We start from the raw sequence: 144,179 nt of genomic DNA, 5'->3' as shown, positions 1-144,179 counted from the left end.
AGTAAACGTTTGAATCTGAACCTCCAGTGTATTGAATTATTGATTTTATTTAACAGTTCTCCCCCAGTATAGGGATCTATGAATAGGTTTCAAACCCTGCATCACCTGTAAATGTTTCTGTAAGCTCAATAAATGCACACATTGTGCCACAGAGATAGGAGTGAGACAACTTGAAATTATTCACTCATTACTGTCCAGACTGCTGAGGAATGTACAATACCTGTATTTATTGCACTATTGATGGCAGTCTCAAAAAAAAATGTCACTTTTTTTGCCTTAGGCAGTGAATGCCTTCACTGCTACAGTCCACTGCCAATTAATGGAGAGCAATACAAAGCACTGAGCAAATGATAAAGAAAAAAAGAACAAAATTGTGAATCAAATACTTTAAATGCATGTTTCAGATGTTTAATCAACTTTGTTATCTTGCAACAGAAACCTGAGTGGATTTGAACCCTCAAATAAGGGTAGTAACAGCAATCATTAAAAAGTATTTCCCATATTTGCCATGGACATAGAATTTACAAGTAGAAAAAAGTTTTTTAGTTGCAGTGATAATGTAACATTGTATCAAGTCACATTTAAAGTGTAACAGAAACAAGTTATAAATGTTGTTCTTCCTCATTTGATAGAAAATGTCTGGATGGTTGTGATATTGCCAGCAGTTATGATGCTCATTACTCACAAAATTTTAAAGAAAGACTGCAAACACTACAGGTGTATTCTTCTCTTTCTTTATGGTGCCTCATTTCCTTTGTTATGATCTCTTCATAGCAATTCTATCTCTGTTCTATTGCATATGTTATCTGTGTCAATGCTTAAAGTACTCCCTCAAATTGAAACAACATTTGTTACTGTGATCAATAACTGTGACCACTAAAGCCATTTGAATTTTAGGAATGTTGCCCTCCTAAATCAGTCAATGTACTTTCAGAGTTTAGTAAGTACTTTTTCCTTGACATACCTTCATTAAGTGTACATCAAAAAGGAAAGAATGTGAAAGTTGATTGTTCCTGCAGTCAGAGTAATCTCAGACACCTGCAAGCCATTAACATGGAACACTTCTCAGTGCTTGTCCATGCATTTCCAAGGCATGTGATGTAAATGTGTAGGTTCTTACACCATGATTATATTCCCTAAACTTGAAGCATAATATGGTATTCATGAATGCTGATGCTTTAACACCTCATTTGCATACCCACAGTGCTCACAGGGCTGATTCTGCACTATATAAAGGTAATCATGTATCTAATGCCCTTTTATCATACTGGGGAGACTGGATGCAGAGATCTAAGTACTGCTAAATAAACTAAAATGTAGGGAACTATCTACTTTCTACATTGTTGCATTATCAAGGTATTTTGCTTTTTCTTACATAATGCTTTTAGTGTGACATTAAAAGTAAATTGCACTGACTGTGTAAAAGCATTTTGTTTCTTAATGTTTTTTCTTTACCCCTTTCTTTTGACATGGCCATGTCTGCATTACAAAAAGAATGCTTCAGAATGCTATAAGAGCAATATTTTTCAGGTTGCATTTAATTGTTGTTTCCACAGTTATTGCAGACAGGTGTATTATAACTTTGTGGGAAAGTCTGGTATTTTCACCTGTGTCAGCAAAACATAAAATGTGTTATGTGAGTGGATTTCTACCCAAATTCCCTCCACAGCAGTGGAGATGACACTTATAATAGTTGCCTAACATTTCTAATGCTATATTTTGAATTTTTATTGTTAATTCTGCAATGTATTACACATTCCTGTGTTATCTGCATTACAGAACTGTTATAGATTTTTGTTGATATTTAATATAGAAATATTATTTTTTGTGGGGGGTCCAAACTTATGTTTAGTCAGAGCATTAACTTTTAAATTGCTGTGTGCATAACGTATGTGTTAATTTACACATAATAGAGTTCACAGCCATCATGTTTATATATTATTTTTTTTTTCTGTGTCATGTCATATATGGATATGGCACCCAAGAAGAAATGTGTACTCTGTAACAGACCATACACTGATGCAGAAAATGAGGTCATTATCTAGGCCATACATAACATGGAGCTTTTCTGTTGGGGGAGGTAGGAGGTGACCAGTCTGCCTCAAACAGGATATGACAGCAAGTGGTCAACATAAATGCTGTTGGTGGACATGGGTGAACTTAATCCTAGAAACAACACTGAGAAGGTAATATGACAAGCTCTTCCCACTGTAGGGCAGCTGCAATTGCCCAGAAACAGATGGCTATGGAAGGGGGTCCTCCTACTGAACCACCAGTAACAAAAAAAGAGGAGTTCTTGTCCACTGTCAGAGATCCAAATAGCTTGGAAGAGGGGACCCACTAAATGCTTGACGTACTTGCAGATGTGGATGGCAGACTCAGAGTGTCATGAGCAGACTTTTTGGTTATTTAAAATGCAAATGTCATTGTTATAAATTTATATGCTTACATCTTAGATGTATGATATATATATATATATATATATATATATATATATATATATATATATATATATATATATATATATATATATATATTTTTTTTATAGAGAGAGAGAGAGCGGGAGATCCTTATCAAAAGATTGTGTTTTTGTAAACTCAAAAAAAATATCAAAGAGACCGTATGATCAAGTTTCCAAAAACTCAAACATTAAAAAGAAATCTACATTTTTTTACATTTTTGCAGGGGGGCAACCCCCCTGTGCTCCAACACCCCCCACAAATTATATATACCAACTCTGAGATCCCACTACATTCAGGAAAAGCATAAATTTCCCAATCCTCACAGTACCATGATCTACATTCAAAAACTTGAGCCTATGGTCTTGACCATATGGAGTTTGAGTTTCCAAAGGCTCGGTCAACTGATAGGTATATATATATATATATATATATATATATATATATATATATATATATATATATGTATATGGGTCCCCTTCAAAACATCTAAAACCCATAACATCTAATTTCATAACATTGAGACCAGAACATCTAAAACCCATAACATCTAATTTCATAACATTGAGACCAGAACATCTAAAACCCATAACACTGAATTTCATAACATCCCCTCCACATATAATGACACCAAACTACCAAACATACTTTTTACTACATTTCTGCTGTGGGGCTTGATACAGTGGGGTTAGGAAATTTACTTTTTCCTACTGTAGTGGGATCTTGGAGTTGGTATATTTAATTTACGGGGTTGTGTGTGCAGGGGGGCTCGCCCCCCTGCAGAAACATAGTAAAAAGTGTGTTTAGTAGTTTGGTGTCATTGTATGTGGACAGGGATGTTATTTTCTTCTGACTTTTAGTGTTAGATGTTATGAAATTCGATGTTATGGGTTTTAGATGTTTTGGGATTTAGATGTTCTGGTCTCAATGTTATGAAATTAGATGTTATGGGTTTTAGATGTTTCAAAGTAGACCCAAATATGCACATGTGTGTGTGTGTGTGTGTGTGTGTGTGTGTGTGTGTGTGTGTGTGTGTGTGTGTGTGTGTGTGTGTGTGTGTGTGTGTATAGAGCCAGCAATAACTGTGAGTCAGACAACAAAGTCAGGGAGAAAAAGAAGTGGATGTTTCTTTGGTGTGAGATCCAACTGTTCATTATATTTGTATGAGAACAATTTTAATCTGCACTTGTGAAGGGGATTGTTCTGTTTTTCTTGTTTCATTTGCATTGTGATAGTTTTCATCCTTCTTTCCTTATCCTTCCTTCATATACAGGCAGATTTGGATTGCAGGCTGCCGGCCGACCTGCACATTGAAGCACTAATTTGGTTGTTGTTATTACTGTATATAAGGTAGATTCAGGTCTATATGCAATTCAAATGTATGCTGATTTAGCATCTGTTAGAGTTTAACAAACATTTTGTATAAGTAAAATATGTTCTTGATTTTATTCTCTGTTCTCTGTGTGTTGTGTTTATTGCTTGTTAAATGTGATCCTGACAGTGGTACTGTGGAATTCCTACAACCTGATGTCAGAGTATCGGTAGCCTCTGATAAGGATGGTGGAGATGAACAGACATAGTCTAGGGGGTACAGTGGTTCAGTCTGGCACTGAGGTTGTGGCTCCCACATTCCCTGCCCATATTTCAGACACAGTCTATATGCCTATGCATACTCATGACATGGAGCACTGCAGTATAAGACGTGTAGAGGGTGACACAGTTGATTTAGGTAGTGTGATTACTCAGGTTGCAGAGCTGGTTGCATCTCCCTGTAGCCACCTTTAGGCATACATGAGGACTGGTAGCGGTGTTCAGAGGAGGACTGCTATCCACCATACTCCTGATGCTGGGGAGTCATTAAGTGTCACTAGACATATGTGAAGGGCCATAGTACAGGCACAGGCATGTTTCACTAGGGCCTCAAAAGAGATAGTGTTAATATTAAACATCTTGCATTCTGATGTGCATGACTACATGACCTGTGGGAGCAACTTCTTGGGTATGAGGAATGACACACTGGATCGGGCAGTGCCTGCGATGAACATCTGTTGGGAGAGGGTGGGCATCCCTGTAGCTGTAGAGCTGCTACATCTTCTGGTGTCAGTACACTTTGCTCTGGAAGATCCTGCTCCCGTAGTGATGTTGCATCCACTGCTCTGTTAGTGCTTGCAGTATCCACATCCAGACATGGTAGGCCGCAGTGTTGTGGTCCTGAATGTAATCATGAGTAGAGGTCATCCAGTAGACATTGCTCATGCTTAGGTGGCACCCTGACTTTAGCCAAGGCTGTCGAAGTAGCAGTGCAACTCCTGGCTGAGATAGTGCTGTGGTTGGGACTGACAATGCTGAAATGACTACTCTACCATGCGAGGCTCACATCTGTCTCAGATGCCAGGACATAGTGCTAACACAGTGCTTAATTGTATTCATGTAGACACACACACACGCACACACACACACACACACACACACACACACACACACACACACACACACACACACACACACACACACACACACACTCACACTCACACGCACATGCACACACGTGGACACAAACACACACACACACACACACACACACACACACATTGAAAAAAAAACACTTGCCCATACCACATCTATTTTTACTGGCCTTGAATACTGTGCACTGCAATAGATGCATGTTTCTTACTTGCACACACTCACTTATTTGGTGGCATCCTTGTACTCCTACCACCTCCCCTCCACCTTGTGCAAATGATAATTACTTTGCCCTGCCCTTTGCACAAGTCTTTGTGACTTTGGTTCACATATATGTCTGATGCAGATGGTAGATAGTTAATGCTTGCTTATTCACATGCTTACACTTGACAATATGTATTGTAGAAGGAAACAGTTATGATTTCTTGTTCCTAGTCATAGCTTCATAGGTTCCTAGGAGGTTACTAAGCTAATGGCCCTAGGACATTTACAAGCCTAAATAATTAAATAAAATAGTTGTGCAAATGAGGGTATACTTTACCTGTTCTATGTTTAATAAATAGTAGTCAATTGAAATTTTTGATTCACAGTACTGGTTCTAAAACATAACTATATATTGCAAAATTCTGAGCAAGGAGATATTACTGACAAAACTGTATCCTTCAAACAAATGCTCTGCGTAGGATCATACTTATATTTCCATATGAGAGCAATCACATATATAACTTTTTTTTTTCTTTACATGTTTCCACACTTACCTTGTCATTACTGCAAGTACAAATTGCACCCTTTGGGCTTGTCCCTGTCTAATACTATCAGATCACAGCCATTCTGTGGTTAAGTAAAGGTTATTTAGTCTGAGAGTCATCCATTTTCCTATTTGTATGTGCATGTGATCTGAGGCTTTAACCTAGGTAGTGACTGTGTGTGCTATCCTTTGCCTCTTAGCCAGAGCCAGGCATACTGTGCATGCCTCTGTCTGCTAGCATAATATGAAGCTGGTGGTTCTCCCTCAGACTCCTTGTCTGCACTTAATTGCTCATGGCCCTGGCAATGGTCCTTGAAACTGTGGTCCTTCCCCTTGCTGTCTTTTTTGAAGCTGTTTTCTGAGAATTATGTTGTGTAACATGGCACAAACTGTAAGTATTTTGGCAGTGGTTTCTGTCATACTGCAGAACACCTTCCAGTGTGTCTATAAAGGACAGAACCTTGATTTAAGCAAACCAAACACACATTCTATGATATTCCAAGTTTGAAAGTGGACTTCATTGTAACCTTTCTCAGTGTATGAGTCAGGGCTCCAGTGCATTACCGGCATCCCCCACTAGATGACTGTGAGGAATGTTACTCCTAACAAACCTAGAGTACAGCTCACAAGTATTCCATATGTCTGAGTCATGGAAACTGCCTGGGTTACCTGCCCAGAAACTGTAGGTGATCCCGTCAGTATTACAGATAAGGTGACAGTTTGCAGAGTGGAAACATTTTCTGTTGATGTACCTCCTTCCCTGTTCAGGTGTGGGTTTTATTTCTAAGCATGTACAATCTATGGTCCCCAGTACTTCACAGAAGTGTGCTATTGCAAAGAATTCCTGCATGGTTCTTGTTTTCTCTTGTGGGGTGAGCTGGAAGCCAATGTGATCAGTTGTATGTAGGAACATTCCATTTAAAAAAATGATGCAATATTCTGATGCCTGTGACACCTCTAATATATACTTGTGGGGATCTGGAAAGTACTAGTAACTAGTATACATAGTGCTTAACATACCTTTGTTTCCACTGGAATGGGTTATCTATGATTTCCCTGAAGCTTGAGATGGTGTTGACAGAGGAAACATATTTCCTCCAGTATTTTCTATCTACCCTGTATTGTTCAGTAATTTCTGTGTCATGCAGTCAATGATAAGTTAGACGTGGTCTTAGCAGCCTTCTTCTTCTTGCCTGAAGTCTGGAAACAGAAACAACCGCATCCTGATTTAAAGTCTTGTGCACATACAGCACAATAATAGCAGCACCCTGATTTAAAGCCTGTTGCACATGCACCATGATAATAGCAGCAACACCCTGATTTAAAGCCAGTTGCACACACAGCATGATAATAGCAGCAGCACCCTAATTTAAAGCCTGTTGCACATACAGCACAATAATAGCAGCACCCTGATTTAAAGCCTGTTGCACATGCACCATGATAATAGCAGCAGCACCCTGATTTAAAGCCTGTTGCACACACAGCATGATAATAGCAGCAGCACCCTGATTTAAAGCCTGCTGCACATACAGCATGATAATAGCAGCAGCACCCTGATTTAAAGCCTGTTGCACATACAGCATGATAATAGCAGCAGCACCCTGATTTAAAGCCTGTTGCATACACAGCATGATAATAACAGCAGCACCCTGATTTAAAGCCTGTTGCACATACAGCATGATAATAGCAGCAGCACTGATTTAAAGCCTATTGCACCTACAGCATGATAATAGCAGCAGCACCCTGATTTAAAGCCTGTTGCACATACAGCATGATAATAGCAGCAGCACCCTGATTTAAAGCCTGTTGCACATACACCATGATAATAGCAGCAACACCCTGATTTGAAGCCTGTTGCACATACAGCATGATAATAGCATCAGCACCCTGATTTAAAGCCTGTTGCACATACAGCATGATAATAGCAGCAGCACCCTGATTCAAAGCTTGTTGCACATACAGCATGATAATAGCAGCAGCACCCCAATTTAAAGTCTGTTGCACATACAGCATGATAATAGCAGCAGCACCCTGATTTAAAGCCTTGTGCACATAGAGCATAATAATAGCAGCAACAACCCCTAACACATTTTTTTCCTAAGTGTAATCCTACCTGTTTTCCAAAGAGTTTTCGTGTTCAGGATAAAAGGCTGCACTGGGTGTTTCTGCTTCCTTTATAGCTTCCTTAATAGCTCTTCAAGGTCGGATTACTTATTTTGCATGTACTTCAGCACTTGTTGCTATCATTAGCATATTCCTCTATTTATCTGTGGTTAACAGTGCTACAGGTCATGTAAAGCCATTTAATGACTAGCAAATAGCTCTCTAATGTTTTAGAGGTATGCCATGATGGCAACACAATAGCTACACTTCCTGTAGCTATTAATGAATCTTGCCCACAGATGCTGAGTTGAAATTCAACATTAGTGTTAGGTTCTAGCATAGTATAGTTGGGCTGCTGCAGACATCTTTTGTAACCATTTTTTTTTAAATCACTAGAAGGCAAATTGATATTAGCTGTTGAGAGTTCTAACAATACACACTGCCCAAAGCACCATTCTGCTTATGTCTTTATTTTAAAGTTTAATAGGTGATCATGGCACTGGCTATGGCAAGGGTGGAAGCACATTATTGTGGACACTACTTCTGCCACTTTCTAGTGATCATACATTCAAGGTGCTCATCAGAAGCTGCTGCTTGTTTGAGGAGCAGTCTGTTGACGAAAGTGAAGGACAGCTGCAAGTGCTATTTGTGTAAGAACAGTGAGTTGAAATACTTTGTAATGGCCATTTTTCTTTCACTTTCATTGCAATCTAACATCACATACTACAAACAACGTAGGTATTCTTTTGGGGGATAACTAGAGGGTCTATATCATAACACCGAAGAGACATTTAATCTAACGCCTCTTCATCGACACATAAGCAGGGAACGCACTAAAGCGCGAACGCTCAGAACACCAATTTCTTTCCCTGGGAAAGAAATCAGTAGCACTAACACACAAACATACACACTTTCAAACATTACAATGTGAGGCCTTTGCACCCCCCAACTAAATATACCACCTCCGAGATCGCACTACACTGGGGAAAGGGGCAAACACATAGGAACGCCAATCAATTTCTTTCCCAGGGAAAGAAATCGCTGTTTTGAGTGTTCGCGCTTTAGTGCGTTCGCTCTTTATGTGTTGATGAAGAGTCGTTCAATTAAATGCCTCTTCGCTGTTCTAATATAGACTCTAACTAGACACACAGATTGTGTGTGATAGAACAGGCAATTATAAGGTCATTGTTAAATGACTACTGATATTGATATGGATTGTTAGGGAACAGAATGTCTATCAGCAGCAAGTTGAAACCTCAGAGGTGTACACAGAAGGTAGCTTATGTTTGTGTGTAAGTGCGGGGAGTCATGCTGTCTATGACAGTTATAAGTTACTGCTAAATGATCACTGGTATGGCTTGGATGCAGCATGATTCATACAGCAAGATGCTAAAGTACTTTACAATGAGCATTGTGTCTCTTATTCTCTTCAAGTGACAACATGTGTCTATAAAATGTGATGATCTTTTTATAGGGACAGGATCTGATTTAAGCAAAAGGGCAGTTACATGACCACTGTTAAATAACCATTGATATGGCTTTCAGGGGCAGTCAGTGTATGTGGCTGTTCCATTTGTGATGACTTCATAACAGTCAATGGTTGTATGCTCTCTCAGAAGGGGCACATTCCCCCTGGGACAGTAGTTGTGTGAAACAAGTTTATGTTTGTTGTGTGCTTAGAAACACAGTGAAGATACAACCCGTGTCTGGGTTTTAGGCTGTTAACATTTTTTAAAAAATAATTTCTCATGTTTCATAAACCAGATATCTTTAGATTCTGTTTACAACAAACATACACATTTTCTCTTTTTCACTCAGATGTGCATATTTAAGTCATAAAATAATAATTATAGTTTGTTTATAAATCAAAAAAACTGTGTCTGGCTTGCACAGCAATCTCAAATCCATATCTAATGAAAATGTTGCACATCCGCAAGTTAAGCATGACATTAGTCACCCACTCTAGGGACCTTAACCTGGCTTGCGATATAAATAAGACCTACTGTAGAGAAAGATATTTTCCCAGAGGTTGCATCTCCTCTGAAACAGGCTACTAATTCACATCAAACAGAGCCCCTTTATGGCCCTATTCATGCTTAGCCTGGATGACTGGGTGAGAAATCATAAATTTCTGCTGGGGATTTCAGTTATGACCCTTTTAGATATGGGTAGTCTTTGCTAAGATAGATCTTGAGGATAGACAATTTTGGGGGTACAGACAGACTTGTAATGACTCTTGAGTGAATAGCTAGTGACCTCCTATGAACCTGTGAACTAAAATAGTTCCTCTTTATTTTGGAAAGTGATGTCTTCCATCATTTGAAATGTTATTACAGAAAGAAAAAGTTTTATTAGAAAATGTCAGACTGTTTCAAAGTACTTGTATTCATTTTTGTGGTCATTGTCCCCAGGAAAATCATACAGTACTAAATCCATCCATTCATCCACAACCTCTTTATACATTTTTGCACATGGGGTCAGGGTATACCTTCAACAATGACAATCATCTTGAGATAATGTTCACACCACCTGATGGCTAGCTCTGCTATGGCTGTTCTTCATACCATGCACTTGCATGGTCACACTTATGGCCAATTTAGAGTATCCAGTCCACCTACTGCATGTCTTTGGAATGTGGGAGGAAAATGGAGTCCCCAGAGAAAACCCACGCAAACACAGAAGGGACATGCAGACCCCAAACAGGAACTGCCTCAGCCAAGAATCAAACTGGGGAACCTCTTGCTCCACTGTGCTGCCAAATGCCAACTTTAAAGGTTGAACACAGTTGCCTTTATCAGCAAACCAGAAGGTAAAGTAGTAGAAAATGGGCGCAATTTACTTAAGCAACTCCTTATCATGCTTTGAATGTAAATCATGTATCAGACAGAAAATAACATTTTGTTGGCAGTATTTTTAAAGATTGTTGGCTGCTCTTGTTTTAGATGAACCTCTTATTCCAGATTAAAGTTTATGCTTTCTTTCTACTAAGATGAAACCTGAGATGCAATTGTGATTTCCTTCTAAACATGGGAAACCAGAACTTCAAAAACATCCAAACAAAAGCAAATTGTACTGATGGATTCTTCAGCAATAAAGGTACATCTTCTCTGTGAGATTTTGCCTGCTAAACCCACAAGCTAAATAAGTGTAACTAACTGCAAGTTGGCACGTCATCAGTGAAGGGGAGTTTGTCTTCTGAATTTGGTAAATATATCTCAGCTATGTTGATCTTATAGTTTTTGATCTTCAAAAGTTAGAAGGATTATCTTATAACTGCATTTACAATGTAAACATCAAAGTATCACTGAACCATGACGGCTGGTTATTTTCAGCATGTAACATGTAATACATGTGCAATAAATATATATGCCATAATGGTAAATATTAGGCTCGGGATCATGTCCTATGTGCTCATTTTAGCTGCGTGTCTAGTTACAAAATGTTGCTTGCAGTAGAAATGTCAGGACCTGCTTTAATGAGTTCCAATAATACCACGACTGAATGGCCATAAATAGACTTTCGTACACTAAGTCCGAGACGACCATTTCTCAGAATATTCTCCTTTCTCTGAGGCATTGTGATCTCAGAGTTTGTACATATAAGTTCCAGACTGTGGTTAGTTTGTCCCCTGCTAAAAGGAAGTTTAAAGAAGAAAAGTGATGTTTGATATTTGCTCTTCTGCATTTTCAGAGATGTGTTTTTGACATGTCAGCATTTGGTGTTACATGTGCCAACATTTAATAAGTAGCATGTTGCAACATGTTAGAAGTTAATGTAACGATGCTAGGATTAATGGATTAGACCCATGGTTTATTTCAGCCAGATAAGATTTTGTTGTGTGATAAAAATTTTACACCTGTTTTGTGATGCTAGATTAATTTCTACCTATTAAATTAAAAAATGTAAGCAAATAATTAAACAAATGTAAATGTGTGTAAGTAAGCAAGTAATTACACTTGGAGCTAACTTCACAGAGCTGTGCCGCACTTTTCTATGCACATTATCTAGTCAAAGTAAATGTAATGAATATCCAAACAAAAACATACAGCTCTTATTGGTAGTTAGATGCATTTCAAAATATGTAAATGAGCCACACAGCAAGTAAGCAGGGTACCTAAACATGTGGTGTAACTATAAAGGGGGAGACAGCTGTACAGTGACATCTATAGTCAAAAGCACAAGGTCATTTTGGAGGCAAGGAGGCCTAGTACTCAAAAATCTTATGCTGAAAAATGGAAAAGATTCTGTGCCTGGAACCAAACTCAAGGGATGGGCACAGTAGCGCCCAATTTACCTCAGATTCTTCAATACTTAAATGAGATGCTTCACAAGGGCCTTTCTTTTTCCTCCATCAAAATTCACGCCTCAGCCATTTCAGCTCATTACAACACAGAACCACCTCTCTTCTCTCATACACTGCTCAAGCAGTTCCTCAGAGGGTCCAAAACCTTAAGACCACCCAGGAGAGCCCTACTCCATTCTGGAACCTAACTTTGTATTGGAAAAACTCAGTCTTCCTCCTTTTGAGCCAGCTGCAAGTGTAGAGCTAAAATTTCTTTCTTGGAAAACAGCCTTCCTTTTAGCAATTACTTCAGCAAGAAGGTTATCTGAACTACAGGCCCTTATGGCAGTGGAGCCTTTCATCATCTTTCATGCAGACAGGTTATCCCTCAGGACCAATCCCTCCTTCATGCCCAAGGTGGTCTCCAGGATGGTTCTTAATCAGTCCATTCATTTGCCAACCTTCTTTTCTAATCCACAGAACAAAGGGGAATGGATACTGCACTCCTTAGATGTGCACAGACAACTTAGATTTTACTTGGACAGGACTAAACCTCAAAGGAAATCTGAACAACTGCTGGTGGCATTTGCTGCAGGGGCAGAGGGGAAGGCTATTTCAAAGCAAACCATTTCTAAATGGATAGGCCATTGCATTAATTTCTCCTGTAAACACCATGGAAAACCTATCCCACAGGGGATTAGACCCCATTCAACCAGGGCTGCATCTACCTCTACAGCCTTTCTCAGAGTTGTACCTACTAGGGACATCCTAGAAGCTGCTACCTGGAGTTCTGTACATACTTTCACCAAGCATTACCATTTAGCATTTTTTTTCTAAATCCAGAGCTGGCTTTGCCACTGCAGTCTTGCATGGCCTTATAGCTGGTCCTAATGCTATCTAAATTCCTGCTCCCAACCTTAGCTTTGGAAATCTACCCAAATGTGATGACTGCAACAGTGAAACACAAAGAACATAGTACAGTTGTGTACACTTACCATAAATGTAGATGTTCGAGTGTATTCACTGTTGTAGTCCAGGTTACCCTCCCTCCAGCCCTCTGAACACTTTTGGCTATACCTCTACTCTCCTTTACTATGCTTAAAAGCTTTTTGGTGTATTTGCTTTTTTTGTTGGGAGGTATAACCTTGTATATTTATATTTAATTGCTTCCCATTAGGGGGCATCTGACATCTGGGGCACGAAAGACTGATGTAATGGCGTCTGCTGCATGCTTTGTACCCCTGACTGCCTGGCATCATGGAGGATGGGACAGCAGCCGGCGCAGGCCCAGGACTTTGATGGTCAGGCCGACTGGGGCCGGCTGCAAGCAGATGACCCAGGTGTGATGACTGCAACAGTGAATGCATGCGAACATCTACATTTATGGTAAGTTTACACAACTGTACTATTTTTGTGAAGGATATAAAAAATCTGAAACTTAAATCTTTGTCATAATGTATTGAATTCAGTCCTCTGTGATTTGTAGGAAAAAAACGCATTTTATGAGGAATAAATACAAAAGTATGAGACAAAAATCTAGACATTCTGTGTAAATCTGGGCAATTGAGAGGTAGTATAACCTTCATCCCTTTTGTACTGCAGTCATGTGTAAGCAGAAGTATTTTACAGAGGCACAGGGAACTAATCTAAGGGGGCGGTGAAAGCCAACACATTCTGGCTAGGCTTATAAATGGCTTCGGGCAGATAGCCTAGTACCTACCTATGAACCTATGAACCTATGACCATCATGGGCTACATAGGACTATCTCACAAGCACAAAGAAAGTAAACTCAGACTGAAGAATCTTAACATAAAACACTGCTTGGAGCAGCTTGGTTGTGCATCTTGTCATGTCCCTTGATGGGATGGCACAAAGATACTATAGGTTCATAGGTTCATAGGTAGGTATTAGGCTATCTGCTCGAGGGTATTTATAAGCCTGGCCAGACTGTGTCAGCTTTCACGCCCCATTGATTAATTAACTGATCCTCTGTCAAGCAGAGCCAATGAAATTCATAGGTTCATACGTAGGTACTAGGCTATCAGCCCAAGGGCCTGTGTAAGCCTAGCCAACAAGGTTCCCTGGCTTACGCCACCCAAGAAAGTTATTTTCCTGTGCCACTGTTGAGTAGAGACACAGAAGTGATCCCCGGGGTGTATTTCCTATTTCCCATCCACTCATCAAGATTTTTCTTTAAGAGTGCTAATGAAGAACTTTGCTTGACATAGATGGGTAGCCTGTTCCAGAGTATGGAAAGTCTCTGGGAAAGGAATCTATCCCTCCAGCATGTCCTGTTTATTGTGGTAACAAGGTTTAGGTCCTTAGAGCATGTAGCTTGGAGGGATTGGGATTTCTTTAGGTGTAGCATGGCCAACAGCTCTGGGTTTGACATAGCTTTATATGTTAGGCAGAGATCACCTCGGAGTAGGCGATATTCTACAGAGTAAAGCTGGAGTTTTTTGAGGTGGTCAGTGTAGGGCAGTTGTTTGAGGCCAGTAATCCTCTTTGTGAGATACTTCTGTGGCCTTTCCAGCTGCTGCAGATGTCTTATGAGGTACATTCCAAAACGGGCATTGTACTCTATAATGGGTCTAATGAGTGTCGAGTAGAGGGGAACAATGACCTCTTTTTTCCTGGATGGGAACCCTTTTATGATGAGGTGTGCCACATAGAAAGACTTCCTGACTACTGTGGTGATGTGACTATCAAAGGAGAGACTACTGTCCACCTAGGTCCCAAGGTCTCTTATCATGCATTCTGTGTTAAGTAGATTGCTGCCTAATTGGTAGTTCATGAGTACAGAGTTTTTACCAGAGTGGATGACACTGCACATTTTGGCATTGAGCCTGAAGCCATGGCTCTGACACCAGGCATATGTCTCAGCGAGGCCCTTCTGTAGGATGTCCACATCATTTGGGGACTTGACTATGGCTCCTAGTTTGCAGTCATCTGTGATCTTCATTAGCCAGAGGTCTTCTGTGTTAGCCTGTACTTCAGAGAAGTAGATACCAAACAGAAGAGGTTCCAGGACGGAACCCTGTGGTACTCCACTTGCCACTGTTTTGAGGTCAGATTTGGAGTCTGCAACTTTTACAGTGTGGGTTCTGTCAGTGAATCAGTTGGCAACCCATCTTGTGACATAGGGATTTATACCTAGTTTAGTGAGTTTAGCTATAATTCCAGAATGGGGGATGGTGTTGAAAGCTTTGGCGAGGTCAAGATAGGCTGTGTGAACCACCTTACCCTCATCTATGGCTTTGGTGACTGCCTCAAAGAAGTCATCAGGTTCAGGAGGCATGATCTGCCTTTCACAAACCAGTACTGGGTGGGATCCAGAGTTTGGAGGTTACCAATGTCTTTGTCTATGAGTTCCATGATGATACATTTCATGGCCTTGCAGACCAGGCTCATCAGGCTAATAGGTCGATAGTTCCCGGGATCAGTGGTGGCTCCCCCTTTGTGGAGTGGGATAACTATTGCTGTGCACCATTCAGTGGGCACAAAGCCTGATGTGAGGCTATTATTGAACATGGTGCTTAAGTGGGGAGCCAGTTCATTCTGAAATTCGTGTAAAACACAGCCTGGGATGTTGTCCGGTCCCATGGATGCTGTATTTTTGGCTTTAGAGAGTGCAGCTTTTACTTGCGTAGGGACTCTGCATTCTTCCTGTATAGATATGGGCCCTTTAGGGGGTGATAGGGGGGTAAAGTTAGCACTGAACCTATATGCCAGGATGTTGGCAATATCAGTTGGTTCTGTAATTTTCTTGCATTTGTGCTGTAACTCAGAGCAGATCTGGGTGTTGCCATCGAGATTCTTGACATAGCTATGGAATGCTTTGTGGTTGTCCTTGAATTTTGTGGTGATTTTGTTTTTGTAGCTAGCTTTGAAGGATCTTATAAGGGATCTCAGCTTCTTACTAAGGCTGACCAAGGAGCTCCTCCACTCATGGGATTTTACTCTCTTTTGCAACAGTTTCTTCCTTCTGTTGTACAGTTTTTTTTATGGGGGGGCCACAAGATTGGCTTCCTTTTTTTTGAGGATAGCATCTTGGTTCTGTTTGGGATAGCACGATCCATGCACTCATGTAAGTGCTTATAGAGTGCATGTGTGTAGGATTCAGCAGTTGTAACTGTATTGTCCATCTGCATGGGTGTCATGACGTTCACCACTTCTGTCTTAAGAAGCATGAAGTTGGCTTTGGAGAAATTTTTTACGGTGGTTTCCTTAATGGAGGGTGGAGGCGGGATGTGGATATCAAAGGTTGATTAGCTTATGGTCGGATCAGACCAACAAGGAATTGACTTCAGGTGTGGAACACTGGTCACTCATGTTGGTAATGACTAGGTCTAGGATATTGTTTCCCCTGGTGGGGGTGTAGAGAAGTTGATCCGGCACTGGATATTATGAATTCCAGAAAGTGTTGAGCTAATAAGTTGGTACACGAGTAGTTTTCCCAGTTAATGGTGGGGTAGTTGAAGTCGCCCATTATTAGGGTGTTTGGTTGAACCCTAATATTTTCCAGTACATCAGGAAAAGAGGAGTGGGAATCCTGGGCATGGTGGGGGATCTGTAGCAAGCTACAATTTGGATTGCAGTTTTGCCCAAAGTTAGTTGCACTTGGATAACCTTGGATGCATTATGCTGAGCAGCTCGCCTGGAGGTGTGGATATCCTTAATGAATATGGACACACCTCTGCCTTTGGTGTTTCGGTCCAGGTTACATGGTCGAAAAGTGTGGTATGAGTTATAGCCTGGTAGTGCAGGGGTGGTCTCTGGAGACTTGAACCAGGTCTCAGTCAATGCACAGATATCGATGTTTTCCATTTTAAGGAGTGCCTTGAGTGAGTGCATTTTGAGATTTAGACATCTAGCATTGAGTAACATTACCCTCAGTTTTTGCTTGCCTGTTCCTGTTATGGTGGTGAATTTGTTATTTGAACCTTGCCTAAAAAGGCACTATAGGGGCAGCAAGAGCCTTAGCCAGTATCCAGAATCCCAGGGACGACAGGTGCAGGCCATCTGTGATCCCAGGGGTCTATTTTCTGTTACCCATCCACTCGTCAAGGTTTCTCTTGAAGAGTTTTAGTGAGGGGGCTCTGCCTAATGTAGTTTGGAATTTTGTTCCAAAGCATGGGGAGTCAATGTGACAGGAATCTATCCCTCCAGCATGTTCTATTTATTGTTGTGGTGAGGTTTAGCTCACTAGAGCATGCGGCTCACAGTTGCTTGGATTTCTTTAGGTGGAGCATGTCCATCAATTCTGAGTTGGACATGGCTTTGTAAATCAGGCAGAGATCACCTCTGTGTAAGCAATATGCCACTGAGTACAGCCAGAGTTTTTTTTCAGTCAGGCTGCGTAGGACATATGTTTGAGGCCAGTAATCCTCTTGGTGAGGTACTTTTGTAGTCTTTCCAGCTGTTGGATGTGTCTTGTGAGGTACATCCCAAATGGGGCATTGTACTCTATGATGGGTCTGATGAGTATAGGGGAACTATAATCTCTTTATTTCTAGATACGAACCCTTTAGTAATTAGATGGGCCACATAAAAGGATGTCCTAACTACTTTGGCAATAAGATTGTCAAAGGAGAGATTACTATCTACCTGGGTCCCCAGATCTCTTATTACCTCTTCTGTATTAAAGGGGCTGCCACCTATGTGGTAATTTGTGGGTGTTTTGTTTTTCCCAAACGGGATGACTATGCATTTTTTGGCATTTTGCTTGAGGCCATGACTTTGACACCAGGTGACCATCTCAGTAAGACCCTTTTGGAAGATGTCCATGTCAGCTGGAGAGTCAGTTATGGCTCCCAGTTTGCAATCATCAGTGAACTTGGTTAACTATAGTCCTCTTGTGTTTGCCTGTACTTCTGAGAAGTATATGCCGAACAGTAGGGGTCCCAGGACCGAGCCTTGCAGGACACCACTTGTGACTGGTTTAGAGTTGGACCTGGAGCCCGCTATTCTTACCGTGTGAGTTCTGTCTGTAAGCCAGTTGGCAACCCATCTCATGATGTAGGGGTTTATGTTCAGGCTGGTGAGATTTTCTGTAATACCCGAGTAGGGAATGGTGTCAAAAGCCTTGGCAAGGTCAAGGTAGGCTGTGTGAACAAACTTTTCCTTGTCTCTGGCCTTGGTGACTGTCTCGAAGAAGTCAACCGGGTTTAGTAGGCATGATCTGCCCTTAACAAAGCCGATCTGGGTCGGTCAAGTGTTTGGAGGTACCCAATGTCTTTGTTAATGAGTTCCATAATGATGCGCTCCATAGCCTTGCACACCAGGCTAGTCAGGCTTATGGTGCGATAGTTACCAGGGTCAGTTGTGGCCCCTCCTTTGTGGAGTGGAATAACCATTGCTGTGCACTATTATATGGGCACATAGCCTGTGGAGTGGCTGAGGTGAACAGTGTTTAGTTAGTAGTTGGTTAGTTTGTTTATGCAAGACAGCCGAAGCGCCATACCATCCCCCATTGATGACACTGTGTTTTTGGCTTTTGAAATAGCTGTCTTCACCTGTGCGTCTGTGATTTCCGGGACACTACACTTTTCCAGTATTGTTGTGGGCCCTTTTGGGGGTGAGAGGGGGGTGAAGTTTGCACTGAATCTATCTGCCAGAATGTTGGCAATATCAGTAGTTTCAGTATATTTTGTGCTATTTTGCTCTAGTTCAGTGTATATCTGCGAGTTGCCACTTAGATTCTTAACATAGCTAAAGAAGGCTTTGTGGTTATCTTTTGAATCCTGGGCTGTTTTTCTTTCAAAGTTAGCCTTGGATGATTTTATGAGGGACCTTATTTTCTTACTGATAGTGATCAGGGATGACTTTCCTTCTTGGGATTTGCTTTTTTTCTGAACTAGTTTCCTCTTTCTATTGTACAGCCTGTTTATGGGAGGGGTCCACCAGACTGGTTTCCTTCTCTTAGAGGAGTGAGTCTTGGTTTTGCTAGGGATGGCACGATCCATGTATCCTTGTAGGTGCTCATAGAGTGCATTTGTAAAGGTTTCTGCATCTTGGGCAGCGTTATCCTTTATTGTGGGGGCTGTGAAGCTTACCACCTCTGTTAAGGTGAAGTTTGCTTTAGAAAAGTTTTTTACTGTGGTGGTGGGATGTGGACATCCAGAGTGATTAGTTTATGGTCTGATCTAACCAGTGATGGGTTGACTTCCAGTGTGGAACGCCTGTCGCCCATGTTGGTGATGACCAGGTCCAATATGTTTTCACCTCTAGTAGGGGAGTTTACCATCTGATCCTGGGCATTTGAGTTGATGAATTCCAGGAAGCACTGGGCCTGGGAATTTGTACTCGAGCAGTTTTCCCAGTTAATAGTAGGGCAATTGAAATTGCCCAATAGCAGGGTGTTCAGTAGGACCTTCATGTTTTCCATTGTCTCCAGAAAGGTGGAGTGGTGGTCCTGGGTCATGGAGGGTGATCTGTAACAGGCCACAATTTGCATTGCAGATTTGCCCAGTGTTAGTTCCACATGGATGATCTCAGAGGTATCATGCTGCACCACTAACCTGGAGGTATAGGTATCCTTGATGAATATGGATACACCCCCTCCTTTTGTGTTTTGGTCTGTGTTCTGTGGCCAAAACGTCCACACGTTATAACATAACAAACGTTATCTGCAGCTAAGCTGCCATGGTGTCCCTATATGGGAAGGAAAGGTGTCTATGTGAAAGCAGGTCAAGGGGAACTACGTATAAGAACGTGCAGGACTGGGAAAAGTAGGGAAACTTTTTGTGGGGATGTGGCCAAGTTTTATTAGATTGACAGAGAGATAAGGGGGTGGGGAAGGATGAGAATGGTGAAAGGGAATAGATTCAGAAAGGTGGGTTACAACAGTATGCAGAGCAAGACAAACAAAAAATAGAATAGCACAGATAAAGATAAAAGGGGGTGCACACAATAAAAAGGGAAGATACTGGAGGGACAGAGACATAGTGTGGACAAATGATGGAGAGAACTGGACAATGCACAGGTAGTAGCATAGGACACATGAAGAAGGGTGCACATGTGGCTGGGATGAGGAGGGTTAAGCAACTGCTGTGCCCCCCCCCTTCCCAGCCCAGAGGGACTTTACAGCATCCCTCACCAGGGGATGGATCAGAGTGATTGGTGGTGGTATGAGGCATGCCATCCCATAGCGGTCTAATGTTAGGCAGCGGTCAATTGAGTAACTAAGTTATTCATTCCAGGAGGCACTTCACATGGGCCATATATATATGCCCATTGCTCACTCCATCTCAGCCTCCACAACCTGCTCTAACTACTGTAGCTGGGCTGCCTCAGGCAATGCTGGTGGGCTAGCACCTAGTTAGGAGTCAGAACCCCACTCTGGCAAGGCACTCCCAACCTCATCACTCTCATAAACCTAAGACATAACCGCATGAGGGAAAGAAGTGAAGGAAACTGTATAACAAAGCCATCATCCAGGCTTTGCACATGCAGTGCAACCATGCATCAAATCTGCCTGACATAGAATCATTCCGCAACAGATCTGATTCCTAGCATGAGGTTGAAAATTACTTCCTAGTACAAGATCAGTCCCAGAGCAAGATAAAGAAACATAGAAATACAAATAAAAACAACACAAAAAAACAACAAAAATGCTTACTATACCATCCACAACATTCCTGCCTAGCATCTGCTAATTCCTGCTAAACCTCTGCTTCCTATCCATCGAGCTTCACAGAATTCCTGCACTTAGTTCATCAACGTGATGTCTGTGCAGTCCCTCCATAATGGTGATGCCAGTGGGTAAGGACAAGTCTGCAATCTTCTCATACATCACACCCATGTTTTTCAAATGTACCATGGTAGGTATGAAGAAGACAAAGCATTATCTTCCACACTTCCATATATCATGCAGGTGCTTTCCAGCAGGCAGTAGCAGAAGCTGTCAGTTTGCCAATTTTCCTGTGACAATGTTGTCATGTTCACAAGGAATGAGATGATGGCCCATGAGTTACGTCCACAATGTAATTTCTCCAGCACAGCTACTCTCAGTGTAGCATGATGCAAGTCCCATGTAGTTATCCAGCATGAACTCATTGCCATGAGCTGTCAGATGCAGGCAAAGGCAGTAGGTTATACCTTATGCCACTGGTACACTGCATCAATATATAGTAATTCATTTACACGCATGGTTCCTGACCTAATGTGCCCTGCAAGGAGGTATAGACTTGCTAGTCTTGGAGGTGCATTGCCATGATCTAGACTAAGTTTTGAAGGTGTGGGAAGATAATACTGCATTTTTGGGCAGCTACATTCAGTTGAACAGTATTACCCTTCTTTGTACCTATAAGAAGTCTACAGAAGCATACAGTACTCAGAAAATGTGTGTGGTAAAACTGCTTTCTCCACTTTCTTAAGAATGGGCTCCTGCCCAATGGAATTTACATTTCAGAAAAACAAGCACAATGCATATATGTGCCTGCATGTCTCACGTTTGTAGAAGGCACTGGCAACAAGATAGCCTACAATATCAGCACAACCTGTTCCAGTGTATACTAGTCTCTGTTACACTAATGCTATGACCTGCCCAATGTATGTGTTGGCCTATGCTGGTGACTACAGTAGTTATACTGCGATGGTGATGTCACCTTACCATACTACAGTAAAACTATGCTATCCGTACAAAGATATTACATGAGTAAATTAACTCTGCAGACATTGGATGGCATCACTTTTAATATTTGTATGTGTTTAGGTTGTTATCTATATTCCTTCTCTAGTGACTGTGCATGCTATCATTTGCCTCTTAGCTGCTGAGTGTGTATGCTTACCTTTGAGTCTTAGGTGGTGAGTTTGTGTGCTGTCCTTTGCCTCTTAAACAGGACAAAGCCATAATGTGTGTGCACCTACATCTGCTTGCTATCTCTGCACTAGAGGTTCTCCCTCAGAATCCTAGTCTATTATGTGCTGGAGGTACTGGCCCTGCCTGTAGTCCAGGAATATGTGTGGTCCTGGCCCTTGTTGTCCCTCTTGTAGCTGTTTTCTCAAGATGATATTGTGCAACATGGCACAGATTGTGAGAATTTCTGCACAGGTGCCTGGGTCATACTGCAGGACACCCATAATGTGTCTAAACAGTGGAACCATGACTTCAGAATGCCAAACTCATGATCTGTGGTGTTTCTAGTTTGAGTGTGGGCACTATTGCATCCCTCTTCTGTGGTTGTGTGCGTGCATTTCTGATGGGTGGTGTGATGACCACATCCTGGCCCAACAATCAAGGAGCCTCAGTCCTCACCACTAACACCAGAGGGGGCATCTCATATGAGAGGAAAGGATAACAAATACACATAGTAAAGTACAATTTCCCTTAAGTGCACACAGAGATCACAGTCAGTCTGGGGCTGGTTGCTCCCTTGTTTCCCAGGTCCCCAATAAGACTCCCCACTGGCACAGCTATAGGGTCCAGATCACAGCCTAGCTGGAAAGCTAACCACCAGCACCCTCTCTGTCCAACCAGTGCTTCGTGCCCCTGCCCAAGTAGCTGACACATGCACACACTTTGAGATAAGTATTTATACAACTTCTTCACAGACACTCCTGGGAAAGGCTGACAAAAATTATCCAGCTGTGCCCCTTTACTGAGACTATATGGTAGTAATTGCTGCCACCACCAGCTAATAATTATCATCTACCTAAAGGCCCTTAAAAGGGTGCCCAATTATTGCTGTGCAATATTATTATCCAATAGTAGTGTGACTAATCAGTCAAGGCTTATTAGAGTGGCCTTGTACAATAAACTATAAATATGCAATGCACTCTAGAGTTTAACTTAGCTCTACACAAACCAACCACAGGTAAAAGGCTTTAAAATATTTAATAATAAATACTTAAAGCACAAGACAAAATGCATTTATATCACGTTATCGAAAGATGAAAATAGCGAACGCTATTTCATCGAACCTAAAATATCTAAACCACACAATATCGAACATTCAGAACAGCAAATTTTTTCATTGGGAAAAAATTCGCTATTCCAAAACACATACACACAACACAAGCACACCTAAAAAACATCAATACACACACATACACTTATAATCCTACAGCTAACCCTACACTGAACTATACATACACTACTATCTATCCACTTACCTTAACCCTAACATTAAAGTCCGTCACTATCGCACACTCACCTAACCCGCGCCCTAACCCTAACTCACTTAACCCACCCCTAAACCTAATTAACCTAACCTGCACCCTAACCCTAACTCACCTAACACTTACCTGAACCCGATCCGTAAATCTCCACCACAGCACTGAAAATAGCGAAGCCACAGAACCGGCCAACCAAATTCTTTCCCTAGGAAAGAATTTGGTGTTCTGCAGCTTTGATATTTTTAGCGTTCAATTAAAATGGGTTGATATTAGAACATTCAAAGTTTTAAAACTTTGATGTTCTGATATAGACCCGACAAAACTACTACACCACAGTGCCATGCAAGAGTTCAGAGATCACACAGAAAATTAAAATAAATCAGTAGTACAGTTCTGACATAACAGAAAAACTCTTAGTTCTAAACTTTCTAATTTCCTAGCTATTACTACAAGAAAACATACTTCTAAAATAACTTACTTAAGACAACAGCCAGTGCTGAGGTTGGATATCAAGACAAAACTGCTCAATAATTTCTGGTTCTCGCTGTTTAAATTGAAACTGTAGTTCTGATGAAACATCACATCATTTGTTTACACTTTCCTGGTTCCCAGGCCCCACCAAAACTGCATTTACATTCTTTTACACTTAGAGCAATAAAGGATATTCCATATGTAAATTCTGGTCATTAACTTTAGCCTTAAAACAATAGGCAGGATGCTTACTCCAGACTCATTGACTCCAAATTCTAACTTCAAAGGACATACAAAACACAATTTTAATTTCAAAGAATATTTGAAATGCTTGGCTTAGTTTTCCTTACAGCAGATGGCAATGTTGCTACAATCTTGAAGTTCACATTTTACAGTGTTTTCTTTCATTTAAGAAACAAGCCTGTATTTTATATTTATATTTACAAATGCCAGAATTATGTATCAAATTCTATTTGACTAGGCTGGCAGCCTTCACCCCTTCTCTACCAGTCTTCATATCTCTCCGCCCCCCTGGAGAACTCAAGCTAGTTTTTCAAGTGACCCTTGATAAACGCCGCTTAAGAGGGTTAGGTCTATCTGAATGTATCTCACCCCATTCCCTGTCTTGAGAGCCCATCTGCATAGGCATTGCTACTCCCACTGCAGTGCTGCACTGACATATCATATGCTAGCAATCCCAGGCTCCATCTTAGCAACTTGGCATTTTGCTGACTGGCTCTATTTAACCATGTTAGAGGGTTATGAGCTGTCATTACAGTGAACGTTCTTCCATACAAATAAGGCTGAAGTTTCTGGAGTGCCCACACTATGGCTAGACATTCCTTTTCTACAGCTGCATAGCATTCCTCCCTGGGTTGGAGCCTATGACTGAGATAAACAACTGGGTGCTCTTCTCCATCTGAAGAAATCTGGCTAAGTACAGCCCCCACCCCATAATTCAAAGCATCCACTTGCACAACAAATTATTTGCTGCAATCTGGACCTGTTAACACAGGGGGTCCTCCCTAAGCTTCTTTAAGCTTCTGGAATGCCTGCTCACATGCTGGGGTTCATGCTACCTTATCTGGCCTGTTCTTCCTTGTCAGGTCTGTGAGGGGAGCAGCTATGGTACTATAACTAGGGGCGAACTCTCTGTAGTACCCTGCTGTCCCTAAGAATGCCCCCACTTGCTTTTTGGTAACAGATGCAGGCCATGCCTGAATGACTTCAACTTTGGCAGGTTCTGGCCTTATCTTACCACTCCTCACTCTATGTCCTAGGTAGGAGACCTCTGCCATACCCACCTGACATTTGCTCGGCGTAATGGTCAACCCTGCCCTCTGTAGTTTGCCCAGCACCTTCCTGACATGCTGAAGGTGCTCTGGCCAGGAATGACTGTAGATGGCAATATCATCTAGGTAAGCAAGGGCAAACCCTCCTGTTCCTGCTAGGATATTATCTACTAGCCTCTGGAAAGTCGCTGGGGCATTCTTCATCCCATAGGGCATCTTTGTGAACTCATACAAGCCAAAAGGAGTCACAAAGGCTGACTTCTCTTTAGTACTGGGAGTCAAGGTTGTAAGATACTTGTCCCCACCCAGCTGCTCTAGGACCTCATCTGTCCTAGGCAAGGGGTAAGCATCTACTCTATGTGACTATTTAATTTCCTGTAGTCCACACAGAACCTGGTGCTGCCATCCTTCTTAGGTACCAGCACCACTGGGGAGGCCCAGGGACTGTTGGACTCTTGAATCCCCCCTAGTTCCAATATCTCCTGTACCTCCTCCCTCAGGGTCTGTCTGACTCTCTCAGGCACCCTATAAGGGGCCTGCTTAATAGGCCTTTGGGGCTGTGTATCCACCTGGTGCTGCACTAGGTGGATGCACCCTGGTTTCCCAGTGAACATGTCCCCAAATACCTGCAACACTGCTTGGATTTCTCGAACATGGGTAGAAGATAGATGCTGGGACATTGCTACCCCTTCCACCGAGATGTCAGCCCAAGCCTCACTGAGGAGATCAGTCCCCAGATCTCCCTCAGACTCCTCCTGCAATCCACTACAAATGCACAGCACAAGGGCCTCCCTATCATGGTAAGGTTTCATCATGTTAACATGGTACAATTTGTGTCCCTGCCTTCTGCCTAACAGTTCCACCATGTAGTTAACATCATTTACCTTTCTTACCACATTGTAGGGTCCCTCCCAAGCTGCTTGCAGCTTGTTGTGTCTGACAGGAATGAGAACCATTACCTGCTGCCCCACAGCATACTCTCTAGCTTGAGCATTCCTGTCATACCACACCTTTTTCTGTTGTTGGGCTTCTACCAGATTCTCCTGGGCCAAGCCCATGAGTTCCCTGAGCCTTGTCCTGAGGTTTAGGACGTATGCCACAACAGATTCTTTGTGAGACTAACACTCACCTTCCCACTAATCTCAAATTAAATCTAGAGGTCCACTCACCCTATGCCCATACAGCAATTCAAAGGGTGAAAAACCTGTGGATTCCTGGAGAACCTCTCTATAAGCAAACAACAGATGGTGAAAATATTTGCCCCACTTCCTCTTAAACTGATCTGAAAATGCCCGTAGCATGGACTTGATTGTAGAGTTTAACCTCCCAACAAGACCATTAGTCTGGGGATGGTAGGGGGTGGTCTTCATGTGCTTCACCCCACAGGATTTCCACAGACAAGTCAGCAGGTCTGACATGAAATTGGCACCTCGGTCAGTCAGTATTTCTTTTGGGAAACCTACCCTGCTAAAAATCTCTAACAAAGCATTAGACACCTTCTCTGCCTCAATGGAGGACAAAGCTACTTCCTCAGGGTATCATGTAGCATAATCCACTACCACTAGGATATACGTTTTTCCTGTGGAACTTGGGGTACTCAGAGGACCCACAATATCCATAGTTACCCTCTGAAATGGCTCCTGAATCACAGGCAAAGGCATTAAAGAGCTATCACCTTGTCTCCTGCCTTGCCTATCTTTTGGCACTGCTCACAGGTCCTGCAGTACCCTGTTAGATCTCTGGAAATTCCAGGCCAATAGAAGTTTTGCATAATATGTCTCTTTGTACATTTTATGCCCATATAACCTGCAAAGGGAATATCATGTGAAGCACCAGATGGTAGGCTCTAGGCACTACCAACTGCTGTACTCCCTCACCTTCTAGCCCTTCCTCAGGGGTCCACTCTCTGTATAGTAACCTTCTGTCCCAGTATACAAATTCCCACTTTCCGTTAGAATCAGGTGCCTCCCTAGCTACCTGCCTCAGGCCTTGCAATGTAGGGTCTGAGAGCTGAGCCTGTCTCAACTCTATCCTTATAACCCTTCCCAGCTCCCCTTCCACAGGAAGTGTGACATCCTCTGACAGCGGTGCATCACTGTCAGCCTGGGTACTACTACTCACCTCTACCTTTGCAGTCACTCTGTCCAAGGGAACATCAGTACCTACAAGCAACTGTGGCTCACCTTCCATCTCACTGCTACAGCATAGCTCACTCCCTGAAGTAAGCACCTCACCAGTCCTGGCTGCAAGTATGCAGACTGTCTGGGTCAGCCCAGGCTACCAGACCCACATGCTTGTCTCCTAGCCTCACTGTGTGTAACTGCATAAGTATATGGTACTGCCTCATCCAAATCCTTCCCTCTCAGGACATCTGCAGGATGGTAGTTTAGTACCCCCGTTGCCTCAAGGCAACCTACTATTGGCATTTTGTCTTTCCCACTTACCGGCTCCCTCACCTTTGGTTCCCCATCTTGCCTCCATGGACACCTATATGGCACATGGCCCCACTGATTGCATTCAAAACATTTTACCCTAGCTCCTAGATGTGTACCTGGACTAGTGGTTTCCCCTGCTCCTGGCAGATTCTGATGTGGCAGTCTTGCTGCTCACCATGGGTTCCTATAGACCAATGAGCAGTACTGGGGGTCCCCTTCCTGTGTAGGGCTGCCCTGCTGGCCAAATATAGGTCTCCCTTCTTTCCAAACTCATCTGAAGTAGCACATTGTCTATCAGCTAACCAGATCCTCATGTCCTCAGGCAAAGTGCTAAGGGCTTGTTCACTCACCAAATGGTTTGCCAGCCCTTCAAAAGTGGTGACCTTACATCCACTCAACCAGCTATGAAAATAAGTGCTCAGTTCGGCAACATATTCACACACACACACACACACACACACACACACACACACACACACACACACACACACACACACACACACACACACACACACACACACACACACACACTTTCATCTGCCTTGCGTATATGCTCACAAAACATTTTCCTATACATTTCAGGTGTTAGCTTAAAACATTCTAAAAGACATTTCTTTATAGCAGTATAATCACAACATGCAATGTCAGACATTTTAGCCATTGCATTTATAGCTTTACCATGGAGTAAGGGGGTCAGGAACCATACCCAGAGCCTTTGGTCAACACTATACTGTTTGCATATCCTCTCAAACATATGAATGAAACTATCAAAATTATCCCCCTCTTTAAATTGTGGAAGAAATTTACTGACCTGCTGTGCTTATGGGGTCCAGTTACTCCCTTCCCCATTACCTCCATGACTCAGGCGAAGAGTCAGAATTTCCTTCTCATGCCTCCTCTAATGCTCCTTTTCTTCGGCTTTTATCTCCAAACACCTGGTCTCCAACTCAAGTCTCTTTATCTCCATCTGGATTTTTAAGTCCACTGCAGAAATGTTGAGATGTCCATTCTCCAAGGATATTGTATCTTCACTGTCAGTCTGATTGTCCTTTGCAGAAAGGTTGAGCTGTCCATTCTCTGAGGATATTGTATCTCCACTGCCAGTCTACTTGTCCTCCTGTATGCTGTTTTCTGATGCAGCTGTAACCAAGGCTGCAGTCAGGTCTGCCTTAGTCAGGTTTCCATGTACCATTCCCCTAGCCTGGCACATCTCCACCAGCTGGCTCCTTGTCAGCTTTCCATACTCCCCTGCTGACATGATGCATGCTCACCCTGACTAACTAAGCTAACAAAAGAAATAAAACAATTGTGATCTGAACTCTGAGTATTCACTGTGTGGCTGATTTAGAGTACAAAACACCTTCAGTGATCACTGCACATAAGCTACAGGATTCCCTCTACCCACACCACTACAAGCCAATTAGTATTTGCCAAATAATTAATATGTGATGTGCATATCCACTGCCACCACAAATGTGAAGTGGATCCCACCACTGCAATCCACATGTGATGGCCGCGCCCTGGCCCAGCAATCAAGGAGCCTCAATCCTCACCACTAACACCAGAGAGGGTGTCTCATATGAGAGGAAAGGATAACAAATACACACAGTAAAGTACAATTTCCCTTAAGTGCACACAGAGTTCACAGTCAATCTGGGGCTGGTTAGCTCCTTTGCTCCCCAGGTCCCCGATAAGACTCCTCACTGGCACAGCTATAAGATCCAGATCTCAGTCTAGCTGGCAAGCTAACCTCCACTACCCCCTCTGTCCAACCAGTGATTCATGCCCCTGCCCAAGAAGTTGACACACACACACACTTTGAGATAAGTATTTATACAACTTCACAGACACTCCTGGGAAAGTCTAACACAAATTATCCAGCTGTGCCCCTTTACCCAGACTGTATGGTAGTAATTACTGCCACCACCAGCTAATAATTATCAGCTACCTAAAGGCCCTTAAAAGGGTGCCCAATTATTACTGCGCAATATTATTCTCCAATAGTAGTGTGACTAATCTGTCAAGGCTTATTAGAGTGGCCTTGTGCAATAAACTCTATAAATATGCAATGTACTTGAGAGCTTAACTTAGCTCTACACAAACCAGCCACAGGTAAAAGGTTTTAAAATATTTAATAATAAATACTTAAAGCACAAGACAAAACTACTATACCGCAGTGCCATTCAAGAGTTCAGAGATCACACAGAAATGTAAAATAAGTCAGTAGTATAGTTCTGACATAACAGAAAAACACTTAGTTCTAAACTTTCTAATTTCTTAGCTATTACTACAAGAAAACATACTTCTAAAATAACTTACTTAAGACAACAGCTGGTGCTGAGGTTGGATATCAAGACACACATGCTCAATAATTTCTGGTTCTCACTGTTTAAATTAAAACTGCAGTTCTGATAAAATATTACATCATTTGTTTACACTTTCCTGGTTCCCATGCCACAGCAAAAGTGCATTTACATTCTTTTATACTTAGAGCAATAAAGGACATTCCATATGTAAATTCTGGTCATTATCTTTAGCCTCAAACAATAGGTAGGATGCTTACTCCAGACTCATCAACTCCAAATTCTAATTTCAAAGGACATACAAAACATAATTTTAATTTCAAAGAACATTTGAAATGCTTGGCTTAGTTTTCCTTACAGCAGATGGCAATGTTGCTACAATCCTGAAGTTTACATTTTACAGTGTTTTCTTTCATTTAAGAAACAAGCCTGCATTCTATATTTATATTTACAAATGCCAGAATTATGTATCAAATTTTATTTGACTAGGCTGGCAGTCTTCACCCTCTTCTCTACCAGTCTTCACAGGTGTCATGAGCCACAGTTCCAGTGCATAGCCTGCATCACTCAATAGATGACCCTGTAGAACATCACCCTCTAGCAAACCTCTTGTAAAGTTGTTGGGTGTACCATATGTGAGAGTCATGCTAACTGCCTGGGTTGTCTGCACAGACACTGAGAATGATCTTTCTAACATTATAAACAACCTGGTAGTTGACTGAGTTAAAACCCATTCTGTTGATGTAAGCCCTTCCCTGTTCACCAGGCGAGACTTTTATTTCTGTATGAATGCAGTCTATGGCACAAAAAACTTTAGGTAAGTGTGCTACAGCATCAAATTCCTAAATTGTTCTTGCTCTCTCCTCTAGTGTGCGTGGAAAATAGATGCATTTCATTTCATGTTCTGGCATAGTTGAAGACATTGGTGCAATATTCGGGAGGCTGTGGCTTGTGACACCCCTAATATATCTGCTCTGGGTCCCTGGAATGTACCATCAGCTAATATATTTAATAATACACATATCTTAGTTTCCACTGGTATAGGTTCTCCATGATTTCTCCTGGGTCTGAGGTGGGGGAGGAAGAGGTTGTAGTGTTTCTCTATCCCTATCAATCCTGTATCACTCTAATATTTTAATATCATGCAGCCCATGATATGAGAAACAGGGTCTGAACACACTTCTGCTCATTCAATGAGGTCTAGATCTGGGCCTGTTGCAGATAGTCATGAAAGAGAGCAGCAGCAGCCCCTAACATTGCATTTTCTTCTATAGGATGATACTAGGCTATTGGCCTGGTGGCCCTTATAAACCTAGCCAAGAATTTCACCCATGTTTCCTCAAAGTCAGCACCTGTTTCCCTTGTCCAGCAGGGACACACTCCCTCTCAACTGTACAGATTTATGCAGAATGTCCAGATTTCTGGCTCACATTTTTGGCCTGTTTGTTTTTTTTTTCCTGGCAAATCACTTAGGTTCATAGGTAAGTACTAGGCTATCTGCCCGAGGGCATCTGTAAGCCTAGCCAGAATGTGTTGGCATTTGCTGGCCCCCTTAGATTAGTTCCCTGTGCCTCTGTCCAGCAGAGCCACTGCAGTGATCCTCGGGGTGAATTTTCTGTTTCCCATCCACTCGTCAAGGTTTCTCTTGAAGAGTGTTAGTGAGGGGCTCTGCCTAATGTAGATTGGAATCCTATTCCAAAGCATGGGGAGTCTCTGGGACAGGAATCTATCCCTCCAGCAAGTCCTATTTATTGTTGTGGTGAGCTTTAGATCCCTAGAGCATGTGGCTCTCAGGGATTTGTTTTTTTTAGGTGGAGCATGTCCATCAATTCTGGGTTGGGCATGGCCTTGTATGTCAGGTAGAGATCATGTCTGAGTAAGCGGTATGCAACCGAGTACAGTTAGAGTTTCTTTAGTAGGGCTGCATATGGCATCTATTTGAGGCCAGTAATCCTCTTGTTGAGGTACTTCTGTGGTCTTTCCAGCTGTTACAGGTGTCTTGTAAGGTACATCCCAACTGGGACATTGTACTCTATGATGAGTCTGATGAGTGATATGTAGAGGGGCACAATAACCTCTTTTCTTCCAGATGTGAACCCTTATGTGATTAGGTGGGCCACATAGATGGATTTTCTAACTACCTTGGAAATATGATTATCAAAGAAGAGATTACTATCTACTTGGGTCCCCAGATCCCTTATTACATTTTCTGTATTTAGGGGATGACCACATATGTGGTAGTTCGTGGGTACTTTGTTTTTTCAATGAAGATGATTATGCACTTTTTGGCATTTAGCTTGAGGCCATGATTTTGACACCAGGTATCCGTCTCAATGAGACCCTTCTGGAGGATGTCTGTATCAGCCAGAGAGTCAATTATGGCCCCCAGTTTGCAGTCACCTGTGAACTTGGTCAGCCATAGTCCTCCTGTGCTTGCCTGTACCTCTTAGAAGTCTATACTGAACAGGAGGGGTCCCAGAACTGAGCCCTGGGGGAAGCCACTTGTAACCGATTTAGAGTCGGACCTAGAGCCTGCAACTCTCACCATGTGGGTTCCATCCTTGAGCCAATTGGCAACCCATCTCGTGATGTAGGGGTTTATGTTCAGGTTGGTGAGCTTGTCTATAATACCAGAATGGGGAATGGTGTCAAAAGCCTTTGCGAGGTCTAGGCAGGCTGTTTGGACCTCCTTTCCCTCATCTAAAGTCTTGGTAACTGTCTCAAAGAAGTTCACCAGGTTTAGGAGGCATGATCTGCCCTTAACAAAGCCAAGCTGGGTAGGGTCCAATGTTTGGAGGTTCCCAATATCTCTGTTAATGAGTTCAATGATGATGCACTCCATAGCCTTGCAGACCAGGCTAGTCAGGCTTATAGGTTGATAGTTCCTGGGGTCTGTTGTGGCTCCACCTTTGTGGAGTGGGATAACTGTTGCTGTGCACCACTCTATGGGTACGTAGCCTGTAGAGAGGCTGAGTTTGAACAGTGTGTTTAGGTGAGGGGTTAGTTCATTTTGGAGTTCTTGTAAGACACCCTGGGACACCGCCCGGTCCCATTGAAGCTGTGTTTTTGGCTTTGGATAGGGCTGTTTTAACCTGTGTGTCAGTAATTTCCAGGGCTGTATATTCTTCTGGTGTGGTTATGGGCCCTTTAGGGGGTAAGAGGGGGATGAAGTTTGCACTAAACTTGTTACCAAAATGTTGGCAATATCAGTTGGTTCAGTGTATTTTGTGCCATTCTCCATTAACTCAGAGCAGATCTGAGAGTTTCCACTTAGGTTCTTGACATAGCTAAAGTTGTGGTTGTCTTTGGAGTCCTTGGCAATTTTTCTTTCGAAGCTAGCCTTAGATGATTTTATGAGGGATCGTAGTTTCTTGCTGATACTGATCAGGGATGTCTTTCCTTCTTGGGATTTTGCTCTTTTCTGTACTGTTTTCCTCCTTTTATTGTATAATGTTATGGTAGGTCCACCAGACTGGTTTCCATTTCTTGGAGGAGTGAGTCTTGGTTTTGCTTGGGATAGCACGATCCATGCATTCTTGCAGGTGCTCATAGAGTGCCTTTGTAAGGGATTCAGCAGCTTGAACAGAGTTGTCCTTTAGCATGGGGGCAATCCTGAACTTGGTTGATTTCAGGATTGTAGTCACTAAATAATGACATACATTTGAGTTTCAGACTTCAAATCCTTCCGAAAATGTATATTAAAACACATCTTGTTACTCCAGCAACTTTCTAAGTTTATAAGAGCAATATTTAAAATATGCCCCTATTTGTACCCTCTTTTGGCAAACTTTGTACAGATTTTTTGCATTAAGAGGTTGAGAGGTACACAGGTGGTATCCTAGGGGTATATTTTATGTTTCCCATCCAGTCATACAAGTTCCTCTTAAGGAGGGCTAGAGAGGTACTCTGCTTGACATGCAGAGGGATTCTATTCCACAGACAGGGGAGTCTTTGGGATACAAATCTATCATGCCAACAAGTTCTATTAATGTCACAGACTAGGTTAAGGCCTTGTGTGTGGGTTGCGCAAGTGAAGTTTGTCTTACGGATATGCAGCAAATCCATCAAGGCTGGGTCTGACATGATCTTGCATGCCAGACACAGGCCGGCTATGAGCAGTCTGCATGAGACTGAGTAGAGGGGCAGGGCTTTTAGCCTATCTGTATAGGATAGGTGTTTGAGACCCTGGATTTTCCTGGTCAGGAACATCTGTGGTCTCGCCAACTGCTGCATGTGCTTGGCAAGATACATGCCAAAAGGGGGCATTTTACTCAATAATGTATTCTAATAAGTTTAGGATTTCATGGCCAAGAGCTACACCAAGTCCACAGGATTACTTTATAGCTTTTTGAATGGCTTAACCATCTTGGATTTGTTAATTAGCATGCAATTCAATTACTTATGCATTCATTACCATACTATGATGTTTAACATTGTTTTGCAGCTCTCGCAACATGTAGAGCTGTTTAATGAGTATAAAATAGCATGTTAATAGCAGTGTGAAGATTAGCTATTCATGAATCCTGCCCATTGTCAGACAATTTCAGCCTTGCAGAAAATATCTTGTGCAAGCTCTATGGTTAACAAGAGGAGTGCTTTGGAGGAAGAGTGGCAATGAACCTTTATGTGGCAACATGAGGCAGTGGGGATCCATGACCTAAATGCCATGAGGTGGGGGGCACAGTTTCCTATTTCAGCAGTGTTATTAGTATGTGATCGACATTTTACAAAATGCCAAAGTAAAGATATTTTGTATAGTAGCTCAGAAATTGGGGGTGGAGGTTGGGCAGACAAAGGTAGAGAAGTTTTTGGTGTTTCTGCAGGAGGCAGTTGTTCAGGGATTATCCCTGGTGTAGAGGACACTGACATCAAGATGGACCCACTCTATGCATTTTGGTGGCTGATGCTCCAAATTATTACTTTTTGTACCAGATACCTATACAGTTTCCCTGCACACAGACACTGTAGGCTGATCATAACCACTATTGGCTATGTATTGCTTAATGTACATCACTTATCCAGACAGTTCAGGTTGATAGCAGAGATAAATTGAGTTTTTATGGTAAATCTTCTATGGGCACCCTTAGTGTCCTTCACATAGCTGGGATACGGAGACTGGGTAGAGTGTGCGGAATATAGGTTGGTCATTTTCCAGGGATTTTCCTAGGAAAAGTAAACGTTAACAAAAATCTTGCCTTCTCCCTTTTCTGTCTCCATGGATAATAAAGATTTCTGGGATTTGCTAAAGAAATAATTTCTTTCTTTTCTTTACTTACTATTTCTTAAGGCAGGAATAGAAAAAGAGTTCCCTCTTTTTCTGACTTTGAACAGCAGTCCAAGGAGCAGGGATTTCAGGGAGATGGCCGTGCTTTTGCAATTTCCTCTTAACCTGAAGATCCTAACTGTGAAGAAAGTGCTGCTTTAGATTTCCCTTTTGAAGAATTACCTTTTTCTGAGACTGTATCAAAGAGGAAAGAGATCTTTCAGTGGAAATGAAATGAAATTCCTGTTTCCCAGCAAATATATTATGATTTGTTACAGTTACTTTTACCTAAGCCTGCAGCTGTTCCTCTTGTTTTACCTGCTTTAGAGAACATTTTTCTCACTGCTTGTAGTTTTCTTGAAAGTCAGCTTCCTGCTCCAGGAAGTCTGATGGGTTATACAGACTCCTAAATCTTGATTTCTAACCCTAAAGCAGACCCTGCAGTGATGTCCATATCTAAAACTGCTTCTCCTAAACTGCTAATTCCATTCCTTCTGACAAGGATGGGAAAGATTTTGATAAATTTGTGAAGAAAATGTGTTCTGCTGCTTTAACATTCATAGCTTTAGACCACTGTGCTCATACTTACATTTCTTGCTTTTGTCTTTTGATAGCATGCCAAAAATAATGGTTAAGCTTCATACCTCTCAACTGTACAGATTTTCGCAGAATGTCCAGATTTTCACCTCCTATTTTTGGTCTGTTTCTCATAAAAATGTGGTTTTCTGGCAAATCATTGGGGATTAAAGTAAAAAGTAATGGTAGACATTTAAGTTTTAGACTTCATACCCTTCAAAAAATTCATGCTAATCTATCTGTAATTCGCCTGTATCACCTGTAATTCTATTAATTTTCTAAGTTTGCAAGAGCAATATTTATAAAGTGTCCCTATTTTTGGGGCCTTTGTTCCCCCCATTATTGACGGCTTTGTCCAGATTTTTTGCTCTAAGAGGTTGAACGGTATGTTAAGCTTTTCTCTTCTGAGGACAACAAATCTTTGAATGTTTCTTAAGTATCTGCTTGTCAACTAATTAAACATGTTTTAAAATGTTCTTATGATGGTGCTGAATGCACATTTAGAGTTGTAGCTTCTGGGTCTGTTATGAAAGGATTTGCTTGGCTTCATACTCAAATCCTCCTAAAGATGTTAAAATGAAAATTTTAAATTCTCCTTGGACAAAAAAATTATTTTTGGATCTTCTACAATTGAGGAGTGCAAGACGTGTGATGAGACAGGAATGTTTATTCAAGTAGTAACTCAAATTTTTCAACCCTCCCTTTTTAAGGCAAAGAAATAATTCCCTTCCACCTCTGCTCCCTATTTCAAAAACAATTTATGCAGGAAAGAGACATCAAACCAGATGGCATGAAAACTCTGAAATGATAGGGAAAGCTTCTCAGAATAAAAGACAGTCCGCAAAGTTAGAATGACTATTTGCTTCTTCAGGCTCCCCACTACTCACCCACCCTGGCAATCTTGCACTCTTTCTGAGTCATTTTCCTTAGTGGTACTGGGTTGTTTCAGCCAAATGGGTTCTAAAACTAATTCAGCAGGACTATTCATGATAATCAGAATCACCTTCTCCTTTCTAGAGGGTTCATGCTTGCCCTGTAAACCAGGACCTCTGTTTCCTCTAATTCTGCATCAAATATTCTAATAGGGATTAATTTAACCAGTGTCTACCCGGCATATGGGCAAAAGATTTTATTCAAGGATTTTTCTAGAAGCAAAGATAGAAGGAACTTAGATGTTTGTGCTAGACTTCTCTTTTCTAAATCTTTTTGTCGTGGTCCCACTGTTCTAAATGTTATCTCATCAGTCCAGTTTCCCTCTGGTCCCTTTGCTAGCATTCATGGTAAAGTCAGACTTAAAAGGTTCCTACTAACACATTCCAGTTGGCAAACAGTTTAGGCATTTCTTACAATTTGTTTATAACTGGTTTACATTATCAGTTCTCTGTCTTACCTTTTGGACTTTCTACTATTCCAAGGTATTGGCAAAGTGTTTGGCTCCAGTAATTTGTTATTAACAGACTTCAAGAAATTCACATCTTTCCATATCTGGGAGATTGTCTTATCTTTGCAGACTACTTTTCACAGTTGTCAAGAGTCTTTAGCAAGTGTTTAAAATATTATATTCAGTCTGGATTTCAAGTAAACTTACCGAGATCTCTTTCATCCATTCTCACAAGAATCTTAGGATGTCTGCCAGATTCTGCTCTGGAAAGAGTTTTTCTTCATCAAGCCAAAGTAGAGATGTTCCAAAGTTCTTCCTGTGTTTTTCCAGTCAAAGCCAGGTATATGGCAGTGAGTTTTACAGGATTCTGGGCTACATGTCCTCTATGACTCACATGCTTCCTCTCGCCTGATTTCATATGAGAAAATCCAGTGGTACCTCAATTCAGTTTGGACTCAGCATCTTCACCCTTTTTCACCTTGATCATTTCAGATCCCTGTTTTGGGATTTATAAGAATGGAAGATCTCTGGTGAATAGACCAGATCTCTCACAATCCAGGTCTCCCATTCTTCCTATCGAGTCTTCTCCAGTCTGCCACAGCATATTGTTTATACCGGGTGTGAGGAGGGGACTCCAAAGGTGTGAAAAAGCAAGGTCTGTGTAATCATCCCAACATATGGAAACATGTAAGTGTCAGAGAGATGATAACGATGATGGTGGTTATTAATGATTTCAAATCTCTAAATCATCTCTTTTTGCTAGGACATTTACATTTTTTACATACATCTCCACAGTGATGGTGTACAAAAACTGTGGGGGGGGACTAGTCCTTGCCAATCTTTGCAGACTTGCTCTGATGTTCTTGCCACTCTTTGCAGACTTGCTCTGATAGCATGGGTAGTAGCAACTCAGCTCAGTTGGACTCTTCAGGCTTCATACATTTTGTGAGAGCAAAACTTTATAGCAAACAAGCTAAGCAAGACCAGGATAGACCTTCACAAATGGAAACATCAACCTGGGGTTCTTACAAGAATTGATCCAACTATGGGGAAACACCTCAAGTAGATCTGTTTGTGTCTTCTCATGATAGACAACTAAAGAAGTTCTGCTCCAGGATTCCTTGCAAACAGGACTGAAAGACTGATACTTTGTCATTTCCATGGACAGGAGTGTTGCAGTATGCTTTAATACCCTTGCCACTAATATCTAGGGTTTGTTTAAGGTTTAGAAGGACTCCACAAATATTATAGTGGTGACAACCTTTCTGGCCAAAGGCAGTTATCACAAGCTTCTCCACAAACAGATCTACTCACACAAGACAGAGGTTACTTGAATTTGATACATCCAATCCTAAAAAACTCTTCAACCGACTGCCTGTATGATATAATTTTTATACTTTTAGGCACCTTTTTTTCTGAAGACATGCAGCAGTTATTAAAAGAAGCTAAGAAACTTGCTACTATGAAAATTATATTTGTGTAAGTAGAAAATATTTTCTAGTTGGTGTCAGTCCAAGAACCAGGACCCTCTTCAGGCCCGACTGCCTCAGGTTTTTGATTATTTGTGTGAACAACTCTCCTCTGGCCTTTCTTATTCCTCTTTTAAAGTTCATTGCTTGTCTGCCTTTGAGTCCCACCATTTTCATATGTTCAAATGTTTGCATATCTGTCTACCTAGAAAACAGCTGGCTTCTCTTTGGAGTCTTAACTTTGCATTTGAAAAGCGTTTTTGTTTTCCATTTGAACCAGCTTATCTGGCAGATTTGAAGTTCTTAACAGAAACACTGTTTTACTCATTGTTCTGACTTCTGTAAAGAGTGTATCTGAGTTACAAGCTTTTATGGTGAATCAACCATACCATGTTTTACAAAGGCATGGTTTCTTTGAGAAGTAACCATGCTTTTTGCCTAAAGTGGTCTCAAAGTTTACCTTCGACCAGTGTATTAATTTCCTTATCTTTTTTCCTGACCCCTGCAACAAGGGAGAAAAGATCTGCACACTCTGGATGTTCACAGGCAGCTCAGATACTACCTAGATAAAACCCAGTCCTTCAGGAAAGCTGGCCAGATGTCTATCTTTTACAAAGGTAAGAGGAAAGGAAAACCAATGTCAAAACAATTTCCAGATGGTTGTTTCATGTAAATAGTTTTTGTTATTCTCACTATAATAAGCCATTTCCAGGCAAGGTTAGTCCACATTCCATCAGGGCTTTGGCTTCTCCAGTGACGTCTGGAAAGCGGTGGACTCTATAAGTATTTTAGGGCAGTATCTTGGTTCTCTATACATAGCTTCACAAAACACTATGAAATAGATTCTCTTTTCAGGCCCAGAACAAGCTTTTCTAAGATCATTTTCCAGGGTTTCTTGGATCCCTAATCCCCCCTTAGCTTCCAAGCTACTGTAATTAATGTAAATGATTTAGGTTACTGCAGCAGTTACCTAGTGTTGAACAGAGAACAGTTGTGTAAGAAATCGTATCATAACAGTAGATGTTCTAATTGATCATTGTTGCAGTAGCAACCCTTCCCTTCAACCCCTTCCTTTGTTTCTTTGTATTCCCGGGATGTGGATGTATATGTCTTTAGGTATATAATGTACCTTTTGGAGAGTTTCCTGGCATTTTTCCTTTCATAGCTAAAGACAGTTCTGAATATTTGGTATTCTAGCTGTAATGGAGCTTCTCTTGAGCTCTGGACATTTAGAGCACATTGCGGGCACCCTTTAGCTTTGAAAGCTGGCCAGTGCAGTGGGGGAAGGCTTAGGCTACTGCAACAATGACCTGTTATAACATCTACTGTTATGGTATGTTTACTTACACAACTGTACTATTTTATACAGTCCCATTCCAGTTTGATTATTTGATTATTTGATATTTGTTTTTTTTTTTTGTTTTGTTTTTTTTTTTGCTTTTTGGTTTAAGATCACCTGGGTCCTTAGAAACAAAGAGTGACTGTAATATATGGAGAACTATCAACCAGTCTCTTATCTCCTATTTATTGGAGTGGATATTAAGAAAGTGGTTTATGCAGAGTATAATTCGTTCATTGCACCTCATGACCTTATAGACCCAAGGCTGTCCAATTTTAGACCTAGGGACACCATTGGGACTACCTTCATTTAAGTAGTAAATGGCCTCCTGATGGTGAGAGATCAAAGGTTCACGTTCAAGTTTATTTGTTCTTTTTATACAAAAAAATGATAATGGAAACATTAAGTGACCAAAAAATTAAACATAAAAAACGAATAATGTACAATATATAGTCAATCCAGACACTGAAATCTATTTCAAATAAATACGTTTCTAATACCTGTCTAAAGCTGGCCAGCAATGGGCATTCTCAGAGATCATATGGTAGCAGATTCTACAAATGAGTGGTTTGAATGAAAAATGTATGAACGCACAAGGTTTCAAGGTTATCCTGTGAAACTGCTAGGGGGCCCATGGAGGCTGAGCACAAAACCCACTTAGGGTAATAGGGTACAGTAAACCCTTGCAGGTAACAAAGACCCAATTCATGAATAAACCAACGCTAGAATCTTGTAGATTATACCAAGTCATGAATAGACAAATGCTAGAATCTTGTACATTATCCTATAATGAATACAAACCCAATAAAGGCTGTGCAAAACTGGTATAACATGTTGTTAATGAGAAGTACTAGTAAGTTCGGAGTTCTGCACCATCTGTAAATGATCAAGCTTAGTGTTAGCTAGTCCAAGGTAAAGGATATTAGAGTGATCTATTCTGGATAAGACCAGGACATGCACAACAATCAAGAGACCAACTCTGAGTATTAATCTTGATCCTGGAAAGGTTTCTCAGATGGAAACAGGAAGGCTTCACTACAGCCAACTCGCAGTACTGGTTATGAATCAAAGCTAATACCAAGATTCCATAGTTTTCTAACAAAGTCATGCTTGTCCCCATTGTACATAATATAGCTGTGTGAAGGTACTGAGGAAGAGTCTCTCCAGACTGCAAGTATTGCCAAGGGCTCTGCCTTTGTGGTGTTCAGTTTCAATTGATTTACAGTTAGCTAGGTATGTATGGCCTCAAGGTCATCGTCCAAGGTGCATCTCATCTTTTACAAGAAGACATAGATTTGAGTATCATCAGCAGTGTTATAGGATGCTAAGCCCCCTTCTCTTAAAATGTTTCCTACAAAATAGAATCCTGTGGTATTCCACAGTGAAGGTACTACACAGATGAGGTGTTGAGTCCTGAGTGTAGCTGTCTTATATCCTGTTCTCCTTGGTCTGTTATTTTCACTAGCATCACATTCAAGTGGTTTGTGTCTGTAGCCTCAGCTCATTTCCAGAAGGTGGTGTTAGGTGCTGATACATCTAAATGCATTTCCCTAGAATGGAGGGTTGCTTCAGGGCTCCATTTTGGCTCTCCTTTAATTCAGCATATACATGTTACCACTGAGGATAGTTATTATGGGTACAGGCACTTATTGTCAGTCTCATGTTCATTATATTCATCCTTAAGTCTCATTTTCTCAGGAGTCTGTGTTTAATTTTGATGTCCTAGAGGACTGTGTGGGATGCATTTTACATTCACTAATGCTCAACTTTTTAATCTAAACCTAACAATGACTGTGGCAATGTTCATTCATGCTACTAATAATCTGTCACATATTTCACTAATCCCATCTTAGTGGGAAACAGGTTGGGATTTGTACCTTATCCTCATGATCTGGGCATGTTTCTTCATGACGGACTGACACTAAAGGACCACGTCTTAGCTTTTGTCAATACAGCTTGTTCCTGCATAAGGAATATAGCCCACATCAAAAATCTTATACCATTATTAAACATGCACACATCAAGAATCTCATCCCATTGTTAAACTTAGTGTGCTAGTTATCTCACATATGGATTACTGTAAACTCTGTACATTGGGCTTACTGATGGCGATCTTAACCAACTACAGCAGTTCCAGAATTCCATTTCTAAACTTCTGATGGCATTTTCATAGGTTCATAGGTTGGTACTAGGCTATTGGCCCTAGGGCCTGTACAAGCCTAGCCATAACAATTCCCTGGATATTTCTTCCTACAATATTTAGTTCCCTGGAGCGTGTAGCTCTGAGGGATTGGGATTTCTTTAAGTGGAGCATGTCCAACAGCTCAGGGTTTGACATGGCCTTGTATGTTAAGCAGAGATCACCTCTGAGTAGATGATATGCCACAGAGTATAGCTGGAGGTTTTTTTAGATGGTCAGCATAGGGCATCTGCTTTAGGCCTGTGATTCTTTTAGTGAGGTATTTCTGCAACCTTTCCAGCTGTTGTAGATGTCTTGTGAGGTACATACCAAATGGGTCATTGTACTCTATAATGGGTCTAATGAGGGATGAATACAGTGGGACAATGACCTCCTTTTTTTCTGGATGAAAAGCCCTTAGTGATGAGGTGTGCCACATAGAAGGATTTCCTGACTGTTGTGGCGATGTGGTTATCAAATATCAAATAAATTATATTACTCTGAACCCATAAAATCCAGACTGGCTTCCATAGTCAGATAGATATATCCTTAGCATCATAAGCCTAAGCCAATGTGCCCTTCAGATCCTGGTTCCTGCATATCTACAGGAGTTGATAAGGCCTTATATTCTGACTAGACACAACAGGGCATTAAGAGAGTGGTTGCAAGTTGCTGCATAGACCACACTGGAGACATTTAATAGGATTTCTTTTGCTTATCTTGCTGCTGCCTTCCCTGCTTCATGGATGTTATTCTTTTTTTACAAATTCTCTGAAGTTTTAACTCTTTTTGAAGTATATCTGTGTTCCCTAGGTGAACTAGCCACATTTGGTCATCTTAACGTTTGATTAAAATACTTTAGGTTCCTGTCGTTTTTAACATGGAAATGCCAATTTTTAGTATTTTACTGTTTTTTGTGAAGTCTCAAAATGCACATGGTTCATAATTTGAATCATTTTAGTAAGTAAATGAAATAAATGCCATTCTGCATACAAGGATATCATATTTTCATAGCTTGGATGTGTTTTTCCTACTTTTTCTCTTGTCTGCTGGGCAGATCTGTTGATAAATAAGGAGATGAAACTGTCAGATTTAGTGATATTTGCTGATTGCAAATGTCTACCACAAATATGTGCTTATTAGGTAAGACACCCCTTCATACCTTTTAACTTCTTAGCACAAGAAATCTGGACAAAGCCTGACATAATAGGGTGGGGGATAAAGGCTCAAAAATAGGGGCACATTTTAAATATAACTTAGAAAGTTGTTAGAATGACAGGTTTTGTGTAAGCATGCATTTGTCTGAAGAATCTGAAGGCATAAACTCAAATGTATGTCATTATTTAATGACTTTGTGTTATAATGCCTGAATTTAGTCAAACAATAGTAACACATGGCTCCCCACTTGATGTTTCTTAACATACCTTGTTAACAAGGTCAGCAGAACCACTGGGTGAGGGGGTAGTGCGGGCACCCCTCCACTTTAAACATATGCATGAATGTACCCTACTTAGCTTAGAAAAAAATGCACTGAATGTACTCCTTGTATGTATCTTATTGCCTGGCTAACTTTGCACCACTGCTGATTGCTGAAAAAAATAATGCTGTGGAAATAATTTAACTGTTATTTACTTGTTAAGCTGTTTTGTGAATATAGTACTACCCTTAAAGATTCACTAATCACGGAAAGGGAAAAAGTATAAAACAAAATTAGAGACTATTGAAAGTATATCTCTAAAATGTCTGGTATTTGTTGTAAAATACTGATTTTACAATTAAAAATATCAGGACAGCACAAATTTCCATTGGTCCCTTTAAATTCCCTTTTGCTAAAGTTTGACTCCTCCGTACATGTAACTCCATATGAACTGCAGAAGGAGTCATTTCTGGGCACATTGTAGGTGCTGCGAAGAGCACTACTGGCTGACATCAAAGAGTGAAACAATACCAATTTCATGAACTTTAATCGTATTTTGACTTAGGAATGGGGTCCATTCCCGTCATGGTATTAGAAACCTGAAAGACTTGGAGAAATTAAAAAAGCAGTGCCAGGTCTGGAAAAATGACAGTGTAGAATCCTCAAGACACAGAAACATTCCTACAATGGGGCTGGATCAGGCACAGGGAGAGGACAGCCCTCCCCACCCCCTTTGTAGAAGGAAGTAGTAGTCCATAAAAATCACAAAAATTGATAGGCCAAATAAGAGCCATAAAGACAATAGTGTGGACTATTGTGGATAAGAAAAAAATTATGTATTGTTACTATTATGCAAAAAGCCCAGAATTTCCAGACAGGAGATATACAAAAAGATTGAGAGAAATTAGAGGAAAGAAAATTACTTACGCAAGAAAAACTGTCAGAAGCTTTAAATAAAAATTTGTGTTCATTAATACAACAGATTTATGAAAAAAAAACATTATATAAACCAATAAACCTTGGGCCATTTGGAAAAAGAACTAACTGTGGAATTGTCAAAATATAAAGAACAAAATCTGGAGACTTTTAAAAGGTACAAAAAAGAAAATATGGATATGGGAAAGAAAAAGGGATCTGATACGGTGCAATATTTATGCAAAGGAGAAAGCCAAATTAGTCAATACAAAAAGGCAGTCCCAAAGATATTCTTAGAGAAATATAGGCAAATGTATCCAGATATGGAAAATTTAACAATAAGAAAATAAGATAAAGAGGGAACCTAGAACAGAAGATTAGTAAAGTAGAAGTTAAAAAAAAACAGACGTTGAAGTTATGGAATACTTGCAAAGTGAAGGGTTTAGTGTAGAAAGTCTAACTTAGATAACATCACAGGAGGATAGAGCAATGGATCCTCAAATTAAGGAGAGACCAGAGGGGCAGGAAACATCTGATAAGTTGCCATATGAAGATACTTTGGAGCCTTCCATAGGAAACCAGTACAAATGTTCAGGTGGAGTTGTTTGCACGGGAAGGAACAGGAAACTTTGGCAACTCTGACACAGTGAATGTTGTGGAGTGATAGGCCAGTGAGCTCCCATGTGAAAGAGCAACAGATGACACAGGATGAAATTGAAGAGAATGCGCCAGAGGAAGATGCTATAGAACTCTCTATCAAATGGCAGCAGGAAATGAAGAACAAAGAATGTGTCCTCAGTTTAGAGAAGAACATGATCTAAGAGAAGAGTTGCTTTATTTAATAGAGATGGACAGATGTATTAAGATCAATGAAAGAAATAGACAACAGAAAGTCAATAAAACCCCAAAAAGTTAGAAGTTTAATAAAACAAATGAACACAGTAATTAGGACTGTCCGCAGAGTTTTATGTGATATAACAGAAGAAATAGGATATATTACTGTGTAGTTAAATTAATGACAGATAATGTCTTACCACAAATACCCAGGATAGTAAGGGAAAGGAAAAACTGTAAAGCAATTAAGACAAGAATTGTCACTGTTACTAGCAAATAAAAGGGAACAGCTCAACAAAAATACTCAGAAAGATAGATGATATAAAAGCAATGCGAGGTATCAGAACAGATCAAAATCTGTTGCACTATTGCAAATAATAAACTAAAAATAGCATAGGCATTAAAATTTAGAAAATTTGCAGATAGATATAAAAGAAAAGTACAAAACAAGCAGTTTACTGATGACTCAAAACTGTTTTATAGAGAATTATGAAACAAGACAAAAGGAATTGAAACTCCACGAAAAAAGAATGAATACATTTTGGACAAATATTTAAAAGATACTGTGGAACATAACAAAGATGCTAAATAGATAGAAGAAGTAAAAGAAGGAATAAGAAGTTCATGAAAATGGATAAAGTAACAGCCAGAGTGATTGAAACAAAGTTAAGAAATACTCCTAATTGGAAAAACCCAGCCCCAGATGCAGTACCTACCTTCTGGCTAAAGTAATAACATCTTTACATGAAGATCTAGCCATGAGTAAGAACTATTTGTATGCACACTCCAAACAGACACCAGCCTGGTTAACAACAAGAAAAACAATACTCCTACTTAAGAGCAAACCTGCAAGCTCTTCTAAAAACTATAGAACGATATCTTGCCTTCCAATGTCATAAAATCTATACACTGGAACTGATGCTGACAGATGTTATAGTCATTTAGAAGAAAACTCAGTCATGGAAGTAGAACAAAAAGGTAATAAAAGAAAGTCATATAGAACAAAGGATCACTGAGCTCTCTCAATTCAGTACTGGCAAGACCAGTCAGGAGGAGAAGGTAACCAGGCCCAAAGCAGACACCCAAGCAACCACCACCAGTTCCATTTTCATCAAAGATACCTAGCATGCTACAGACCACCCTCACAAACTCAGGAACCCCCTGAAACACTGAGAGTATGAATGTCTCTCCAAATACCCATCATTTTGGGAGACTTCAACTACTCAAACATAGACTGTAAGATCAGACCATAAAACACTGTTGATCTTTGCAAATGCTCTATGGGCTGCATCTTCAAGAATGCATGGATCATGCAATCCCAAATAAAACCAAGACCCATTCCCCCAAAGGCAGGCCCAGATATCTCCAGAGTTAGTCCAAATGACACAAAATACACTGAACCCACTGACATTGCCAACATTCTGGCAGACAGGTTTACAGCATCAATGGGACCGATGGTGTCAAGAGGAACTAAACCCACACATAAGGCTCTGCTTAATCTAGCCTTACCACAGGACACACACCAAGAGTGGCGGCGCGACGCTACAGTAGTCCCACTTCACAAAGGGAGCCTGGTCTGCAAAGCTATGGAGAGGATCATTATGGAAATCATAAACAAGGACATTGGCAGATCCTGCCTTTTTTGGTGAACTTGGTCGACTTTTGAAACAGTCACTGCCTACCTTGACCTTGCAAAAGCCTTTGACACAATACCCGACAAACTCACCAGCTTAAATGTAAACCCATATGTCACAAGATGGGTTGCAAACTGGCTCAAAGACAGAACCTACAGGGTCAGAGTTGCTGGAGCTATGTCAGACGTACAGGCAAAATAGGGAGGGATTGGGCTGACAAAGTTCGCAGATGACTGCAAATAACTGATACTCCAGCGGACACAAACATCCTTCAGAGAGGCCTCATAGAAAGGGATAATTGGTGCCAGAGCCATGGCCTTGTATAGTCATACCGGAAGAGGTAATCAGGGACCTAGGGACCCAGGTTGACAGTAACCTCTCATTTGACACTCACATTGCCAAAGTGGTTAGGAAGACCTTCTATATTGCCCACCTTATCATGAAGGGTTTCACATCTAGATCAAGAGAGGTCATTGTGCCCCTGTACTCTTCTCTTATCAGGCCAATGATTGAGTACAATGCCCCATTTGGGATGTATCTCACCCGACACCTGCAGCAGTTGGAAAGACCCAAAAGTTCCTCACCAAAGAGGATAATAAAATAAAAACACATCATGTCATATGCTGCCCGAAAAAAAAAACTCAGCTTCTATCAGTCGCATACTGCCTACTCAGAGGTGATCTGTGCCTGACATACAAGGCCATGTCCAATCCTGATTTAATGGACATGCTCCACCTCAGAAAATCCAAATCCATCAGAGCCACGAGAACAAGTGACTTAAACCTCAACACAGAAATAAATAGAACGTGCTGGAGGAACAGAATCCCAGTCCATGTTAGGCAGAGCCCCTCACTGACTTCATCTCTGTGTCACTACTAGACAGAGGCATAGTAAACTGGCTAGGCTTATAAATGCCCTAGGGCAGATAGCCTAGTATGAACCTATGAACCTATGAACCTATTTGCTGTTAAATAAAGTCATAATGAAGAACTGTAAAAAGGGGAAGAATCTAAGTACGGCATGGATAGACTGCAAAAAAAGCATTTGACAGTATTTCACATTCATGGATAAAAGAGTGCTTAAAATGTATAATATATACTCTACACTGATCGATTACATTACAGCTACAATGAAACAATGGCAAACCACTTTGCAGTTAAGCCATGATGAAGGACAAATTATTATTCCAGGGATAAAAATTCAAAGGGGGATATTCCAGGGTGACTGTCTGTCACCCCTGCTCTTTTGTCTTGCCCTTAACCCATTAAGCTGTCTACTTAACTAATTAGGTCATGGCTACAATTTGGCTCACAGAAAACAACAAAGTGTAAATACTTCCCATCTTTGTAGATGATTTAAAGTTGTATAGTTCATCACATTAGGAACTGAAAGCAAAACTGCAAGTGGTCAAAACATTTTCAAATGGTATAAGAATATAATTTGGTCTTGATAAACGTGCAAAAGCAACCTTTAAAGCAGGAATGCTTCAGCACCAAAAAAAATCAGTTTGGGACAAGAATATGATATAAAAGAACTTGAGCAAGTGAGAATGTATAAATATTTGGGAATTGATGAAGGATCAAAAATAAAACATGAACAGATGTGAATAAAATGTAGTAAGAAATGTTTTAGAAGACTTAAATTAATATTGAAAACAACATTAACATCTAGGAACAAAGTTCAAGCTATAAACCAATTTGCTCTTCCTGTCCTAACTTACAGATTTGGAGTGAATGACTGGCCCCAAAAGGTGTTCATAGGATCATAGGAAGTTACTAGGTTATTAGCCCTGAGGCCCTTACAAGCCTAGTCAAGAATTTAGCCCATGTTCCAACACAGGTGGAATTTCAGGGGTGTACTTTCTGTTCCCCATCCAGTTATCCAGGTTGTACTTAAAAAGGGTTAATGAGGTACTCTGTTTGACGTGGAGAGGGAGTCTATTCTACAAATGGGGGAGTCTCTGGGATGCAGATCTGTCCCACCAGAAAGTCCCATTGATGTCAGAGACCAGATGAGGTTGTGCATGCAGGTTACTCGAGTGGAGCTTGACTTGTAGATATGCATCAGTCCCATCAAGGCAGGGTCTGAGATTGCTTTCCTATAAAATGTTGGATAGGTTGGACAGGAAAACAAGAAGCATGCTTCATGCTCATCAAAAATTTATAAAAATGAGTCCATACCAAGATTATATATTCCCCATTCTGAAGGAGGTGTAGGCCTCCTCAAAATTGATTACATGTATAGATCTGCAATCTTGGGACTGCATTCACATCTGCTGACCTCACAAGACCTAAATGTAGTGAAAGTTTTGGAACATGAGGAGAGTAAGTCTAAGATGACTTCCCTGTTTTGTTTAGTAGAAGCATATTAGCGTCATGAAGAAATGGAAATCAAACCAGAAGTAGATAAAAATCAGGCAGCAACTGAATGTGCCAAAAAAGAAAGAAAGAATATAAGGTGAAGGATAAGATGAGAAGGCAAGAAATGTGCAAAATGCATACATATAGTTGCAAGTAAAGAAAACTCTTGGAACAACCTCATGTTGATTAGGATTGAATGCAGGAAAGGTTAAGCAGAGGTGGATTTAAACCAAAAGACAAAATGTAATATTGGTGGCCTAAGACTGTGGACTACATACATGTTGGTTTACAAAGTCCATTGAACAGTGGGAGAATCAGACAAATGCAGGTTTTGTAAAACAGAATTGAAGAAAGTCTCACATCTTGTTGTTGGTTGTAATACACTAATGGCAGAAGGACAGTATATTGAAAGACATATTAATGTGGTAAGACTCTTGCATTAGGGATTGTGCAAACATTATAATACTGAAGTAGCTGAAAAACACTGGAAACATGAGCCACAAAGCATTATAGAAAACAATAAAGATTACATCACATGGGGTCACCCATTACCAACACAACAGCCCAAAAAATAGATCTGAGAAAATCAGATATAGTGGTCCATGAAAAAAAGACAAAAGTAGCATTGATCATTAAAACTGCTACACCCAGTGACTATAGTGTCTTACATATAAAGTGACACAAAGTCATAAAATACCAGGAATTGCAGGCAGAAATTAGGGCAATGTGGAAGAGGCTACCTAGACAGTTCCAATAGTAGTAGGAGCATCACATCTTGTAAAAAAGAATTTAAAGTGGTACTTAGATATAATACCAGTACATGCAACTCCATATGAATTGCAGAAGTCATTACAGACACATTTTGGGTATTGCAAAGATAACTTCTGGCTAACATCAAAGATTGAAACAATACTAGTTTCATGGACTTTAATCATATTTTGACTTAGGAATGGAGTTCATTCCCGTCATGGTATAAGAAACCCAAAAGACTTGGAGAAATTAAGAAGCAGAACCATGTGATGGACGTTGAGTCATGACTGCAATAAGTACCACAATGGAGACTGTATTGCTTGAGTTTTTTTAATCTGGTATGCAAGTAGAGCAAAGAAGCTGTTAGAAATGGCTTTTTAATGGAAAAGAGGTATATGTTCTTTGTAGCAATAGTGGTAATAACAGCAGACTGTTGTGATGACTTATGTGAAAAGTGGTAACTGAAAGTTTCTTATCTGCCCGCATAGTTCTGGACCAATGGTATTATGGTTTACACAGTTAGCCAATAGGAAAGTAAGTCACCTGTATGTTTTTCTGAGTTAGACGTGTCTATGTAGAACTCCAAAAAAAGAAGGGGAATCAAACACTGCTTAAAACTGTATTTTGACTTCTTCATTTCTAACTCTGGGCTACACCTGAGTGGAATTCAATTATTTCCTTAAAAATTTAATAAAGAAAAATAGTGAACAATATGTTTTTTATGTCGATGTTGAATCATTTGTTTTGCTCCGTTTTTAGACTGTGTTGGTTAGGCAGTGGTTCAGTAAACTGACGTAATGATGCTTTTTTTTCCCCATTTACATTCACTGAATTTTTTAAGGAACTGTTGTTTGAAGGAATGGTTTTAAAGGTATTTGAAACACCTTCATTTCCTTATTAGATACAGCTGGTGGATTGCTTGCTTATTTTTTTCCTTTAGCTGACATATTTGCATATATATACACACACACACACACACACACACACACACACACACACACACGCACGCACGCACGCACGCACACACATGCACATGCACACACAAACCTTTGTCCCTGCATCTGAGAGTAGTCATGGGGTAAATAAAGGTCTCATTTATAATAAACAGGAACTTCATCATATGAGTTATGTTCTTTGGGTGCAAACTTTGGTTTCCTTAATTTATTGACTGTTGATAGTGTGTTCATTATTTGCTGTGAATAAACAGGATCAAATGAGTTTATTGCTAGTATTTCAGCTATGAATACGTTTTTAATTTAGCTTGTTTTTGATAGCATTTATTGTGAAATTCATTTTGTTGGGCTACAGCAGTTTTTTTACTACTTAGTTTAAATGAATAAGGCTGTGAGGTGTGAAGGAACTGCTTCCTGTAGTGCAGGGTTTGAATCCCTCAGTCTTCATTTGTCTATTCAAATCACTTCACCAGACAGTGGTCCAGGGCAGCCTCTGAAAATGGACACTTGGGACCACTTGGCTATCCCAGACTCTTGGTAAGAAAGGCATTACATATTTTTCTTTTTTAATTCCTACATTCTTCACATAGCTGTTAATTAGTGCTTTACTGCAAGCTATTTGACTTTGAATCTCAGTACATCTCTAGTAGTTTAATGGGTTGACAGATGCATTTTCACTCATTATTAGTTTCAAGGTAAGAGACCCTTACTGTTTCTCATGGCAAGTCTGTTTTCAATGAGAGAGTGTTTTGTTTTGTTTAGAAAATGGCTGTCAGTGTTTTTGCTGCATTATTTTTAACAAAAGTTTTAAATGAAATGCAAATATCTGTGATAATGGTAAAAGTGAAAGAAAATAGTATGTAGATTCATCTATTTAAACAGGGTTTTATGGTAACTGGGGAGAGGCAGCCAAATAATCAAATATTGGTATGACTTGGTAATTGATCAGCATGGATATTGGTGAACTATAATGCCAACAGTTTGAGTGGCCTTCTATGGTTGAAATGTTCTGAAATGTGTACTTTTTTCATTATTGGTTAATAAATTTTGTTTCAAATACATATTCATATGACACTCTAACAAATGTTGTTATATTAAACAAGACATATTATTTACAACAATAAGGAAGGTGCATCCAAAGACAGGGAGATCCATCTCTAAAAGATTAGTGTACATTGTCTTCCCCAGGATTTGCATAACTGAAAATGTCTTTATGCAGATGTTCCCCTATATACTCATTCTCTTTTGTAACCTGTAGGATTAGAAGCTATGAGATTAGCTTTCTAAATGGCAGAATGTTATCTCCATTATTGACCTGACATTTATATTTAAAACGTGAACCACTTTTATTACTATTGTGATTAAAAGGTCATATGTTGTATTTTTTTTTAATCAGTTTGGTTCCTTCTTTTTTTTCCTCAAGATCATCAGTTTATATAGGTCACTGGAGAGCTACTGTTTTGTTGAATACTTTTTTAGATGTTACTTACTTGGAAGCTGAGTTTTGAAATTCTAATCTACCACAAAGATTTTCATGATAACTCAGAGGTGGGGGTGTCTCAGTATCAGGTCTGGTTTCCACTTGGTGTACCTTATGCATGGAGTCTGCATCCCCTTTCTCTCTCTATGCATATTTTTGAGGAGGTCTGTGTAAGTCATGCTATTTTGTGAACTAGTGGTTCTTTTAACTGCCCCTAGGTAAGGTGTGTGTGTGTGTGTGTGTGTGTGTGTGTGTGTGTGTGTGTGTGTGTGTGTGTGTGTGTGTGTGAGCTTCTATGTAGGATGCATCTGAGTGCACATGCTTTCATTACAGTGACACTATGTGTCTCACTTAGGCTTTAAATTAGGCTAAAGGAATGGGTAGCCTGATGAGGTATACTGGATAAGCAGTACTGCTGTTACAACAGGATCACACACAAAAGACATTCAACATTCAGTTGTAATTTTGCATGAAATTTCTGACCAGTTATTCTTAATGCAATTCATAATGGTATTATATACACAGCTCAAATTCATATTCATATCACAGGTGTGCTTCTGTTTTATGACAGTAAATACTTAAAAAAAATAAATAAATGAACTGCAGTTTTTAGATCACTAAATGCCCCTCTTACTTTCTTCCCCCACCCCCACCCCTACTTCCTAACCTTCAGTAGCTACTGGCACCCCTGCTTGTTAAGAAAAAATTTTCTGTTGAAAATAATGCTGCAACTAAGCATTGCACTTAAATAATCTTTTGTTCTCTCGCAGATTTAAAGAAGTGTGTGAGTTAGGCATGTACATAGTTTCCACTGTAGCTAATCATAGTGTTTGCGTCTAGGTTTAACAGCATGCATAAGTTTCTTAAGTATACATGTCTTTTGAGACTAAAGTATAAAGGAAGTGCAATATATCTGTGTAAAGTGGTGGTATTGATTTGTATGTACATGTTTCTGGATCACACCTTCATAGTCAAGCCACAACTTGAGAACCTATATTCAGTATCGATGTTGTTCATTTTGATCACTGCTGCAGTAGCCTTAGCTATATGGATGATATCCTGCAGAGGATATAACAGCAGGCCAGCCTCCAAAGCTTTACGGTACCTTCCAAACAATGAAAATGTTAGACAACCCATGCTAAGCTGACTAAAAAGTCACGTTGGGCCTCCAAGTTCTTCAAAGCTTTCTGGCAGCCAAGAAGAGTGTTCCTCTATGGACTTAGAAGGATGAAGAGTGAGTTAACACTGTTCAATTGTTGGGCAGATATGTTCTCTTCAGGGAAAACCTTCCACGTTACTTTTTATTTGTTTAAAGTATAATTTTTGTGTGGAAGAAGTGGTTCTAAGCTAGAAAAAATATTTTCCTTGACTGTGTCATGAATTTTATGGACTTTGAAATGGGAGAGCATTTTTTGCTGTTGTGGTAAAAAGTTGTTTTCAACTAGATTTTCTGTGGAGAAACTATGCTTATATTAATTTTGGGGGCTGGGAAAATGTTTAAAGTGCTTTTCACTGTTTTTTTTTCTGGGATATTGTTGCTACTTTCATATATCATGTCCTATGGCTGCTAAGCTTCCTTGGGCAACAAGCATCATTTTTGGCTTGACAATGGAATAAACTCATTGTCCCTCAGTTGGACCTTCTTCTAGCTGCCAAAAAGAAAAAAAAAAATGATAAGCAGGTTTTGCCACTATAACAGGTGGTAATTTGACTCAGCTGTAGCTGGGTGACTCCAATGCGGCCAAAGCTGGTTCCTCAGACCACTTATCTTTTTATTCAAAATGAAAGCAGGAACCCTCCAGAACAAAGGATAAACAGTTAAGCCAGAATGACTATATAAGGGAACCAGTAACACCAACCCACCCTGGCAGACCTTACCCCTTCCAGAAAGTCTGAATTTCCATTTCTCTCTCTGTCTTTGGAAACAGATTGTTTCAGACAAATGGGTGCTAAATGTGATCTATCAAGGATACAGATCGCCATAGGAGAAAATTCCTCTTGTCCAGGATTTCTCACCAGCTGCCACCCCAACCTCTAGTTTTTCTTCCTTTCTTGCACCATTTACTGTCTCTGGGTAAAAGACACTGTGCCTCCTTTTCAGTTAGGGAAAGGATTTTACTCAAGAATGTTTTAGTGCCAAAGAAAGAAAACTCTTGGAGACCAGTTCTGGATCTTTTTTTCTTGAATCAGTTTGTGATAGTGCCAGAGTTCAAAATGCTTTCACTGCATAACTTGTTAACCCTTTTTCCATTTCTCCCTATTGAAATGACACTCAAAATGCAGAGTGCCAATAAACTGAAAAAAAAAAAAACTACAGGACAAGAGTGAATTTTGAACATTACTCTTTTTTAAACTTCTTTTTTTGGGGGAGAGGGGGAAGCCTCACTGCACCCTCCTGATGTTGGGGGTACGCCAAGTGAATTTACATATTCCAACTCTGAGATCATAATACCTCCAAGAAAATGGAATATTCCAAGAAATAACCATCTGCGACTTAATATTTGTAAGTCTATTTTTTGGGAATGCAGTCTCCATGTTTCAGGACTCGCTCTAGCGGGTCCCAACATTTCAGATGGTTACTTTCTTCCACATTTGAGTTTTTTAGAAAATTCACAGCATCACATTCCTATTTATCCATATTTCAGGCATTTCTTAAGATTCCGTGTGTCTGGATCACATTATCAGTTCTCTGTCTTACTCTATGGGCTATCCACTGCTCCAGCAGGGGTTCACAAACTGTCTAGCTTCTTTCATAGCCTGCCGCAGGCTACAAGTCATCCACATTTTTCCATATTTAGATGGTGTGCTTATCTTTGCATGGTCATTTTCAAAGTGTCAGTAATCTCTCTCTTGTGTAAGAGATCTCCTACATAGACTGGAATTCCAATAGAACATTCAGAAATCTTTTTGACTCCATCTCACAGGATTGTATTTCTGGGGGGCCTGCTAGACACCTCAGGACAAAACAAAGTTTCTTCCACAGGAATACATAGATCTATAGTTGGATCTATTCCAGGGATTTTCTGCTCAGACTTCTAAAACAGTGAGGGAATTTCTTAGGATTCTGGGTAGCATGGCTTCCATGACTTTCATAATACCTCTTGCAGGACTCTGCATAAAAAATATTCAAAGGCATGTGAAGTCTCTCTGGTCCCAGGATCAACACCCATTGTCTTTTCAAATTCCAGTTTTGAGATTTGTGAAAAGGGAAATCAGTTGATGGAGACATCAAGTCTCTTAGACTCCAGATCTCCCATTCTCATCTTCTGCTCCAAAACAGACAGTGTCAGCAGACGTCTCAGCTTTACTTGAGGAACTGTGTCAATAAGTTATTTTAGCTCTATAGATGAAAAACAGAAAACTTACCTCAGAACTGTCCCCTGCACTGCTAAAGGACCAATGCAGCTCTTAAATGTTTTATCCCATGCATGAGTTCCCTCAAATTATCTACAGTATGATCCCAGTTATTCTCTTTAGGGTTAATATATAATTATCGACCATGGGATGGAAAAAGCCAATCTATAACCAAATAGGATAGGTTATTTTGAGCACAAAAAGGGAAACTGGCTAAGCCTAAAAAGGCCTGTGAAGGCAACTAGCCTAATACTTGCCTATGAATGTATGAATCTATAAATGTTCAGGGTCTTTGGGACAAGAAAGACAGACAAAAACACTTAAACACAGAAGAGATGCTAGCTCTTATAAATGGTCTCCACTCTCTGAATTATCTGTAGTCCCTGGGACCTCTTAAAGTATTTACAGCCAATACCACTGTGATGTGGAACATAAACAAGCTAGGGGGAACCAGAGCTTATCCCCATGCAGACTAGCCATGTTAGCATGAGATACAACTTTATAGGTTCATATGTTCATAGGTAGGTACTAGGCTATCAGCCCAAGGGCCAATGTAAGCCTAGCCAACAAGGTTCCCTGGCTTATGCCACCCAAGAAAGTTATTTTCCTGTGCCACTGTCAAGCAGAGACACAGAAGTGATCCCCAGGGTGTATTTCCTATTTCCCATCCACTCATCAAGATTTTTCTTGAAGAGTGCTAATGAAGAACTTTGCTTGACATAGATGGGTAGCCTGTTCCAGAGTATGGAAAGTCTCTCGGACAGGAATCTATCCCTCCAGCATGTCCTTTTTATTGTGGTGACAAGGCTTAGGTCCCTTGAGTATGTAGCTTGGAGGGATTGGGATTTCATTAGGTGTAGCATGTCCAATAGCTCTGGGTTTGACATAGCTTTATATGTTAGGCAGAGATCACCTCAGAGTAAGCGATATGCTACGGAGTAAAGCTGGAGTTTTTTGAGGCGGTCAGTGTAGGGCATTTGTTTGAGGCCAGTAATCTTCTGTGGCCTTTCCAGCTGCTGCAGATGTTTTGTGAGGTACATTCCAAGAGGGGCGTTGTACTCTATAATGGGTCTAATGAGTGTCGAGTTGAGGGGAACCATGACCTCTTTTTTCCTGGATGAAAACCCTTTTATGATGAGGTGTGCCATGTAGAAGGACATCCTGACTACTGTGGTGATGTGATTATCAAAGAAGAGACTACTGTCCACCTGGGTCCCAAGGTCTCTTATCATGCATTCAGTGTTAAGTAGATTGCTGCCTATGTGGTAGTTCATGAGTACAGAGTTTTTACCAAAGGGGATGACATTGCACTTTTTGGCATTGAGCTTGAGACCATGGCTCTGACACCAGGCATCTTTCTCAGCGAGGCCTTTCTGTAGGATGTCCACATCATTTGGGGACTTGACTATGGCTCCTAGTTTGCAGTCATCTGTGAACTTCGTTAGCCAGAGGCCTTCTGTGTTAGCCTGTACTTCAGAGAGGTAGATGCCAAACAGGAGAGGTCCCAGGACAGAACCCTGTGTTACTCCACTTGTCACTACTTTGAGGTCAGATTTGGGGTCTACAACATTTACAGTGTGGGTTCTGTCAGTGAGCCAGTTGGCAACTCATCTTGTGATGTAGGGATTTATACCTAGTTTAGTGAGTTTAGCTATAATTCCAGAATGGGGGATGGTGGCGAGGTCAAGATAGGCTGTGTGAACCACCTTACCTTCATCTACAGCTTTGATGACTGCCTCAAAGAAGTCGATCAGGTTCAGGAGGCATGATCTGCCTTTCACATACCTGAACTGGGTGGGATCCAGAGTTTGGAGGTCTCCAATGTCTTTGTTTATGAGATCCATGATGATACGTTCCATGGCCTTGCAGACCAGGCTTGTCAGGCTAATAAGTCGATAGTTCCCGGGATCAGTGGTGGCTCCCCCTTTGTGGAGTGGGATAACTGTCGCTGTGCACCATTCAGTGGGCAAAAAGCCTGATGCGAGGCTATTATTGAACATGGTGCTTAAGTGGGGAGCCAGTTCATTCTGAAGTTCGTGTAAAACGCAGCCTGGGATGTTGTCCAGTCCCATGGATGCTGTGTTTTTGGCTTTAGAGAGTGCAGCTTTTACCTGTGTAGTTACAGGGACTCTGCATTCTTTCTGTATAGGTATGGACCCTTTAGGGGGTAAGAGGGGGTAAATTTAGCACTGAACCTATCTGCCAGGATGTTGGCAATATCAGTTGGTTCTGTAATTTTCTTGCCTTTGTGCTGTAACTCAGAACAGATCTGGGTGTTGCCATCGAAATTCTTGACATAGCTATAGTATGCTTTGTGGCTGTCCTTGGAATTAGTGGCAATTTTGTTTTCGTAGCTAGCTTTGGAGGATCTTATAAGGGATCTCAGCATCTTACTGAGGCTGACCAGGGAGCTCCTGCACTCATGGGATTTACTCTCTTTTGCAACAGTTTCTTCCTTCTGTTGTACAGTTTGTTTATGGCAGGGGACCACCAGATTGGCTTCCTTTTTTTGGAGGATAGCGCCTTTGTTCTGTTTGGGAAGCACAATCCATGCACTTGTGTAAGTGCTTATAGAGTGCATTTGTGTAGGATTCAGCAGTTGTAACTGTATAGTCCATCTGCATGGGTGTCATGAAGTTCACCACTTCTGTCTAAAGAAGCATGAAGTTGGCTTTGGAGAAATTTTTTACTGTGGTTTCCTTAATGGGGGAGTGGGGGAGGGATGTGGATATCAAGGGTGATTAGCTTATGGTCGGATCGGACCAACGAGGAGTTGACTTCAGGTGTGGAACACTGGTCACTCATGTTAGTAATGACTAGGTCTAGGATATCCTTGCCCCTGGTGGGGGTGTGAATAAGTTGATCCAGAGCATTGGAGTTTATGAATTCCAGAAAGCGTTGAGCTAAGGAGTTAGTACACAAGTAGTTTTCCCAGTTAATGGTGGGGTAGTTGAAGTTGCCCATTATTAGGGTGTTTGGTTGAACCCTAATATTTTCCAGTACATCAGTAAAAGAGGAGTGGGAATCCTGGGGCATGGTGGATGATCTGCAGCAAGCAAGGGAGCCCGCAGGATTTTTTGCAGGGGGGTGCAAACCCAAAGCCCCACCCACATAGCTCACCCCACCCCCTGCCACCATAGCCCCGCCCAAGTCCACCCACCCCAAGCCCCGCCCACACCACCATTCCAGTGTCCCATTACTTGGCTATTTCTCCCCATTTACTGTAGACACTGTTCAAATCTGTGTGCATACTGTTTTATGCTTTAGTTCTACAATGATTACAGGCAGTTGGATTTAATTTACAACTTTTATTTCAGACATTATAGCCCAAACACTGAGACATTTACTAAACCTAAACAAAGCAATAGTCTTACAATGAAAACAGACTTGGCGTTAAAGCTTCTCTACTTTTGAAACTCACATTCAATGAAACAGCATTGAAACCCACATTCAAAGAAAATGCATCTGGCCAGTGGCAGGTTATTTACCTTTGAACTGTTTTCAAGGAATAGGCTCCTTGCAAACCGTTAGGGCCATGCAAAAGTTATTTGATTTACCTGATTGTATTAATTATAATATATAATTGAATTATATCCCTTGTATTATACAGCAACACTTGTTTGAGTGTTGCTGCCGAAGTAAAAGTAATCTGAATAATTCCACATTAAAGATATCTGAAACTAATGAAGATGTTGTTGCTAGAAAACTGTATATTTCAGTGTTTCATCTACAAATTCAGTGCCTGTTGCACAAAGAATAAATTGCCTATGTTAAATTAAAAAAATGGTAAGCTGGTATATTGCAATAGAAAATGGATGACAAGCTGAAACAGGTTCATAGTTATTAGGCATCTCATCCAAAGGAGGACATCCTGAGGACTGCAGCATACAAATTTATATGATGTAGGAATAGAACCTCAACAAGGCTTTACATTAAGATGCAAGTATTCTACTTGTGGTGCTACTAACATAGCTTTAAAACTTTATACTACAATAGGGATACCATTTGCTAAACAAAACAGTTGCACATTGTAAATAGACTTGGCATGAGCAGCAGTGAACTTCCATTTCCCTTAAAACTCACAGTTCCTTGAAAATTCACTTGAAAATAAATTCCACCTGCTAACTCTAACTTGGGCATTTCACTTTCTCTCTCTTACAAACATACCACACCCCTCAAGGCCTCACCCTTAGTGCAAGAAATCTTGACAAAGCCTAAAATAAATAGGGACAGATTATAAATATGGCTCTCAGAAACTTAGAAAATTGCAAGAGTAACAGGATTTGTGTTAGTATGCATTTTCTAAATGACATGACATCTAAAACTGAAAGGTCTCATTATTTAGCAACTTCAATCCTTTTAAGAGGAATATGGGGCAAAAATCTGGACAGCTGAAGGGTATGCTACCTCCCTCTTATACACACACCAAATAATTCTGGTCAGACTTGAATTAGTTCTGGGAAGGTTGCACTGAACGGCACCGTGCTTGATCTGAAGTGGGTGAAATCCTGGTAGCTAGTGATTGCAGCTCAGCAATGTGGAGCATTAAAGCATTTTTAGCAGAGCATTATTTCATCACTACCTATTGTGTTTGCACATAAGCTGTAGTTATTTCAAACATTTGCCATTTTTGATTACTACAGAGTACATTTACCCACCAGAGCTATTGTGTTTTGACTTCAGTGTGGAGCTAGTTGTTGCAGGGCTTGGCTTTTAAGTAAGGTAGCAATGCTTATTTACCATATACCATTAAAGCCACTCAACTACAAGTGTACTAACACACAGACACTGCTATAAGACACTGGTCTCCAATAAAATGTAATGAGCTTCTGAAAATACTGTAATCCTGTCCTTTTATTACAAATACTGTCATATGCATTTCAATACCCAAGGCTTATACATTATCTAGCTATGTAAATATTTTCTGCATGGCAACAACGAAAAGGCTTTCAATGCTGGTAATTCTTTAACAATATGCTTACTAAAGCTTACTTGCATCTTACAATCTCTGGCACACTTACCTGATGTTCATTAAACCATGGCTACTTAAACAGAACAGGGCACTGTGACAGCATGCAGTTCCTGAATAATAAGAAGCATAAATCAACAGTATAAAAATCTGATGGAAAACCAGAACATTTTGCAAAATCAAGGACAGATGAAAAGCCACAGTCGTATTTGTGATCTACCTTGGATGGGGGAATACTCTGCACACTTACACTGCATAACTGCTCCTTGCCTTCCTTGGACACATTCCGAGCCACTACAATGGGGGCTGGGGTGCAATAAGTATGTCATAATTTGAAATGTCTCTGGCTGACAGTGATGGCTCTGGCACTCCTACCTCTCAACTTCAGAGCAAGAAATCTGGACAAAGCCATACATAGAAGTGGGACACAGGCCCAACAATAAGGACAATTTTTAAATATTGCTCTTATTAACTTAAATAGAGCAGGTAGATCTTGCATTAGTACAAATTTTCTGAAGGGTATAAAATCTGAAACTCAAATGTCTGCCATTATTTTCTAACTTCAATCTTTAATGACTTGCCACTAATTTGCCAGAAAACCACAATTTTATGAAAAACAGACCAACATGTGATGCAAAAATACCGGTCAAAAAAGGGACACCTTTTTAATATTAACAGTTAACTTGAAGCAGCTAACAAAATAAGAGCATCCACATGCATTTCTGAAATAAAGGTAATCTATAACTGATCATTACAGTTATAATTGTAAACCCTCCACATTTTCTTCCCAATTCTGGCTCAAAATGTTGCTCTTCCCTAATAATCCCTCCTCCAAAATTGCAATTTTGGGACAATTGAGATGTTTGGATATTCCTAATCTACAAAGTGATTTGCACGTACCTCTCAACCTCTTAATGCAGGAAATCTGAACAAGGCCAAATATATTGGGGAACATACAAACACTACTAAAAATTGTTCTTGTATAAACTTAAAGACAGTCTTGCATTAGCATGCATTTTTCTGAAGGTTATGACATCTGAAACTCAATGTCTGTCATTTAATGGCTTCATTCTTAAATGATTTGCTAGAAAACCACAAATTTTATGAGGAACAAACCAAAAATAAGCAGCAAATATCTATTCATTCTGCAAAGATATGGACAACTGAGAGGTATAGTTCAACCGGGCTGTCTGAGTTTGCTATCTCCTCACAAAATCATGGTCAAATGGAGCCACCCCCCTGCAGCCATTCCAATGTCCCATTCCTTGGTTATTTTGCCCCATTTACCATAAACACTAATGTGCATACTGCTTTACTTCATGATTTAGGATTTCATTTGAAAGTTTCGTCCGTATTCCACAGACTTCTTCAGAATAATGAATTGCACAACATGACCACTTATATATCCATGGCAGTAATTAATGAACACCACTTTGATGATTAACAAAACTCATTAGTTAATCCCCTCTCTTAAAGGTGTACACATAATACAATACATCAACACTAAAAATGCTAAAATATGCTGATGGACAACATTTACTAAACCTAAACAAAGCAATAGTCTTACAATGAAAACAGACTTGGCATTAAAACTTCTCTACCTTTGAAACCCACATTCGCTGAAACAACATTGAAACCGTGATTCAAAGAAAATACATCTGGCCAGTGGCAGGGTAAGTTTACCTTTGGGCTGTTTTCAACTCATAGGCTCCTTGCACACATTTTTAGAACCATGGAAAAGTTATTTGATTCACCTTCCTGATTGTATTAATTATACTATATAACAATTGAATTGTATCCCTTGTATAATACAGCACCACTTGTTAGAGCGTGTTTTAAATTTATAGTTCAGAACATTTTCCTTTAAACAATGAAACAAATCATATGAACCAATAATGACAACCTTTCCAATTCAGAACATTTCAACCATAAAGGGCCACTCTACTCAAACTTCTGTCATACAATCCACCATTATCAATTGATATGCAAAATCTTTGCAGAAGTAAAAGTCATCTGAATAATGCCACATTAAAGAGATCTGAAACCAGTGAAGAGGTTGTTGCTAGAAAACAACTTTATATTTCAGTGTTTAATCTACAAATTCAATGCCTGCTGCCCTTGAAGAATAAATTGCCTACGTTGTATTAAAAAAATGGTAAGCTGGTATATTGCAATAGGGAATGAGTGGCAAGCTAAAAAACAAGTTCATAGTTATTAGGCATCTCATCCAAAGGAGGACATACTAAGGACTGTAGCACTCCACTTCCTTAAAATACAAATCTACATGTTGTGGGTGTAGAACCTATAGCCTTCTGTATCAAGATGCAAGTATGCTACCTGTTGTGCTGTTTTAAAAATTCTATACCACAACAGTGATAACATTTGCTAAACAAAACAGTTGCACATTTTAAGTAGGCTTAGCATGAGCAGCAGTACATTTCTCTTTCCTTGAAGCTCACAATTCCTTGAAAATGCACTTGAAAATAAAATCCACCTGTTAACTCTAACTAGGGCATTTCACTCACACCAAACACACCAAACACACCAAACTCTTAGTGCAAGAAATCTGGACAAAACCTAAAATAAATAGGAACAGATTAACAGATTATAAATATTGCTGTCATGAACTAAGAACATTGCTAGACTCTGCACCTGATTCTGACAAAGTACCTTCTTGATGACACACAGGACAAATATATATCTGTGCAGTTATTCAAACCCAGATGACAGGTGCAGACCTCATCAATGACTTTTAATCAGGAGCCCACCTTTCCTTTGTAGAAATGAAATATTTATTTTTGAGCATGTGCACAATTAAGGAATCAATGTGAGAAAATCCACATAAAATAGCAAGATGTGAGATGGAAATCAGTCAACATATATATGGGTGCATGGCAACATCTAAATATCTACAAAAATATCTAATGTACGAAATACTAACAGTTAAAAGCAATCTAAGCACAAAACATTAATAAAACCTAATCACATCTCAAACCAGTATTTGGCTGCACTCCTCCCCTGCTAATTATATACACCATCTTCGGTGGTGCAACAGTGAGGAAAGGCCATATAACATTTCCGAGGTGAAACTTCAATTTTATAGATATTTTTTCTTTAGATATTTTTAACTGTTGATATTTTGAACTTTAGATATTTTGTCAACATTTAAGCTGTTAATATCTAAACTTTCTACCTGTCACATCTTATAATACATTGTAATGTTTCAAGTTAATAAAAGAAGCAAGCTAATACAGTTTTTAGTTTATGCAACCCACCCACTCTGCATCATGCTGTACTCCCAGATCCCTTACTACATTTAGCTGCTACATCTGTTAGAAAATATATAATTAGAAACATAAAAGGCAGCAATTAATGAAATTTCTGTTTTGTCTACTGACAATGCATGGTATTTTACGGCAAACATAATTTTATGAAAATCCAGAGGAAGAGGTTCTCTTAAGATACAGACCAGCTCCCCAGTGCCCAGTAACTATGGTAACTAATACTTTGCAAGAAGCATTATATGATATTGCAGTGCAGAATATATCCCCATATCACCCCCCACATCTTAGGCATCCTGTATTTCAGAGTGCAAGGTGAACTTGGGAGTTAAGCAAGTTAACGCAACAGAAATCAGGAGATTACCTACTCAAATGCTCACAGTGGGGCTTTTATGGAAATGTGAGACTTTGCACTAGATATGGGTAATTACTATACTGGACTTTACTCAAAGTTGCATCTTTTTCTTCAGAAAATGTGTATTAATTCACATTCTCTTATTTTCTCAACATTTCAAGTCATTAGTGCTAATGGTTTAAATGTGTCAATGACTAATTCGTGAGCACTACGCCATCAACAAATAATAAAATAAATAAGTAAATATCTGTAACAGAAAATACATGAATGGTCCAATAGAAGTTTTACCTGCAAGAAAAGCATTTTAAATTAGAACATATTTTGGTGAGAGCCCACGAGATGGTCCATATTACACTTCAACCAAAATGTTCGATTCTGTTCCCTAAATGGTAAGTGCACCACACCTGCAGGCAGGAGGTGGGGTGCTGAAGAAGCCAGCAATAAAACAGTTTTTCTGCTGCCTTTCACCACCATAAATGTATGAACACCAAACAAAACACACCTGTCTACAAGTACAGTGTTTTCTCCATAATGAAATAATGCCTCGTGGACTGGTCACATATGCTCAGTGACCTCCCCACCCAGCCTCTGGCTAAGTTCTCCCAAGATGACAACCACCACACTAAAATTTTAGAGGAAAAGTACCCCATCCATAAAACATGAAGGGAATACAGTTCCAAACCTGTATTGATTTCCCAGTAGTTGGTCAAGAAACACACAATGCTAAAAAAATAACGAGTCATCCTAACCAATGAGATCATCTCTGACATTTTTAACACTACCAAAATTCCAAAGTGCCTGTTACGCTACATACTCTCTGTCATCAACAAATATTTAGCATTGTACCTGAATGACAGCAACAACAATGACAAAAATCCCCTAAGATCACTAAGTAGTTCTTGGGCCAAAATTCAAACCAAGAAACTTCCTAATAATAAACCACCACCAAACTGGAAGCCACTTGGTCTTGGACTATACTAGACCGAGTGGTAGAATTTTAAAATCTAGGTAACAGGTCAATAAAGCTACAGCATTGGCATCAGAGCATGAATATAGCAATACAAATACATAAAGACAAAATGTATAAGTTATTTACAAATTATTATTTATAAGGAACCAGTCGATAGCAGCACAAATCTTTCAGTTCTTATTGCAGCACCTTCAAGTGTAAGTGTAGGAGAGGAAACATTCCCCAATCAGAGTAGGGAAGCAGGATAACCACACACACACACACACATCTTTAATAAATCTATTAGGCTGTGACCATGGTTGTAATTTAGTAGGTTTGATACATACTTGTTACTGCAGTCTGTAGATCTTAAATATTGTATGAAAATTTTACCTGTCAGCATCAGCAAGTAAAAATCCCAAGATCGCTTGGCAAAATCTCCAAATTCCAAGTCAGTCCCCAAAATCCCAATATCTTGGCAAAACTCCCAAGGAGTGGGAGCACTGGCTGGCTACCACTACCAGGAACTGATGCGATTCTTTTTTTTCCCCCCGACTTTTCAAGTATTTAAATTGCTGCACATTCAGTCAGGTCTTGCAGCTGTAAAAGTGGGAGGGTGCTTCCCTCCTCCTCGTAACCTCGTTCTATGGTTATGGCACTTAAAACGCGATGCAAAGGGTGTTCTTAAACAAGAATGCCCTTTCTTTAAAAAAAAAAAAAAAAACTTTTTTTTTAAATTAAAATAAAATAAATTTCTCGGTCAGCCGATTCCAGGGGGGGTGCAAGTGCACCCCCTTGCACCTGCCTGCGGGCGCCCTTGGCAGCAAGCTACAATTTGGATTGCAATTTTGCCCAGAGTTAGTTGCACTTGGATAACCTCGGATCCATTATGCTGCACAACAGCACAATCTCAGTCTACAGGCATTTTAGTTTCTGTCACAGCAAAATGATGTGGCAGACAAGCTAAGAAGGATCAAATCTGCCCCCATAAATAGAAACTGAATCAAGGATCATCCAAGATTTGATCCATCTGTGGGAAATTCCTAAAGTAAACCTTTTTGCCTCTTCTATACACTCTCAACTGGCAACACGCTGTTCAAAGACTCCATGCAAGAAAGTCTGGGAGACACATACCTTTTCTTTTCCTTAAACAGGAATGTCCCCGTATGCTTTTCCACCCTTTCCACTAACTTCCAGGGCACTTCTTATGATTCAGAAAGACTCTCCAAAGATCATAGTGGTAACTCCTTTCTGACTCAGGCAACAGTGGTTCTCCCTTCTTTTGGAATAAGGCAGGGGCAATTACCAGAGTAGATTTACTCTCACAAGATCATGGATATTTGATACATCCCAACCCAAACAGCAACAACTGACTGCCTGGATGATAGGGTCTTAATACATTTTAGGCACCTATTTCCTGGTGATGTGCATCAGATTATAATGGAGGCAAGAAAGCCTTCTAGTAGAAAATCATACATTAGCAAGTAGAAAATGCTTTCTTAAAAAAATAAGAAAAAAGAAAAGAAAACACTCACCTGTGACTAGTGTTTCTATGGTTTTACAGCATTTCTGTGTTTCTGTCCTCTGCCTTCTTTACTTTTCTATGAAGGTTTATTAGTTGGCCATTTCAGCATGTCTTCACATGGATACCCCACTTTCAATGCAGTGTCCTGTAAAATGTTTTTGATGGAGGTTTTACATAACAAGCCTCATAAAAAATCAGTGATTCTTTGCTCTGTTTTAACCAGCTCATTTGGCTGACTTGAGGTTCGTAACATGGAAGACAGTTTTGCGGATTACTGTGACCCCCTACAAATTGAGTATCTGAGCCACAGTCTCTTATGTTGGGCCAGCCTTATCTCATCTTCCAAAGAGACAGAGTTTTTTGAGAACTAATCCTTCTCTTATGCCTAAAGTAGTATTCATGTTCAAAAGTAAGAATACTTAGTGCCAAAATAAACACCAGAAACTGATGGTAACTCAAAAAAACTATAGCAAGCACTGTAAGAAGTCCCAGAGAAAACTCAAAAAGCTACAAGCACAGTAAGAAGTCCAGAAAACACTCAACAACTACAGCACGCACTTTAAGAAGTCCAGAGAACACTCAAAAAGCTACAAGCACCGTAAGAAGTCCAGAAAACACTCAACAACTACAGCAAGCACTGTAATAAGTCCAGAGAACACTCAAAAAGCTACAGCAAGCACTGTAAGAAGTCCAGAGAACACTCAAAAAACTACAGCAAGCACTGTAAGAAGTCCAGAGAACACTCAAAAAGCTACAAGCACCGTAAGAAGTCCAGAAAATGCTCAACAACTACAGCAAGCTCTGTAAGAAGTCCAGAGAACACTCAAAAAGCTACAGCAAGCACTGTAAGAAGTCCAGAGAACACTCAAAAAAACTACAGCAAGCACTGTAAGAAGTCCCAGAGAAAACTCAAAAAGCTACAAGCACTTTAAGAAGTCCAGAAAACACTCAACAACTACAGCAAGCACTGTAAGATGTCCAGAGAACACTCAAAAACCTACAGCAAGCACTGTAAGAAGTCCAGAGAACACCAAGAAGCTTTAAAGGTGGAAATACACTATTTTAGTACAATACATTGTAATGCATTAACTGACTGTGAAAAAAAAAAAAAGAAATCGAACTTCAGAATTATTCTAGAAGCTGTAATTTGGCCCTCTATGCATATTTTTACAGAGCACTGTAAACTAGGTTCCTTCTCCTGGTCTAGGACAGGCTTTTCTAGCCCCATTCTCCGAAGGCTCCTGGGCCCTTCCCCCTTTCACCATCCAGTTATTTTAAGCTACAGTAATCTACCCATATTGCTTCAGCTACTGCAGTAGTAATCAATATGAAGAACATACTACAGTTGTGTAAGTAAACTTGCCATAACAGTATATATTCAAATGAGTACTGCTGCAGTAGTCACTCACTCACTCCTCCTTGTTTTGTGTGTTTATTATGCAGAGTGTGGACTTGTATATATTTTTTTTCTTTTCCCAGAAATGCCCTTTCAGAGATTAGCCACCCTTTCTCAGTGCTCATTTAAGCTCCGACGTGTTTGTCTGACTAAAAGTTAAGGTTAGTGGAAGGTGCCCTGAAGCTTTGGAAGCTGGGTGGCTATTATATTCTATGCGAGATATAACCCATATAGCTAAAGCTACTACACCAAGGATCGTGCAAACATTTACTGTTAAGTTAGCTTACACAAGTGTACTTACCTTCCTGTATATATTTAGTCAAGTTCCATTTAGGTGGTCACATTGTGTACTGATTGCACATAAAAAGCCAGTTCAGCTGTTTGAAAATCATCTGATCACACACTGCTGGCTTTTTTCTGTGTGAGGTCATGAACAGTGAGGAGTGGAGAATTTGCCTTTTCTCCATTGTACTGCAATCTTGGAGTTGGCATATATAATTAACAGGAGGGTGTGATGGCACAATCTCCCACATGTGAGGTGCAGTGGGTTGGGTGTCCACTGAAAATAAGACTGTTGATTTGTTTGTTTTTTATTATTATTTTTTTTGAAGTTCTGAATTTAGTTTATATGAGTATACAATTAAGTTTTGTATACTCCTTTAGTTATATTAATGTGATGACACATTATGTAAAGCCAAAGTAAGTGTACTTCTGTAAGTCAAAAGGAAGGAAAAAATGTAAACCTTTGGGTCTCAGCCTATTCTAGTTTCATTATGAAGTATCTAAGTATATTACAATTTAGCTTAGAAATGGCCTTGTCCAAACATTAAGAAGGAAATGTTTTTGTTTGCTTTTGTCTGGTACATAATTCCATTTTAACAGTTTATGTGCAATCATTTTACAGTGATTATAAAAAGTGTACACATCCCTGTTAAAATGCCAGGTTTTTGTGATATAAAAAATGAGACCACAATAAATCATTTCAAAACTTTTCCCACCTTTAATGTGACCTATAACCTATACAATTCAATTGAAAAACAAACAAATCTGTTAGGGGAAAAATATAAAAAATAAAAAAGTACAATAAGCTGGTTGCATAAGTGTGCACACCCTTAAACTAATACCTTGTTGAAGCACCTTTTGATTTAATTACAGCATTAAGTCTTCTTGGGTAGTAGTCTATCAGCATAGCACATCTCGACTTCACAATATTTGCCCACTCTTCCTTACAAAAGCGCTCCAAATTTGTCAGATTGCAAGGGCATTTATTTTATTTAACATTTGTTAACCAGGAAAGTCCGACTTGGAATGAAGCCAGTTTTCAGCGGAGGCCCTGGGAGAAATGCTCCAGAGGTGTGTCTTTGCAACATGAGAGGAAACCCACATGAATGCAGGGAGGACATGTAGACTCCAAACAGAAGGCACCCCAGCCAAGAATCGAATGGGAGAACCTCTTGCTGTGAGGCAACAATGCTACCGCTGCACCACGGCAATGTAGGCATCTCTTGTGCACAGCCCTCTTCAGGTCACCCCACAGATTGTCTGTTGGATTTAGGTCTGGGCTCTGGCTGGGTCATTCCAGAACTTTAATTTTCTTCTGGTAAAGCCATTCTTTTGTTGATTTGGATGTATGCTTGGGGTCATTGTCATGTTGAAAGGTAAAATTCCTCTTCATCTTTAGCTTTCAAGCAGATGCCTGAAGGTTTTTGGCCAAAAATGACTCGTATTTGGAATTGTTCTTAATTCCCACCACCTTGACTAAAGCCCCAGTTCCAGCAGAAGAAAAGCAACCCCATAGCATGATACTGCCACCACCATGCTTCACCGTGAGGATGGTTTTCTTTTGGTGATACGAAGTGTTGTTTTTGCACCAAATGAACCTTTTGGTAATATGGCCAAACAGTTCAACCTTGGTCTCATCAGGCCATAACACTTTTCCCACATGCTTTTGGGAGACGATGCATTGTTTTGCAAATTTTAGCCAGGCCTGGATGTTTTTCTGTGTAAGAAAATGCTTCCGTCTTGCAACCCTACCCCATAGGCCAGACATATGGGGAATACAGGAGGGTGTTATCACAAGCAGTACTCAACGAGTACTTGCCAGAAATTCCTACAGCTATTTCAGTGTTGCAGTAGGTCTCTTGGCAGCCTTACTGACCAGTTTTCATCTTGTCTTTTCATAAATTTTGGAAGAATGTTCATTTCTTTGCAATGTCATTGCTGTCCCATAGTTTCTACACTTTTTGATGAATGTCTTCACTGTGTTCCGTGGTATAGCCAATGTTGTGGAAATTTTTTTGTACCCTTCTCCTGACTGATACCTTTCAACAATGAGATCTCTTTGGTACTTTGTATGCTGTGTGCGAACCATGGCTTTTTCTGTAGCAAGCAACTGAGCAAATGTCAGAAAAATCCTACTAGGGCAGCTGAACTTTATGTGGGGTTAATCAGAGTCTCTTTAATTGATGTCTGTTGTGTACTCAAGTAGACTGAATGCTGTAATTAAAATTTTGAAATTATTTATTGTGGTCTCATTTTTTATATCAGAAAAAACTGGCATTTTGACAGGGGTGTGTACACTTTTTATACACACTGTATGTACATGTTTTCTTTGCAGTCTCATCCCAATGCTAATATTTTTGTAGGTAAACTAGTACTTATATATTTTTTTATTTTGAATTTGTCAATAGATCTCTTTTTATATCCCTAATGCATAGGTTCATATGTTTGCAGGAGATTATTAGGGTAAAAGCTCAAGAGCCCTTACAAGCCTAGCCAGTATTACCCAGATTTTACCCAATTGTCTATACTTAGGGGAAAGATAACAAGGGTCAGCAAGTGGGGTTTTGATAATTTTTACAGATTGCCTCTGTCTGTAAGGGACATGGGTGCCACCCCAGGAGTGAATTTGCGATTTCCCATCTCCTAATCCAGATTTCACTTGAAGATTAGTAACACAACACACACTCAACTGGATAACTGTTAGTAAAAGAAGTCTTTAGAGTCGAGTGCTGCAAAAGGTTTTATTGAAATATGTAAAACAAGTTAAGCACTTTCGTCCACAGGTATCAGGGAACTGGTCCATTTTTTGTACTAGTAGTGAATACCTTGACATTATAGGACCAAAACCCATGGTCATATACAAAAGAGCAGCTTGCTTCGAGATGCTACTGGAAATATCTATGATCAATAATCAAGTTGGGAAAATGTTTAAGTGTGGTAACTGCACTTCTGCAAGTTCATGTTTGACGGTTCCTTCATTATGATTCCTGGTTTTGGAAAGATCCAACTTAATCGCAGATTTTTATGCAGCAGTAAGGGAGTGATATACCTTGCCCTTTGTATAGAATGCTAGGCATTTTATATTGGGAAAACTAAGAGAGCATTAAGGGAGAGGGTATATGAACACAACTATGACATTAGGAAGGGGGACGAGCATAATGCACTGGCAAGACATGTCAAAGGATACCCTGGACATGGGTTCAAATAATGCATGAATGACCAGGTTCAACTCAGGGACCAGGGGAGTCCTGTAGATGATTACCTAGAGCACCTTGAATTGAAGTGGCAATTAAGAACTAATGCCACCCAACCCCCAGGGTTAAACAACGTTTCCATTACTAGTTTGCTTAAATTAAAGGCATGTTATTATTTTTAACCATGATATCTGAAATATTATATCTAGTTTGAACTGGTTTAAAGGCTTTTGATAGTTACACTTGGTGTTTGTTTACCTAGATAATTAAAATTATAATTTTATTTAAGTGCACACAACCTGTCATGCATGTATAACAACAGCAACATTTTTTAGAGCAGTGTGTACAAATATATAGGAATATTATTCCTTTTTATTTTTATTATTAATTGTTCAGTTTTTCAAGGGAGATTTTTTATACATGGGAAGGGGGAATGCTGTTAATTGTTTGGATTGTTTATTATGTAGAGTGTTTATTAAATGCAGCTTGGCTATGCTTGGTTTTAAAATGCTTTTAAGCTAGTTAAGTTTCCTGATGGTAATATGAACTTCATTTTCATAAATTTAAGTTATTAAGTTGATTATTGAATAATTGCAAGGTTGCTACCCACAGGTATAAAATTTGTGAATAGTTGGGATTTGGTGTTCTGATGAAGTCCTGATACCTGTGGATGAAAGCACTTAACTTGTTTTACATATTTCAATAAAACCTTTTGTGGCACTTAGCTCCAAGGACTTCTTCTTTTACTAATAGTTATTCACTTGAAGATTGCCAGGGAAGGGCTCTGCTTCACGTGAATAGGAAGCTGTTCCAGAGAAGGGGTAATCTCTGGGATACATATCTGTCTCTCCAGCATGATCCATTCATATCAGAGATCAGGTTTAGATCTTTGGAATGGGTGACCCTCGTGTAGATTGTTCTGAGAATATGTAACATCTCCATTAGGGCTGGGTCAGAGACTGCCTTGTAGGTGAGGCACAGATCACCCTTCAGTAATTGGTAGGAAACTGAATACAGTCATAAGGCTTTTAATCAGTCTACATGAAATATGTTGGCCATACCCTGTATTTTTTTGGGGTGAGAAACGTCTGAGGATGCTCCAACTGTTGCAGGTGCCTGATGAGGTACTTGCCAACATTTGCATTGTACTAGATTATTGGTCTGATGAGGGGTAAGTACAGTGATACTATGACATCCTTAGATCTGGATGCCATGTCCTTACCTATAAGCTGAGTCACACAGAAGGGTTTCTTCACCACCATGGATACATGGTGGTCAAAGTTCAGATTACAATCTATCTGAGTGCCCAGACCTCTCACCCTTGGGTCCACTCTTAGGGGGTGCTGTCAATGCTGTAATTTACAGGGGTATTTGATTTATTTTATTTGTTTATTTATTTTTATTTTACATTTGTTATATATATATATATATATATATATATATATATATATATATATATATATATATAAAATATACAACATACATGTAATATTGAACAGAGGATTACAGATAACATTGGTCACTTGACTGTTAGCACATTCTTTCAGATCATTTCTATTTACAGAGCAAGTTAAAGTCATTTAAGATAGAATATGGTTAAAACTCTTCAAAAGAATAAACATTTTAGCTTGATTACTTAGCTTGCATTCTAATTTCTTCAGAAAATAAGTAACAAGGAGTGAGAGATAGAATGGAAGAAAAGAGAGAATGCATAGCAGTTACTGTAAAGGTTGCATCAGGATTTCCCAAAGGATATTATTATGCACTTCCTTGCATTTAGTTTGAGACCGTGGCACTGACATCAGTCATTAGGCTGCATCAGCTCTTTCTGCAGGATATCAGCATCATTTGGGGAGTCAGTGATTGCTCCCAACTTGCAGACATCAGCAAACTTAGTCAGCCAAAGGCCATCTACATTTGCTTTGACATATGAGAAGTATATCTTGAACAGGAGGGGGCCAAGCACTGAGCCTGTAGTACTCTGCTGCTGACTGGCCTTTTGCTAGATGCAGATTCCCCCACTTTAGCAACGTGTCCTATCTGTGAGCCATTTGACTATCCATCTGGTGATGTGGATGTTTATGCCCAATTCTGTGCCTTTATCTATAATACCCAAGAGGGGTCTATATTATCATGTCGAAAGACATGTTCGCCGAACACATCTTCATTGACACTGTAATATCGACCTGTCAAAAACTTGAATGGCCAAGTCAGCAAATTTTTTCCCAGTGGAAAAAAATCACTCAGCCATCACCGGGGATTTACCCTTTTCCCCCAATGTAGTGCAATCTCAGACTTAGTATATTTAGTTAGGAGTTTTAGGGCTTTAAAGTGTGATTTTTTTTTTTTTGTATGGCCAAGCAATTTTTTCCCCTAGGAAAAATTCACTGACTCAGTCATTCAAGTTTTAGACAGGTTGATAATACCGTGTTGATAAAGATGTGTTCAGCAAACATGTCTTTCAATATGGTAATATAGATCCCCCCCCCAAGAGTGGGGTATTATGCACTTTCTTACCCTCATCCATGGCCATGATAACCTTCTCAAAGAAGACCACCAGACTGAGTAGGCAGGACCTGCCCTTGATGAAGCTAAACTGGGTTGGTACTAGAGTCTGGAGATTTCCTATGTCGTTGTTAGTCAGGTCCCTGATTATACTTTCCATAGCCTTGCATATGAGGCTAGTCAGATTTATGGGTTGGTAGTGTCCTGGGTCAAGTTATAGTCTTCATTGTGCAGAGGGATAACTGTTGCTGTCCTCCACTATACTGGGACAAAGCCTATCTGGATACTGTGGTTAAATAGAGATTTGAGTAGGTCTGCTAGGTCATGTTTCAAGCTAATTAACAGGTACCCTGGGATTCCATCAGGGCCTATTGATGCTGTGTTTCTAGCTTTAGAGAGTACAGGGATAACTTTTTTTTGTGATAACAGGCAAAGAAATGGTAAGGGGGTATTTCATCTGGAGTGACTGGAGATGATGAGGGGGTGAAATATTAGCTGAATTTATTGGCCAGCAGGTTTGCTATTTCTTCTGGCTGGGCATAGGTAGCACCACCTACAGCCAACTCAGCACATTGTTGAGTGTTTCCCTTAAGGTTTTGGACATAACTAAAAACGCTTTGTGGTTATCCTTTGCTTAGGAGGCTATGTTCATCTTGTATTTAGCTTTTGAAGACTTTATGAGTTCCCTGATTTGCCTGTTGTGACTAATTAGAGATTTTTTTCTCTGTTGTGCACCCTCCCACTCTTCCATCTGTTATATAGTATATTTATCCCCGGAGTCCACCGGGGTGGCTTTTTTCAGGCTAGTCCTGGTTTTAGTTCTGTCAAGTACTACTGTTTCTAGGCAGTTGTTTAAGCGCTTGTACAGGGTGCCTGTGTTTTCAATAGAAGGTAATTTGTCTTGAAAAAGTTCCTTAGGGTTTCAGGGTTTGATGGGGGTTCTATTGTTATATTTATTTCAAAGAAGACCGATTTATGATCCAATCTTACCAATGAGGAAATTACATTGAGGGGCTGTGCAAGACTCTCCAGTGTTTGTGAGTACTATGTCAAAGATATTTGAAAACTTATTAGGAAATGCAGACCAGCTCTTCCAGAGCATTTGCACTGACAATGTCCAGGAATCTCTTAGTCTACATGGTAGTGGTTGGGTATGTTTCCCAGTTTAAAGAAGGGTAGTTAAAATTGGCAATGAGTAGTGTGTTGGGCTGAATGGTAAGTGATTCTCTGAATTTCAGATATGCAGAGTAGTTTACATGGTTCACAGTTAGGGAGCTATATCTAACAATGACAGGATGGGGGGTTTTGCCTGTGGTCAGCTGGTCATGGAGTTCCTCAAGGGAGTTGTTTTACTTGACCAATCTAGATGTGTGATTTTTTTTATGTAAATGGAAACACCTTCTCCTTTCATTTGTTTTCCTTTTCAGAGGGTGGTCTGAATGTGTGATAGGCATTGTTGCCTTCCACTGCTGGGGTGCTTTTTCCATCCATGAACCATGTCTCTGTAACTACAGATATGTCAGCATTCTCCAGGGTGAGGAGAGCTTCCAGGGTGTGCAATTTCTTGTTAAGTTTCCTAGCACTGAGCCGTAATACATTCAGCTTGGCATTAGAAGAATTTGTTACATTGGTAGGTCTGTTGGTTTGACACTGCCTAAGAAAGGCAGTATGGGGTGGCTAATGCCTTGACCAGTATTTAAAAGCCTAGCAGCAACAGGTGCAGACCATTTCTAGCAATGCAGCATGGTCTGCTGATTATGTCATCCCAGGCTGACAGATACTGGATCCTCTTGAAATGACACCAGTTGCTAAGCCGTTTATTGAAGTCAATCATTTTCTGTTTGCATTGCTCAATGTGAGGTGCATACAAGCCTGCAATGTGTATTGAGAGAAGTCCATCATATCATTCTTCATATAGTCTAGGGAGGTATATCTCGGGTCATTCATGCCCACATGGACTATGAGTCATATTGGTATTTGTGGTTGAGTGACCTGAGTACCTGTGTGACAAGACATATCTTGGCACCTGACAGACAACTGAATGTAACCCTCTTGTTATCCAGCCTGGTGAGGGGGTCACCTGTGTGTCACAGTGGAGTCTTCTATGACCAAGATGTTTGAATGTGTGGTGTTTTGTTTTAGGGGCTTTATGGAGACACTGTGATGTTTATGTTTATATGTAGTGTTTGGTGTTGACTTGTTTTTTTTTTTTGCACATGACTTTTGAGGGCAGCATATGATAGGCATCTGAGGTTTTGGCAAGTTACTTATGAGTACCTCTGCATATGTGGGTTTATGGGGTGAGACCTTATTTAGTGAGGTAAATGATGTGCATGTGCTAACTACCACCTATTTGTCACTTGATTTGTCAGTATTTGAGAGTCTTAAATCAATTTTCAAAGGTAACTACATTTTTAGCATACTCTGTTTGTTTGTTTGTTTCAGGATTAAGTGGTTGTCAGTATAGATGAGACAATTGCTACATTACCTTAGGATGCCCATGCTCGTCAGGTTTTCACCAAAGATAGCAGAAAAGTGCCTATACACCGTTTCAGGTTTTTATTTTTTGCTGTGGGTTAACCAGGGAGAAAAGTGGGATGATATAACTGGACTTGGATTATACCGCTCACATTTGCAGAATGTCCAGATTTTTGCCTCATATATGTGGTCTGTTTAACATAAAATTGTGTTTTTCTGGCAAATTAGTGGCAAATCATTAAAGACTAAATTTAGAAAATAATGTCACACATTTGAGTTTCAGACTTCGTACCCTTCAGAAAATTCATGCTAATGCAAAACCTGTTATTCTATCAACTTTCTAAGTTTAAGAGTAATATTTAAAAATTGTCCCTATTTTTGGGCCTTTGTCCCACTGTTATTTATAGCTTTGTTCAAATTTCTTGCTCAAAGAGGTTGCACAGTATGACTTGGATGATAGCACACAGATGAATAATGGGTGGTATACTCAGTGTGAACTATAGCTATGCAACAAGGTGATGCTGCTCTGTGTGCAACTCATATGTTACTAGAGCAACAGTGGAACTGGGGAAATTTGCAAAGACGGTTATTCTAAGGAATATTTTAACTTGATAGCATTTGCATTTATACAGGGCACTGCAGACCATTGTTGTGCAGAGAGCAGCCTAGCATAAACACTGGGATTATATAGAATCAGAAAAAGAAGTTTTACAACAGCAAAGCCTACAGATCAATCAGGAAAGCACACAATAAGCTTTTAGCCAAAAGCCTCCAACTCATATAGGTTTGTAATAACACACTTATGCTACAAAAGTACAGTCAGAAAATCCACTTAATGTGAAAATGGTAGTTTTAGATCTCAAGTACGAGGAAATCACACAATCTAGATACTATTGCCCTGTAAAACTGTCAGACATAATGTAATTAAGTACCACAGCAGCAGTGGAAACAATTCAACTTTGAGACTTTACTAAAGTGCGAAAAATGCAACAATTAGTACAGGGTTCTTATGAAATACAGAAAAAAATAATCATATTATCAAATTATTTTACCAATCATGTTTTCCATTTCACTCATGTATTTTTGCTAATGTTAAAATGTATTTTTGCAACTTACTTACAGTGTCTTTGGGTGATATTGATGGGAACCTATCAGTATCGATAATTTGAGAGAGATGCAGTGCTGTTTCTGATGGCTATGGTCTTATCTGCCTGATTATTTACAGAGTACAGCACTTAACAGAAGCACCACTGCACGATTATGGATTTTATAGTGTCAGAGAATACTTTATAGCTGATGACATCAGCAGTGTCTGGTGAGATGAAGATGGTAATAGCAGTGTCCCACATGCTGGTGTAAAATACTCTTTCTAACATCAACCAAGTGAACAAACACACAACAGTTGACTGAACTGAGAGGAGAAAACCTACCTAAATACACTGACTAGAGAACTCTGTATTTCATACACGTGCCATGGTGCAAGTCTGACTTATTTATTTACTTATTTTATTTATTTAAATAAATAAATAAATAAATACATTTATTTAACATTTGTTAACTGGTAAAGTCCGACTTGGAATGAAGCCAATTTTCAGCGGAGGCTCAGGGAGAAAGCTCCAGATGCATATCTTTGTAATGTGGGAGGAAACCAGAGCACCTGGAGGAAACCCACACAAATGCAGGTAGGACATGCAGACTCCACACAGAAGGCACCCCAACATCAAACCAGAGAACCTCTTGCTGTGAGGTGACAATGCTACCGCTGCACCACTGCACTGTCAGTGCTTTGCAATGCTGCTGGATAATTTATAGTTGATGACATCAGCATTGGATGTTTGAGAGAAGATGTTGGGAGGCCTTTATGAAATGGATGTGTAGGCATGTACACCTGTCAGAATATTGGTATTCCATGAGATTGCACTGATGACTGCAAAATATATAGCTATGCTTTTCTGACTAGACAGACACACGCAATCACCAGTTGGCTACAGTGAGATTAGAACCCCTACTTAAGGTACATTGATGAGAGAACTCAGTACTTAACACAAGTGCCATGACAAAAGTTTGTCTTTTATCATACTGCAGGACAATTTCTAGTGGATGACATCATTACTGGATGTTTGAGAGAAGCTGTTGGGAGGCCTGAATAAAATGAATGTATAGGCATGTGCAACTGTCATAATGTTTGTACTCCATGGGGTTGTAGTGATGACTGCAAGATATACAGTTATGCTCTTGTGACTAGACAGGCACACGCAAACACCAGTTGATTGTAGTGAGATTAGAACCTCTACCTAATTAAATACACAGACTACATAACTCACTACTTAATGCAAGTGCCACAGCATAAGTATGACTTCTGCAAGGCTGCAGGACAACTTATAGTGGATGACATCATTGTTGGATATTTGGAGGCTTGAATGAAATGGATGTGTTGGCATGTACAATTGTCAAAATATTTGTACTCCATGGGATTGTACTAATAACTGCAGGATACAAAGTTATGCTCTTTTGACCTGGCAGACAAACACACACACACACACACACACACACACACACACACACACACACACACACACACACACTCTCACACACACACACACACACACACACACACACACACACACACACACACACACACACACACACACACACACCAGTTGACTGCAGAGAGATTAGAACCCTGCCTAGACAACTCAGTATTTAACCCAAGCACCATGGCATAAGTTTGATTTTTATAATGTTGCAGGATAATTTAATGTGGATGGCATCTTGAATGAATGTTTGATAGAAGATGTCAGGAGGCCTGTCTGAAATGGATGGCTAGCCATGTACAACTGTCAAGATATTAAAGATCTGCATGTTACCAGATTGCTGAGTGTGCCAAGTGTAGCATTTGATGGTGTGTTTCCAATGTGTAGGTATAAATGAAAAAGGCAGCTTTGCAAACTGCATGCAAACAATATCCATATTACTACAAGTATTGGAAAATTGGAATGAGTATTCTCAGGGTAAAGATGTGCATGAGAGAGAAGAAAACATTTTAATTTATGTCTGTAGTGTAGTTGATTTATTTGGGGACAAGTACTGAGAGTCCAAGTTTCTAGTGCATGGGTAAAGGTAACAGATGGCAACAGTATAAATATGTGTTCTCTCCTTAAAAAGTGCTTTCTGTTGTGATTTTTACATATACTTTCATAGGATGAAGACTACATGGACAGTAAACTTAAGTAATACATGCTAATGTGCACTTTCCATACTGCACTGCTGAGCAGCTGGTTTGCTTGATCGATGGCAAAATGTTTGTGCATGCAAGATGCACATTTATATTGTTTTCCCCATTTCAGCATAGTTAAGTGGTGAGCAAACATGAGCATCTGCTTCACTAATCAAATTATGAGAGTTCTTTTGGTTTGCTAACCTCCATGCAAACATGTTAAGTGGAGAGGGACAGCAGTCAGCAGTGTGGATAGTACTGAGTGAAAGAAACACACCTGCTACCTAGTTGACTCTGTGTCAGCAGGTATAAATACATTGACAGGTTTCTTTTGGAGCCTGATTTTATAGGTTTCAAATCCAGGTGTATCTAATAGTTTTAAATATGTATTTATAATGCAATGAAATAATTCTTTATTCTACATTCACTGTGCATTACCTTAGCACAGCATGTTTAAGCAACATTGCCCAGAAGAAACAATTGACGAGTTGTTCACCATCACTCAGCATTGGTGCACGATGCCAAACTCTAAACAAACACAGAGGACAAAAAGTAAAGGGCTCTATTTTTTCTTATTTATTAATTTGTGTTGTGTGTGATTCTATTTTTTGATCACATTAAAGGTGCAAGATTGGGTAGATAGGAAAGTGGTGAAAGGGGAGGCAAGCAAGAGGAATAACAAAGGGAAAACTATACAGGAATGTGCAGGAGGGAGGTAGCAAAGAACCATAGCTATCCACTTCTTCAACAGTGTAAAATGAAAATATGTACAGAATATTAATTGAATTTGGACTGTCACCTCAGCAAAGGTGACTGACAACAAAATCATCATGTTGTATATCTGATTGTACTGAATCAAGTATATCAAGAAGACATGTGTGCAAAATGGAGAGCTATGCATGTGATATATATTTTTTTTGTGGGACAGGTGCCTTTTTTATTACAGTAAGAGAGAAATGTTGGGTAAGAAATGTAGGTATATATGGGTCATGTAAGTAAGGTAGGTAAGGAAGCAGATGCAGACAGGACAAACAAGACAAGACACAACAGGTGAGGGACACAACAGGTGAGGGACACCATGATTGGGGTTAGGAAGGGTCAATGGATGCCCATGCCCATCAAACATGGGGACAGTAAGAATCTAGTACTCAACCACAGGACTGTCATCACTGTCCCCTTACTCCACTGGCTGTTGGAATGTTTGAAGTCTTCTCCTACACACTATAAAAGAGAGCATCCTCTTCATCCAGTGTAGTTGTGCACCAATGGTGCTGTGCACAACCCCAAGCACCAAGTCTGGCATCTCCTGGTGGGTGATAAAGTCCCCACCTCCACCAGTACTTCTAGAGGGTAACACAGTACCAGCTGCTGGGGTAAAGCTATCTGATGTGGAGGATCCAGATAGTGCAGAAGCAGTGGAGGCAGTACTGCCAGGTTGTGTCCCAGATGTGCTGGGCATGGATGCAGGAGCCAGTGGTGCAGGTCCAGGCTGAGCCTTGGGGATTGGCCAGCCTCCCTGTGCTGTAAACCATTTTGTGATTTGTCAGAGATGGATGGCATGAAAACATTTTGATGACGCACTGAAAACTCAGAAAAGAGAGATAAGGGTTGGAGTAAGAGAAATGAAATAAATAATTAATGTCATCATATGTGACATAGAGCGTATTATCACAATAATGAAGTATTTATCTCTACGATTATATTTAAGCACGCTTCCTAACAATTACAAACTATAAGTAATTATTGCTGAAAGTAATCCTTGCAATGTGCATATATTGCACATATACTTGGTTAAATTATACAGATTAACTAGAACATTTTTGCCACTTCTGTTAAAATTAAATTATGTACTATTTTTTTACAAAATTTACTAAATATTTATTACTTGTAGTATTTGAAGCCACATCAAATGACTACAGCACTCAACTTGACTCCTACAGTTGGTTTGAGCTACAGCCTGTAGCATACATGCTTGCTTTTACAGTTAGGATATGAATGCTTAATTTGCTACTACTGTATAGAAGACCAATACTTTAGCTAAAATAATACTTCAGCTGAGATACATACATACTCCTTGCTTCCCATAGTCTCTCTACATGCTCAGCATGGACCTCCCTATGTGTCACAATCTCTTGGATGACTGTGGAATAAAAGGAAGAGAACAAGAGAAGAACATTAAATATGCCAGTCTTGTATATATGCAGCTGCCTATCTAGTATTAATTCTCTGTATCTATGTACTTACACAAATGTGGGATATCATTAGTCCTAAACTCATCCATATACTGGTTGAATGTATCCTGCTTGCACCTTTTTAAATCATTGTAGGGATGTCTACACTGTTCTCCTGTGGGTGGAATGCCAGTCACATTGGAGATAGCCTTGGCCAGACTATTGCCTGCCTCAGATTTGTACTGGGAGCCAGTATAGTCCCCCTGCAAGAGCCTTCTGCTGTGCTGCTTTATAAGGAGTCCAGTGATGATTCTGGACCCCTGAACATACCACCTCTGTACCTTAAATTGGGCACCTTCCCTTCTACCACCAGACATGTCTGGCTAGGGAAAAGGCAATAGTTAAGAGTGACTTTCTGCCAGTGCATGTAATTGTGTTTACTACTAGTGAGCAAACCTGAACAACCATGCCAACCAATTTTGTTTGACATTAAACAGAGATGAACAGTGCCAAACAGATAGAAAAGCAGGCTATGACCTAAAAAGGGTAATGTGACAATTGGTACTAGTTTTTGGTTTGGATGCTGCTGTACCTGTTACTTGGTTTAACTTTGCAGACTTGGGGTATAAATTATATGACCTGATAGTCGATGGTTTGGCTTTACACACAGATAAAATTAATTTGTAGAATATGGGATTCAAATCTATGCTTTATCGAGAAAACCTATTCTTTCAGTTAGGTGATTTTTCATCCTTGTCACACAAGAAGTGTTTACTGACTATGCTCATGAATTACATATAGCTATCTATCTCTACATAGTTTATACATTCACATGTGTATGAGTATCACTGAGGTATGAAGACCATCTGAAACCAGAGAAGACAATTATAATTACAGGCACATAATATTTAGTATATTCTCTGTCACACATATAATTCATATGAAATTCACTGTTATACACACTTATTGTTATTTGTAATTATGACTGATTTTTTTTATTTGTTGTTTGACATTGAGTGGACAAGCATTAATCAAATTGGGAGCCTGCTAGATTAGAACAAAAGCTGACCTGTTTTGCATCCCAACAATCACACCTGCTGCCTCAGGAACAGTTAAGAAACAGATTTACATTTTCATTTTCAGTAAGTATGTCTGTTAACCACCAAGCAATTCCACTTAATGTATTTGTGAGGTGGCAAATCATAGAGTATACAATGTATTCATTTTGAAATTGTCTACTATCTGCTTCCTTTCTGCAGGTGTTCTAGACCTGCAGGCATTGGGGAAGGTTGCTAACTATCACCCAACACGACTTAGTGAGTTTGCATGATGGAAAGCAGAAGGTGCAACAATGTATCATTTTTGAAATTGAGAATGTCTGCATCCTGTCTGCAGATGTTCTGTCCACTTCATGTATGGGCCATTGGTCCAGGTTTGCATGTATGTAAAAGACATACAAATGTGACAATCAAAGCTAAACTTGTTTATCCTTGAAAGCAGAGTTTCTTAGTTTTCATCCTTAAAAGACAAATGTTGGACTTGAATTGTGATCTATGGATAGCATATACAGTGTGGATCACTGTGTTTAGCAGATGTGCTACATGCACACACACACACACACACACACACACACACACACACACACACACACACACACACACACACACACACACACACACACACACACGCATGCATGCAGTTCACAGCTGTAGTTTATGTAGTGTTTATCACAGAAGTACATTACACAACATTTATTGTATTTATCCATTTTCCATGTTTGAAGCTGCACACTGTGCAAATAGTAGTATTTAAAAATGAAAGAAACTTATATAAAATAAACATTAAAAAATGAATGCTAGTACCATGAAAGATTTTTATGTAAGTCTGGATTTGAACTCTCACACCAATGAGCCTGCAAAACACATTAGGGATGTCTTTTCCCTCTTTGCCATAGAAAAAGGCAAATGGAAATCATTCTACATATGAGCATGTCCAAAAACATCCACACTATTAACAAAACATATGACACTTGCACACTTCTGAGTTACTTTCAGATGTAGTACAATACGTGATCACACAACCATTTATGACTATTGTTTGCAGAAATGCAGCTCTATCTTATCTTTGTATGGTGCTCATTCTTCACTTATCTGAGCAGTAATCTGAGACATGCAGTCTGTAAGGCATTTTGTATCATTTTCCTTAAAATCTATAAGTATATTAAATGGCAATAATATAGCAATAACCCATTGCTGGATGTGAGTAACACTGGATTTACCCATGGTTGGCAGGGTTTGGTCACAAGGGTGAAGTCCAAGTGACCAAACAAAGCCAAATGTGGGTAAATCAGCATTACGCCCACCCAGCGGTGGGCTATTGCTGTTATACAATAAAATTATTTAAGATGAATATACATACTTTTCTTAAAAATGTCCTTGTATAACATCAACAGGTGTTCAACATTGTTTCCAGATTCTGCCCTTTGATGATGTACTGCGCATGCATATGGGACTTTCATTATCAGGTTTGCATGGTATAGCACTGCTTTAGAAAGCAAGCAATGGATAAATGATCTCTGTTGCTATTTAAAAAAAGGCCAACTTGCAGACAGTTTAGAGGTACAAGAGAGACAGGAAGATACAAGGAAAATCAGGTATTTGGTTAGTTTGTAGAATGCACCTGATTTTCTTTGTATTTTCTCTGCTCTTGTACATACCCCATATGGAGAAATTTGGACAAAGAATAATCTTGCATTGTCTGAAGGAAAGAGAGTCTGAAACTGAAATGCTTGTCAGTATTTAGTGACTGTGTTCTACAGCAATTTGTTGGAAAACCACAAATCTTATGAGGAATGAAGTCAGTAAATAATGACACTTTTTCAGTTTCAGACTCTTTCCTTCAGACTAATGCTTGTCTATAACATACTAAAAAAAATGTCTGACCACTCAATGATACTTTAGCAGCCAGACTTTTGCTATCAGTATATGTTCAAGTTACAATGGGCACGCTGGTTGGGCTGACCAATCAGTACGCTCATTTTTGAATATTAATGGCCAGTCATTGTATAATATATGGTTTTCAACAAAGGCAGGGGAGTTTGGATATCACTGAACAGAAACTGAGAAATCTGTGCTGCTTACTTACATTTAAAACCTTAATACAATTACTTCAACTCTTTCTAAGTCTAACCTGGTTAACACACACACTGGAAGTAAGGGAGTCTTAACTTTTTTGTGCTTTCCTTTTTCTTACCAGTTATCTTCCCCAGTTGCAATCCATTAGCAATAAACCCAGAGGGAGTGCCTGCACTATGTTTACATCTGAAGCACAGAGCCAAGAATTAAGGATTCAGCAACTCTAAGTTCACACCTCATTTGCATATTCACCATGCTCACAGGCCTGATCTACACTATAAAGAGGTAACCATGTGACTAGGGATCCTGAAGGTGAGGAGAGTTGTGTATGTGGATAACACAGAAGAAGATTGCTATTACTTTGGATTTATCTGCCCAGAAGACTACTGAGCTTCATAAGATCTGATTGAATATTTCAATTATACACTGGATTTGCTTATATATATATATATATATATATATATATATATATATATATATATACACACACACACACACACACACACACACACACACACACACACACACACACACACACACACACACACACATGGATTAGCAACTGCAACTTGTATCTGTATGCAGTTCTTCTTATAAGCTTATTGATGGTGCAGGCATTCAGGCATTTTTGTAAGGGCATTTTACTTCCTCAGATACAAAGCCTTATTAACTTTCATTGCAAGTGTTACAGCTACAACAGTTTATCTTTACACTCATCTATGTTATTTCAGTACAACAAGCAAATGTGATGACCAGGAATCAAACGCTCCTACCACAAAAGTAAAACACTAAGCACAAAGTCAAAACGCTGAGGAGCAGACCAGGACTGTTCAGCTGCATCAGCATAAGATAAAGTACATCAGCATCAGATAAAATGCATGAACAAATGGGTTTCAATAAGGCAGGAAGCCAAAAAACAAGTCCACATAAAGACTAAAATCCAAATGTTTATTGCAGATAGTGGCAAGCGTTTTCTCCCATGTGGTTTTCTTCAAGCCGAAAAGCACTCTTAGAACAGAGCTAATTTATACACACATTAATCACAACAGTTACTGCATCATATCCTGTTACTCTGTTATTCTTAAAGTGTCAGCACATCTTGGTGTTGAAAAACACAACCTCTTACCTAACATCTATATCAACATGTGCACCATAAAAAGTCAAGTTTAAGAAATCTATTCATAAAACTAGTACTGATAAAACTAATCAGGTAAATAACAAAAAGCTCTACTAAAAATCATTCTCTGATAACATTATTAAAAAATCACATGACATGTATAATGGACAATAAAAATCTTATTACAAAAAAATATATATATAGACGCATATATAAAATAAGCAATATGTTGATTCAACAAGTGCAATCCATAAAAGGCATCAGAAAAACATTTAAAACTTTACTACTGGCTTCCTGCTTTTCAGAGCTGGTTTAAAAGAGATTTTATCATTCAAACCAGGCTCCTGCTCTGCCCATAACCTAATGATCCACTTGACTTCTGTTCTCTCAGTGTAATTCTTTGCACCCCCCCAATACTAGCAGTGTTAACTTGCAGCACTTGGAACCTAAAGGAATGTTGTGAGTCAGTTTCCTGAATATGCTTCGAAAGAGCATTCTTAGTAGATTTAATGCAGGTATGATATAGATGTTCCCTAATCCTGTCTTGGAGCCTTCTATCCATTTCCCTACATAAAATGCAGGGCAAGCTGTACACCAGGTGAGGTATACTACATGCTCAGTTGTACAGGTAGCTGTGGAGTTGAACCTAAAAGTCTTCCCTGTAACTGGGTGCACAAAGTTGGGGTCACTACCTAAATAAATACAGTAGTTACAACTATTACATGGAGTGGTACCCAAAAGAGGCATGCCTCTTGGATCCTGTCTGCAGATGTTACTGGCCCTATCATAACATAGCATTCTTTGCAGATTCTTCCTATTCCTGAACTGGAAATAAGGTCTATCACCTACGATCTCTTTTAATTATGGATCTACCATGAGGACTCACCAATTCTTGGTAAAGATTTTCCTGATATCATTAATGTCCTGTGCATAACTAAGGGACACCCTAACCGCTGGATCATAATTCCTCTTGATATCAATCCTGGACTCCATTACATTTTCAACTCCACTCCTGTCAGCAAAATAAGGGGCAGCAACATCCCCTCTAAGCAAGATCACACCTTCAAAGCCTGCTGCAACTTCATTTGGACTATAAGATCTTCCTACTAGTCTATTCTGTAAACCCAACAGTTCCTTTGTAAAACCATCATCTGTAGGGTTCAATTTGGATGCACGAATCACCTGCCCTCTCACAATGTTTCTAAAAACATACCTAGAGTGCATACTACTCCTGTGTAAAAGTGTATTTTTATAACAGGATTTCCTAAATACTCCTGTGTTGAGCAATCCACTAGGAAGACGTTCTACAAACACATCTAAATAAGAAATCCATCTGTCTGATTCTTCCATAGTGAACTTCAAAATACTTGTAATTCTCCTCATCCAAAAATCATTATAACTATATCTGTTCCTGTCCAAAGCAGGAAGAGGTCATCCACAAACTGTGTATAAAATATAACATGTCCCTTGAAGTTTTTGGCTTCCTGCTTTATTGAAACTCATTTGTTCGTGCATTTTATCTGATGCTGATGTACTTTATCTTATGCTAATACAGCTGAACAGTCCTGGTCTGCTCCTCAATGTTTTGACTTTGTGCTTTATGTTATTTCAGTGAAATGTAAATGTCCTATATTTTCAATGACACTGGGGTGTTAGCCTTCTAGAATTGCCTATAGACACCTTTAAGGGAGTGCTGGGCACAGGTAGAGGTGACTGCCAGTTGCATAAAAATGACTGTTCTGTGGTAAATGTGTACACATGCTTTTGGAACAATTTGTTTGTAAGCACTTATAACAATCTACTGATGTGTTATTGGTACAAAATGTCATTTACCTCTTGTTTTGGGGATGAGGAGCCGAGTTCCATTTCTGTGCAACCAATGTTTTAAAGAGGTTTGCTTTGCTATTGGTACTCCTTGTTTTGGAGTAAACCTTGCTAAACAGATGATCCTGGGTTCTAGTACAGTAAATTTCAAATATTTTTACTGTTGTTCTATTTTACTGTATATTAAATTCACATAAAAATATTACACACTCCAAGTTTTATTAAGTGTTGTACCCTCAATTTTAATAAACTCAAATGAATTATTTGTGTGAGTGAGAGTATGCTGACTATGACTTGTGTTCTCTGGTCTTGGATGGTCTTCAGACTTCAAAAGTACTCATACATGCACAGATGTATAAACCAGGACCTTGCCAGATCACACACATGCATGGATAACCCCTCAGTCTGTCATGTGCATTTATATGTAAATAATGAGCATGTTTGAGTAGCATGTCTTTTGTGGCAAGGATGGAAAATCACAACTGTGAAAGAAAATTGTTGTCTGTTATGCATAGGCTTGATTCCTACATTGTGAAAATTAATTTTACCAGTGTGTAAAGCCACATAAAAAATGTGTCAGGTCATAAAATGTATGCCCCCAGTACATATCTGCAAAGTTAAATCACTTGACAGTTCCAACAGCAAAAAACTGTCAAACTAATGCCAAGTGTCAAATTAACCCTCCAGTTATAAAAACAGCTGTCATCTCTGTTCGCCACCGTTGCTCTCCTCTTAATGTCACACAAATGTGGCTGGTATTGTTTTTCGAGTTTGTGCACTACCAGTAAATGAGATAGGCATTGGCGGGAAATCATTCCTAACTATTGCTGTTTTCCCTGGTTGGACATGTCTGGTGGTAAAAGGAAAAATGCCCACTTTAGTGCTCAAAGGTGGTGGGTTGAGGAGTCCTGAGTATTCATTGGACTCCTTGTAAAGTGCCACAGCCAAAGGCTCTTGCAAGTGGACTATACCAGCTCTCAGTACAAGTCTGAGGCTTGCAATAGTCTGACAAAGGCTGTCTGTAGTATGAAGGGCATTCCATGCTTTGGAGAGCAGTGTAGGTATCACTTTAATGACCTGAAAAGGTGCAAGAGGGATACATTCAACCAGTGTCTGGATGAATTCAGGACTGCTGACATCCCACAGTTGTGTAATTATACTGATAACAAGAATTTATAGTAGATAGAAAGCTCCATATAGGCAAGACTGGTATACACAATGCTCTTTTCTTGTTCTCTTTTCTTTATTCCACAGCCAACACAGAGATTATGGAGAATAGAAAAGCCCATGTTAAGTGTCTACAGAAACTGAGTACAGCAAGGGGTATGTATGCAGCACAACAAAACTATTATTTTATCTGAAGTATTTATTTTCTATGCAGTTGTAGCAAGGTAAGCATGCATATCCTAACTGCAAAAGCAAGCATGCATGCTTCAGTCTGTAGCACAACCCAACTGTAGGAGTCAAGTCTAAGACTGTAGTCAGATGTTGTGGGTTCAGATACCACAAATATCAAATATATAGTAAAATCATTTAAAAAATACTGCATAATTTAATTTCAACACAAGTGACATAAATGTCCTGCTGTTATCTTAATCTACATAATTGGACTAAGCATATGTGTAATAGGATCTATGTTAAATGTTCAAGCATCCAAAATGTCGAACATTACATGGTTGAGACCCGAGACACACACAGTGCAGAAAGGGAAATTCTCCTAGGGGAAGTAAGAGGGCCAGTCCCCTCTCATCTCTCCCCCCTCCACTGACTACTCAGTGAATGTAGAATAAAGAATTATTTCATTGCATTATAACTACATATTTAAAACTATTCTGCACACCTGGATTTGAACCCTATATCATCTGGGCTCCAAAAAATGTGTCAATGCATTTACACCTACTCCTACCAAGTCAGCTAAGCAGCAAGTGTGTTTCATACACTCAGCACTCAGATCTTTCATAATTTTATCAATGAGACTCATGTTTGCTCACTGCTTAACTATGCATAAACAGAGAAATAATAGAAATGTGCATCTTACATGCTCAAACACTGCCATCAATTGTGTAAACCAGCTGCTCAGTGGTGCATTAATGAAAGTTTGCATTAGCATGTATTAGTTATGTTTTTTGTCCATGTAGTCTGCATGCCATGAAATTACATGTAAAATCACAAACAAAATGAGGGCACTTTTTATGAAAAGAACACATATTTACACAGCAGTTATCTGTTACCTCCACCCGTGCACTTCAAACTTGGCCTCTCAGTACTTGTTCACAAATATATCAACTACAGTATAGAAATAAATAACAAATGCTTTCTTATGAACCATACATATCTTTATAATGACAATGCACATTCAGATTTTCCAGTACTTGTAGTAATGTGAACAGCTGTTTGCAAATAGTTTGTAAAGCTGTCTCCTAAAGTATACCTGCACATTGGAAACACAACAGCAAATATTAAACTTTGAACAGTCATCAATCTGGTAACATGCAGCACTTTCATAGCTTGACAGTTGTGCATGGCTAGCTATCCATTTCAGACAGGCCTCCCAACATCTTCTCTCAAACATCCAGTGTTGTTGTCAATCATTTCTCAAACATCTGATGAGGGTATCATCCACTATAAATTGTCCTGCTGCCCTAGTGTGTGTATGTGTGTGTGTGTGTGTGTGTGTGTGTGTGTGTGTGTGTGTGTGTGTGTGTGTGTGTGTGTGTGTGTGTGTGTGTGTGTGTGTGTGTCCACTTGGTTTACATTTGAGAGTGCATTTTACACCAGCATGTGAGCATTTCCATTAGAGCAGGCCGATGGCGTTATAACATCCCCAGACAGGGATGTGATGCCTTGACTTATGAGGTGCATAATGTGGAAGGCTTTCCTTACCACTGTGGAAACATGGTGGTCAAAGTTCAGATAACTTTCTACCTGTGGTCTGTTGTCAATACTGTATTTAGAGGAGAATTCTACTTTTCAAAAAGCAATAATAATGGCTTTTTTTGCTTTTAGTTTTATAATGTGTGACATGGACACCAATCATTTGGCTGTGTTAGCCCATTCTATAATATGTTAACATCATTGGGGGACTCCATGATTGCACCCAAGTTGCAATCATCAGCAAATTTTGAAGGCAAAGTTCATCTGCTTTAGCCTGTACTAACATGATATAGATTTTGAACAGTAAAGGGCTCAGCTCAGATCCTTGTGGTATGCCACTGTTGATGCCTCTACTGGTAGAGCTTGAGTAACCAACTTCGACAGTATGTGTTCTGTCAATGAGCCAGTTAGCTGGAAGAGTTTATCAATGATACTTGAGTGAATGATTGTGTCAAAACCTTTGGCCAGATCAAGATAGGTGGTATGCACTGTTTTACCTTCATCCAGGGCTTTGGTGATTTTCTCAAAAAACAAAGCCAAATTAGGTCAAATGTAGAGTTTGAAGGTCATTTATGTCCTGGTTGATAAGGTCCATGATGATGAGACTGGTTAGATTTTAGAACACAAATTAGATGTTATCTAGTACCACTGAGAGATATGACCTGATGTCTAGAGATACTAGGTAGGGGACTGGTGTCAGGAATAACTTGAGGTTCATCAGCTAGCAGGTTGGCAATATCCTTTGTCACTGCTTTATGTTTACAATCCTAGCATTAAGCAGCAGAACTTTGTGTTTGCAAAGGGCATATGGGAGAGGCAAGCACCTTTACCAGTATTCGACAGCCTAAAGGCCACAGGTGCAGACCATCTCTGGCAAAGCAGCATGGCTTGTCAACTATGTCATCCCAGTCTAGTAATTGTTAAAGTCCATCATCTGTTGTTTACAGTTAGACGCTGCTGCCTGTCTTCAGTTAGAGCCGCCTCGGTGTAGTGACCGCTGTGACGCACCCTAACCGGGAAAAGACAGCCACAAAGATACATGAGATGAAATAAAATCATGGGGAAATTTGTTATGTTATAAAAGTAAATGCAGAACCCAATGATAATGTAAGCAGCACACCCCTACAAGCAGATAATGTGGTATCTGACTTGTGTGCTGAAGTAGATAGTATACAGAATACCTACAAGCCTGTGCCCACAGTAGTGACTACTCCCTTGTATGTAACACAACTCCTGAGTATGTACAGGACATCTACATCAAATATCATTATACTTCCATAGTTCACAGCCTTCACCACACCAATAATTGAGTACATTCTTACCTGTTGAACCTGGCCGACATTTTTGAGACTGTCACCAAAGCTTTGGATGAGGAAAGTCAGTATATACAGCTAACCTTGACTTGGGCAAAGCCTTTGACACAATCCCCCACTCAAACATCATAGAAAAGCTAACACAAATTGGCATAAATCATTATCTCGTCAGCTGTGTGGCAAACTGGCTCACCAATAGGACTCACACGAACAAAATAGGTGCCTCCACACCTGACAGTGGACCTGTCACTAGTAATGTTCCCCAGGGATCTGTTCTGGGACTCCTACTGTTCAGCATCTACTTCTCAGAGGTCCAGGCATAGACAAAAGGACTATGACTGTTGAAGTTTGTGGACAACTATAACTTGGGTGCTGTCATTGACTCCCCAAATGATGCTAACATACTACAAGAGGGTCTCACAACAACAAATGACTGGTGCCAAAGTCATGGCCTTAAGTTAAATGCAAAAAAATGTATTATCATACCATTGAGCAAAAATGCAGCTTCTACAAATTACTACATTAATGGCAACCTCCTAAGCACAAAACCTGTGGTGAGAGACCTGGGTACACAGGTTGACAACAATCTCACATTTGGCCATCATGTAGCAGCAGTGGTCAGAAAAGCCTTTTATTTGGTTCATCTCATAAGCAAAGGGATTGCATCCAGAAAAAAGGAGGTTATTACGTCTCTGTACTCCTCCTACATTAGGCCATTAATTGAGTACAATGCCCCATTTGGTATATACCTTTCCAAACACCTGCACCAGCTAGAAAGGCCACAGAAATACCTCACAAAGGGACTCCATGGCCTCTAACACCTGTCCTATGTGGACAGGCTCAAATCACTATCACTCTACTCAGTATCTTGCAGATTGCTCAGAGGTGATCTGTGTCTTACCTACAAGGCAATCTCGGAACCTGCCCTACTAGAGATTCTCCATATCCATAAGTCTAACTCCTCATGCATTACCGGATCAAAAGGCCTAAATCTTATATGCAACATTAACAAAACCTGCTGGAGAGACAGATTTGTCTCACAGAAGCTGCCCCGTCTCTGGAATAGACTCCCCATACACGTCAAACAGAGTACATTCCTGACCCTCTTCAAAGGCAACCTTGATGAGTGGATGGGAAACCACAAATTTGTCCCGGGGGTTCCACCTGTATCTCTCACTGACAAGGGTGACAGGTGATGATGTAGGCTTTTTTTTTAGGATAAACTCTTGGCTAGGCTTGTAAGGGCCCCAGGGTGATTAGCCTAGTAACCTCCTATGATGCTAGGATCTTATGATTCATGCAACCTTTTTTCATGTACTTCCCTACACATCTTCCAAAGAAGCATTACTCAAGTGTACCACATTTGCTTCAGTGAGCTCCAACACATCTTATTGGCCATACCTAGGTATTCTTTTTCGTAAAAAACATTACCATCTGATGGTGCAGAACCACCATCAAGTTGTTATACCAGATGCATGTGTGATACCTGTTCTGGTGATGCACACAGTATGTACATAGCTGTTTGGCAACATGGATTTCATGGGTTACATCTCTGATGGTGTTGATTGTGCCATATATATGCCATGCACACCAATCAACCAGCCTGGATTGATCATAATCTCAGATGTTACAGAGTCAGGACGGTGTGCTTGATTCCACTCATAGACTGCTGACAACTCATAATAGTTGTACAAGTGTGTTCATGCAGAACCATATATGGTTACTCACAGCCACTTATATTGCATCAGTGACATGGGATTGCTGTTGGTGTTATTCTGATATTGTCCATGATTGTGTGTGGTTCTGTTTACTGTTGTCCATGAACCCATAGCTATATGTTCCACTTGGTGGAGACCTCTGCTATCATTACAGCCATATTCAGGCAACTCATTTTGCACAGCTTCACAATATGCACCCAGCCCATATTGTATATAACATCCCTGATATATGTTCTCTCCACTGTTCATGTCAGGATGCTTATATCAGAAAGAAATCTACTCCATTGTTATGCTACTTTGTGTGACAGTCACATAATATGCATTCACTGTGCAGTCCATATTGCATCACATTGATATGTGATTAGTGTTCCTGCTACAACTGTCTTCATTGACATGACCTCATTTGCTTACATTAAGATGTTTCACCTTTCCTCTTTCCCTGTATTCATTTCTACAATTCATCTGTGTGTCCCTATTCAGTACACACATCCACTGTGTTTATTTTTAATGGCAGTCTATGTACCATTACAAATCATTTACACAACTTTTATTCAGTATGACTGACACTGGTTTCCACAACAGTCTGCACTGTATACACTTTCATATAATGTGTTTGAATGAAATACATTGCTTTATTCATAACACCGGTACTCTTTCTGGCATACTGTGCAAACACACTGACCTAGTTTGCCTGTAGGTAAACAAGTTTACATGCTGTTGTTGTACGTGTTGCTTTACATGGTTTCATGGCCAGCAACACTGTTGCTAGCCATGAAACCACACTTGTTTATGTCTAAATGCATTGTGCTGCATGCATATGTAATTAGTGCTGCTGCTCACCATGCAAACACAAATTCAATGTAGACTTCACGCAAAGCCTACATGGAATTTATTGAACTCTCAGATCTGTCTTTATTCCCCTGCCCCATCTTATTTGTGTGTTAATTCTAACCCTAACCCCACCCTTGCTTATAACCCAAACCATACACATTACCTTACTAAGACCCATTTCTGTAAGAATATCACTAAGTAAGATACACACACGCACACACATAAACACACACACACACACACACACACACACACACACACACACACACACACACACACACACACACACACACACACACACACACACACACACACACACACACACACACACACACACACACACACACACACACACACACACACACACACACACACACACACACACACACACACACACACACACACACACACACACACACACACTGCACACACACACACACACACACACACACACGCACACACACACACACACACACACACACACACACACACACACACACACACACACACACACACACACACACACACACACACACACACACACATGCACAACGCACACACACACACACACACACACACACACACACACACACACACACACACACACACACACACACACATGTGCACGAGCACACACACTCACACACATGCACGTGCAAGAGCACACACACATGCACACACGAACACACACACACACACACACACACACACACACACACACACACGCACACACACACAGACACTCACACACACACACACACACACACACACACACACACACACACACACACACACACACACACACACACACACACACCACACACACACACACACACACACACACACACACACACACACACACACACACACACACACACACACACACACACACACACACACACACATACACACACACACACACGCACATATAATTTTCACTCCCCAATACACATTTATAACACAGGAGCTGTCCCATTCTCTAGCTCTTACTCTAACCCTACGCCATGAACACTTAAATACATCTACATGCATAGACATTTTATCACTGCCAATGCTGAAACATTTAGTGTCTCCGAATGTTCCTGCATTACCTTCTACTCCCACTTTCTGTGACCAAGTACTCATTTCATCAGCAAGTGTAATATGCAATTTTGTTCTTCTCGCTTATTCCTAAACTTGATAAGTGCTTTCAACACATTCTGACACCAGAAATACCTGTTGACAAACTGTTCATTTGGCAGAGTGTACAATAACCATCTGCAGGCTTCAATAAATTCTGTGTAGGCTCTGTCTGGAGCCTACACAGAGTGTATTCATGTGCACAGCTGTGAAGTGTTTGTAGCTCATAATGCATATTCCTGTTGAGCATCACAGATAAGTGAGGTTTTATGATACATCCCAGTTGCACTGGCTAAGAAACCTTGTAGAAGACCATGGATAATCAATTCGTGTAAGCAGCGATGGTCTGCCCCCATCCTGTGCGTTCAGAAAATTATTAAGTCCTAAACGAAAATACATCCATCCCAAATAAGCATCTGAAAACCACAAATTTTATTCTGTTTTTTTTTCTATTTTGTTTTTTTTTTTTTAGTTTTACCCCATGTTTGCACGATGCACTGTGGTGCTTGCTGATGCTTATCATGTTTGTGGAGCAGGACCACTCATGTATCAGACATGACCCAGACATCTAAAAATAGAAACAGGATGTTTTCAATTAATACCACTGTGCATCAAACAACCCAGTAAGCAGAGCTGCGCTAAACTCATACCAGGAAGTTAACAATAACTACAAAAACTACATTAATCAAGTCACCAACTTTGTAATGACATGGATTAAGTGTTGGACTAAAGTGGATATGGCCCTGGGTTCTAATCCAGAAAATGCAAACTGTTCTTTTCATGTTGTGAGACTGTAGCTTATCCAAATAAAGTGGTACTGTGAGGAAATAACCGTGAAACTTGATTTGTTGATTGTTTCTGCCAATACGTTTTAAAAAGGTGTGGTCCGCTTAGTATCCCACAAATATGAGTATGCGCTACAGAAAGTGGAGCTCACCATTTTCAAAAGTATCAAAATCTAAACAGCGCACAGTCTCAGTAAGTATAACTGGAGGAAAAACATGGTATTTAAAGGAGAATTACCAGGAATTGCACTTTTAACATTGAGATTTGACATGTGCAGCTATGTCTGATGCAGGTGAAGGTGTGAAATTTAGAGCACAGTGCTAGGGTGTCCAGGAGTCCAAGTTTTTTATTGGGCTCCTGGTTAGGGATCATGACCCATGCCTGTTGCAGGAAGACTATACTGGCACCCAATACAAAGCAGAAGCCTGGGATAGTTTGGCAAGGGCTCTTACCAGTGCGACTGGTATCCCCCACACCAGTGAGCAGTGTTGTCACCTCTATGATAACCTTTGTAGGAGAAAAAGGGATACCCTTGATCAGTGGATCAGGGATTGCCAGGTGGGGAACACCCTGGTGATGTGTAAGTATGATTTACATGTATTACCTGAAAATACTTAAGCTGACTATGGTAAACACTGGTATTCATAATGCTTTTTCTTTTCTTTTTTCCACAGCTGCAGAAGAGGGCCTCAAATGTGAGATCCCACTCTATGCAATTGGGCAGGATGAGAGAAGCATGTGGTAAGTAAGAATAATTATATAAAGTGCTTTAATTGCTGTCTTCACAGTTATAGATGGATTAGTTGCTATATCTTACTTTGTTATGAATTTGGAAATGCATATCTGCACAGTAGCTTTCAATACTAAGTCTATCTGTTGAAAACCTAGATTTAAGAATCACTGCTTTGCTCTGGTCATTGTAGGATTCATGGTTGTCTGGCAAGTACTTTATATTGAAGTCATAAATACATGCGTTTCAAAATGTTATGTTAACTCAAATCATATGCAACTATCATTGTGTGTAATAGCAACATTTGAAATATGTTTCTAATTATGGGTCCTTGTACACTCAATATTTTATGATATGTCCAGATATCCTGCTTTAAAAGTTGGAGAGGTGTGGTCTGAAATGCAAGCCAACAGTTGTACATTCCCAGATAACAGTGACCATGAGCATACCTCCCAACCGTCATGAATTACTCGGATTTTACTGAGTTTTAGGGTCCAAATAATGGAGTGTCATGATTGCCGAGTGGCACCCCTTCATTTCCAACTTTTTAAATTTTTTTTTTCTTTCCACGCTTTTTGAGCTGACGTCATCACATTCGTGATGATGTCAGTTTCACCTGCCTGTTGGAATTGAGCTCAAGGGCTCATATGCATGCATTTCTGGCTGGCTGTTTGAGTGCGGAAATGAATGGTAGTCTGCTTGGGCTGTTTAAGGTAAATCTGCCTTCACAGAGTTTTGCTTATGCTGCTTAAGGTAAATTTGCTTTTTTCCATTCCATTGCTGCTGTTTAGTTTTCTTGGAGTTATCGGAGATTTGCTGCAGGTTATGTTTAAGGCTTTAACTTAAGTGTGTGTGCTGCAGGTTATGTTTAAGGCTTTAGCTTAGGTGTGTGTGCTGCAGGTTATATTTAAGGCTTTAGCTTAGGTGTGTGTGCTGCAGGTAATGTTTAAGGCTTTATCTTAGGTGTGTTTGTGTGTGCTGTAGGTTATGTTTAAGGCTTTAACTGTGTGTGTGTGTGTGTGTGTGTGCTTTGCTGCTGTTCAATTTGCTGTTGTGAAGCTTTTATTTGCTGTTAGCATGGAAATGAACAAATGGTAGTCTGCTTAATTTGTGGTGTGTGAGTGTGTGTGTGTGTAGCTTTTATTTACTGGTAGCGTGGAAACGAATGAACAGTGGTCTGATTAAGGTAAATCTGCCTCCATGGAGCATTGCAGTTTAATTTGCTGGTGTGTAGCTCTTATCTAGGACATTTCCTTGGAGTAAAAAGTCAGGGTGAAAGTGGATGCCCCCATGTCGTCCTTTGCTAATGGAATGGTTGTTCACTAAGTGAAAAAGACATCATAGAAACCATTTTAACAATAGATGAAGGCTATCAAGGACATTCAGATGCATATTTCTGTTTGGTCTATATTGTTGTATTTTCATCAAGAAAAAGACACCGAGAAGATTGCTGTTGACTCCCTGAGTTAGACAAGCTTAGCTGAGAACACCGGGAAGTTGGGAAATGACAAATCCATTTCCTTCAATTTGGCTTCATTTGGGAGGTTTGTTTTAATTTATTATTTTTAATTCCCAGTGTAAATAGGCAAAGGAATTTGTAGCCTAGGATTTGTGTACAGGTTTGCGGAGGTTGCAAAATGGAGCAAGGTAACAGATGTTTAAATTTCTCCCCTCCCCATCTTGGCATTTATTTTGGGGGTGACAGCTTTTCTTTACTGTCTCATGTTAAGATAGGCTTGCTATTGTTTTTCGGAGTAAATGTACTATTCCTTTTGCTAGAAGAGATGTGGGGGAGGGGGATGGGAAATGGGCTCAGCCCTTGTTCCTGTTAGTCATATAGACGTACGCATACATAGCAAGAGATTATGTATTGTTAAACACAGCACTTCCTGGGCCCAGTAAAACATGTCATCATTTACTTAGTTTGCAGTCGACACCTGTAGACCTGATATGTCATTATTTTGAAAAGGGCTGTTATTGAGCATGGTGAGGGTTGGACATTATCTATTTATTTATTTATTTATTTTATTTATTTTACATTTGTTGACCGGGCTAGTCTAACTGGATGCATGTCCATTTTCAGCAGGGCCCGGGAGATCTCCACTTGAAAAGATTAACAAAAAGATAAACATAAAATGGTTAACATATAAATGCATGTACAGAAATTATTTGCAGATTATTACATAACATTTCAATTGTTGAATACAAAAATGATTACAGAACATTAGATAAATTTGCTAGAAACTCTATTCTCAACAGATAAGGATTAGTCCATGAAAGTAAAAGCAGTGATGATGATAGCAATGCCATTTTTGATTAGTCTGGGTTTGTACAGGGGCATAACCAGTGTGTGTTAAGGTAAAGTTTCAAATTTTGTTTAAATAGTGATAAAGAGGACATAATGCCAGTTCATTTGGAAGTTGGTTCCAGTATTTTTCAACAGCATTAGAGAACAGAGAGTCACCAGAGATATTGTTGGATATTCTTGTGGATACTAGTAATTTCTTGGATGAGCATAAGGTATTAAGGTTTTATATAGGGTAAAAAGGTTTGATAGTATTGGAGTTTTAGTTGGTTGGAAGAAGATTTTATGGGCAATGGTAAGTTGGTTATAACGGAGTTGGTTATGTAGCTCAAGCCAGCATAGGTGTTTCGGATTATGACAGTGGCGGGTCCTGAATGAGGAAGATGTGGCAAATATAGCTATGTTATTATAAGAGTTTGACAGTTTGTTGAGGTTGTTTTTAGTCAGATTTGTGTATATGGATGAAGCATAGAAGAGTGTAGAAGTTCTGGCTTGTGGAGTAAGGAATGGCTTTATCCTATACAGGGAGCCCAGTTTCCTGTTTACAGTTTTTATAGTATTGTTAATGTGAGTTTCATAGGTAAGGTTGTTATCTATTGTTATACCTAGACGTTTAGTGGTTATGTCTGGAGATATAATGGACTGAGAAGTTAATTGGGCTGGACTTGTGGGTGGGTGTGAAGTGCAATAGTTTTGTCTTTTTGAGGTTCAAGAGGAGGCATCATTGTAAAAACTAGTTTTCTACTATAGTAAACATTTTCTGGGTTAAGGACTGTAGTTCAGATGAAAATTTAGCTGAGCAGATAATTGTAGAATCATCTGCATATTGAATACAGGTAGCCTCAGTAATTGCTAGGTGAAGGTCATTTATATAGATTGAGAATAAGAGGGGAATTGAGCCCTGAGGGACTCCTAGTTTAACGGGGAGATGTGAAGATAGGTTATTGTCCCAAAGCACAGCTTGTTGTCTGATGTTAAGGTATGACTGGAACCATTGAATAACCAGTGAATCTAGGGAAAGAGATCTTAGTACATTTATAAGTAAATGGTGGTTGACCATATCAAAAGCTTTGGAAAGGTCAATAAAGAGTGCTAAGGAGAGGATGTTGTTATTTTTGTTATGACTGATACTATCAGAGAAGGATAGAAGAGCAGTGGTAGTACTATGAAATGGTCTAAAGCCATGTTGACAATTTACAAGTAGATTATTTTGCAGTAAGTGATCTAGTAGTTGTTTATGGATACATCTTTCCATTATTTTAGCTAAAGGAGAAAGTAATGCTATTGGGCAGTAGTTGGAGTATTCGTTAGAATTGCCACCTTTGTGTAGGGGGACGATGTGTGATATTTTCCAGATGTCAGGAATATTTCCTTCTTTTAAGGTTCTATTTATCAAGATTGATATTGGATAGGCTATAGCTTCGGCAGCTCTTTGGAAATATTCTGCTGGTAGTTTATCGGCTGATGGGGTTGATGGTTCTGTGAAGTTTGTTAATATGGCCCAGTTTGCAGTCATCTGCAAACTTTGTCAGCCATAACCCTCCTGTGTTTGCTTGTACTGGAAAAGTAGATGCCAAACAAGAGTGGGCCCAGGACTGAGCCCTGTGGTACACCACTTGTGACAGGCTTTGAGTCTGACATGGCGCCAGCAACTCTGACCCTGTGGGTTCTGTCACTCAGCCAGTTTGCAACCCATCTTGTGATGTATGGGTTAACATTTAAGCTGATGAGTTTTTCAATGATACCCGAGTGGGGTATTGTATCAAAGGCCTTCGCCAGATCGAGGTAGGCTGTATGGACTGCCTTTCTCTCATCAATGGCTTTGGTGACTGTTTCGAAAAAGTCAACCAAGTTTAGAAGGCATGATCTGCCTTTGACAAAGCCAAACTGGGATGGATCCAAAGTCTGCAAATTCCCTATGTCTTTATTTATGAGGTCCATTATGATCCTCTCCATGGCTTTGCAGATAAGGCTTGTCAAGCTAATGGGCCGGTAATTTCCAGGGTCGGTGGATGCACCGCCTTTGTGAAGTGGCACCACAGTTGCAGTGCGCCACTCCCTGGGTATGTATCCAGAGGTAAGACTATGATTAAACAGCTGTCCTAGCTGTGGGTTTAATTCCTCGCTGAGTTCGTGGAGCACACAGCCGGGGACACCATCAGGTCCCATGGATGCTGTGTTTTTTGCTTTGGAGAGAGCAGTTCTCACTTGGGCGTTGGAGATGTTTGGGGGGCTGCAATCGCTTGGTATAGATATCTCTCCTTTTGGGGAGGGGAGAAGTTTGCACTGAACCTGTCAGCCAGTATGTTGGCAATGTCTGTAGGATCAGTAATCTTCACATCATTTTGAACTAGTTCTGAGCATATCTGGGAGTTTCCTCCCAGGTTTCTAACATAGCTAAAGAAGGCCTTATGATTGTCTTTTGAGTCTTTAGCTATTTTTCTCTCAAAATTTGCTTTGGATGATTTTATGAGAGCTATTAGTTTTTACTTATAGTGATCAAGGGTGTCTTACCTTTTAAGGATTTTGCTCTATCTTGTAGTAGCTTCCTCCTTTGTTGTAGAGTTTGTTTATGGCTGGGGTCCACCAGAGTGGACGCTTGCCTTTGGTACAAAGAGTCTTTGTTTTGCTTGGGATTGCCTTATACATGCAGTCCTGCAGGTGCTGGTAGAAGGCATTTGTAAGTGATTCGGCCGCTTGCGCACTGTTTTCCGCCGGCTCGGGGCCTTAAAGGAGACCACACTAGTCTTTAGAAGTGTGAAGTCTGCTTTAGAAGTTCTTTCCTGTGGTCTTTTTTATTTCAGGTGGGGGTGGGATGAGGACCTCCAGCGAGATTAGTTTGTGATCTGATCTCACCAGTGAGGGGTATACTTCTGGTGTTGAACATTGTGCTCCCATGTTCGTGATGATGAGATCAAGTATGTTTTCTCCTCTTGTGGGGATGGTGACTAGTTGTTCCATGGCATTTGAGTTTATGAATTCCAGGAACTTTTGGGCTAGGTGTTTGGGCTTGAGTAGTGTTCCCAGTCTATATTAGGGTAATTGAAGTCACCTAGTATGATGGTGTTTGGTGATACATTTATCCCCTCTAGTGTTTTCAGGAAGGCCATGTGAGGTTCCTGAGTTTGTGAGGGTGGCCTGTAACATGCTACAATTTGCAGAGCAGTCTTGCCTATGGTTAATTGCACCTGGATGGTCTCCGATGCATCGTGCGTTGCCACCAGTCTTGAGGTGTGGGTGTCTTTGATGAATATGGATACCCTCCCTTTCTTGGTATTGTCCGGTTTTTGGGGCGGAACGCATGATAAGAGGTAAAACCTGATAGTGCTGGGGTGCTCTCAGGAGCCTTGAACCAGGTTTCTGTCACTGCACAGACATCGATGTTCTCCATACTGAGAAGGGCCTCGAAAAGTGCATTTTGAGATTTAGACTTCTGGCATTGAGCAGCATTACCCTTAGTTTTTTTCCTTTTGTGTTCTAGGGTGGTAGGTTTAGAATTTGAGCCTTGCCTAAAAAGGCACTATGGGGTGGCAAGAGCCTTTGCCAATATCCGAATCCCAGGGTGACAGGTGCAAGCCGTCCTCATGGCAGCGTGGCTTGTCCAGCATGTCATCCCAGGCAGACAGACATTGATCCCCTTTGAATGACACCAGAGTTTAAGCCAATTGTTAAAGCTGATCATCTTATCTCTGTATTGTGGCATCATTCTTGGTGAAGGTAGGATACTGCTCAAGGTCAGGGTTACCTGCCTGGGCTACATAATCAGAGAGCTCCTCAATGTCTCTTTCATGTAGTCCAAGGAGGTAATGCCTCAGGTCGCTTACACCAGCGTGGACAATGACTGAGTCATATTTGTACCTGCTGTTGAGAGACCTGAGTGCTTGCGTTATGTGGCGGATTCTAGCTCGACAGGCAGCTTACTGTGACCTTCTCCTTACTCAGTCTGGTGAGCGGGACATCAGTGTGTCTGACTATGGAGTCACCAATGACTAGTGTGTCTGGCATTGTGTTTGGCCTTAAGGGCTGTGACTGTTTGACACTCTGACTGTGAGGTCTATGTGTTGCAGGTGTTGTGTTCTGAGGTGGTGGTTGTTTGGGTGTCTGCTTTGGTGGCCTCTGCTGTTTTGGTAGATTTTGATCAGAGCCGAAAGTATGTCTTTGTGTGTTTATGTGTATGATTTGAGGTTGTGATGGTACTATGTGAGACTGGGTCTATAGTGTGTGTGGTAACCTTCTCCTCCTGACTGGTCTTGCCAGTCCTATGTTGAGAGAGCTCAGCCTCCAGTTTGGCCAGATAGTTGCATCTCTCGCATGTATTTGTGTTTTGTGGGAGGAGGAGAGGGTTGTCTGTGCACATGAGGCAATTGTAACATTGCCTCAATATTCCCAGGTTCACCAGCTGAGCAGGAGAGGACACTAGCAACTGATCCCTCGACATGCTAGAAGGATTAGACAAAAAACTTTAAAAGAGATTCCGGGGGCGTGAGTGACCGAGAAATGGGGTTTGCCTTTTGGGGTGCTATCTATAAGAGTGCTGTATCAAGGTAATAAGTACTGTAGGAGCAAGTGCTAGGTTTAACAGATAGAGAAAAGTCTACTTGGAGTCAAGTAGAGATGATCTTTTAGGTATTAGAGAAAGTGCTAGTAACAGGGATGCTTAAAGGTAAGATTGAAAGAATGCACTCTGCAGTGTGCACTAGAGAAGTTAGATATGAAAGTAGGTAACTTGAGTTTTACCTGTTTAAAAGTTAAGGTTTAGTGGAGAGTTACTATTTTTAAAACAGCAAGATGGACTGAAAGGGGTGGTTACTTTTGTATTTTGGTACTATGAAATACTGTAGGATGGCCAATAAATTTAAATAATTGAAGGGGTGGGATTTCAAAAGTGATGGTTTTGTGATTACTCACATAAGCCAGTGAAAGTAGAGAGAAATGAGATATATGGTCAGATTAACATAAGAGGCGGGCAACTAGAAAGACAGTGGTATTTAACAAGACAACTTAAATGGGTGGGAGGGAAGGGAAAAATTCTGCCTGACTCAGAACAGAGAGCTGTGGTCTCTTTTGAAGTTTTAATATGCTGTTAAACAGAATGCAAGCAAAACACAAGGTAAAGAAAACAAACTACAGTATTCAAAATATAGAAAGGCAATACAGAAATACAAAAAATAACAGCAAACTAACCTTTCCTTCACAGCAAAGTGTAGCAGAGTCTGGATGAGCCTCAGCCCTTGTCCCTGTTAGTCATATAGACATACGCATACATAGCAAGAGATTATGTATTGTTAAACACAGCACTTCCTGGGCCCAGTAAAACATGTCATCATTTACTTAGTTTGCAGTCTACACCTGTAGACCTGATATGTCATTATTTTGAAAAGGGCTGTTATTGAGCATGGTGATGTTTGGACATTATCTATTTATTTGCTTTATGTTTTGTCTTGTCTGTCACATTTCTTTTCTGTTGTACTGTCTAAATATTTTACAGTGGTCTTTTGGCCTATTCGTAGTGGATTTTTCTTAAGCTTGTTCTCTCGTGTAAACAACACTAACCTCAAGCAGACCTGTGCTTTTTAGTTGTATTTTGGAGAGGGTGGTTGTGTTGTGTGACTTTGAAAGAGGGATGCAATGTGCATGTTTTTCTTTTCTGACAATGACAAAAAGCATTTTCTTTCTGGACTTGCATTTGAAGGATTCATTGTTTTCCCCCAAATCTTTTAATTTGTGTGTGTATAGATTGTTCACTTTCCTTTTTGTTTCTAAAAGTTGCTTGTTTCATTTAAGCTAAGCAGTTAATACAAGCACTTACATCTTCTTGTTTTTAAATCACTTTTTATATCATCCTTTATTCTGAGCAAGTAAACATATCCAGTTTTGCATGTTAACTGAGCATTTACATTATTAAATGTAAATGTCTTTATTAAAAAAAAAAAAAAACTGTACATTTCCAGCAGGAAACTTGACCCCCTCTAGAAAGTTTGCGGATGGATTGTTGATATTGCCTTGCTTGACACTTCAGGGAAATCTCTGCAGATCTCTTTCCTGCGCTCTTACTTAGCTACACCGCTGCCTTTCCTAGTATTTAGGCACTCTCTGGCAGTCCTTGGCGACGCTTAGCCTGTGACCCATCTAGCTTTGTATTTCTCATATTATCTGCCTGTATTCCATATCTATACACCGGCCGCACATGTACGCTATTGTTTTACAACAAACTGCATACAGCATAGAAACATTATAAGCATTTTATCTGTGCTGCTTATGGTTTTCCTGAATGTGTTCAAATGTAATCTAATGTATATTTTGTGGTTTACCACTTTTTTCTTGCCTCCACAGTAGTATGTTTTATGTAACATTGTTTTATTATTGCACTCTTACTACCTGTCTTTCTCTCTCCATATTTTAGCTTTGAGTTCTACTTCTACTCTGACTACCTGCTACTGCCCTGCCAGTTCTTCCCTGGTTTTCCCTGTTTCTGCAAAGTAGCTCTCCTACCAGCTCCCGCTGAATCTCACCCAGGAACACAGCTATTTGTGAAGCAAACCAGGAACATTGTACTCAAAGTATGTCTGCTAGACTAAACTAAAGACTTTACTCTTATTTGCTAGGTAACAAAGTTTGCCTGCTTGACTTAACTCTTACTTGCTAGGTAACAGGGTCTCCTGAGTCTGATACGACAGCAGCCACCTGCAAAGGTCCCTGTTTCCCTCCTAGCCTAGCTGCCATTTTCTTGTAACCTGCCTGCCCTACTTTTCACTGGTTCCTCTCCCCTAGCTCTTATTTCTCCTTAACCTGGGGTAACTCAGCTGTGGCTGACTCCTTACTCTCAGGCCTCCTACCATTTAGCTGAGCTCTCCCCCAGCTGACTTACTTTACCCTCTCTTTCCCTTATACCACTGGCTTCTCCTTTCTGTTTCTTAACCTTAGCCATTTCTGCTTTTGAGATACCTTACATAGCTCATCTGTCCTTAGAGTCTTCATCTCTTCTACCCTCTAAACATTCTCTATTATCCTCACTTACACCCTTCTGCCCACTATACTTTTCTCCTACACACTCTTGTCTCTGCTATCCTCTCTGCTTATCCAATTTACACTAGGGCTCTCTGATCTACCTCTTGCCTATCTATCTCCTTTCTATACTTATTCTGCACTATATTGCTAAACCTGCCTGCTTTGTGTGCTATTGTACTCTCCTCTTCATACCTACTTCTACTTACTTTTTTACCTATCTTCCTGATTGTTTCCTCTCCTACTCTCCTCGGTGGTTTCTACCTGCTCCATGCTCCGCTCCCCACCCTACCCCCAATCCCACCCACCCCCAGGGGTCCTACCTTTATAGCTCCATAAACACACCCCCTATCCCAACCTTCCTATCCTGCTCTATCCCACTCTAACTTCCTCCCACTACCACATACTCCCACCTTACTTCCTCTAAATTCCTCTTACCACTCCCACTACAACAAACCCTCAGATTTTACACCTTTCTCCATCTCACTCCAACCCCCTCTTTCTTATCCTTTATCTGTTTACTTTATTTTTTGACACAAATCTAGGATACTACCTTCTATTTTATCTCTCTTACTTCCTCTCTTCCATCTCTCACATATTTTACTCTTCTCACCATGGCTCCGTACATGCCAACCCAGATTTTACTCTCAATCCTACTTTTTTCAACCCTATGCTCAGTTTACCTCTTATCCTACTATGAGGAATCACTCTACAACCAATCTTTCTATACACGCAAACACACTAGAACATTGTTCTCTCCACCTCATTCATATCCATATACCCCTTCTGCACCCAACTTCCTACTACCTAAATTCCATAGACCTAAACACCTCAGCTATGTCTTGCCTACAGATAACAAATATAAAACACTTTCCCTTCTATTATGTAAGCTCACATTCAAAATTAGAAATCCTACCCTCCAAGATGGGGACATCCACCCCAACCCTGGACCTACTTTCCTTCCCCTAGTGTCAATACACAAACTTGATAATAGCTTCCTAATAGGACATCTTAATACCCAAAGCATAAACAACAAAATACCCCACCTGCATGCCCTGCTTCATATACACTCATTTGATATTCTCTGCCTCACAGAGACATGGCTGAAACCATCCACCAAAGATACTGAGATCATTCCCCAAGGCTACAATATAATCAGACTCGACCGTCCAAACCGCAAAGGTGGTGGAGTTGCAATTCTTTTAAAAATCATCTGAATATAACTACCCTTCCTGCCTCTCCATTCCAAGATAGCAAGTTAGAAGCAATCATTACAAAACTCCAGTTGAATTCCAAAAAATCCCTTTATATTATCTGTATGTACCTCCCACCTGGTGACAATATACCAATCCTGGAAAATTATCTTAGTTGGATAACTACTACATATCCCAAGAAACTGTTATACTAGGTGACCTAAACATAGACTGGAATAATATTAATACTGAAAATCCTTCTTCTCATATCAACCTACACAGCTTCATCCAAACCATCACCTCTACTACTAGGCTAAACAAACATAGTAATAGAGAAAGCATTTTAGACTGGATACTTATAAATAGAAGTAAAGATAACTACAAATCAGGAACCTTGCCAGATGATATCAGTGACCACTCTTAACATTCATAATTAGGAAAAAAGCCGATTGTGTAAACCCACCCACTACAAGAAAAATACGCACCATCAAACATTTTAATCCCGATCTATTTCAGGCTGAACTTAGTGCATGCAACTGGAATCCCTTAAAAACACTTCCTCTTGAAAATGCAATACTATACTTCAACAAAATCTTTTTATCCATTCTTGACTTACATGCTCCTGAACGCATCATTAGAATGAAATCTAATACTGCCCCTGGCTCTCCCATGACACCAAAAAACTTATTCTCACCAGAAATAAAGTCTGGGCCTCATGGAGATCCCATAGAAATAACCAAGATCTCCTAAACTTCCGCCAGCTCAGAAATCTAACAAAAAAGTCAATAATATCTGACAAAAAGAAATTTTACTTTGAACTGCAACAGACCCATGTCAATAATTCTAAACTTTTCTGGTCTTCCGTCAACAGACTTCTCTCCCCAGGTACTTCTAAAACACCTTCCCCTATTAATGCTGACCCTGATACCCCTCAGCAAACTGCAGATGCTTTCAATTCTTTCTTCACTGAAACTATCCAAGCTCTAGCTAAACAACTAAATGCCAACAACTTAAACCCACCAAATAACCTAAGAAACTCTACCTCTAAATTCTCTCTACAACCTGTCTCTACATCTTACATATATAGACTCCTGCACAAACTAAAACCCTGTACCCCTCTGCTGACAAACTCCCTCACTCTTTCTACAAAAAGCTGCTAAGGTTATCGCTATCCTATATCTATCCTCATAAATAGAACAATCAAAGAAGGAAACATCCCAGATATCTGGAAAGTCTCTCATATTATCCCACTTCATAAAGGTGGAAACTCCTTAGAATACTCTAACTATAGACCAATTGCTCTCCTCTCACCTTTAGCTAAGATCATGGAGAAATGTATACACCATCAACTTGTACAACATCTCTCTCTTCACAACATAATAGCAAACTCTCAACATGGTTTTAGACCTCATCATAGTACTACTACTGCCCTGCTTTCCTTTGTAGACACTATTAATCAAAACCGTAATAATAACCTACTCTCTTCTGCCCTCTTCATTGACCTCTCCAAAGCATTTGACATGGTCAACCACTCCTTATTAATTAATACTCTTGAATCCCTATCTTTTGATATTCCAGCCATTAAATGGTTTAATTCCTATCTTACAAATAGAAAACAAGCTGTTCTTTGGGACAACCATATTTCATCACTTTTGCCTGTTTCTATTGGAGTTCCACAAGGCTCAATTCTTGGCCCACTTCTCTTTTCTCTCTTCATTAATGATCTTCATACTATAATCCCTCAAGCAACCTGCATTCAATATGCTGATGATTCTACACTCATCTGCACTGCATCCTCCACCCCAGAGCTTATCTCTCTTACTCAAAATGTCTTCAATACCATAGAAACATGGTTCTCCAGCCGATTCCTCTTATTAAATGCTAAAAACTAAACTGCTCCTTTTCACACCCACTTCTAGGACATCCCCCTTAAACTTCTCTATCTACTCCAACAGTGCCACTGTCATTTCACCTGACTCTACCACTAAATTGCTGGGTATTACCATTGATAATAATCTCTTTCAACCAACACATAAACAACTCCATAAAACAAGTCAACAGAAAAATAGGATCCTTATATCGAATCAGACCGTTCCTTACTCCATCTACCAGAACTAGGATTGCTCACTCCCATCTTATTTCTACTCTTCTTTATGCTTCACCTATCTTCACCAACCTCAAGAAGAACAACCTAAACAAACTAACTACCTGCTACAATAACATTGCCCGCTACAGGTAACACCTTCAGAACTCATCACTGTGTTAACTTGAAGCAACTAGGCTGGCTAGAGTATCAGAACTATCTTGCAATCCACCAACTTACCATTGCCCACAAGATACTGTACCAACCAAACAACACCCCTATACTCTCTCAACTCATAATCCCTATAATAATCTCAACTCTCTCCGCTCATCTACAAAGTTACTGGCTAGTTCCATAAAATCAAACAACACTGCTGGTGACTCCCTTTTTACCAATTCTGTAGGTTCAAAATGGAATTCGTTACCTAGCGACATAACAAAAATTACATCACTACCACTCTTCAAACAAAATATTAAACTCCACTTCCAAAATCACTGGCTCTGCTCCTGTAGCAAACCTGATTAACCTGATTCCCAATACTTTAACTTTACTATAACTACCTCTTCTCTGACTCTACTTCTCCACTAGGCATTCTTCCCTTCCTCTCACACTGTCTACTAACTTGCTTCATTGCCTATTACTGTCCTAACTTAATACTTTTAATAATATAACTCCCTTTTATTTATTTTATTCTTTTCCCCTTATTCTTTACACTCTTTTGCTTTACCTACTCTCCCTGTATCCATACCTTCATGTATCTCTGTCTTTCTGTATAAAATTTAACATCTTTTCCCTAGTCTGTAACTGTGACAGGAAGTAATTAATTCATGCACCTTTAATCTTAACACATATAGCTTCTTATTTTCTTGTAAATATGTATGATACAAATTAATACTTGTAGTAACAATCTTAAATTGTTCAATTTGTTATTAATGTTTCATTAACATGCATACTAATATTTTTTGTCTCTATGTACTAATTTTTGTGGAGCTTTTCTCCCCGGGCCTCTACTGAAAATGGAATTTTCTCCAGCTAGACTAGCCCGGTTAACAAATGTAAAATAAAATAGTATGGAAAAAGGTTGTCAAGCTAAAAAGGTGGATGTTGTAGAGAGTTGCAGCATGCACAAAATCCCATGGAGACTTAAATTGGTATACCTCTCAACTGTCCATATCTTTCCTCATGTTTTTGGTCTGTTCTTCATAAAATGTATGTTTTCTTTGACAAATCACTAGATTTAAGTTATTAAATATTGACAAGACGTTTGTGTGTAGACTTAGCATGCATTTTGTAAAGAATATTAATGTATCCTATTATTTGAGCAACATTCTAAGTTTGTAAGAGCAATATTTAAATATGTTCCTATTTTTAGGCTTTTGCCCCCCTCACCCCACCTCATTTTTTGAATCTAGACAAAGTCTAAATTTGTTAAGAAGTAAAGAGGTATGCAAATTGGACAGGAGAGAGAGGGTACCTGAGAACTGCCTTTTGCTAATGGGAACAACAAAAATACCTACAGACATAGCAGGATTTTCTGTGTGCGTTTTGTTTATACAAACATTGGATATAAGTTTGGCTGTACTTCATATATTTACACTTTTGTGAAGCCTTTGGATTCTCCAAACTATTAATAACTTGATGTGTTTTACAACTAGGAATTTCTGGTGGTTTATTTTTAAGTGTATAAACTTTGTGTGGTGGTGATGGGGGGGCAAACGTTATTTGTGCTTATGTTTATTTCCTTGTTTGCAGTAAAAGCCTGATTTGCCAGAAGGCAGAGAGGCATAGCATTTGATTTACAAAAGTTAGCATTGATAAGGGCTGCTTGTAAAAGTGCATGGAAATAGAATACGTTCTGCTCAGTTTCTAACTTTAAGTTTATTAGTTAGATTTAACCATAATGAGACTACACTTGTTAACCAAATGTTGGGTGCTCTCCAGGTTGGCAGTACAGTTGCTTAACGTGGTACATATAGTATGGCTAGACATGGAAGGCTTGAATTGTCCCACCCATATTTCCACCCTTGTCCTAGTTGTACAATTTTTATTCCAGGTGGTTGCATGTACTGTGAAGCTCACACTTCTTTAATTCAGTGTATGTGGCATGATGCCAGGGTAATCCTATGGGTTAGGCTTGTAAAGGCTCCAGGGCCAGTAGCCTAGCACACACCTATGAAGCTATAATCCATTCCGGAGCATTAAGGCTTTGCTGCTGTTTATTTTTTTCCTCCACAGAGTTTTGCATTTTAATTTGCATTATCTGAGATTTGCTGCAGGTTATCTTTGCTTCTGTTTAATTTTCCCCTCCACAGAGCTTTGCAGTTTAACTTGCATTATCGGAGCTTTGCTGCAGGTTATGTTCAAGGCTTTAGTTTAGGTGTGTGTGCTGCAGGTTATGTTTAAGGCTTTAGGTAGGTAGATGTTTGTGTGTGTGTGTTTGTGTGTGTGTGTGTGTGTGTTTGTGTGTGTGTGTGCGTGTGTGTAAATGCCCACAAGGAAATAAACCTCGTGGCTAGAGGTACTCAGGTTCTAACCCTGTACCTTGGGTACAGGTAAAAAGAGCCTAAAGTCCCTAGCCACCACCACCTGTGGATTTATGCCTCATATTTTTGTTCTGTTCCTCATTAAATGTGTGGTTTTTCAGGATTTCTTGTGGCAACTGAAGGATTGAATTCACTAAATAATGACAGGCTTTTGAATTTCAGAATTCATATTCTTCAGAAAATAAATGGTAATTGGTAACACAAAACCTTTTATTCTAGCAATTTTCTAAGTTTATAAAGATAATTATTTGAAATTTGTCCTTATTTTAGGGCTGTATTCCCCATTATTGGCTTTGTCCAGGTTTTTTGTGCTAAGATATTGAGACTTATGATGAGAACTGAGAACTGAATTCAGTAAATGGTAGCCATTTAAGTTTCAGTCTTCCTGTCTTTCAGGAAGCTACTGATTTGGCATAGTGGTATGTTGCTCTGAGTTTAGTGCATAGGGTCCTGGTTTCAAGACTTGGCAGTGAAGTGCATAGTGGTAACACAACATTTTATTCTAGCAACTTTCCAAAATTATACAAGTAATGTTTAAAATGTGTCCCTCCCTGATTTTTGCCTTTTGTCCCCCCTTACCCCCAAAAAAACTGGATGCGGTGTGGGTTTCAATGCTGTTTCAATGAATGCGAATTTCAAGGGCAGATAAGTTTTAATGCCAAGTCTATTTTCATTGTGAGACAGTATTGTTTTGTTTAGAAGATATCTATTAGTGTTTGTGCATTGCGCTATAAAATGTAAAAATAAAATACAAATATTCATGGTAGAAGTAAAGCAGTATGCACATATTAGTGTTTATGGTAAATGGAGCAAAATAGCCAGGTAATGGGACACTGGAATGGCTGCAGGGGACTCTGGTGCATGCCATATTTTGGTTGTCTGTTCTTCAGTTTGTGTTTGAAAGTTGGTATCCACAATTTCACTGGAGTGGGTGGGGTTACATAATCATGTATGCAAATTTTATGTTAATCAGCGTACAGATTTCCACCTATCTTTCATGGGCCTTGTCCAGATTTTTGATGTTTCCAGGTTTAGAGGTATGACCATGAGCCTATAAAGTGTAAAAAGAAAGACAATTTGCATTATATCTTCCTATGGAAAAAGTACAGTATTGCAGTAAACACTGCTTGCTCAAATATAATAACCATCTGATTACAATACTGTGTTAGTTTATCATCAATAGAAATATAGTACTGTTATGTAATCATCATTATAGCATATGTAGTACAAACCTCCAGACCTGTGGCTGCAATGGCCTGCTTTTGGGTGTAAGCACTGCACATGTAGTCCAAGTAATACAGGGATTTATTAGCAGTTGTTATTGTTTAAAGTAGACTGTAATATAATACAATAAAAGTTATTTTTAAAGTAGACTGTAATATAATACAATAAAAGTTATTTTTGAAAGTGTGTTGCATAATTTGTGAAGTTGCTAATGTTCTCCTTTTTTTCTCTCATCCCACTCCATACCTTCCTTTTGTTATTTCTGGATTACTTATTGTTATTATGATTTATATCTTATTATTATTATATTATTTATTTAACCATATTTCATCTTATTATATAATTTTTATTATTGCTTATGTTTTGTTTATTACATGTAATTTTATCTCTTCTTATGTTACATTTTTATGTATAATTCAATTTACATTAATATTAACCTTTTTATAATGTTTGCTATATCTTTTTATTTTTGTAAATTCTTTGATTACTTTTGTTTCATGTTTTATTTCATTTTTGTTTTTTTCTTTATGTTATTACTACAGCACAGCAGGGTAGGCCAGTTCCTGGTGATCCATCTATGCTCTCTCCACCAGCTGCAGCACCAACTCCCAGCACTTCTGGGATGCCATCTGGTCCCATGCCCTCTGCTGCCCCTGCCCTATAAGGACCCTCAGGTAGATCTGCCCAGAGGCCAGGTGTGTGGTCCCTTCTGGGAGCAGAGACAAAGGGGGTGCATACATTACCTGTACAGAGTTGCTAGATGTGATGCATAGGATTATATGCCAGACCATGAGCACACACCTACACCAGATGGAAAACATGCTGTGCATCCTTGTACATCAGACTGGCCATAGGCCAAGGCATCAGCCACTGCTGACAGTCCAATGGGTGAGGACATGAGTCATACTGTTACCATGCTGATGTCCATGGGAGCTCGATTGCCCCACCCCTACCGAGGTGTTCACCCCTCTTGTATCCTTCACTGATCCTGTCCTTGTCTTGTATGTCTTGTCTGTCTGCAAATGCTTCCTCACCTTCCCAACTTGCCTGCCCTAGACTTGCCTATGTTCCTCCCCCAAAATTCCACTCTTTTCTTAATAAAATAGGTCACCTGTCCCAAAAATATATCATCCCATACATAGCTTTGCATGTCACTGATGTGTTTACTTGACACAACTAATTTGGTCCAATTGGCTTCACAAAGCAATTATATTGTTGTCATCACTATCTAAGGAGGTGACAGTCCAAATACAACTACAAATGTGTACATGTGCCCATTTGTTATTGCTGAGGCAATTGATAGCTATGGTGCTTCTCTACATCTTTCCTGGGCATTCCTACCTTCCTTTCACTTCGTCCCCCCACACTTGCTACCCATTTCACCACTTTCCTGTCATGCCCTTTTCCTTTCTTTAAAGAATTATTGCACAATGGTGCCCAATGCGCACCATTGCTAAGCAATGTTAAACAGCAGTAGTATCAAACATACATACATACACACATACATGCATACATACATACATACATACATACATACATACACATATGCATGCATACATACATACATACATACATACATACATACATAGAAATATTTCAAGCACGAGCATTAATGCCCTTCTAGTTTGCCAATATACCAAAACACTTGTTCCTATAATAAGTGTCCAGGCTGTTTTTGAAAATATCTAAACTAGTACTTGCTTTAATGTAATTTGGTAGTCTGTTCTATGCATCAGCTACTATGTCAGAGACCCAATAAGTACACTTTTCATTTCTATATAATCTTCTACATAGGTTGTCTGATGATTCTCTAGTACTTTTTGATAACCCCAAACATTCCCAGGGGTAGTTGTCGCTAAATGCCCTATATATCTGAAAAAGATCTCCTCTTAGATATCTGTAATAGACACTGTACAAGTTCAGATATTCTAGTCTTTCATAATAACTTAAATGTTCACATCTGTGAATATTCTTGCTATATTTACTCTATACTCTTTCCAGTTTACTCATGCTTGTTTTCTTATAGGGTTTCCATATTGTTATTCCATACTCAAGTTTGGGTCTAATGTAACTAATAAATATTGACTTCATTAGTTTTGATTTCCTAGACTTTATAAATCTTTTTTTACAACCTATAGTTCTATAACTATCATTAACTAATTGGTTGACATGATTAGAAAAACTCATAGCTGAATATATCCATATACCCAGGTCCTTAATTGAGTCTACAGTTTCAATCAGTGGGTGCTGTATTAAATATTCACCTTTCAATTTATGTCTCTCAAATCTCATATGCTTAGTTTTTGATGTATTTATCAGTATATTATTCTTCTGTGCCCAAATGGTCAATTTAGTCAAGTTATTTTGCAGACATGCCTTATCTGTAACACATGTAATCAGTTTACCCAATTTCAGGTCATCTACATATAGACGGTACAACACCTCAGATGAAAAGGTTAGGTCTGAAAGATACAATTTAAACAAGTAAGGGCCTAAGGCATAGCCCTGTGGGACATCCTGACTGTAACCAAGGAATTCACCTGTCCTGTTGTTGTGTGATACTTGTCATGTCCTATTTGCAAGGCATGCAGCTATCCATCTTATCAACAGTACATCAATTGATGTACTATTTTATTGATCAGTGTTTTGTGTATGACCTTGTCAAATGCTGAAGTTAAATCTATATAAATCATATCACAGCACAATATTTCATTCATAGCTGTTATTATATTGTTATAGAACATCATGTTACAGGTGGTAATAGATCTATTTTCAACATATGCATGCTGATATATGGTTTCAAGCCCCAACCTATCCATTTCTGACGATAACTTATCCAATATTACCGTCTCCATTATTTTTCCACAACATGAAAGTAAACTTAAGGGTCTATATCCCTCTGGGTTTGTTTTACCCCCTTTCCTTTAAAGACAGGCTTAATAAGTACATGTCTCCAATCTTGAGGATTCTCCTCCTATTTATATGGCCTAGTGAATAATAGATATGGTGGTACTGTAAGTTCTTACTGAAGCATTCTCAGGTCATTGTTGCTAATTCCGTCTCCTCCCTGCACTTTGTTTGGATCCAGTTTGTGCAGTTCTTTTTCAATATAATCTAATTTGATTCCAGCATCTGGGGTTACCTGGATGTCACTAGGACAATTTATCACCCCTTTTGTGGAGCCAAACTGTTTTGTATAAGATTTTGTAAATATATCTATAACCTGTTGTGTCTGAGAATAAATTTTAGAATCTGCACAAAGTTTATCAATTTGTGTTTCTGTACTCCTTCCATATATTAAGTATATATAAAAAGGTTTCCTATTATGCTCAATATCTTTATATAAATTTTCTTCAAATATTTCTTGATCTTGTCTCACACTATGCTTAATCTGTTTGTGCAGCTTGTTTATTTCAGTTTTCAAAGTTTTAGGTTGACCTCTCTTCCATTTCTTATATTTTTGTCTCTCAGCTTAATCAGATATCTTGTTCTTATGGAAATATATCCTCATTATGTTGTATGCCTAATTCCTCATGTTAAACTTTTTTTTATTTTTTGCACTCAATTTCTCTTTCAAATCTTTTCACATTCCCTCTGCAGGTTTTCCACTGAACACCTCACTTCAGTTAGTTTTACATAGTGAATGTGTTGCTTCCATATAATCTGTAATTAATATTCTGTGTGTTGACTTAAATTTCAGTTTGGCAGAATTATCTAGCAACAAATTAACCTTTATAACCCCATGAACACTGTACATAAATGGTGGTAGACCTTGACTTGAAGTTACAGTAATTTATTTGGGAACACAAACAATGACTAGTATGTTCTGTCCCCTGGTAGGTTTTTTTACAATCTGAAGCAATTGTTGTTTCTGAATATACACTGTGAATAATTTCCTTACTAACACTGTTGAATCAGTATTATTCCAGTCTGTTTCTAATAAATTTAAGTCCCCAGCTAATAGTATTCTTGCATCCTGTGTTTCATGCAAGAAATGTATGAATTCCTATAGGTCATCTGCAGTTGACATTGATGGTCTATACACTCCAACAATTGTTATATGTTCCAGGCTTGTCTTTATTGTCACAGTAACACAGTCTACAGTGTTGGTATTATCATTGAACATGTAATAATCACAGATCTCATAGCTATCTTTAATCCCTATCATAGCACTTCCACCTGATTTTTTGTTAGAATGTCTGTTACAGTAAAACATTTATATCCTGACAGAACTGGTTTCCAGTCATTGTTCTTTAACCATGTTCCGCAAACAACAACAGCATCAATCTTGTGGGAATGTAGCACATTTTCTAATAAAATACTTTATTATTAATGCTTCTAGCATTAGCAACCATCAGAGATGCACCAAATGCTATCTGTGAACAGTTAAATTTTCAACCTGACAAAAATCCTATCTAGTGTTTGTCAAATACTGCAAAATATCTGCTGCTAAATTTCTCTTCCCTCATCTAGACTAATGCACACCATCCTGTCTGAACACGTGTGCCCCAAACAAGGCTTGGATGCTCTGCACATTTCCATTTTTTTAAACAGGACATTTTTTCCATGTAGGTATTTACCCCAAAAAAAATCTTTTCATTCACAGTGACCTGACTATCCTTTCTATAGATGATTTGTGAAAAATATGTCCTAACACCAGTACAAGCTATACTATCTAAGAGGGCTGTCAGTTCCATACTAACAGTCAGAGAATCCTTGGGGGTGACATCATTTGTACCAACATGAATAAAAACAGATCCATACTTCCTTACATTAAGGCATTCCAAGGCTTGTCTCACATCTTCTATTTTTCCTCCTGGCCAACATAACACTATTTAATGTTCATTATCATCTCTGCAAATATAAGTATCAGTTCCTCTGATAATTAAATCTCCAATTACAAGAATATCTTAGCTTTGCAAAACCGAAGAATCTTCAGTTTCTAATACAGTCATATCTGCTCTATCAATTGTTATGAAGGATAGATCATCACCATTAGTCTTATTAATCTCACTGTTTTCATTGTGCATTAAATTCTCATCCGGCTGGTGTTGTAAATCCACAGCTTGAGCCATGTAGTCAACATCTATCTTTCTCTTCTTTTTTCTTACAGTAAAGTTCTTCAATCCTTCCACGTTCAGTTTTGATTACTTCCTTTTCACCTGCCCCTTGCCTCTTTTTTCTACTTTCTCCATTGGAAAAATGATCCCTTTTTCTGTAGATCGAAGGATTTCTGATAGAAAAATATCTTCATTCTCTGTCACCAGTGTGTTACATAACAAAGCAGTGTCCTTTATACTACATATTCTCTTTCCTTTACAGTCATTAGTCAGTTTCTTTTTCTTCCTTGTTATTCGTTGTGAACATCATCCTTTCTTTCTTTTTTTGTTTCCTTATAAACAAACTGGATCCTCAGACTGATGAATACTTTCTTCCAAAATTCCAAAGTTGCCAGGGGCATCTTGTTTCATAGGGGTTGAATGATCTTTGCATTAAATAGATGCATCATTTCCTAAATGAGTTCTATTTGTTCCATGCCGAACATTATTTAGTTCATCAGTACAGACATTAATATATGAAACAACAGTTCTCCATGCCATGCCAATTGTACAAGTGCAGTCATCATCATTAAGTCTAGATTTACTTCTAGTTCTCAAAGCCATGCCAATTGCACAAGTCCAATCATCATCATTAAGTCTAGATTTACTTCTAATAATGGTAAGCAAGTCATCCAACTTTCGACATGAGTAACACAGATCACCAATGTTAGCTGTTATCGTTAAATATACATAGCATTTATTATACTGTCCAAGATATTTGTGCATTAGCAAATTGTTAATTGCATACTCATTTAAAGAATCCATATTCAGCTTCAAATGAATAAATTATTGCAAAAGAAAAGTATAATCAAAATCAGTAACCACTTAATTCAAAGAGAACTTAAATCAGCTTCTATGACAAAAAAAAATCACACCAGCAAGATGCAACTAAATAATAAAGGAAAGGAAAGTTTTTCTGACCATGCAAGTTCTACAAGCCAGACAATAGTTGCAATTCTTTTACGTCACTCGCAGTCGCACTTCTTTTTAACAGTAAAGAGAAATAAATCACAAACCAAGATAGGATTGTTTAGATATGCTCAGGATGTTCCTATCTGCAGTCTGTGTAAATGTATAGCTCTCTAGGCCCCTTGGGATGGCTAGAGCTTGCCTGTCTAAAACCTATCACTTTCTAACAGCCAACAGTGAAATTAAAGATAAAACAACAAAATATAAATGAAAGTAGGTCTTGTTAACAAGCAGTCCTTTCCTACCTGCAAACAGTGAAAAACAGTGATAACAAATACAATATAAATTAAAATAAAACCTCTTGCCCAGTCAGCTCCTCAGTATATCACAAACCAAGATAGTATTGTTTACATATATCTAAATATATAGTATACACTTATAAAATATATGACAACCTATCTCGAAACCCATGGCATCAGACTTTGATAACAATGCATTAACCCGTCAAGCCACAGCATCAGTTAGTGAGCAACTGTATTCTAAACAATTAATATTATTTGACACATATTCCCAATTAAGCATGTTTGCATGATGCCACACATCACCCAGCATCACTCAGCAACTCAGAGAAAATAGTCATCCAATATTATGCAATTTCCTTAAGCAGTAGCTGAAAAATGCATATGGGGACATCTGTAGAGTGTTAGAGTGAAGTACAGATCGCCCAGGGTTCTAATCCAGGACATGCATGCTTTATTTCTGGTATTGTGAGATTGTAACTGACACAAATGAAATCACCATAGAACTGCACTTTTTGGAAGTTATTTTTGTATAGATTTGCAAAAGGTGCACCTCACTTAGCATCATGCAAACCAATTCAGTTGTTTTGACATGTGTTTGTGATGCTAAGTGGAACACCCCTTTTCAAATGTATCACTGTTTCCACAGTGTGCACTCTTGATAAGCACTGTTAGTGAAAAACACATGCTGTTTCACGTGTAATGGTTTATGGCCTATTACAAAGTAACTATTTGATCCTTCAATTCCTCTACTTTCAAGCTGATGTTTTTGCAAGGCTTGTGAAGTTTGTCAATAAAATGTGTCTCATTAATATATATATAACCTTTTCTTTAAGGATTGTTTATTGATAATTTATGTGTGCACATCCAAAGTCAGTCCATCAGATTCTGAGCTCTGGATTGTATATAAGCACTGCAGACAAATCTCAAAGCAGCAATACAGCATGATGTTTTGTTTTTTTTATGAACATCACCATAGGTTATGAGATTCATAGGCTGTGACAAAGATATTGGCCTAATGGTGTTTAGAACTGTAGCCAATAGATCACAATATATTATGCAATGGCAGATCTAATGCATGGCCATGATTCCTACAGAAAGGACCACCCATGTCTAGCATAGAATCAGCAATGATCCATGGCAGATAACATTTTCACGTCAAGTCAGCCAGCCTGTGCTCAAACAGACTAATGGATTTGCTCCGCTTGTCATAGATTGGAAGCCTAATGCAGATGACTGACAAACTTTGAGACATGTATGTATCTCCCCAGCATGCCCTATGTATGCCATATTGTACATTGTGGTCCCTGGAAAAGGTGGCTGTGGTCCCATATGACTTAAAGATGTGCAGCATATTCATCCCATTTGGGTCAAAGACATACATGTAATGCATGCATATTCTGCCTCAAAGCTATGCATATATGATTCCACATACAGTGACAGCTACTTCATTCTGGCCACAGAAGACACATGACCCTCTGTTTTATTACCCATAGATGTCTGAGGTCTGTCAACTTTATGCAGGTGTCTGAGACAATAATTATCAAAGGGAGGATTATAGATATTAATAAGGCTGATGATGGATGAGTATAGGGAATTGATAAAATTAATTGTTTTTGATGTAATGCTTTTGCTAATCGGATATATATATATAGAGATGTAGAATGCCTTCCTCCCTACATTGCATACATTTTACAGTCGACGTGTTCTGAGGTATATGGATACAGAATTTGGGAATAGTGTACTCTGGGTTATTTTTAAATAAGCAGGAACATATATTACCACAGGGTATAGGGATGTATGTCTGTGCAGTTCTTATAACACCCATGGCTTTGTCACCAGTGATTTGTAGAACAAAGACATTTTGCCACACATCCTCTGCTTTTTTTTTTTTGCCCTTTTGGTAAGTATATGGCAAACGAGAGGGGAGACAGCATTGACACATCTGTTACCACACAGGTGGCAGGTTTGCTGCTTGAGGTGAGGTCCCCCACTTTGAGTGATTATTGTTGGTCTGTGATCTGATTTGCAACCCACCTGTTAACAGAAGGTGCAATATTCACCTTGGTTAGTTTATCATTGAGACCAGATGTTGGATTGCATTGAAGGGCCTGGCCAAGGCAAGATAAGATGAGTGCACAGCTTTGTATATGTATCTGCTCACAGTCTTAATTTCTCACAGGTTTTGCAGGCATAAGCTACACATGAGAACACCTAACTGTAACAGATCTACTGTTTGGAGGTCACCTATGTCCTTTTGTTTGAGATGCACGCATATTGTTTTCATTGCCTTAAAGCAAAGGTTGAATACATTTATAGGGCTAAAATACTAGTTGTATGTTGCCTATCCGCCATTGTGTGGGTGGAAAATGGTCACTGTATTCCATTCAGTGTGGACAACAGCAGTAGTTAGATCAAGTAGCTCACTGTTGTAGCACATGAACTCATTGTAAGCACTAAATAAGCTGCAAATTACAACAGCACTCAACTTTCCTCACTTGTCTAGAGGAAAACATTTTTAGTACTTACTAAATAAGCATCTATCTAGGCATGTCTAAGGGTCAGCTCCCTGTGCTTTATCCTGTATACCTGATGAATATGGGCATTTTGGGACAATGCAGCAATTGCCTCATGTACACAGACAACCCTCTCCTCCTACCACCCAACACTACAACCTGTGAGAGATGCACTTATATAGCCAAACTGGAAGCAAGGCTCTCTTCACCCAAGACTGGACTAGACAGTCAAGAGGAGAAGGTAAACACTTGCAACACACCACACTCATCACATAGTCCCACAAAACCTACACCACCAAAGCAAACACAAAACACACACCTACATTTGTGGAGGCTCTCAATAAAATTCTGCTCAAGCAACAGTGACCTTCAAAGCAGAAACACAAGTAACCTCCACCCCTCCCAACATGACCCAAATGACACATAGCCCACAAACTCAGTGTGCTACTCAACCACAGCCCATAAGGCATAACAACATACCCAACACTCTAGTCATAAGTGACTCTATAGTCAGACACACTGATGTTCCACTCACCAGGCTAAACAAGGTGAAAGTTACTATCAGCTGCCTGTCTGGTGCCAGGATCCGGCACATAATGCATGCACTCAATTCACTACACAACAAGTACAAATATGACTCTGTCATTGTCCATGTTGGTGTGAATGACCTGAGACGTACCTCCCAGGACTACATGAAAAGAAACATGGAGGAGCTCTCCAAACTTGTAGCCCAGGCAGGTATGACCCTAACCCTGAGTAGTGTCCTGCCATCAACTAGAATGATACCGCAGCACAAGGACAAAATGATTGACTTCAACAATTGGCTAAGTTTCTGGTGTTATTCTAAGGGGATCCAGTATCTGTCTGCCTGGGATGACATGATCAATAGACCATGATGCTTTGCCAGAGATGGCTTGCACCTGTCGCCCTTGGGATTCCAGATACTGGCTAAGGCTCTTGCCACCCCTATAGTGCATTTTTTGGGCAATGTTCAAATGACAAATTCACCACTGTAACAGGTACAAGCAAGCAAAACTTGAGGGTAATGCTACTCAGTGCTAGAAGTCTAAACCTCAAAATGCACTCACTCAAGGCACTCCTTAAAATGGAGAACATCGACATCTGTGCAGTGACAAAGACCTGGTTCAAGGCTCCAGAGTGCACCCCTGCATTACCAGGCTATAATTCATACCACACCTTTTGGCCACCTAACCTGGACTGAAACTCTAAAGGTGAAGGTATGTCCATATTCATTAAGAATATCCACACCTCCAGGCTAGTTGCTCAGCATAATGCATCCGAGATTATCCAAGTGCAACTAACTCTGAGCAAGATTGCAATCCACACTTTAGCTTGCTACAGATCCCCTACCATGCCCCAGGATTCCCGCTTCTCATTTCTTGATACACTGGAAAATATTTTGGTGCAACCCAACACCCTAATAATGGGCAATTTCAACTACCCCACCATTAACTGGGAAAACTTCTCATGTACCAACTCTTTTGCTCAATGTTTTCTGGAATTCATAAATTCCAATGCCTTGAATCAACTTATCCAGCACCCTACCAAGGGCAGCAATATCCTAGACCTGGTCATTACCAACATGGGCGACCAGTATTCCACACCCGAGGTCAATTCCTCATTGGTCAGATCCAACCACAAGCTAATCACCATTGACATCCACATCCCGCCCCCACCCCCAAAAGGGAAACCACCGTAAAAAATTTCTCCAAAGCCAGCTTCATGCTTCTTAAGACAGAAGTGGCAAACTTCACGACACCCATGCAGATGGACAATAGAGGCACAACTGTTGAATCCTACACAAATGCCCTTTATAAACACTTATACAAGTGCATGGATCATGCTATCCCTAAGAGAACCAAGATGCTATTCTCCAAATAAAGGAAGCCAATCTGGTGGTCCACTGCCATAAACAAACTCTGAAACAGAACAAAGAAACTGTTGAAAAAAATAGTAAAATTCCATGATTGGAAGAACTCCCTGGTCAGCCTCAGTAAGAAGCTGAGACATCTGAGTTACAGCACAATGGCACTAAATATACAGAACCAACTGATATTGCAAACATCCTAGCAGATAGGGTCAGTGCTAACTTTACCCCCCTCAAACCACCTAAAGGACCCATCTCTATACTGGAAGAATGCAAAGTTCCTGTAATCATGGCTGCAGAGGTAAAAAACACACTCTCCAAAGCGAAGAACACAGCAACCATGGGACCTAACAACATCCCAGGCTGTGTTCTTCATGAACGACAGAATGGACTGGCACCCTGCCTAAGTTCCATGTTCAATCATAGCCTCACCTCAGGCTTTGTGCCCACTGAATGGTGTACAGCAATGGTTATCCAACTCCACAAAGGGGGAGCCACCACAGATCCAGGGAACTACCTCCCCATTAGCCTGATGAGCCTGGTCTGCAAGGCCATAGGACATATCATCACTGAACTTATAAACAAAGACATTGGTAATCTCCAAATTCTGGACCCCACCCAGTTCAGGTTTGTAAAAGGCAGAACATGTCTCCTAAACCTGGTAGACTTCTGTGAAGCAGTCACCAAAGCCGTAGATGAGGGTAAGGAGGTTCACACAGCCTATCTAGATCTCGCCAAGGCTATCGACACCATCCCTCACTCTGGAATTATAGATAAACTCACTAAACTAGGTATAAATTCCTATGTCACAAGATGGGTAGCCAACTGGCTCACTGACAGAACCCACACTGTGAAAGTAGCAGACTCCAAATCCGACTTCAGACCACTGACAAGTGGAGTAACACAGGATTCAGTCTTGGGTCCTCTCCTGTTTGGTATCCACTTCTCTGAAGTACAGGCTAACACAGAAGGTCTTTGGCTAATGAATTCCGCAAATGACTGCAAACTAGGAGCCATAATCAAAACTCCTAATGATGTGGACATCCTAAAAAAGGGCCTCACTGAGACAGATGCCTGGTGTCAAAGTCATGGCCTCAGGCTCAATGCTAAAAAGTCCATTGTCATCCCCTTTGGCAAAAACTCTGTACCCATGAACTACCACATACGTGGTAGTCTGCTTAACACCGAAAGTAGGATAATAGACCTTGGGACACTGGTGGACAGTAGTCTCTCCTTTGATAATCACATTGCCACAGTAGTCAGGAGATCCTTCTATGCAGCACACCTCATCACAAAAGGTTTCTCATCCAGGAAAAAAAAGAGGTCATTGTTCCCCTCTACTCATCACTCATTAGACCCATTATAGAGCACAACATCCCTTTTGGTATGTACCTCACAAGACATCTATAACAACTGGAAAGGCCACAGAAATACCTCATAAAGAGGATTACCGGACTCAAACAGATGCCCTTTGCAGACCATCTCAAAAAGATTCAGCTTTACTTCATTGCATATCGTCTACTCAGAGGCGATCTCTGCCTAACATACAAATCTATGTCAAACCCAAAGCTGTTGGACGTACTCCACTTAAAGAAATCCCAATCCATCCAAACTACATGCTCTAGGGACCTAAACCTTGTCACCACAATAAACAGAACATGCAAGAGAGATAGATTCCTGTCCCAGAGACTCCCCATACTCTGGAACAAACTACCTATCTATATCAAACAAAGCCCTCATTAGCAGTCTTCAAGAAAAATCTTGATGATTGGATGGGAAATAGGAAATTCATCCTTGGGATCACATCTGTGGCTCTGCTCGACAGGTGCACAGGAAAATAATTCTCTTGGGTGATGAAAGCCAGGGTACCTTTTTGACTAGGCTTATATAGGCCCTAGGGCCAATAGTCTAGTACCTACCTATGAACCTATGAAGAACACAGCCTAGAATGTCATTTGGTCCCATGGAGCCTGGGCTCCAAGTATTGGAGAGAGCAGAGATAACTTGCTCTTTCTAGATACCACAATTTGAAGGTGACGATGCACAGATGTAGTAAGCTTGCTTTTGTGAGGAGACACACTTTACAGTCACATGTGTCTGATAGCAGTTTTGGAATTTACAGTGGGTCAGTGTGTGCAATACCAACCAGAATTAGTTCAAAATATATCTGAGTGATATATATCAGTTTGCAGATGTAAATAAAGACAGGCTTATGGTTATTCCTGGGTATGTGTCATAAATTATTAGCATAGTTGCTTTACAAGGCTTTTTCAAGGTGTCTCATTGGTTTGGATACACTGAGGTGAGTGGCCTTTCCTGTCTGTTTTGTACATGTATTTATAACCAGCAGCTTCTGACATTTACTGTAGAATGTATTAATGACAAAATACACCAGTATGAATTGTATTTCCCGGCGGATCTGTCTTTGAGCATATCAGGCACAGCTGTGTGTATACAATTGTGTAGATGTGTAGAGAGGGCATTAGGGTGTAACTTACTACAGGTGTCAAAGTCCTTTGTGGAAACCTGAACTTGGACCTTGATTACACCATCACTTAGGAGGGTGTATTTATGTTGGATGATGGTTGTGAACCTGAGTCCTCCTTTAGGGAGTTAATTTAGTATTCCAAATTCTCCACAAACTGTTTTATGGTTGGATTATCAGTGCAGGCACTACACATGTGCCATTACATTGTTCACTCATATTGTTGAGGAACAGGTCTGACTGATTACAGACCCTTGTGAGGTGGTGCACTATTTCTTCCATGGCATTGTAGTTTTCAAAATCCACTTATGTTTGTGCAAGTGAGTTTGTCTTGCTATAATTAGCCATGTGAGGCATTATATGCATTGGGTAAAAAAAACTAATGTCAACTAGTCCTGCAGGGGAAACAGAGGGAAACTGATAGGTGGGGATGGGAGGTTAAGTGGGAGTTTCAGGGGGGGAAGCCTATGGTGTGCACATTTGGAGATCCCTCTTAAGGTGGATCTACAGTTCTGTAATTGATCTGTAAGTGGTTTAATTGTTGCTTGTTATGTAATAGAAAGTATGACAACTAGTTAGCTTTGTTGAGGATCTGTTCTGCTACATAGCAGCAGCTGATTGTATTAGAAAATAAGTGTATTGTCATTTCTGTACATATGAGGGCAAAGTGTTAAGGTGTCTGCACATAAACCAGAACAGAGCACGTAATACAAGCTCACACTGGGTCCAGAAATACTAACCTTCAAATAGATAATCCTACTGTATACTCCTGCCGCAAGTGTACAGGTGGGATTTCTCTAAAACAGATGTCATCCTAATGTTCTTATTCTTTTGGCTTCTACCATGATGGATTGCCAAACCAACTCATCTGCTTCCAGTTCCTCCATTCCTCTGCATGTTTTTTGTCACACCAGCCACCTGCATGTCATCGGTTACCACATCCATGAACCATATCTTAGGCCTTCCTGTTTTACTCTTACCTGCCAGTTCCATCATTTGCAACCATCTTCAAATATAGCCAGCTTCCCTGCTAATCATATGTGCAAAGCAAGACAATCTCACCTCTCTGGCCTTGCCTCCAAGCCATGCAACCTGAACTGGCACTCTAATATGATGATTACTAATCCTGTCTAGTCTCAGCACAGCCAATGCAAATCCTAACATCTGGAACTCTGCCAGCTCCTGCTATGACTACTGTATTTTTGTTAGTGCCACAGTCTCCAAATTATATAACATAGCTGTTCTCAGTTCAGTGTTATTGGTACTCATCTTTCACAAATCATTCCTGACACTCTTCAACACCCCCTCCACCCTACATGCAATGTCTACCTCCTTTCCATACTCACCATTACTGTGAACTTTTGATCCCAATTATTTAAAATCACACACCTTTGCCAACTGTACTTCCAGCAGTCTCACCATTCCACTATACTCCCTCTCATTCAGAAACATATATTCTGTCTTAGTCATTATGCCATTCATTACTCTCCTCTGTTTAGCATAGCTCCACCTCACTGAGGTCTTGTAAACATGTTCTTTACTGTCAATACAGATCACAATATCATCTGCAAACATCATAGTGCACTGGCACCCCTGTGTGATCTCCTGTGTCAACCTGTTCATTGCCATTGCAAAAAGATGTCATGATGTTTGTGCATATCATAAAAGGAATGCCACTGTTGTCTGTCTTATATTGCCTGAGGTGATGTCTACCTGTCTTTCAGGCCATTGTGTGCCCATAACCTATTGTGAGCAATACGTATCCAATAATCTGATATAGCTGATGACATCAGCAGTGTCTGTTGAAGACATGAGGACAGTGTACCATAGGCTGCAGTAAAATGTTCAATATAACATTCACCAACAGTTCACATACACAAAACAGGTTGACTGCAATGAGGTTAGAACTCCAGCCTATCTAAAGTTTACAGACTAGAGAACACCTTACTTAATGCATGCACCATGGCACAATTATGATTTTAACAAGCTTGCAGCTGATGTTATAGTAGATGACATCATTAAGCCCTGTGGGGAACAAGAGGTTGCAGAGCTTTAACAAATGGATGCTTTTGCAAACACAAAAACAATTTAAAACCATTTCAGTTTCCAAGGAAGTGTTAGACACAGACAGACAGACACACACACACAAACACACAGACTTGACTGCAGTGAGAATAAAGACCCTATCTCTCTTAAATTTGCAGACTAAAGATAAAAGTACTTAATGCATATGCCGTGGCACAAGTCTGACTTTAATAGCACTGCAAATGGGGTAGCTCTTGGTTGGAGGACTGCTAGACAGCCAGACATGGATGTTTGTGCAAGCACAAAACAAAGCAAAAATCATACCATTTGACAAGACATTGTTGGATATATACACTCCCAGTCTTATTTATAGAGACACACACTACTACAGTGAGAACCAAACCTCTACCTATCTAATTGCACTGACTAAAGTATACAGTTTTTAAGGCAAGCACCACTATACAAGTCTAGTTTTAACATGACTGAATGTGAGCTTACAGTAGATGACATCCTCAAGGGATGTAAGGAACATCAGCTTGGGAGGCTTGCATAGGCACATCACTCCTTAGTATCAGCTGAGGCTAGTACACTAAGGTTCATAGGTTCATAGGTTCATACTAGGCTATCTGCCCTAGGGCATTTATAAGCCTAGCCAGAGTGTGGTTGGCTTTCACCACCCATTTTAAATTAATTTTGTTATGCCCTTTTTCGAGGTTAGTATACTGTGCCTCTGGCTAACAGTGACACAGAAGTGATACCCGGGGTAAACCTACGATCTCCCATCCACTCATCAAGATTCCTCTTGAAGAGAGTCAATGAGGGACTCTGCCTAACCTGGACTGGGATTTTATTCCAAAGTGAAGGGAGCCTCTGGGTTATAAATCTGTCCCTCCAGCATGTCCTATTTATTTCAGTGCTGAGGTTCAAGTCTCTCGAGCATGTAGCTCGATGGGATTTGGATTTTCTGAGGTGCAGCATGTCCATTAATTCCGGGTTGGACATGGCTTTATATGCCAGGCACAGATTGCCTCTGAGCAGGCAGTATGCCACTGAGTAGAGCTGGAGTTTCTTTAACCGGGCAGCATATGGCATCTGTTTGAGCCCTTTGATCCTCTTGGTAAGGTACTTTTGGGGTCTTTCCAGTTGCTGCAGGTGTCTGGTAAGGTACATCTCAAAAGGGGCATTGTACTCAATTATGGGCCTGATGAAGGATGAGTAAAGAGGCACGATGACCTCCCCTGATCTAGATGTGAATCCCTTCATGATTAGGTGGGCTATATAAAATGTTTTTCTAACCACTTTGGCCACGTGGTTGTCAAATGAGAGATTGCTATCAACTTGGGTCCCCGGGTCCCTAATTACTTCTTCTGTACTTAATGGATTACCACCTATGTGGTAATTTGTGGGCACTTTGTTTTGCCAAAGTGGATCACTATACACTTTTTGGTGTTTAGCTTGAGGCCATGGCTCTGGCACCAGTTGTCTACCTCTATGAGGCACTTTTAGAGGATGCTTGTGTTGGCTGGAGAGACTATTATGGCGCCCAGTTTGCAGTCATCTGCGAACTTGGTCAGCCACAGTCCTTCCGTGTTGGCCTGTACCTCCAAGAAATATATACCGAACAAGAGAGGTCCTAGGACTGAGCCTTGTGGGATGCCACTTGTAACTGGTTTGGAGTCTGACATGGCTCCAGCAATTCTAACCATGTGGGTTCTATCCTTGAGCCAGATTGCAACCCACCTAGTGACAGAGGGGTTTATATTTAAGCTGGTTACCTTATCTATAATGCCCTAGTGGGGTATTGTATCGAAGGCTTTTGTGAGGTCAAGGTAGGCTGTGTGGACCACCTTCCCCTTGTCAATGGCCTTGGTGACTGTTTCAAAGAAATCAACCAGGTTTAAGAGGCAGGATCTGCCCTTAACAAAGCCAAACTGGGTAGGATCCAGTGTCTGTAGGTCCCCAATATCTTTATTTATGAGGTCCATGATGATCCTTTCCATAGCTTTGCAGACCAAGCTAGTCAGAGTTATGGGGTGATAGTTTCCAGGATCCGTTGAGGCACTACCTTTGTGGAGAGGGACCACTGTTGCTGTATGCCACTCTTTGGGTACATATCCTGTAGTAAGGCTGAGATGAACAGTAGTTTTAGGTTTGGGTTTAACTCTTCTTGGAGTTCATGTAGGACGCAGCCCGGGACACCGTCTGGTCCCATTGATGCTTTGTTTTTTGCTTTGGAGAGGGCGGCTCTTACCTGAGCATCTGAGATGTCAGGGGGGCAGCAGTCTGCTGGGATAGATATTTGCCCTTTTGGTGGGGAGGGGGGGCAGTTTGCACTGAACCTGTCAGCTAGGATGTTGGCAATGTCTGTGGGTTCAGTGTATTTTTTGTCATTTTGGACTAATTCTGAGCATATCTGGGAATTCCCACCTAGGTTCCTAACATAACTAAAGAAAGCCTTGTGATTATCCTTAGTGTCCTGTGCAATTTTTCTCTCGAAGCTAGCCTTAGACGATTTTATGAGTGCCCATAGTTTTTTGCTAATACTGATCAGAGATGCCTTCCCTTTTTGGGATTTTGCTCTATCATGTAGTAGCTTCCTCCTTCTATTGTATAGTTTGTTTATGGCTGGGGACCACCAGACAGTAGTCTGCCTTTGGAGGATTGGGTCTTGGTTTTATTTGGGATGGGATTTTGCTCTATCATGTAGTAGCTTCCTCCTTCTATTGTATAGTTTGTTTATGGCTGGGGACCACCAGACAGTAGTCTGCCTTTGGAGGATTGGGTCTTGGTTTTATTTGGGATTGCATGATCCATGCATTCCTGTAGGTGTTCATAGAATGCGTTTATAAAGGATTCTGTGGTCTGGGCCATATTTTCCACAGGCCCGGGGGCTTTGAAGGATTCCACCTCAATTTTGAGGAGTGTGAAGTTTGCTTTAGAGAAGTTTTTCACTGTGGTTTTCTGGGCAGGGGGTGGGGTCGGGATGTGAATATCCAGTGAGATTAGTTTATGGTCTGATCTCACCAGTGAGGGATACACTTCTGGTCTGGAGCATAGAGTCCCCATGTTGGTGATGATCAGGTCCAGTATGTTTCCCCTCTTGTGGGAGTGGTAACAAGTTGTTCCATAGCATTTGAGTTTATAAATTCTAGGAACCTTTGGGCTAGGGTGTTGGAGCTAGAGTAATGCTCCCAGTCTATGTTTGGGTAGTTGAAGTCTCCCAATATAATGGTGTTTGGAGAGACCTTCATATTTTCCAGTGCTCTCAGGAAGGCCAAGTGGGGTTCCTGGGTTTGAGAGGGTGGTCTGTAGCAGGCTATAAACTGGAAGGCAGTTTTACCCACTGTTAGTTGCACATGGATAGTCTCTGATGCTTCATGCTGTGCCACCAACCTGGAGGTGGGGGTATCTTTGACGAATATTGATACTCCCCCTCCTTTTGTGGTTTGGTCCAAGTTTTGGGGCTGAAAAGCATGGTATGAGGTATAACCTGTTAGTGCTGGGGTGTTCTCGGGAGCCTTGAACCAGGTTTCTGTTACTGCACAGATATCGATGTTCTCCATGCTAAGGAGAGTTTCAAGTGTGTGTATCTTGAGGTTTAGACTTCTGGCGTTGAGTAGCATTACTCTTAGCTTCTTATCCTTTGTGATACCTATGGAGGTGGGTTTGTCTTTTGAGCCTTGCCTAAAAATGGCACTATGGGGGTAGCAAGAGCCTTTGCCAATATCCGAAAGCCCTAAGAGTAGTATACTCTTTAGAAGCCATAGCTGTGTAACAGCACAAGTCCCTTATTGAGCATATTTGGATGATTGCCTTTGACAGTGCAAGCCTGTGAGCACAACTATATGGCTGTGCCCATGAAGGAGCACACAACATTATATATTACACCTTTGTTTTGCATTAGATATATGTGTTGCAGAATTTAGGAGATACCATGGTTGTACTGATTGTTGTTGAGGTTGGTTGGTTGTTACGAAACACATGGATGATTATTACTTTTCTGTACAGATAGTTATACCGTGCCTCCAGTTTGCAATGTTTCTACATGTAATAGCATTCCTTTCAACCTCTTAGAACAAGAAATCTGCACAAAGCCATAATTAATATGGTTAGTGTTGAAATATTGCCCTTACAAACCGACAATGTTGATGGAGTAGCAGGTTTTGCATTAGCATGCATTTTATGAAGGGCATGACATCCACAAATGAAATGTATGTCATTATTTTCACACTTGATTCTCAATGATTTAGCAATAATTTTGGATAACCTAATGTTTTATGGGGAACACAGTACAAATATTATGTATAAATATGGACATGTTTCATAAATGTGGACAGTTGACAGCTATGATAGTTAGGCATAGTGAAAATGAAATGATTATTGCACTAAATGCACACACATTTTTTCACTCTTCTACCTGTTTGCATGTACGTAAGCAATGCAGAAATGCAAGGTACATTGATAACATCCAGTCTTCCTATTACGTAATGTATATGTCCTACAGCAGCCCACTCCTCTCAGTACTCCAGTCTGTGATTTCACAGTTCCTATGGGCAATGGGTCAACTTCACATGACTGAAAACTCAAAGAACTCACCAGGATTCATGATGCTAAAATTTCCATGCAGGAGCAGTGTAGCCACTCCTGCATGAAATATGGCCACTGAGCGATCCATGAATGTGCCATATTGACATGTATGAGCGAGCTGGCACTGTTCCTGCATGGAAACCTGTGTGGGATGCTAATTACCTCATTTGCAGTGAAAACCATGCAAATGAGGTAAAATAGTGATCCTGGAAGCAGGTAGGTAGCCATGCAGGAACAGTGCAAGCAGAAGAAATATATTCAGCTACTAGCCAAAAAAAAGTCTGCAAAAATTAAAATAGAGCTATGACAGCTCCAATAAAAGGATGTACCCTAATCTGTAGGCATGCCAATGGCCAAATATGTGGCCACTGGCATGTTAAAGTGTTTAGTTTTAAAAAAATAAATGTTTATTATTTTTTGGCCAATCTTGGCTGTTTCAGCATAAGGAAATGCAGTGCAAACAGAATCCTGGGGAAAATAAAAAATAAACATGGAAAATCCATTTTAGGGGAAAGCTGCATTTTTCCATTATAGTCAGTGGCAAGCAGAATCAAACTAATGGCAGGAATAACCAGAGGCACTAAGCAGGGATGTCCCTTATTCCCTAGTTTATTTGCATTAGCCATTGAAATATTTGCTGCCCTTATTCAGGAAAATCCAAAGATCATTGGTATAAATATTTGCAATCAGTATAATTCCAAGATAAGGCTTTATGCAGATGATATATTGCTCACATTAAGTAATTCAAAATCAGTTCTGTTAGAATTAGATTCTGTGATGAACCATTTCCAGAAAATCTCGGGTTTACATTTCAATAGATCTAAATTTAAACATATGCTCTTGAATAAGAAGGGAGGTGTAGAATTGGATACTCATCACATTATTGGTGCAATCTCAGATTCTCTTGATTATCTAGGAATAACACTATGTAAATCCACAGAAAACGCAACTTTATATAATTATAAAAATATTATACATTTAATAAATAAGCATACAAATAGCTGGAACAAAATTCTCATCACCTTTGAAGACAGGTTGCAATTAATAAAAATGGTACTTTTACAAAAAATACTCCATAGCTTTGGTTCTTAACTTTTCTATAAATATCAGTACATTAAAGATATAAATAGATAACTAATGAAATTCCTTTGGCTCCTCAAAAGAAACAGAATAGCTTTTCTACATCACATTAGATCTTGGGAGCAAGGAGGAATCAAAGTCCCAGAGATTGAAACATATATTAATGCATCCATATTTAAGATTATTTTAAACTGGATTAATCCAAATTATCACTCTAGTTGTTAACTATTACATCTAACCTTTCTGATTAATGAAAATGCCCTGTTTGCCAAACTTCCTTTGAATAATTTTTCTAATAAGTTGTAGTACTACTTATGTCGTATTACCCAACACAATATTGCCAAACCCACAACATTAAATTCATTAAATCACTATTTTAATTTCTTCAGAAAATTTGTTAACTCTAATGCTGATATTAAGATGGGGTTTGAACTGTTAACCCCTTTAAAATTACAAGGAATTTCCCTGATAAAATACATCTTAGGGTTTTAGATAGCTGGGAATCCAAGAACTTTATATGTTGCTATCAATGCATAAATGACACAAAAGTTTTAGATTTTCAGTTTCTTATAAAAGAGCACGATTTACTTCCTCAAAACTACTTAATTCTACAAAGTATCTTAACTTATTCTCAAGATTTATGCACAATACTTAAAAACTCATCTTATCAAGAAACACCAAAGATGATAATTCTTATGTGTGAAATTTTGTATAATAGCTTCAATAGAAATAACATTATTTCAAAATTATATAACATGTTAATTGTTTATAAGACTAGTGTAAATCAAAGTTACTGGAACATTATATTCAAAGGCTGTTATTTTAATTTCTCACATGCTGAAAAACAAAAAAAAAATCTGTTATCCATCAAGCATACTTCATGGTCTCATTACTGGAGTATTTTTGCTTGGCAATATCTCCAAAGGGCATTTCTGACACCAGATAAGATAGTCAAAATCAATAATAGCTCCAGTGCATTCTGCTGGAGATGAACAGAACACACCAAAGCCGATTGGGCATATATTTTTTATGATTGTTCTAAATTAAAGGATTATTAGAACAACATAGAAGATATTCTCAAAGCATTATTCACTGATTCTTTATTATTTTCCAAATCATTAGTTCTTTGCAATGTGAATGAAGGTTACTTTTTGAATAAGAATAATTCATATTTACTATGGTCAGTACTTGCTATCACCAGAAAATGCATCACCAGAAGATGGAAAACTAGCTGCTCACCCACTGTTGAGGATTTCTTGTCTTCAGTGAAAGACATGGCAATGGCAATCACAGAAACTAAGACCAAAGAACTTAGAATCTATCCAAGACATTTGTTAATAATCCTTGGACAAAAGTTTTAACACTTATTGAGACTTTACAAATGGACCATAACTCTTTCTGAATTTATACTTATACTAAAGAACATGTGTATTTTAACTGTGATCTGTAGTTTTGCTTCAGGCCTATGTATATATTGTAAATAGTTTTTACTTTGTTAATAATTTGTCTTAGAATGAGAATAGTGTTGTCATTTGTTGTCTTTTACTTTTCATGGAAAACTTAATAAAATATTTTGAAAAAAATGGCAGGAACAGTGGTTGTAGAGCAGTAACTATGGATGAAAGCAGTAGGGTATATTAATGAGGGGACTTATACTAAATCACAAAATTCTTCTAAGTATCACACTGCACCTAACCATGTAGGTGCGGTAACACCATTGTGTAGGCAGGAGGAGCAACTAACATGAAAAGTGGGTGTGTCATGCTTGCTGTAAGCACACTGGAGTTCTATTGCCCAGGCTTGCGCTTAGCTAAGCACAGCTAAGCGAAGGTGTGTGTCTGAGGCTGTATGTACTTATTCCATGAACTGAGGAGTGTGTTTGCACCTAGGTGAGGGCCATTTCTTGCTGTTTGCACTAGCTAAATGGGTCTGGGTGGCACGCCGGGGCTTAAACAGGAAGGATATAGAAAAAAAAGGAAATAGAACAAGGGAAATGCAGTACAAATCAGCCAAATTGGATTCTGCAACTCACAATAGGCCATTGAAAGCACTCAATAATACAGCAGGTAGGTGGTTGCATAGCTGAAAATGGGAGGATATGTAAGATAAATAAAGGGCAACAACACAATAAAGGAGAAATGAAGTAGAAATCACTAATATGGGACTCTTGCAACTCACAATAGGCCATGCAAAGCACACAATACAGCTGGCAGGTGGGTGCATTGATAAAACTTGGAGGAGATGTAAAAAAAAATAAAGGGCAACAGCACAATAAAGGATAAATGAAGTAGAAATCACTAATATAGGACTCTTGCAACTCACAATGCGCCATACAAAGCACACAATAATACAGCTGGCAGGTGGCTGCATAGGTGAAACTGGGAAGAGATGTAAAAAAATAAATAAAAAACAACAGCACAATAAAGGGAAAATGAAGTATAACTCACTAATATGGAATTCTTGCAACTCACAATGGGCCATGCAAAGCACACAGTAATACAGCTGGCAGGTTGCTGCATAGCTGAAAATGGGAGGAAATATAAGTAAAAAATAATTAAAAAAGGGCAACAGCTGAATAAAGGCAATCATGCACAAATTACCCCTTATGACTCTAACACTCACAGTGGCCAAAGCAAAGCCATGAGTAATATAGGTGGCAGCTTGAATGTATCATAGTCAGCCAATCATGCAAGCAGCATCTGCAGCACAACAGTATAACTATGCAAACACCTTAGAGTCTTGTTTTCCCACAAACTCTGCACCATTGGTGCATACATGCTGAGGAATTTTAACCAGAAAAATGTTAGGGTCTACCATTGATTTATCCATCAGTATGTGCTACAGGCTGATGGCGAAGAGGAGGATAATGCTGAAAACTGCCACAGACCAAGGAGGAGGAGAAGAGTGTTCAGACCCAGGGTAATCTACCAGGGCTACATTATCTGAAGATAGTAGAGCACTACATGGTGGACAGAGACATATTTCAGCAAATCACTGAGCTGTGCCGGCCTCAACTCAGAGCTAGAACCAACAGAGGGGAACCCATCCCAGTGGATACCAATGTATGTGCAGCCTTAAGAATTCTCTCTACAGGTACTTTCCAAAGACCTACTGGGGACATCATGGGGGTCTCATAGGCATCTTTATTCAGGCTACTCCATCAGTTCCTGGATGGCATGCTACCACATGCCGGTGAGAACATTTACTTACCCAACACCCAAGAGGAGAGGACCAGAATATGCATCTCTTCCACTGTGCAGCAGAATACCCAAAGGTACTGGCTGCCATAGACTGTACGCGCAGCCACATCAAAGAACCACAATGGTGAAGAGGGTAGGGTCTACATCACCCGCAACGGCTTCTCCTCCATCAACTGCCAGGCTTTGTGCAATGCCCAGGGCATTATCATGAATGTGTGTGCTGGCAGCCCTGGACGCTATCACAAATCCCAGATCTGGCATTCATCTCAGCTACACCAGGCATTTGTCAGTGGGGGCATCCCATATGGCCATCTGATGGGGGATGCTGGCTATGTACTGGAGCCATGGATAATGGCACCCATCAGAAATGCACACCCACACCCACACAAGAATGGCATAATGAGGCACATGCACAAACAAGGATCATAATAGAGCATGTGTCTGGGATGCTCAAGACATGCTTCTGCTGCCTTGACATATCTGGTGGGGCCTTGCAGTACTCTCCAGTCACATGTGCACACATGTTCATAGTATGTGCCATGCTACATAGTATGATCCTGTGGAAACAGCTGCAGAAGAAACTGCACGGGAAAGGGCCAAACAGCACACCACCATTGCCAAGGTCCCCACAGGCACAGAGGGACTCACAGGAGGAGGCCTCTGAGGCTGCTTCCATAGGCAGATGGAGGCATGCCCAGTATGCTCACACCATGGCAAAGAGGGAACACATACATACACACTGACACTGTAGGGACCCCAGGGACTGACACCTCTCTCTGAGTTACACACACAGTAAAATGGATGACACACACATCACATTACCTGTTATGTACCATGTAGAGGCAGTGTACTGGCATCTATATCTTATGAATGAATAATATCAAATGTATCAGACCTCGAACTTCCTATTGTAGTGGGCTGCATGCCCCCACACTCCCCACTAAATATATATTTCAACTACAAGATCACACTACAGTGAGGAAAGGGCAAATATCCCATTCTTCACTGCACCACAATCTCAGAAAAAGCACTTGGAGGTCCAGTACATTTGATATTAAGAGCATTCACAATAAGTGCAATTCACTCATATGTGATATAGACCCATGTACTGTGTGCATCCAGCATAGGTGGCCCTCAAGCACCATCTTCACAACTGCTGCAAGCACAAGGTAAGTCAGTCTTCTTAACAATAAATGAATGTAATAGTATGTTCTGCTAGCATATCTATGGTAATGCTGCATGCATGCAAGGGAATGGGGTGACCTACTGTGATAGCAGAACGCAACTGACAGCTATGTGGGACACCAGCAAATGTCTGGCCAAAACTGGGCTCCAGCACTATGTAGTAGTACCCAAGGTGGCAAATTCCACTGCAAAGTAGGTGTTGGGACAACTAACTGGGGGGTCATAAGTCACAGGCATGGATGTCAGGGTGGGGGTCCCATAACCACCACTCACATCCACACAGCAAGTCAGCTGTAGAAAACCACAGGAAATGTCTGGTAAAGGCACACAAATGGTGGCAATGTTGAATTGCCCCCCTACTGACTCACACAGGGATAGTACAGCAGGATCCGCAGTTGCAGTCAGGCTATGAAGGGTAAGAAGTCTGAAACTCAAACATATGCCAGTACAATCTGACCTGGACTCTTTACTGATATGCCTCCAGCCCCCAAGACAGGGAACAATAGTATGGTAATTGGAACCAAAATGTAAAGGAAATATCAGCACAGTCTGTCCAAATGTGTACAGTTGACAGGTGTGTCCCCATATACCCACAGAAATGCAGCAACATATATGTTTGCATGGAAATAGCAGCATAGCACACACTGGAAGGGCTGCACCAATACACATGAAAACATGTTGCCTGTTCACAATATGCAGGGATCAATGAGATATGTGAATGTGTGGTTAATACTGTCCGGATCTGGCCAGCACTTTCTCCTGGCAGTCGTCTTGTACTGCTCTAGGTAAAGTGCTGCCTTTGACAGGGCCATGTGCACATAACTGCAGTGCCAAGTGTTAGGCATGTCAGTGACACCCACTGCTCTACCACTGACATACCTGGAAGTCACAGTGCTATGTGGAATATACTACACATATTAGTGACATCTTGAAGGATGTGTAGCAGAGGTGCCAAGGCTTTTGTGAAAAAAAAGTGCTTTGTGGTACTGTTCATAGGTTCATAGGTTCATAGGTAGGTACTAGGCTATCAGCCCAATGGCCTACGTAAGCCTAGCCAGCAAGGATCCATAGCTTACGCCACCCAAGAAAGTTATTTTCCTGTGCCACTGTCCAGAAGAGACACAGAAATGAGCCCCGGGGTGTATTTTTTATTTCCCATCCACTCATCAAGATTTTTCTTGAAGAGTGATAATGAAGAACTTTGCTTGACATAGATGGGTAGCATGTTCCAGAGTATAGGAAGTCTCTGGGACAGGAATCTATCCCTCCAGCGTATCCTGTTAATTGTGGTGACAAGGTTAAACCCTGGAGCGTGTAGCTTGGAGGGATTGGGATTTCTTTAGGTGTAGCATGTCCAACTGCTCTGGGTTTGACATAGCTTTATATGTTAGGCAGAGATCACCTCAGAGTAGGTGATATGCTATGGAGTAAAGCTGGAGTTTTTTGAGGCAGTCAGTGTAGGGCATTTGCTTGAGGCCAGTAATCCTCTTTGTGAGGTACTTTTGTGGCCTTTCCAGCTGCTGCAGATGTCTTGTGAGGTACATTCCAAAAGGGGCGTCATACTCTATAATGGGTCTAATAAGTGACGACTAGAGGGGGACAATTACCTCTTTTTTCCTGGATGAGAACCCTTTTATGATGAAGTGTGCCATGTAGAAGGACTTCCTGACTACTGTGGCGATGTGACTATCAAAGGAGAGACTACTGTCCACCTGGGTCCCAAGGTCATTCTCAATAATCCTTTTTCATATGTTTGCTTTTACAAATAATGGACATGACTACACAGTTGCATGCACTCTGTACCCAGACCCATAACTCCCAACCTCTGACAGCAAGATGTCTGGACAAGGGCAGAAAGAAAAGTGGAACAAAGGCACAATGATAGGCATGTGTTGTAAATATAGCCCTTACATACTGAGAAAACTGGTAAGGTAAGGGCTTTGCAGTAGCAGGAATGGTCTGAAGGTTATGTATTATGATACAGTTATGTCTGTATTATTTTGTAACATCACACTTCAATTATATGTAACTAACTTGCCATAAAAACACATGTGTACATAGAAAGGATGAAACCTTTAGGCAAACACCTGGACATCCTGCAAAAACATGTACAGGTCAAAGTTAGGCACACACAAGGATATGACAAGTCAGGTTAGAAAGATACCACACAAGCAGGAGATCCCCAGCCACTATAACAGCAGTTTGTTGGACTGTACAAAGCTGTGTGTCATTACTACACTGGCTGTAGCCACACCTCACAAATGGCCTTGTTGGGCAAGAATTTACATACCTGCCCTCATAATATTGGTCTATGCATCATACAACTAGTATTCCTCTGGTAAAGCACTGTGATGATCTGAAGATGTCTGGCACTAGATAATGACACAATACATTGCAGTTACAGGCTATAGCTATGTCAGAAAATGTCTTGCTAAACAAAACAAGTACCCTGAGGAAAGTCCTGTGTACTCCTGAGAGGTATGGCTGTAGCACACAAAACCTTGGACTGGAGCACACCTATTTCTGGAATAGAGTCCCATCCTAACTATAAAAGGTCACACTGGGCATGCTCCTACACTTAGAGAATCACAGGACATGTTGGAACCCACATAGGAATATATGATGTATTGTGTATATATGTCTATGCATAAAGACAGCTATGTACACCTCAGCTGTCCCCCCCCCACACACACAGAAACACCAGATGGGATTACCCTCAGCTAGCTGTAGGGGGCCCATATGTGATATAACTGCATCTGTTGCATGAAATACACACACATATATATATATATATATATATATATATATATATATATATATATATACAGGCAACAAATAGCATATGTCAAGCATACACACACACGTAGATTTGGGGAAGTGAGAGACAGAGAGAGAGAGAGAGAGACACAAGGGGACACAGACAGAGTGAGTCACACACACGGATACACTGAATGGCATACAGTGATGTCCTGCTGTGGACAGTGGCATACCAGTTGTAAACAGTTGCACATGCCAGCAAAAAGGTGAGCACCATTGAGTAACAGTACTGAGGTTGAATTTATAATATCACTGTGTGTGTGTGTGTGTGTGTGTGTGTGTGTGTGTGTGTGTGTGTGTGTGTGTGTGTGTGTGTGTGTGTGTGTGTGTGTGTGTGTGTGTGTGTGTCTCCATAGGTCCAAGTATTAAGAGACTTGTCCCACTCAGTACACGTCACATTGCCCTACTTCACAAGATCTGCTGCTTTCATTCACCTTAGAAGTACCATTGGACACCGATCACCCCTATAAGCTCTGTAGTTCATGGGATAACTATGTAACACTATAGTGCAAATAACTGGATAGGTATGAGTTCTAATCTCAATGCTGGGAAGTGTGTGGGTGGGTGGCAGTTGTGTATGGGAGAGTGAGGGTGTGTGTGTTTGTTTTTAGGTGAAACAGTTTTAGGTCATTCCCACCCACAACACTCTCCAGTACCCCACTTTATCAGTCCTGCTGATGTCATTCCCTTTATTGACACATTTGCCAGTTATCAGCCCAGTAAGCTCCGTAGTGTGTGTGAGATAACTGCGTAACACTATAGTACAAATCACTAGCTAGACAGGGGCTCTAATCTCACATCTGGCAAATGAGTGTTTGTATATGTTTGTAAGAAGAAGTATTTTGATAAGTCTCTCACCCACTGCCCTACTTTATCACTTCTGCTGATGTCATTCCCCTTATCAGCACCTTTGGCTAGTTGTCAGCCCAGTAAGCTCCGTAGTCTATGTGATAACTGTGTAACACTATAGTAGAAATCACTAGCTAGACAGGGGCTGTAATCTCAGATCTGACAAATGAGTGAGTGTGTGTGTGTGTGTGTGTGTGTGTGTGTGTGTGTGTGTGTGTGTGTGTGTGTGTGTGTGTGTGTGTGTGTGTGTGTGTATGTTTGTAAGAAGGCATAATTTGATACGTTTCCCACCCATTGCCCTACTTTATCACTCCTGCTGATGTCATTCCTCTTATCAGCACCTTTGGCCAGATGTTCACCTAATAAGCTCCGTAGCATGTGTGGTAACTGTGTAACTCTATAGTGCAACTCTATAGCTATACAGGGGTTCTAATCTCAAATGTGGCAAATGATTGTGTGTGTATGTTTGTACAAATGTAAAATAAAAAATAAATAAATAAGTTTCCCACCCACTAGCATACTTTATCAGTCATGTTGATGTCATTCCCATTATCACACCTATGGCCAGTTGTCAGTCCAATAAGCTCTGTAGTGTGTGTGATAACTGCATAACCCCGTAGTACAAATAACTAGATAAGCAGGCATTCTACTCTCAGACCTGGCAAATGTGTGTGTGTGTCTGTATGCTTGTAGGAAGAAGTATTTTGATAAGTTACCCACCCACTGGCCTACTTTATCAGTCATGCCAATGTCACTCCCCGTATAGGGTCATAGGTATGTACTAGGCTAATGTCCCTGGAGCTATTACAAGCTTAGCCCATAGAAGTGCCCTGTCATTGTGCCACTTGATGTTAGTTCCCAGTGCCACCATCAAGTAGAGCCAGTGGAGTGATCCCTGGGGTGAACCTTCTATTACCTATCCTCATTGAGATCTCTCTGGAACAGGGTAATCTAGGTGCTTTGCTATACATGTATGGGGAGTCTATTCCAGTGCATGTGCAGTCTCTGGGTGAGGAACCCATACCTCCAGCATGTTGTGTTGATTGTGGTAATGAGGTTGAGGTCCCTGCAATCTGTGGTGCAGTGAGATTGGGATATCTTTAGATGTAACATTTGTAAAATAGCTGGGTCAGACATGTCTTTGCAAGTCAAGCAGAGATCGCCACTAAGTAGGTGATATGAGACAGAGAATAGCTAGAGTCTTTTGCGTCTTTCTGTGTAGGACATGTCTTTAATGCCTAGTATCCTCATTGTGAGGTACTTCTGTGGCCTCTCCAGCTGTCACAGGTGTCTAGTGAGGTACATGCCAAATGGGTCATTATACTTGATGATTGGTGTATTGAGGGAAGAGTTCACAGAGACGATGACCTTTTTCTTCCTGGATGCAAAACCCTTGTTAATGAGATGTGCCACGTAGAAGGATTTCTTGACCACAGTGGCAATGTGGTGGTTAAAGGAGAGATTGCTGTCAACCTGTGTCCCCAGATCTCTTATAACACTGGCAGTGTTAAGTGGGCTCCCATCTATGTGGTACTTAGTG

The sequence above is a fragment of the Protopterus annectens genome, chromosome 9.part0, assembly GCF_019279795.1.
Source record: "Protopterus annectens isolate FY-2018-M chromosome 9.part0, PAN1.0, whole genome shotgun sequence".
NCBI classification, from domain to species: domain Eukaryota; kingdom Metazoa; phylum Chordata; order Ceratodontiformes; family Protopteridae; genus Protopterus; species Protopterus annectens.
This window is presented reverse-complemented; position numbering follows the sequence as displayed.